The sequence below is a fragment of the Phragmites australis genome, chromosome 16 (genome assembly GCF_958298935.1).
Source record: "Phragmites australis chromosome 16, lpPhrAust1.1, whole genome shotgun sequence".
NCBI lineage: Eukaryota > Viridiplantae > Streptophyta > Magnoliopsida > Poales > Poaceae > Phragmites > Phragmites australis.
This window is the reverse complement of record NC_084936.1, coordinates 20,117,886-20,261,083: the sequence shown is the minus strand read 5'-3', so window position 1 is coordinate 20,261,083 and position 143,198 is coordinate 20,117,886. Positions and strand designations below refer to the sequence as shown.

Genomic DNA, 143,198 nt, shown 5'->3' with positions numbered 1-143,198 from the left:
TGGGGTGAGATGGCTTATCTCACCACTCATTTTGCACTGAGATTTGTGTATTGTACATATTCTTTGTCCTATGTGGAGTGCATAGATCTTAGTATAAATTAAGATAGTGTGGATGGAACACCTCACCCGCAAGCTATTGTGGCAGTACATTTTTTGGATGACGTATTACAACATCTAAAAACACACACTAAGCAGGCACCTGAGCTTAAATGTTTTGCCTTGAAATAGTTAATGAATTGCAAGCCTTACAAAAAAATTGTTTTTTAATTCAACATTCAGTCTATGTCCAAACTCCAAAGTGCTATCGCAAGTGAATGTAAGATATTGTAGTAACTGAATTACTATTATGCAATAGCTAGTTATATCATAACAATGCGGCGGCAGGGTTCTATTTCAACTTTCAGCTCCTATAGCAAGTAAATGCTCCAATTGACTATCCCAACCATATTCCCTTCGTTTCGTTCCCTTCCCGATTCCTTTCTCCGTTCTCATTCCCTTTATTTCCTCTCATCTCCAACAGCTTCCCTTCGAGGGAAATCGCGAAGGGAATGGAGAGAGAATCCCGTCCTGAAGGGAATAACCCTGGGAATCTCGTCGTGAAGGGAACCGTGAAGGAAAACCGTTGGGAGCACTGAAGGGAACGGGAATCCCTTCACGACAGAAATCTGCCCGTGAAGAGACTCTCTTGGGCTTGGTCTTACGAAACTGAGAGATATTTTTCAGTCCAGCTATTCACAGCCTCTAGTTTCAGCATGCATGGGACCAAGCAAGGGCCATGCAAGTAGGAATGTCAGGTTGCACCCCGCGATCACTTGCTTGTTGGCATGTTTCGAAAGCAAGCGGCTCTAATCTATGTTATCGTGATCTCCGTATGTATTTTACGACTTGTAAATCATTTGGCTACTGACCTGTTAATGGAGAGATTTCAAAAGAATTGAGTTTTCTGGAAAATTTCCTGCGTAGCCCTTTGCGACAAAAGGAAATGGCACGAAAATATTCCTACGAAATTATATGGAATAGTGTTCCATACGATTTCGGGAGGAATTTTAATATGAGTTCTAACCTCATGAAAAAATGCTCTATGTCTTATCTTCTAAAGTTTTTTTTTCTAAGCTGTATCTAAACAATCTTTCCTATAATTTTCAGTGTTTGCAATCCTCAGTTTTGGACATTCGCTCCTTCTAATTTTATGGTTTTCTTCGATTTCTGGGCTTTTTTTTCATTCTTGCATTCTAAAGAGGCTCACCCTCGTTGGACTCAACAGTTTTTGCCGTGTTCAAAACTTTTTATAGATTTTCCAAATATATATTGACCATCTGCGTATGTTGTTGGTGTAGTTTTATACTTATTAGCAAGTGTATATGTATTTCACACACGTGAAATCAATTTAGGATATAACAATGTATAAAAGGTAAATATTGGACATCTAGGTATGGAAGACAAATAATAACATCTAGGTATGAAAGGCAAATAATGAGATATTGAATATATTTTTAGAATGTATGGAAGATAAATATTGAACGTCTAGATATGAAAGACAATTAATATGAAATTAACTGTATTTTTAGAATGAGAAATGGGAAGAATTTTTGTACGATGACCGTTTAATCAACTTAGATGGATGAAAGAGATGGTTCGATTCTATCATAATTTGTGTATTTTATATAAGTATAGATGTCTTGCAATTTAGAAAGAAAAAAAAAGAGATACGATTGACCTAGGTATGCAGTGTTGTAATAATCACATTAAACAAGAATTTAAAGGTACATTATACAGAAGACAGAAGATATAGTCTGATACTGCTTCATTTTATTGATGCTTGTGCGTACAGTTTGAGAACTCATCTTCTATATAGGGGAATAAGAGACCCATTTTACATAATGAGTAATATGAGACTAAACTTCTCACCACTAATGAGCCTAAAGGATCATGCCTACATGGGCCTAATTTAGATTAAATGTTCACATGTATAGCACATTAGATATGTCTATATTATAACACTCCCCTTACACACTTATCTAATATCATACTCATATCTCATTAAAAACTCCTTTTGAAAATCTAGTGTGAAAAACGGTAAGGAGAAAAAATCTACACCTCGCGTATCTTGCCATTGTTCATATTGTCTTATTAAAAACCTCATGTTAAAAGAAAACGAATAGAACAAAAGCTCAACCAAAAAAAAAGAGAGTACAATATATATTCTTTTCGGATTTGATGGGACTCTCACAATCCTTCTGCCTCCACCGTGAGCCGTTACATTTAGTTCCATTTTTTATATATGAACATGAACTACGTACATGTGCATCTTTCGAGTGAAAACATAAACTATATCACTCAAAGTTTATGTCACACCATGTTTCTGTGTTTGTGCTCTCGGCCGGTGGACACGAACTTGATAGACATGCAAAATAAAAGATCAAGTTACGGAGAAATAGCACAACCAAAACGAAAAAGGAATGGAATGAAATCGTTCACGCTTTGAAAAAATGTGTTGGGACATTGTTCTTCTTTTTCAGCCTCAATTGTGGCCGGTAATCCTTCCGAAGAAAGCTAATTTTACATTTTGTTTTGCTTTCATAACTATCATTCCGCCTAATGCGGTACATAACAATGCCGTATATTACAAAGCTTAGCCTTGTAGTTGAAGTACAAGAGAAGGAGAAATATTGTGGAAACCACCTCTCTGAAGGAATAGGGAAAATCCCTCTCAATAACATAATCTCGAAGTTTTTTTTAAGAAAAAACCACACATGTAGGAGTAGGTGCTCTTATACAAGCATGCAAAACACCAGGAAACTCAAATATGTTTGGATGATATTTTCATGAAGAAATTGTAGAAAAGGACCGTGACTTCAGCGAGGGTTTGAAGACAGCTTAATAAGTTTCTAAAACAGCTCAACATGTGCAGGGTAGTGATCAATAAATAGACTATCAGAAAAGCAAATTCTATAGTACCTTGTTCAGAAAGATTCTCGTGAAACCTCATCCATACTATCTATCTTGTTATCTAATGACTGAGCTGAAGAGAAAAAAAATAAGTGGACACATATCATCATAAAAAAGAATCTATCGTAAAATCAGATCAATAAAATTTGCTTCCAACTATTAAGTGTGTGCGCCTAACTATGAGGTGAGGGGACTTTCACCAGACTGCACGCCACGTGTCCGAGGCCACACGTGATGCGGTGACCCCACTCGTAGATGGCAGCCAATGGCAGGGTTACACGGTCCAATGCGCCAAGCACTCCAGCTACTTCATAATATAGGTGAGAAAGATTCCGCTGAAAGGGAACCCGAAAACTCAGCGAGGGGCCCTGCCTTTCCACTCGCAGGGAAGGGCTGCCTTTTAGGGGTCTCATGGGCACTTGATGGATTTCCTGCAGGGCAGGGTCCCTTGATGTTATGTTAGGTCACTGCCTCACTGGTGCTACATGAAGCAACAACTCGGAGCCTTGGGACCGGCATGATCGCTCAGCTGGGATTCGGTTCTAGACGTTTCCATTCAGATCCGGCAGTTTTGCAAGCAAACGCTGGTACCACACTGGTCGACGTTAGGCCGTCCATTCCCTTGGCTCCGCCTCATGTTCCATGTCCATGATACAAGGTAGAGTCTCTATCACTACTACAGAACAGCTCATGATTTTTCCAAAACTGTCTACATTGTTATTCATGGTTTTTGACCCGTCTGTGGTCATAAAAAACATGTCACTCATGGTTTTTATCCGTCTGTGGTCATACAAAAACATGTCATTCATGTTTTGACCCGTCTGTGGTCATAAAAAAACGTTTCTGATGATAGCCGTCAACGTCATCACACGAAAAAAATTAACAGTATAAAAATATAACTATTGCCCTATTTATATTATAAATTATGTCTAGTAATATAAAACTATAAGTATTGTGCACTAATTTTATATAAAATCTAATTTTAATTAGATTCATCTTAAAAAAATATTTTTATGTTTCTTTAAAAATCCTAGAATGTGTTTCATATGTAACCTATTTTAATTAGATTCATCCTAAAAATATGTGTAAAATTTAAATTAAAATTCTTTAAAAAGACTACTCTTATATGATAGACTAATTTCTAAAATTAGTTTTAGACTTAGGTTATATATAAAAAAGTGAGTTTCTTTGTAAGTGTATAAATGGAGCATTATAAAGAAACTCGTTTTTTTCATCATATAACCTAGTGTTGAAAATGATTTTAAAAATTAGCCCATTTTTTCATATTTTTGAGATTTTATTTGAGGTCCTAACAATTGTTAGGAGTTATAAAAATAGCTTTTTTGAGAATTTCAATTTAAATTCTACACATGCTTTTTGGGCGAGTCTAATTAAATGAATTGTGTAAGGAACGGTGCAAACAATATTCTAATTAATCATTAAATCGATCATTTACTTAATCACGACTTCAATGATTAATCAGAATACCGCTCCGGTAGTCTCGACACGTGTTTTGTGCCTAAGATTGGAACACATGTCTTTCCAACATATCACATCACAACAAAGCTTATGTCACACCCGGTTTCAAAAGAACAAACCAGATACATTCCATATGTATGTCAAAATCAAGTTTCATACATGTGGTGACTTCATAAGTGATAATATAACAGTGTCATTACATAACGATAAGATTCATTACAAAATGACCCGTAGGTCTTAAAAAACACTAATATAACTTTCAGTGGTAGCGGATCTTCCATCCATTCACAGGCGTTGCCTGGGGGAGCGCCAGCCTAGAACATGGTCTTTCGGTCGAAAACTTTCTTCGTCTAGAACTCAGCTCCATTGGCTGGGATGTCCTCGAAGTCCTCATCTTCTGAGCAACATCAAGAGGTTGGGAGAAGGCAAGCGTGAGTACATGGAGTACTCAGCAAGTGTGGAAAAATATGACATGAAGGATTAAGGCAAGAAAGGCTTGACTCAGATTTACTGCATCTATGTCATCCTAATGTAGGACTAAAAATGACTTAGCAATCCTATTTACTATGTGTGAGGACACCAACATTAAAGAAACAGCTCATCGAATTCCATCCGACTACTAGACACACCAGTTATTCCATATCCGGCTACCAACACATCTGGGTACCACCACCCGACTATCCAAAACCTACCATCCAAGATCCCTCTAATCATGAAGAAGTCCAAGCCCGCTCTTGACCATAAGCACGGCTGGTCGATCAGTTTTATACTCTGCAGAGTCTACATACTTTACCCACAAGTCGTGATCAACTCTTTTGCCAGTACCCATCGGTACCTTACACACTTCTAAGGTGTGTGCCGAGAGATCACTACAAGGCCTTTACAATGTGTCTCCAAATCAGTAAACACCCACTAAGATTTCACCACTAACAGGATTCCATCCACTGCAGAGGCCCACTCTTGTGTCACTCAACCGTCCACTGGTGTGTACAGAATAAGAAGGATATCTAATGAATCGTCCAGGCCATACCATATAAGCCTCGTGGTTGCACTATTATGTCAAGTTACATATCCATGAACCGGTCCTTAGGATCTAAAGCAGGTACTTGCACATCACCCAATACGCACACAACAACCACCAACCAAATCAACATGCCTAGATCCCTATGTTCTATGTTGCTACAAAAGATTACCTAAATCGGTTCATGTTGCATAGACCATTAATCAAAGTAACATTTATCCCACTCGACTTGACATCACTACTAAGCATTTCTACCCTTGACACCCAACTACAACACCGGCGGCAAGGATAATCATGGAAAGTACTAATAAACCCTAAACACGGGATTCATATTGACAAAAGCATGCAATTAGAAAGTAAAAGACACACTTTCTGATGACTTGGCCTCATCCTCTCCTTCCTCCAGCTTAACACCGGCGGTCTGTTCAGGGGTATCCGTGTGTATAGTATACAGACAGAGATATATCGAAAGTGGACTTGTATCTGAGATGTTTCTCTACAATATCATCAATGTGAGCAGGGACACTTACCTTCAGCAGCGAGTTGCTCAAACTCTTCAAAGATCTGGTCCTGCAAGTTCAGGTATTGCTCGTCTCCTATTGCAATCACGCACATCGAAAACAAGCAAGCAAAAACATTTAAGAATAGTACACTAAACAGAAGCAAGGCGCTATGAAAAGCCTACTAACGGATAGTTCTCGCTACTACGATCGCGTGAGCGCAAGAACGGAGCTATAACGGAAAAGTTACGAGGGTTTTAAGCTACCGGAGCTTTTCTGAAAAAGAACAAGGGCTAATTTGTAAAAATAGAAAGCTATAGAACTTATTTGTAAAATTTAGGGACCTATATGCAATTAAATAAAACTACATGGGGCTAAAAGTAAAATTACAAGGGCTGAAAAAGGTCTTTTGTGAAAATAGAAAAGTTTATGAGCATAAATATAAAATTACCTAATTTCAGAGAATAAATTATTTATTTTTAATTAAAAATTCTAATTATTGCGTCAGAATGCTGACTGGGCTCAAAAGGGTGATGTGGCCGTGCCACATGGATGAAGGTGCACACGTGGCAAGGCTGACTAGGATTTGGTTATTTAAATCTAGGGCGCACAATCTAGATTGGATGACTGAGATTTAAAATGCGAAAGGGTATCCGGGCTTCTAATCTCAATCGTTCACCTACGATCGGACGACTGAGGGAATTTAGGGGAGGATTGGCGGTCGACAGTGATAGAGAGATGGTGGCGCGGCCATGGGCATGGTTAGAGCATCGCCGGTGATGCTCGATCTAACGCTACGGGCTACCAAACGCGATGAGAAATGGCGCAATTGAAAGATACGGCGATGGGGATTATCACCGAAGGCTTCACAGTGGCTGGAGATGGCTCGGAGATGGCCGGCAACGTTGAGAAGTGGGCGGCGGGGTCAGAGCTCGGCAGGGAGGTGCTTCCGGTGGCGGAGAATCGAAGCCAAGGGGTGGGACGCAATCCTCAAGGTCCCGCGATGCTGAGGGCAGCCTCAGACGCATCAGGAAAGGCTCGGACGCGGCGGTCGGCGACGGTGGTGCTCCTCGCCGGCAATGGTGCTCAGCAAAGGTGAGGGGCGGCGGTGTTGGGTGAGAACGGGAGAGAGGGGGTGGGGCAGCTAAATAGGAGCGAGAGGGCAGCGGTTGTGAGGTCATGGGCACGAGCGCGGGGTCGTGGGCGTGGGCGCGCGCAGCGGTTGAACTGTTTGCAGGAGGAGAGTGATGGGGCTGACAGGCGGGCCCAGGCTATGGCTAGAGGGAGGGAGGAGTGGGTTGGGCCAGGCTACGCTGCGCGAGGAGATGGCCCGAGCCGCAGCAAAAGAACGGGCGTCATAGCTTAACAAAGAGCGAGTAATTTAATTATATTACAAGTTCTTTAAGCATCCACAATTTCTTACAATTTACAGTAAAAGAGAGTTAGGATGAGACTGAAACTAATGAACTCCTAGATAAAAAAGAACTATGCAACGGAAGCTAAAGATATAAACAGTAAAAGGAGGATGGAGCTATATGCCCTTAGGCTCTATCATAAAAGCACGACCTCTGAATAGTTGCCCACTCATACCCGCCACCACCCTCGACGGGTATGAAGTAGCCAAATACCAGTTCCTTATCGCCGGTAGCACCTAAAAGAGCACTGTGAATACGAAAGTACTCGCAAGACTTAATCTATATTGGGTACTTATAGATAACTCAACTGTAAGGACTATGAATTGGGATATTAGCAAGAATATGATCATATGGTTAAGTAAATTTATATGTGAAAGTAAAATTTGACAAAGACATGTGTGAACATCTAGACTTAACTAACAGAACTATCTAACCTATAACCATCAACTGAACATATATGTAAAAGGAACTATAGTAATAACATCTGTAAAAAACCATATCAACCCAACAACCACCTCAAACCAAACTCATAACTCTACGACTGCTGCAAATGGACAAAAGCATGCTCATGACCGAGAGCGCGGCATTTTAAAATGTTTTTACACCCTACAGGGGGTACAACTTTATCCACAAGACTCGAGGACCACACGACTTAAGTGACCACACAGGTCCACCTAAGGGGGGTGCTCGTATCAACCTTTCCTAATAAGCCTTAACCATTTGAAGCAAGCATCGCTTGGTGCGGAGTCCACTTAGGTTAACTCCCAGAGCAACCTCAAGTGTCTCTTACAATCCCATCTGCTCACACCGTCGATGTGCAAGCTCAAATAATCACATCTATAGAGCTATTCGGTTTATCTTACTATTAAATTGGCATATGGTAAGTACAGTAAGTGCTAGAATCAACTACAAGAACGATCGATGCTTAAGCGACACAAACGGTCTATGGTATCCGGTTTCCTCTCCTAACCTACCCCGGGGAACTCCACATTGGAGTAGGAGAAATATCCCTAACACCATCCACATCTCACCTCATCCTCACTACTCAACCAACCAACACCATCAACCCAATATTATCATCAATGTGATGGTAATTAAAGCCTATAGCTTGCGAATGGGGGTTGAACCACCGCTCGACTTCTACAGAAGAATCTGTGCATGGCTAAACATTTTGGTTAACTTTTAAACTAGACCATCATCGAGTTAAACCCCGGTTACAAGAAGATGGATCACCAATAACTCAAGACGGGGTGTAATACATCGACATAGGTTCTACCCATACCAGACCTAACATCGACTCAACAACGTACATAACATACATAAAGCATATTTTATCACATTAGACACATATGATCTAAATTAATGGGAAAACATGCTTAGATGCTTATCTTGATGCTCAGACAGTTGCCTGATGCTACCCCACAGAATTCATAGATTCCGTGTGGCTCGGTGTCACCTTCAACCACGCTCGCTCATGCTCCGGTTCTTCATTTAATACAGAAGAATGCGTGCAATGATAAGTATGAATGAGTGCAATAATGTATGCTACTATATGCATAACAACAAGTTAAAAGTGAAATACATGCGAAATAATGGTAAACTTTGCGATCTAAAAGACTTCGAAAAGCTAACAAGAGGCCAGAGACTCCGGACTAAACTCGGAACCTCCAGACTGTACTCCGGATGGGGGTTCACGGTTAGCCATTTTTTAATTAACCCAAAAAGTCCGGGTTGAGTTTGGAACCTCTGGGTTAGGCCGGAGTGTCCGGGTGAGGCTCCGAGTGAGGGTTCTCTGCGAAATCTAAACTGAATCAACCCGGACCCTCCGGGTTTAACCCGGTCTATCTGGATTTGGCAGACTTGCACTTCTCGATGACCTTCCTTGATAGATTTGATTCGCATGTTAAATCCATTCCACCTAAATGTGGATATACACTACACAAAAGGTTCTAGACTCAAATTACACCCTAAATCATAATGATTTTTTTAGCACAATTCATCGTAATATTCCAGGTCTACGTGGAACATCCGGGCAATACCCAGACTACCCGGGTTGTCTAGAGAGGTTGCTTCGAGGGGGGAAACTCAGCCGATTTGATTTGCAAGCCTCTCCAAAACAAAGGGAAATATGTTTGAGATAGTTCATAGAGTCTAGATCTCACTCACCAACCTAACAACACGATTCCTAACACAAATTTCATCTGAATCCTCTCTTTTTGCTCCAAAGCTCAAGAACTCGAGGACTCTACAAACTTAGCTCCAAACTTGAAATCGACCCACCAATTCACACATTCTTGTCGAGAGAAGCCTAAGGGACTTATCCACAGTGCTTGTGGAGGTTGGTGACCACTAGACGATGAAGGAAACGAGGAAATCATCCGGGAAGAGGAGTCCAACCATGGTTCCTCGTGCTTCAAGCAAAAACACCAAGAACATCAAGAATGACTCGAATCTTCCGAGAAAACACAAATGAATTGGATAGATGAGGAGCTTAGGAGCTACTGATCGCATGAATGCTACATGCGTACCTCGATTCGGCATCTAGAGGGAGGAATCGATAGAGAAAGGGAGAGGGCCTGAGAGGGAGGGGGCTGCACGGTGGGAGAGAGAGAGGGAGTTGGTGCGGGCAGCTGCACCAAGAGGAGATGGGGTGGTTGGTCACCTACGTGGGCCCCACATGCTAGAGAAAGAATCTCGTTTCAACTGCGAATTCATTTCTTTCTCTCCCAAATTTCTTTCTCTCATCCAATTGATTTAATACCAAGTGCTCTAATGCTCCGAATGCTTATGAAGCATGATTAGGCTTAATTACATGATTACGGATTCAGGACGTGGCAAGTTGCACATGGATTATGGAACATGTACAGAAAGTTATAGGATTTTTGGAGAAACATAGGTAAATCTAATTAAAATCATGTTTTGTATGAAATTAGTGCACAATACTTGTAGTTTTGTGTTATATTCACAATACTTATAGTTTTATATTACAAATGGCACAAACTTGTAGTTTTGTGCAATTCACTCCAAAAAAAAAACATGCCTCTAGTAGAAATCCATCGAGTGTCACGGAATCAATAAAAACAGACGGAGTGTCACAAAAGATTTCTTACAATCTATCACTAACAAAATATCTTCAAACGATTATTAAGATAGATATGTCTATTACAAGACAGTTATTTAGGTGTGACTGAACTCACTGACGATTTTTATAAATCCATCTGTTACTATCCTAGAAATATATACGACGTTTAGAAAAACGCATCTATAATATTGCCACAGATAATATTTAGAAAAACCCATCTATAATATTGCCACAGGCAATTTCTTGTAAGATCTATCTATGTATGTATGATGGACACACGACGGATTTTCTAAAAATTCGCCCATACTTAAAAGCCTATGTATTGTTGTAAATTTGACTGCTTGTTTCTCCTAACTCTTTCGGCTTCCCACACATACAACCTGCTCATCCCCTATCCCTTTGGCTTCCCACATACAAAACTCATTCGTCTCCCCTTAATATAAAGCGACGATGAGTGCTCTGCTCACCTTCCTCACTCTACTCATTGTCATCTGAGTGTTCATCTTCCACACACACAGCTAGGGTTTTCTTTTCACGTCAGAGGAGCAAGATCTGGACTTTGAATCCCCTTCACTTCACTGAGGTGAGTATCATAGGGTTTACATCACGGTTTTGTTAGGGTTTTCTTCAATCTGTGTAACTGAGGGTAATGTGGTTTTTCTACCACAGGTCTGCAATGGCTCAGTTCACTACTATCAGACGCTGGAAGGATGGGGTTGTCCCTATGTCTGCTTCTATAGTGTAGATGCTTGACGTCGATGCTCATTGAAGATGATGCTTGGATTAATATTGTTCTCAAATGTAGGAGGCTGAAGATCATCTCGTCCTTCTGGATGATAGCGTCTCTAATGATGTCAAACATCTCATCCTTTTGGAAGACGACGTCAATGATGTTAAGCATCTAGTCTTTTAGAAGCAAAATGTGTATAGCTAGCTAGATTTATATGTTTTGAACAATATGTGATGTGCATCTGTGTGATGTTCTTAACCTTTGTGATATATAAATGTCTGTGTTAAAGTTCTGAATAAGGTGTGATCGATGTTCTGAACAATATATCAATTTGTGATATGTAAACAATACATGTGATATTGTTTAATTTGTACATCATGAAATGTGTATGCCATATCATGAGGATAGCCAGGAAGCAATATTGCTTATAGGGCAAAGGGTTGCATAGATGGTTTTAAAAAAAAACTTTGCCTATGACACTTTATACAGACGAGTTTTAACAAGAAAAACACATGTGACTCTTACTACTCACAAACGAATTTTTACAAAATTCATCAGCGACTCTTACTACTCACAGAAGGTTTTACAAAAAATCCGTCTATTTGTATCTCTATTACAGACGGAGTTGTTACCGTCTGTGACAAGATCAATATCACATACACTTTTGCATATACATAACCTATAATCGTCTGTGATATGGTTTAAAATCTGTCTGTAATAACCCATTCTGAGGTAGTGATCTGCCATATGTGTGTTGAATAAGAAAAAAAAAATACCCCGGCAACTGCCTCCAGCGAAGCATAGCCATCATTGTGGTTGGGGCCATTGCCAGTGCCGTCGAGGACGAGGAGGATAGGTCTATCGCCTTTGCCGTCAAGGACAAGGAGGATGGGGCCATCGCTGCCCTCCTCCTAAGGCATGTGGTGGGCATGGGAAAGAGTAGGGCAGAGGCTAAGGCCATCATAACCAGGCCTGGAGCTGTCATTGTCGCCATCGAGTATGATGAGGTAGGGGTCATGAGGAGGTAGGAGCTTTTGCCATCATCAACAAAAATATGAACAAAATATGCGGCTAGTGCCTAGTGAAGCCAAGCCTAGTATCATCGTCATAGTTGTCTAGCTATAGGTAGCTACGATCCAACATTGCCTAGCTAGCTAGCTACACTACAAGCTACTATGTTATTCTACTTGATCTATTTTGTGCTCCTCCACTTCGAAGCTAGGGCATCATCATCACCACTGCCATCGGTCAACAACAATTGTGACCCATATGGGTTGTCAAGTTCCTTGATATCGTCGCCATTGTCCTCGTTGTCATCCTCCACCTCGTTGTTGCTGCCTTTCTCCTCCTCATCATCATCAACATCACCCTCTTAATCGAAGCCCTCCTCCTCTTTGGCTCCTCGGGCTCCCCCTCTCACCCCTCCTTGGCCTTGCCTTGTTGGAGCTCCTCATTGTTGCCCTCGTAGCCCAAGTTCCTTAGGCTCCTCCACCTACTCATCTTCCTCGTCTGCCTTAACCTCTTCCTCGTCCTCTTCTTCCTCCTCATCTACATATATCTTGGAGTACTTCCCAAGCTCCCCCGCTGTTAGCCTCCTCATCGAGCTTGTTGCCCTCGGCCTCCTCCTCCTTCTTGGTGAAGATATTTGCTAGCCAATTGACTGTTCATCAGATAATAATGAATGTGACAACCATTCAAACCATGAGACCACTCGTATGACAACTGTGGCGACAGAGTAGGAGACAGAGGCTAAGAGTTCAGTCGGAACTAAGATAACAAGTAGGAGGATGCCATGGAGTGGATCGAGATGAGAGCGAACTGATGAGCAAGTGTGAGAAAACCCTACCAGCTCTCGCATGAATATAAAGCTCCATGTGGTTCAGCTTCCAAACTCTTCATCCTCTAGGAACAGACTGTGATAATGAACATATCACAAACGACTGCCATTACAATCCATCTAGAAAGATATCACAGCTAATTCTAGTTAAGAGCAGTCTGCGATATGGGTACTCATCACAGTCAATTTCTTACTGGATCTGTTTGTGATATACTTTGACACAGTTCCCTTATTTAACATAGTGTGATGTGCCATCATCCCAGAATGTTTTCCCCCTATGTTCCGAGAAGATGACTCTCTAAGAGTGCCATCTGTAGTAGTCGTGTTTTGGAAATCGTCTGTGATATCCAGTTAGGTAGTGTTTGGTTGGTTGTACGAAGTTGAATAGGATGGGATCGTCTTGGATGGACGGGATGATTCTGGATGAGATTGTACAAGTAACATGTTTGGTTTCATGTATGGAATGGCATATGAGAATATTTGGTTGGATATATGGGATACACATATGAATGTGTTTAGTTGCTAGAAAAATAAGTGTTATATCTATTTATAACCTAATTCCTTTATAATATCATAATTTATAATTATAATTATCAACAAATTATTCTAATTAGTACTAATATTTACTAACTACAATTAATTATAACTTAACATATCACTATTCATTGCTAATCACCAGCAATAATATTTAATTATAGCTAATAACATTTAATTATAGCTAATGCATAGCTAATTGTTCTTAATTCTCACTAATACTCACTAATTATCACTAAGTACATGTAATTACAGGAGTTGTTAAAGCTTGTACGAGGTCATTCAGCCAATTTTCTCGTATGAGATGGATCAAAATCTTGACAGAATGTTTTTATAATATGTAGATATCTAGCTGGTGGAGGAGGAGGGGAAGTAAGATCTGGTGCCGGTTGTAGATATCTAGCTTAGTATAGGGTAGTTTGCTAGGTTATATCGAGGTTTGGCCATAGTGTGTAGCGCGCCTAGGCCCTTTTGTTCTCCTTTGGCCATCTCTAAGCATATTGCTGGCGGTGGTGCTATTCTCGGCGAAGGCATGGAGAGGTTTTTGTCTCGTGCTGCTGGCTCTGGTTTTGGCAGCGGCAATGGTGTCGAATCCCGACCGCCCATGGTCTCTTTCCTCATCAACTCCTCCGGAGACGGCGTCCTTGGCGGTGCTAGATCTAGTGAAGGTCGGATGAGGTTAGTTTCTCTATTCCTTTTTATGGATGGGATGGAGATTTGTGATGCCCCTTGCTGGGTCCCTTTTTCTCACCAGTGAGTTCTTCAACGGTGGTGGATCTTGCTTATCGGGTCATCAATTATGCCGGCGGTCGCGGTTCCTGCTTCTAGCCATGTGCTATCGGCGGTGGCAGCGGATTTGTGTTGGAGCTCGATGTGCCAGATCCAATCCACTACAATGAAGTTACAGTCGTCGGGCGTGTCGCGATGCCGGGGCGTTCATCGTTTCAAGATTACGTCGATTTGTTCGACGTGATGCACTTGTTGGCAAAAAAAACTTTTATGCTTCTTCGTCGGGGCGGGATTTGCCTTCGGGCTCCAACCAATCTTTGGTGCTGCGGGACGTCAAGAGGCGGCGGTTCCTTTTCACAGGGTCTTTGATGTAATATGGGATGTATTGTGCTACTGTTTAAATATAATTCCATCCTTAAAAAAAGCTGACAAAACGCTGTGCTATCAGTATATGTATGTATGCGTTCTAAAAAATATACGGAGGCTATGTTATCGAGTCTTCTTCCAACCAACTTACAGGAGGGTTCAGCTTACAAGGACCGCAAGAGCTAAGGCTCGTCGAATGAAGCCTAACTAGTCTGGGAACCAAGACGAGCAAGGCCCATCAGTTAGGTACTTGTAGCTACTGATTTAAAGTTGCATGATTATATGAGGAAGCAAATTTTAATGGCTAAATCGAAGAGAAGATAAATAATAAACATATATCATCATAAAGAAAAAAGTCTTTTTAAACAAGATCTTATAAAAAAATTCAGAAACAGTTGTCCATTATGATAGGACCAGTTGGCAAGTAGACGTAATCTCTGACCAACCAACGCACCCCGTGTGTTACATTGGCCCACCCACCTACTGCCTGCTAGTCTCAACTCCGAAACCTTGTCGTGGCATGGGAACGGAACAGAGAGCCGACCAAGCGGGGACCAGACCACGACACCACCGCACCGGTCACCATCGCGGTCGTACGAAAAAACTTGGACACGAAACGGCGCGTGCACGCGTGTCTTGGAGGAGACACATCTCCTGGTGGTGACGCCGCCGCGTGGAAGCTAGCCGCGCCTCCGGGACCCGCGCGATCGAGCAGGTGCAATTTTGTGCGTCGGGGTGGGGTCCGTGCAATCCCCTCTCAGTTCGTACGAGATTTGCCGCGCGCGCTAGTGGTGCACTCGCTTCTGGTCCACGAGAGAGAGCGTAATGGGTGGAGACGTCACACGGACCACCGCGATCCGGCCATCCGGGACCTGAGTTGGCGAGTGGGGAGTCCAGGTCTCACGAAATCGAAGGGTTCCCTGGTTTTTTAAGATAAAGGAAATAGTTTTAAAAACATCACTTTTATCAGTGAGCTATGTATTAACCAACTTAGACACTAAATCATGCTTCAAGCTATCAATTTATCTCTTATAACTGATCTGTGAAAGGATATATGAAACGGTGTAGTTCTCATTACTTCTATTATTGTGGTATTTTTGTTTCTCGCAATCTAATAAAAAAAAGATATTATTCGCTAAGAGGTGTGGAGCCTAACTATTTATCTTCTTAGAACCCTATTTGGGATCCATCCCCTATTTGAAATATGCCCCACTATATAAACTCATGTTTACTTTCATTAGTCCACTCCAGAAGTAAGAATCTCCCGATTTACCATCCACCTATGTGAGAATTTTGCTCCCTATGTATTTGTTCCTAAGTAGATGCTGCCAAACTCTATCTTTACTTAGGAGTTTGAATGACCGTTTACTTAAAAGACATTTATTTTGAGTTGACAGATCAATTATTCTTAACCCTCCTTAGGTTGATATAAGATATTCCACTAGTGAGTCTATTTTTTTATTGTCATATTGCCAAAAGAATCTGGACCTTAAATAATTCAGTCTTTTGAGAACACCGTGTGAAATTTCAAAGAAAGATATCATAAATATTGACATACTAGAAAGGACAAAGTTAATCAATACTAATCTGCCCCTGCTGACAAGTATTTGCCTTTTTCAACTACTCATATGTTGTTCAAAACATTCTTCAACCTTCCTCCAATCGCAATTGCGTAATTTGCGATGATGCATGGAGATATCCAAATATTTGAAAGGGTAAGACCCAGTATTACACCCAAAAAGATGTCTACATTGATCTTCCATTTCCTTTGCCTCCCCATAACATAGGATTTCGCTCTTGTGAAAGTTAATCTTAAGCCTAGAGAGCTACTCAAAGGCATATAGTAGGAGTTTCATATTTTTAGCTTGCTCCAGGTTATGGTCCATGCATATGATGGTTTCATCTGCATATTGCAAGATTGGCAATTCCTCATCCACTAAATGTGGCATACCTCCTGTAATCTGACTATTATCTTTAGCTCCGGCAATCATTATTGCCAACATGTCAGCCATAATATTGAAGAGAATAGAGGACATGGGATCACCTTACCTTAGGCCTTTGTGGGTTTGAATTTAAGGTCCAATATCATCATTGATATTGATACATATACTCCCTACATATACAAAATTATATATCCATTGGCATCACTTATCTAAGAACCCCTTCATTCTTAGAGTCTGTTGTAGAAAGTGCTATTTTACTTTATCATAAGCCTTTCAAAGTCAATATTTAAAATGACACCATTCAGATGTTTCTTATGTAGTTCATGAATGGTCTCATGTAAGATTATAACTCCTTCCATAATATTTCGGCCCAACATGAATGCCGTCTGTGTAGGTCTAACGACTTTGTCAGCCACCTCCCTAATTCTATAGTGCCAACTTTAGTAAATATTTTGAAATTGACATTAAGCAAGCATATAGGTCTGTATTATTGTACTCTTGAAGCGTTCTCAACATTTGGTAGTAGTGTGATCACTCCAAAGTTGAGACTGAAGAGGGGTAGAGAACCCTGATGGAGCTCCGCAAACAAGGCCATTAAATCGATCTTGATGATGTCCCAAAACACCTGATAGAATTCCGCTGGGAACCCATCTAGACCAAGTGCTTTGTTATGTTCCATCTGAAAAATCGCACACCGGACCTCATCTTCTGTAAAAGGAGCAATCAGGAGATCATTTTCTTGGTCGCTCACTTGAGGGATATCATCTTGAATTGTCTCATCCATTGAGAAATAATTTTTGTCCGATGGACCAAAGAGACCTTTATAATATTTGGTGATGTACTTTTTTAGTTCTTGGTCTCCGATAATGGTACATTCGTCCTGCTCCATCTTATATATTTGTTGTTTTCTATGTTTCCCATTTACCACTAGTTGAAAATATTTGATATTATTATCTCCATCTAGTATATCTTTTACTTTGGCCCTTTGGTATTATTTAATTTCTTCTTCTCTCAATAGGTGAGCTAACCGCTCATTGAGATAATGCTTGAATCCTATTTCATAGGCTGATAAAGGAGTATGTTCAGCCTTCTTGTCAAGGATATCAATTTTCGAGATTAGCATCTTCTTTTCTGTTATGTTCATGCCACTAACGTGTTTGGCCTAGCCTTTAAATATTGTCAAAGGTCCCGAATTTTGTTATGCTATCTTTGAATGGCATTGCTTCCTCGCTGCTCTTGATGCCATATATTTGCAACCATGTCATATAACTCATCCCAAATAAATCAACCTAATTCGAATTTGAATAAAGGTGTCCTATCAAGATTGGATGATGTACCGGTACTTAAGAGAAGAGGGGTATGGTCTGATCTCGACCTGTCTAGAGCTTCAACAGATACTTTATTTTAATTCCCACTCTATGCTTATCAGTACCCGATCAAGCTTTTCAAGGGTGGGTGGATCCCTTTCATTTATCCATGTGTATTGGCGACCAAATAGCTCAATTTCTCGAAGATCCAATAATTCTATAACAGCATTGAACAAAGGAGGCCATCTATAATCAAAGGGTCCATTGCTCTTGTCCTCCAGTTTTCTCATGATATTGAAGTCTCCCCCTATCAATATTGGGTTCTCTTCACTATAGCAGACATTGGCCATTTCAATCAGGAATGCAGCTTTGTGTTCAATTTGAGCTGACCCATAGACCGCATATAATACCCAAACAAAGACATCATCCTTGTTTTTAAGAAGGAATTTTGTATAAAAATCACCTTCTATGATTGACCCAATATGAAATACAACCATGTTCACACCGAGGATTATCCCACTTGATCTCTCATGAGGAGGCATGATGTGCCACAGGAAATTTAAGCCACCACAAAGGTGGTTAGAAGCGAACCAAGGCATGTGCTTCTTTCTATTTCCATGAGAGCTACAAAATCTAACTATGTTTTTTTCACCAAGTCTGAAATATAATTATGTTTAGCCAAGTCCTACAGACCTCTGCTATTCCAAAAGATCCCTTTCATTAGAAATTAATTTTGGATGGTGTATTTGGTTTCTTATGTGGGCGATTATCCCTGCCTCTAGAACTGGACTTTTTCCTTCACGAGACAGCATTAAGATCACAACATATTTGATCAAAATCCTCTTCATGGAGGAACTCAGTTAAATCACGGCATATGTGACTAAGGTGCTTATAAACCTCATCAATATCTTCCTCATCTCCATGCATATTTGACTCAGAAGATATGTTACTAAGTTTCTTGCTAATCTTATTATTAAGATGCTTAGGGGTAACTATTAACCTATCAATCTCAATATTCTTAATAGAAATAATAGAATTGTTTATATCTCTATCATCTCTATCCATAACAATACCTAAGCTCTTAATATTATAAGAAACTTTCTTGTTAGAAAAAGTAATAAATAATACATTAATCGTACCTTGTTCCAAGCTGTTATTTGCTGACATATGCTTCGCCTTCGTCATTGTATCCTCATTAGTGCATGCAGAAGGCATGTTGCTTGTGCGCCGAACTCCCACCACACCCCCAAGGAGAGTGAAAATGTCATCTGCGAGTATCTTCTACAAAACTTCATCCAGGCCATCAATTGTTTCAAAGGATGAGAGCAATTCCAGCATGGTCGCATTTGATATATTTGCTTTAATGCCATTCCTTTTGCACAACATCTATAGCTCATGCTTGTGTAGTGTGTGTAGGCCATTGGGCCTGAGCATTGGCCACAACATATGGTATCTCCACTACTAGCACCACAATCGGAGTCACCATGGGTAGATCAGCGAAGGACGAGGCATCTGTTCATAGCCCATAGGCCATGCCATTGTCGAGCGGCAACACAACATCGGTCCTAGCCCCCTCCGCTAACATGCCCTCGGCTCTGGTCATCCCCTCGCGTACATCCCCTAATGTCGTATCAGTAGCGCCCCGCACGGCTGCGAACTTGGCCCCCACATCCGGCCCAGCATCCAGTCCAGCAAAAATGAACGGAATATCTCTACTATATAAAACACGAGTTGGTTTTCGTGTTACATTTTTTCTTTATTCTCCTCACATCTAACAAAAATTACTAAAATTTGAATAATTTATCAACTTGTGCTATCCATCCTCATTCTCCAGCCTCCCTATCTCATTACCAGTTACACATATGTGACATGTTTTACTAATAAAAATAAATAAAGAAAGTAGCGGATAATCTCCTCATTCTTTTTTGGAACCCATCTAAAATCAAACTACGGTATTGTTTCTGATATATTTGTTCGGCGTCGCTTCCATGACACATTTATATCTTCGTATCTTAAATTTGTGATTGATGTTACCGCTTCTAATATTTATATTTTTGTTACAATCGCCACGTCATACATAATTCTCGACCCCCGTCAAATTTGATAGGTGCCGAGACCTGAGAAGCATTGTGAGGATCAGTGACAATATAAGAGGAGGGGGTGAATTAAAACACTTAGAAACTATTCGGCTCTAAAGACTTTACAAGATAAATCTGTCTCAAATTCTATCTAAATATGCTCTAAATTTATCTAGTGTGTCTACTCTACTTATCAAAGTGCTTGCAACCTATCTAAGAAGGTAAATTGCAAGTAAGTAAATACAAAAACGTAAATAAGGTAGAGAGAGCAAACTCGACACAAGGATTTTTTTCGTGGTATCGATGGCATGAATGCCACTCCTAGTCCACATTAGAGCTCCACCAAGCATATGCTACCGGTCGGCATCCGGTCATGGCTATTGAGCCATTAAGTCACAAAGATAATGCCTCAATCCAGTTAAGCCGCCAAGCCACCAAGGCAAGACCTCACCATAAGCCTCTCTTCTGGTCTCTTATTTTCGTGATCACATCGGAGCTTGAGCCACCAAGGCAAGGGTCTCCGCGTCCCCGTTCACGTGTCTTGCCACCACTCCATACCAAGTCAAAGGGTCAACAAGTTGCCGGCGAGTCACAAATACAATAAGGCGCTGCCGTACCTCTCGGTACACGGTTGGATCACTCATTGATCCACTCTCTAGGTTGCAGCACCTAGCAACACTTCTCTTTAGGCCTAATAGTACTAATCACTCTCTAATAGTATGCTAAATTGCCTTGGATGAACACTTTAAGCACTTTGATGACTTAGATGTCTTCTCAAGTATATATGGGATTCTCTGGACTCCAGCAAGATGCCACCCTTCAAAATAACTGAGTGGAGGGGTATTTATAGTCTCAAACTCACGGTGTAGCCGTTGCTCAAACGGATCAACTTTACTACGAACACCGGATGATCTGGTCACAACAGTAGTATAAGCAGTAGACTATCTAGTGTGTACATCAGTGAATACTAGTCGTTAGAACTCCACTCAAACTTCTTCTGAACACCAGACACTTCGGTGTACCTTCAAATCTATCACTGGACCTTCTGGTGAGTTATCTTGAACCATCAATCCTTAGCATCTTCTCTATGTAAATTACTCTGATGAAGCCTCCGATGTGCATCTCTTTATCACTGGACCATCCGGTGAGTTATCCTGAGCCAAACCGCGTCTTTGTAGCCTCTCTGTGTAAAATACTCCAATGAGATCATCTGATGTGCACAAGCCAAACATCATACCATCTGGTCAACTAATCATTGTTCTTTAGCACTTGCAACCCTCTCTGCAAGAAATGTTCCGGTGTATATCTTTCGCTGATAACCAGATCACCCGGTGGGTTGTTATATTTTGCCTTCTGAGCGGAAACACTCCAGTGACTACACGGGTCTTAACACTGGACTATCCGGTGCCTTATTTCTCCTCTGCTAAGAATACTCCGGTGATTATAGTCTTTAATACACCGAACCATCCGGTGAGAACAAATCTCTTGACACTTCTCCAATTCAACCAAATTTTGTCCCAACTATGGTGGCTTTTTCATGTATTGCATCCATGAGACCTACTAACGTATATTCTTGATAAATATGTTAGTCTCATTGACTATGTTGTCATTAATCAGAAAAATCATAATCATGGCCTAATAGGGCTACTTTTGCTACCCCTTTTTGGTGATTGATGACAACACAACCAAAGCAAGTGGCAAACGATAAAAGATACCAATTTACAAGATCATAAAAGAGCACAAAGTCCTACCACATTGCTTGGATACATGTTCTTACAACATACTTCCTCTTTGTTGTGGCTCCCCCTTTCTCCAATGCCACTATCTTACTTGATCGACCTATATAAGAGCTTCTTTTTTGTCAATCTATGCACCTTATGTTGTTTCTAGTATCTTCTTCTTCTCCCTTTTTGTTAACTTCGGCATTCCTGGATATATTGCTTGTTGCTATAATCTCCTCCACATTGTTCATCTTGCTTTTTTCATCAAAATTCTCTCCATTTGCCAATAATCTTCCAAAAAGGCTATAAGCACATGTTTAACTAAAGGAAAAAATATTAGAACACATGAGAGAGAGATTCATAAATCATGATCCAATAAAAATGTTACCAATTAAAATTAAAAGAATATGGATCACAATCATGAAACTCACATAACATAGTCTAAACTCTCCCTATATATGTGCATACATATGATAAGAAAGAAACATATGCAGAATTAGAAAATATGTCAAGATAGGAAGTTTAAGCCATATTATACATGGAAGTAGCTTAAATAAACAAAGTGATTGACAATAATACCAATTGAAGAGTTTGAGCAATGCATACATCCGGGGACTTGTAGATTGCTCTATAAAACTACAAAAGATATAACTTGCAACACATGTTAGTCTTAAAATCACAACCTATAGGATATACTCCCCTTAAAAGTGTGCATACAAGTGTTAAATACTTGTGAGGCATATGCACTTGTTATCGATAACAATGGGGATTTGTTATATAGATTGGATCATGGCATATAAAAGATACCAAATGTAAAACTAGTGTCATGTAAGGGACCTACAACTAATAAACTATATAGATTGCTCATAGGTTAGAGATAAACACAGGCAACCTACCATATAAAAATCTATACTAGATATTACAATAAATTAAAATAAGCATATGCAATCCTATACAAGGCAAATGAGCTAGAATCAAAACAAAATGTATGAACAAGAATTTAGCTACACTTTTCTCTTTTACCTTTGGATGGGGATTTAGGTATGTGATGATTATGATCTTCATCAATGTGCCTATCTTGTATACTTAGCTTCTTTGCTTGAATCTTCGCTTCATTTTATAAGCTAAGCCTCCAAATCCCTATGGTTACTTCGGGCTTCAAGTCTTTTTTGAAACTCAAACCAATTGGGACCCTTTTATATTAGTAATGACTTCCTTGGACACTCAAATAGGTTAGTTCCACCTCCGATCCTTTCTCTCAACCATGTGTGCAACCACCTTGCTATTTTTTTCCTTATTGAGTTTGTAGTGGTTACTTTTGGTCTTGACCTTATAGTTGAGCTTGGTGTAGAGGTTGGAGGTCTTGTTGGAGATGTTCGTCGCCTTCTTCTTCTCCTTGGTCTCCTTTTTGACTTGCTTGTATTGGAAAGACTTGTGACCTTTTTGATAGCACTTGAAGCATGTTACGATAGACCTCTCCGCAAGCTTGTTCACCATGGTTGTACAATTATTTTGAGGAGGTTAGACATTATTCTTGCCATTTAGTCTTTCCAAGTCCTTCTTGAGCTTCTTGACTTCTTGCTTGAGCTCATTATTTTCTTGCGCAATGATGTTATTAGATGGTTCTACAAAAATATTCTCAATGCATTTCTCATTGCAAAGGGGTTAGCATGATATATCAATTAAATCTTTATAAGAAATAGAAGCATATACCTTAGGCTTGAAATTAAATAGTGAGGTAGATTGCTTCAAAGGAACCTTAGTTTGAGATTCAATGCACTCAAATTTAGCTTTAAGCTCATCATGCTTCTTGTTTAGCAAATTGAATTTACTCAATAATTATTTATAATTAGAAACAAATGTAGCATGAATGTCATTAAGTGCATTGAATTTCTTAAACTCTTTTGATTGTTTCTTAAAGGCTCTTTGTTACTCATTGATCAAATAAAAGAGTTCATCATAGGAGGGATAATCTTCATCAGATTCATCATCACTTACATAGCTATCCATATGTTTGGCCATAAGACGCTTGTGAGATGGCTTGCATGTCAACTTGCGGGATGATAACGTTGAGGAAGAGCTCTTCTTGGAGGGAAGGATGGTGAAGCTTTCATCACTTGAGCTTGACTCTTCATCATCGCTCACCCATCTTCCTAAGCTTGCGAATTTCTTGGTCTTCCCCTTGTCTGTCTCTTATTCTTGGCCTTCTTCTCTTTCTTGATATAATCAATTATGTTGACCAAATCTTCAGTGGAGATAGGATGATCAATCTTGACATTGATCCTCTTCATATTCTTCTCTATCTTTGAGAAGAGCTTGGCCATCTTAGGATCAATTTCATCGTCACTTGATCTGCTTTGATCATCCTCTTCATCACTCTCTTCATCTTGATCACTATCATCTTCGCTTAAGCTTGACTCTTGCTCTTGCCTCCTCATCTTCGCCTTCATATGTGAGCATTGAGTTTGCTTGCTTGTAAGAGCAAGATTCTTGGTGTTGAATAAGGTAGGAGCTTTCACCTACATGTTCATTGTCATCTCATTAGCAATGATCTTACCGAGCACTTGACTTGAAGTCATCTTCTTGATGTCATTGTTGTCATACATGATGGAGACTATCAACTTGTATTTTGGAATAAGAGCTTGAAGTATTCTTCTCACCACTTGATAATCTTCAATTTGCATCAAACCTAACGTATTGATCTTATTGACAAGAATATTCAAACGTGAGTACATATCATTAGCACTTTCATGGAGTAATTGCTTAATGCTAGTAAGCTTAGTCACAAGCACATGATATTTCTCATTGTGCATATTTTTTGTGCCTTCATATATTTCAATGAGACTAGTCTAAATATCATGTACATTGGTGAGAGAATAAACACGATTAAATGCATCCACATTTAAAGATCATAGGATACTCTTCACCAATGCATCTAATTGCCTCTTCTTGTTGGTGATGTGAGGTCTCATCCCTTCCTCAGTGATCCTCCAAACATCTAGACCCTTGACTTGCAAATAACAAGACATTAGAATTTTTCAACAGGAGAAATTTGTGTCATCGAAAAGTGAAGTATTATAGGTATCCATCCTAGCCCCGGATGTCACAACTCACTAGGCGGTGCAGCCTAACCGATCAAAATGAGACGTGGTCTCAAATGCTACTTGAATGGTGTTTCCTTATGAAAGGTGTGAGCCCTGACTCTGATACCAATTGTGAGGATTGGTGACATTCTAAGAGGGGGTGAATTATGACACTTAGAAAATATTCAGCTCCAAAAACTTCACAAGATAAACCTATCTCGAATTCTATCTAAATGTACTCTAGGTTTATCTAGTGTGTCTACTCTACCGATCAAAGCACTTGCAACCTATCTAAAAAGGTAAATTGCAAGTAAGTAAATGCGGAAACGTAAATAAGATAGAGAGAGCAAACTCGACACAAGAATTTTTTCTGTGGTATCGATGGCATAAATACCACCCCTAGTCCACGTTAGAGCTCCGCCAAAGATATGCTCTTGATCAGCACTCGGTAATGTCTATTGAGCCATCAAGTCACAAAGACAATACCTTAATCCGGTTGAGCCACAAAACCACCAAGGCAAGGCCTTACACAAGCCTCTCTTCCAGTCCCTTGCCACCGTGATCACTTCGAAGCTTGAGCTATCAAGGCAAGGGTCTTCACATCTCCATACACATATCTTGCTGTCGCTCCACACCAAGTTGAGGGTCAACAAGTTATCGGCGAATCACAAAGACTTTAAGGCTCTGGTGTACCTCTCGGTACATGGTTGGATCACTCATTGATCCACTCTTTAGGTTGCAACACCTAACAACACTTCTCTCTAGGCCTAATAGCACTAATCACTCTCTAATGGTGTGCTAAATTTTCTTGGATGAACACTTTAAATACTTTGGTGGCTTGGATGTCTTCTCAAGTATATATGGGATTCTCTAGACTCCAGTAGCATGTCACCCTTCAAATGATTGAGTGAAAGGGTATTTATAGCCTTAAATTCATGGACTAGCTATTGCTCCAACGACTCAACTTTACTGTGAACACCGGACGGTCCGGTGACAATAGTAGTATAAGCACCGGACCATCTGGTGTGTACATCAGTAGATACTGTCCGTTAGAACTCCGCTCAAACTTCTTCTAAACATCGGACACTTCGGTGTACCTTCAAATCCATCGTCGGACCTTCCGGTGAGTTATCTTGAGTCATCTGAGTCTTTTGCATCTTCTCTGTGTAAATTGCTCCAGTGAAGCATCCGGTGTGCATCTCTTCATCACCGAACCATCAGCTGAGTTATCCTGAGCCAAACCGCGTTTTTGTAGGCTCTGTGTAAAATGCTCCGATGAGATCATCCAGCGTGTACAAACCAAACATCGTACCATCCGATCAACTAATCATCACTCTTCAGCACTTGCAACCCTCTCTGCAAAAAATGCTCCGGTGTATATCTTCCACTGATCACTAGACCATCTGGTGGGTTATTCTATTTTACCTTCTGAGCAAAAACACTCCGGTGAGTACACAGGTCTTAACATCGGACTATCTGGTGCCTTATTTCTCCTCTGCTAAGAATACTCTGGTGATTATAGTCTTCAGTACACGGACCATCTAGTGAGAACAGATCTTCTGGGACTTCTTCAATTCAACCAAACTTTGTCCTTACTACGGTGACTTATTCATATATTATATCTATGAGACCTACTAACATATATTCTTGATAAACATGTTAGTCTCATTGGCTATATTATCATTAATTATCAAAATCACAATTATAGTCTAATAGGGTCATTTTCACTACAAGCATTGAAGTTGATGGGACAACTACGATGCTACTTAAGATTGGCAAACTTTTGTGAAAGACCGGCGTGGTACTTAAACCATCCGTAATCATATTCTCTTCATTTCGTTCCCTTCCTTATTCCTCTTATCATTCTTATTTTCTTTATTTTCTCTTATCTTCAACAGCTATCTTCGAAGGGATTCGTGATGAGAAAGAAGTGAGAATTCTATCTTAAAGGGAATAACCTTAGAAATCCCTTCGTGATGGGAATCATAAAGAAAAACCGTTAGACGAAAGGAATTCTTTGGGATGGTCTTGTGAAGTGACTGAATAGAAATATGTGGGTTCGAAATGTTTTCCCAAATTTAGAATGTGGGTTCTTTTTTTTTACGTTGAGAAAATGCAATCCCCAGCGTGAGGAAGGGTGAAAGGAAAACACACGATAAAAAAAAAAGGGCGACGCACACCGATCAGTGGGCTCCGTGACGAGGATCTAGGACCACCACAACGGGCTAGTTCTTGTCCTTCGACGATACTGCTGCTGGGCTAGTTTGTGGCTTATGTTCTGCATTAGGCGGTAAGATAGTTACGAAAGCAAAACAAAACGTGATTTTGTGCAGCATCGCGTGGAAATCACTCGCTCGCTATTCCTTCGCATCGTTCGTTGGGCGACCGCGAGAGAATGAATGAATGATAACGAGGCCGGCGCCATGGTCCAACACTAAACCAGAGAGGAATGGGCCAACCAGGCCTCCCGCACGCTTGGACTCGAGACGACGCTCGACACATCTGGGGCCGCCGAGTCGCCTCCTACATGTATATGTATCAAATTTGTTATTCCCACGCACAGCGGAACTATCAACTAACTGTACTAATTAAGGTACAAATTGAAATACATGAGAGCAGTATACAACGCATTCTCTCCAAATCATATGAAGAAGAAACTCAACTGCCGAATTTGACTTCTCTCACCGACAAATGCAGTTGAAAAAAAGCGATCGCCAGGGGTCCAAAAGTACATGCATATTGCACTAGCAACTACAAAGACATCCTCCCAATAAACACATAATTTTGCAGTTACTCAAATTAACATGAATATAGATCACCAAAATTATTTGGATTATTTCAGCTCACTGGTCAACTCTACACAGAAAGTACATCAGAAAATTAGTAGTGTCCGTGTTCAGAATTATGTTTGACCCCGATAATATTCTAAGCGAACCTGCACGATCGGAGCAACATGTCTGAAGTCCATGTCACATGCTTAACAAATACATTTCATGGATCTCTGTATCACTTAAACTCTAAATTACCTCGTCCAAACCGGCTGCTAATCTGTATCAAAATGGTTAACTAATCTTATGTCATGATACTTATCTACATGGGACAATGTTTTAATTTCTGTAACACCAACACTGTACTTCACACCATTCTATCTGCTGAGTTTGTGCATATGATAAGTTGGGAATATATGTGACGGAGAAATTTGAAATTTATATTTGTGCACATGCATTGCAATGGTTCATAAATTGTATACCCATTGTCGGGCTTTCGTTACCATACATTATACTGCTTGCAAATGATGCTCTACAAAAGATGTAGCATTTAAAAAAACTTGAGATACATGAATCCAAATAAATAATGATTATAGGGCAAGCTGATGATAGAAAAATAATTCACACGTAAAGAAGATATTGTATGTTGTTCATGTAAAGAAGAAAAAAAGTATGTGTTTGATTGATAGTATCCATAGTCCTTTGAGCAATACTAATAGCCTTGCAATTAGTTGTAGATGGAAATCACTTGTTAGTGTTAGATAGAAAATGCTAATTCAAAATGCCATTAGAAAAAATGCATGTCTAATAGACTTTCCTATTACGCATTATGTAGTAATGCGACACAAACCTTAATGATCGAGAGGTAAATAACCTTAATGCAAGCTTAAAGATAACCAATATAATTCAGGATTTCATGAAATATAATATCAACCAGATAAAAAGAGCGTGTGCTGATGTTCAAGTATTTACATTCCATTGCCTAGATCACTAAAAGGATATATATTTCCATACAAAGATCTGCAGAAAAAGATATATATCCCTATTGCTCTGCACCCTTGTTCCATGCCCAGGTCAGCTGCCTAGGCATGCTCGGCGCTGCTTGGCCTTGCTCCGCACCCCGCCTTGGATGGCCTAGGCTCCACGGTTGGCCATCGCCTAGTTCCTAGGCCGCTTTGGGCAATAGCCGATGTGGTGGTGTAGACTGCGGAGACATTGACATGGATGACGATGGCGGCTCGGCTTTGGACATTGAGGAGGATTCAGGGACGGGGGTGCTATAGGAGCAGGGGACATGAGCGAAGAAGATGGATCAGGACAGTTGCCAGCCGAGGAAGCAGGGAACTTTCAGTTTTTTTCCTTCGGGTTTTTCTTATTTTTTATTAGACGGGAGCAGCGGGAGGGTAGGATGAGGTAAGAAGAAACTCCCACTTTATAGCAGGTGAGATGTGCAACATATCAAGATGTGCTATAGTCAACCAACTATTGAGTAATTTACTGTACCATGCCATGGAATTAGACACTACAAAACTTTAATTTTATGAATTAATAACGCATTCATATAAATAAATTAGATACACATCTTAACATTTTCTAAGCCAAGGTAATGCCAATCCAACTAAAAACAATAACTATCAATGTATTCCACCAAAATCCTTGTTTCCTGCAAGAAAGGATTGCCTCAGGATCAATTTAAGCTGTAACCGATCCAACATCGAATGATTTGCCCAGGGACAATTGGCAAGTACTTAAACACATCCTCGTGAAATTTATATTTGTACAGATCTCTGAGAAATGATCCAGCGAAGATTCCATGTCGGAAATCACACTGATCAGTGAAGTATATATTATTGCACTTTGGTCAATGGTAATACATACATATATCTGCCATGTTTATGCTCCTCCACTTCCCTAGCTAGCTAGTCGTCGTATTTTCTGCTAGGCTGCAACATGCGCTGACCGGCTACCCGGCTACATACTGTGAAAGTAGATGGAAGACTGGGAGTAGCTGACCAAATCACTTTGGTCGTTTAACACATACGACCGAGACGTGGCAACTAACTAACCATTTTTGTCAACGGTAGATGTGGTATCCTCAGCTTGTATCTGGGGGGCAGTAGAGCATTTGAATCACTCTCCTGCCTTTGGATTCAAGGAAATTTCCATCTGGGGAGCACTACAGTTTAATTGGAATTGTCAAAACTCAAGGTAATTTGCACCCTGCTACCTTAGCAAAAGAAAAAGGAAAGAAGAAGTAGATGTCGAACTAGACATTTTCTTGCAACATATAGTTGATCCAGTGAAATGCAAAATATACATTGCTAGACAGAAGTTTGGAAACCAGTGATTATTGAGATGCATGCGACAACCAATTCATCTAGAAGTCTTGCGAACATTTGTCTTTGCCACTGCAAAATTGTTCGATCCCGTACTTAACCAGTCATTGCAAAAAGTTGTCTAAACTCCAATATTAATACTGATCCGGCAATGCAAAATGTCATCTAATGCCTTGTATGCCACATTATCCTACCCGTGGAAGTTGGCAGATCAGGGAGAGGCCATGTGTTGATCATTGGATGAACCTCACTATCCAGCTGTATCTCCCTGTACCTGGGTATACATAAACCTCTCTAGAGTTGACCAAAAAATTCCTATCTGGAGTTCTGGACTAAGAATGTGCAATGCATCCACATGATCTGCTGATGCAAGTCAACCCTACAAAGCAACTGGCAGTTTATTCCCAAGCTTCATTGGTCTTCCCCATGGCCCCATCTACACAATTACACATCTAGCTGATAGAAGCCATCACGGACAGTCAGACACCCACCGCTGACATGCTTTGCGCTAGATCCCGTTGTTGGATCCAAGGCAGGGGCGACGCCACCTTATAGCACCACCTCGCATTCAAAATCATTACTAAAAATAGCTATAAAAAATAGAAATTTATTGTATCTACAATGAATATAAACGCATCGGCACCTCTCCTTTTGATGTTGGCTTGGCCTTCCAAGATCAATCATCAGAATGCACCTGCCATTAAAACAGGCTTAGTTACCAAATACATTTTTAGACGCTTAACTACCTAATCACTATCTGTAAGATGAGGTCTGACCAAGATAGCAACGAGAAGAGAGCACATGCATGAGCTGATGATGCACATCATATATAAAAGGAGCAGGGGTGGAGGATCGAGATGCAGAGCAGGAGCAGCACACAGAAGCTATCAAGCTAGTTCAGGATCGAGATACACGTACGTCTGCGACCATGGCGAGAGGAATCAAGGTACTCGCTTCGCTCTGCGCCGTGCTCGCGCTTGTGCTTCTGCTGCTCGGGGGCACGACGGCTGCCACCGGCGATGGCGCGGGGTTTGACTATAGGAGAGCGCTCCACAGCAGCCTCCTCTACTTCGAGGCGCAGCGGTCGGGGCACCTCCCATACAACCAGCGCGTCAAGTGGCGCGGCCACTCGGGCCTCGCTGACGGGCTGCAGCAAGGGGTGGATCTGGTGGGTGGGTACTACGACGCCGGCGACAACGTCAAGTTCGGCCTGCCGATGGCGTTCACGGTCACCATGCTGTCGTGGAGCGCCATCGAGTTCGGGGCCGAGATCGCGGCCGCCGGCGAGTGGCGCCACGTGCTGGAGGCCATCAAGTGGGGCACCGACTACTTCGTCAAGGCGCACACCGCACCGGACGTGCTGTGGGCCGAGGTCGGCGACGGTGACACCGATCACTACTGCTGGCAGCGGCCCGAGGACATGACCACGTCGCGGCAGGCCTATAAGGTCGACCGCGACAACCCCGGCTCTGACCTCGTCGGCGAGACTGCCGCAGCCATGGCCGCCGCCTCTATCGTCTTCCGCCGGTCCAACCCGCACTACTCCCACCTCCTCCTCCACCACGCCGAGCAGGTTCGTCGCCTTACGACGCCATTGAATTGAACATCATCATGCATCACGGAATGAAAGAACACGTGATAACGTGCATGCACGTGTGTGTCCATGCAGCTGTTCGAGTTCGGGGACAAGTACAGGGGCAAGTACGACAGCAGCGTGGCCGAGGTGTCGAGGTACTACGCGTCAGTGAGCGGCTACGGCGACGAGATGCTGTGGGCGGCGCTGTGGCTGCACCGGGCGACGGGGAGGGCGGAGTACCTCGACTACGCGGTAGACATGGCCGACGAGTTCGGCGGCACCGGCTGGGCCATCACCGAGTTCAGCTGGGACGTCAAGTATGCCGGCCTCCAGATCCTCGCCACCAAGGTGATCACAGAGACATCATTACTTGCTACATCTCGGTCATCAGCTTAACGTGAAGACAATGATCGTATTTCAGTTAGTTAATGACGGACATGGCCGGCGCTCCCCGCAAAAAATAAAAATAAAAATGACGGACATGGCGCATTGGCTACTTCGAATGCGCGCATGCACGTAGGTAGCAGATACACTTGAACAAGATTCGTCAGTGCTCAAGAGAAATGGCAGACAAGCTAGGAATCTGCTAGTTATTTGCTAGCTAGACAATGCACGATATGTAGTAGTATTTCTCTTTATTTATCTATGCACGATCGACAAGAGTTTTTTTCATGAGAAAACAAAGATATGTTAAAATCTCACACGTTCTGCGTAATTGAACAAGTTTTAACGTGTCGTGTCATGCATGTATTTCAGCTGCTACGGGAAGGGAAGCACCGGCCGGAGCACCACCCGACGCTGGAGCAGTACAAGTCCAAGGCGGAGCACTATATCTGCGCGTGCCTCGGCAAGAACGGCGATGCCGGCAACGTGAACCGCACGGCTGGCGGCATGCTCTACGTCCGGGAGTGGAACAACATGCAGTACGTGACCAACGCCGCCTTCCTGCTCACTGTCTACTCCCGCTACCTCGCCCCCGGCTCCGGAGCAGCAGAGCCGCTGGTTCTGCAGTGCCCCGACGGGCCGGCGCGCGCCGACGAGCTCCTGGCACTGGCGCGGGCGCAGGCTGACTACATCCTCGGCGCGAACCCGGCCGGCGTGAGCTACCTGGTCGGGCACGGCCGGCGGTTCCCGCGGCGGGTGCACCACCGGGCCGCGTCCATCGTGTCGCACCGGGCCGACTGTCGTTTCGTCGGGTGCGTGCAGGGGTACGACCACTGGTTCCGCCGCGCCAAGGCGAACCCGAACGTGGTCGTCGGCGCCATCGTCGGCGGGCCGGACCACCGCGACCGATTCAGGGACCGGCGACACAACTACGTGCAGACGGAGGCGTGCACCTACAACACCGCGCCCATGGTTGGCGTCTTCGCGCATCTGCACAGCGAGGCGGTGACAGAGAGGAGATAGAAACTGGAAAAGGATTAGGGTTTTTAAGAGGTTTTTTGTTTGTTTGATTAATTGTTTGGAGTGTTAATTAATCTGTCTGTAGGCAGCTAGAGAAGTGTTTTAGAGATTAGATGTGCACGTTTTGGAACAGGGATAATGGCATGGCTGCATCGGTCGGCATCGTAATCTGCACGCAGAGCTTTTCTTTTTCATTTTTTTGCGAGGAACGGTAGAGTTTGTAATGTCTAATCTAGTATTGCAAATGCGTCGGAAAGAGAGATTTTTTTGTTTAAGAAGCATGATTTTCTATGCATTAGTCAAGTAGAGTTATGATTTATGCATGGGAGAATGGGTGCACGCTGGCATTCATTTAAGAAGGATGCAAACACCCGAGTTCCAACCCAACGATTACAATATCGTTTGGACCTTGAAAACAAGAAATTCATAGTTATCATAGAAACTACTCAAAATTTGGTGAAAATTCGTTCAAAATTCACTTAATCAAATTTAAAAATAGGAGAAAAAAATCGACCGATCGATATTCGGTAACTGGTCGAATTGCACCGGTAACCAAGCGAATTCATCGATTTATTGACCGATTTTTTCGCATTGACCGCATTTCTCTGTAACCCCGGTTTTCCCGATTTATTGAATGGTTTTCTCGAATTTCAGTAAATTTTAACAAAAAACCAAAAAATAGCTCAACCTTGTAAAATCAATAACTAATTTATCTAAGCTTCAAATCAAGTTAAACAAATTTTGTTGGTTTTCTTGTAACATGATATACATGATAAAAATATTTATACTCATAAAAAAGTTGAATATTTTTTGTGAGAAAATGTATTTGCTAAACCAGTTAAATGCATAGTTAACTCTTTGCTAATCCAAAAATCATGAACCCAATTTTGTTAGTCTTCTTATATGATCCTATGTCTTTTAAAAATACATGAACTCATTAAATAGTTATTGTAAAATGCATGATTGTGTAAATGAATTGTAACTAGATTAATTCATAACTAACATATCACACATTCAAAATTAGTGAAATCACTTTTATTACTTTACTTATACTATGCTTTATGTAGGAAAAATAATGGTAGATGTGATAAAATTAATTACAGTGATGTTTCTTAACATATTCACTTTATGCTGGTGAACGTTGTAAAAATTATGGAGAAAGTAATAAAACTCTAGATGAAGTGAAACCAATTTTAAAGATTCTCTACAGATACACCCTACACAAAAAAATTATGTGTTTGCATGTTAAATTTTTCTTTAACATGAGTTAATAAAAGAGCTGCACGCTTTAACTTTTTTTTCTTTTTTTCAAACTTCCTCCCTATAGAATATGATGCAAACGACATTATTTAAATTTTTTCAGAGAAGGTCTTAGAATTATCTCTAGTTTTTTAGGATTTTTTATTTTTTTATTTTTTTAATTCAAATTCGAAAACTATTTGTATTATGAAATCGGTGTAAACCAGTAAGCTCGGCAACCGCGATAATCGCTGGATAACCTAGATGGGTAGAACGCTCGAAGGCGTCCACTACGAACCAAATCAGCGTTTGGTTCTCTGGACTCTGCGTATAAAGTAAACCCAGGGGAAAAATACCCTAGAACCCGGGTGGGCTCTAGCCAACGTTGCCTCGTTCGGTGCTCGCATCAGATTGCTACTTACCATCCAACATTGGCAAATTTGATAGAGTTTGAATTCTGAATGCAAACTTTGGAACTTCTCGAAAAACAAGTGCCCCTTAGAAAACATCCTTAATACTGTAACGTTGAAGATCTGGGGACAAAATTAAACTAGGCAGTAACTCCCAGATCAAAGTAAGAGAGACTAAGGGAGGCAGCATACATATTTGTTGGCTGCTCTCACAAATCAAAGGTCAAGCCTAGCTATCTTCTTAAACAGACAACATATTACCATGAGTGCCCTTGATGGTGCAAATGATTGGGAGAGTAACATGGTGCATGTATGCATGTGAAGAGTTTTATTCACTTAATGTTGACCATCTACACATATTCTACCATCATATATATTCCACGCACATGCATGCCACTCGCTGATCCGCGCGCTCTGTACGTGATAGATCTGTACTACGAAGTGTCATGAGCATGTGCTCCATAAAATGTATACACCTTGTTGTATATACAAGCCTTCCACAAGCTATCATGGCAAGGCTCGGATATTATTTCTTATAGTTTTCGTCTTCGATGTGACTGACCTCCAAGATATAGTCCCTCATGAGCTTCGTATTGGCTTCATCAACCATCTGGAGGCCATGACAGCCAAAACATTATTAACAAGAGCAAACATCAGTTAAAAAAATCCAGCAACAGTAGAGAGTTAGGAGACTGAAGGGTAAGCCAACCTTGAAAGGTAACTTCTTCAGATTGTCCCACTCGAAATCGGTCTTGACATAAGCAGATCGGACCTGCAGTTGCATCAGTTGATCTTAGTCCAGTAAGTAGTGGTAGAGCCGGAAAATTTTGACAGCCAAGGCAAACTTTACCCGGAACAAATATCAAACGGCCCAAGTTCAATTTTGCCCGAGCCGGAGCTACCAAAGTCCAGTTGGACAACAGTCTATTCTCCTCTGCCTGTATGCATGCTAGTCGACTGAGAGAAGCTCCGTAAAAAAAATAGAGTATTGCTCATTCCAACACGACCCTTGCAAACGAGGGCAAGCAAAAGACCCCGTAAGACAGTGGAGAAAATACATATGCCTCGCTGCACTATGTTCGCTCGACTTGCTAAATGCTGCTGCATTCAGAACCCAAAACGGAAAAGATAAAGGGACCGCCATTTTACCAACATATGATTCAGTTACCATTTCCTTACTCCAACAAACCCAACTAAGCATTAATATAAAGCTCTTGCTTCATGCAGTCCAATTGAACAGATGGCATCAGCGGGGAAAAAAACAAAGAGAAGAAAAAATGCATAAAAGCAAGAAACAACTATTATAGAAAGCACTCCTGGTGACAACAGATTGACAAAAAAAAAGATCTGGTGGTGCAACGCCTGCCTGGATCGATCCTACAGCACTAATGTGAGTAGGAAATTTTTTTCAGAAATCTACATTTCTTTCTATGGTCGACGGTTTGTTACACCTATGGACGCCTTGTTCCAGTAATCCAGTCAAGCTTCATCAGTTATTACTGTGTTCTTCTGAAAACTCAGAATCAGCTTGCTCAAGGGCACCTGGAGCAAAGAAACGCGCTCCCTGGAAACAAAACAGAAGTTGTACCCTGATCAACCACCATTTGGTGGCGGCGGCGGTGGCCCTCGACTCGGCAAGCGGCGGTTGCCAGAGGTTGCTCCAGCAGATGAATTGGTGGATGCAACATCAAATGCAGATTTCCATTCATCACCAGAATGCCCACTGGCTCTCGGGCTACTCTCTGCAAGAGATGAATTGTCAACTATGTCTACTTACACATGGAATAACTTTAGCAAAATTCGCAGTAGTCACTGCGAAAGTGTGATGTTTGCTAGAATAGAACACACTCTGCGCACTAAATATATTCATGTTAAAATTTAGGAGGGGGCAACAAAATTCTTATCTCCCCTTCGCTTGGAAGTTGGAACTGGTCTGGATGCCGAACAGAAAACAAGGTCATTTAGACCGATTCTAAGCTTAGGGCCATCCAGATCGGTTCCAGGTCCAAGGGAAAATAAGACTTCTCATAATCCTTCGTTTTCCTAAATTTCAACTGACCACAGTTTTGTAGTGGTCCATCAGCAAATTGTCGATTTTAAGGTGTGCTCCAGCAAACACTTCTACGCTGTCATATGTCACACTTCTGGCTCTACAACAATTACTAAACTGAACTGTGTAGGTGACAAATAAAAAAATTCAAGAGGAGAATATGGTAATAGGCAACAGTTAAGTATTCATGGTCCGATTCATGGCCTAAGTTCAGTGCAAAACCATGATTAGTAAGGCAATAGTCGCGGAACATATATGGAATATGTAGCAGCAATATTTATTGATCAAGGACATTTCTCAGAGCAATTTTCATGCAGTTCGCAGGGAGCAGTACCCAAATGTACATTAATTCATAAAAGGAACCGGCTTACCTGATCCAACAGAATCATTTGACCAACTAGCGTTGGCTGAGCCACTATCTTGGATACTGAGCAAGCGAGTAACCTTGGAAAGGAGGGACGACTGTAACTTGAATTTCTCACGCCCGCCCTTCACGTTATGGTCCTCCTGGATTAACTCTTCAATCTTGGCTATGCTTTGCGTGCTAACCACAGATGAGAGTTGTGAGTTAGTTATTTTGCCAGGTAAGAATATATTCTCAAAAGTTAAGGCCACTAATTGACTAGAATCTCTGTAAACGTTGGCTAACAGGAATACAGGTCTCTGACAAACAGTTAATGTTGCAGTGAAACACTTGCGTTTATCATCCCAAAACTATCATAAATCAGATAAAAATTCATAATTAGGATTATATATTGCTTAGTCATGTTCTTGTGCTTTAGTAGCTCTAAGAAATCGACTGGTACTAGGCTATGAGCACATCTGCTAAGTGCTAACTGCACATTCTCATGGGAAATCTGGAACTGTGCAGCACAATAGTCTGGGTTTCAGGAGTTCAGGCAAAGCGAGTCTGCTGCACGACTCAACCCGTGGTGGACATGAATAATTGGCCCGGCTGCCACCACAAATTTCATGGAACGAATTCAAGTGGTTACGTATGTGTCTTGGAACATCTGGAAAGAAAGATGCAGAAGAGTGTTTGAGGGGGAAGCCCTATCCGTGCAACAGCTATCCCTTCTCATATAACAAGACGTCGACACGCTGAGGCAAGCGTGCAACGATCCGGAGGGCTAGTCATGTTGAATTATTCTTTCTTTTCTGTTATGTTGGATGAGCTACAATGCTCCAACCAGCAATGTAAATCGCCTGTAGGCCTGGCACCATAACCATGGGCATGGCCATGCATTGTAAATAACTTTGCTCTCTTCTATAATGAAATGGCAGAAAAGGCTGAAACAGTGAGGCCTGAATCAAGATCTTAACAAGTGAGGGCTAAAAGAACCTCATCAACTAGCACCTAAAAGGCTGAAACAGTGAGGCCTGAATCAAGATCTTAACAAACATAAGTTTTTATTTTTCTTGATAAATAGAACAATATATGTACTACTACATTGAGTTAAACTTTAATAAAATAAAAATAAACATCTTGCTTAAGGAAAGAGAATGCAGAAGTATATTTAACTATGTGATGCTTAAATGCCACAGAATCATCACACGAAGAGCTAGAAATATGTTTTTTTCCCTTAAAAGACTACTGAGCACCCAAGTACACAAAAATATTTGATAGAACCAACCTTATGGAAGTATACAGCTGATTAAGCATTTCTTCCTTTGCTTTCTCTACTTGACAAAGAACCACAGCCTGCTCAACTGGATTAGTAAGACAGTGCGGGATGTGAAAAAGGAGATCAGGAAAGCCTGAAAAAAGATTGAGGTCTTAACTTGGGGACATTTGCTGCAAGACTGCTGAGGACAGCTTCCACATATCCACGGACTTCTTGAGATATCCATCTAAGCTCTTCTTCAGGGTCCACAGGTTTCCTGAGCATTGTGCCCTGGAAGGATAGTATATGAAGCATGGAAAATCTGTTACAAGAATGAAGTACAAATGCCACATAATTAATCCCTCTATACTGTAGAGGAAGGGTTCTAAAATCCTGGTGAGAAGCTATTCTCAGGACGGAAAAAAACCTGGTAACAAGCTGAAGTAGTTAAAGAATAAGCAGCACCAATTCAATCATTATGATATTTTTGACAAAATAAACATGTAAGGTCTTGTGACTCACTAGAGAACCATCTGAATTGCCTTGCCTCATTGCTACACCACCTTCTGAAGTACCTGGTATCTTCGCAGAAGGCCCTTTTTTGTCAACAAAGCTCTTCATCTTGGTGACCCATTCAGTTTTGTCAGCCATACTTTCAGCCTTCAGTATAACAGCGTTGTGATCTGCCACGGTGATTAATGAATAATAAGTGAAGAGTACGAAAAGAAAAAACATGTTCTCGAATCGAGAACATATGTAAAAGTACCTTTTAAAACATTTTTATAAGCAATCTTGTGAGTAATCTTGAACATAAGACTAGGATCTTTTCCAATATCTGGTACATTTGCCCTTTTAGAATCTTTAGAACTTCTTGGAGGCTCTTCATCATCTAAAATCTCCTCAAGATTACAATCCTGCAGGTTGCAAATAAAAGAGTAATAAAAAGATAGACAACACAACCATAAGACCAAGAGATCAGAAGTTGATACGGTGGCATTAGGAGTAATAGGGTTCCAAAAACCAGTGAAACTAGCCCGTCAATCTTGCCAAGTCCACTGTTTGGTAACCCTGGTTTGTTTCAATGGGTTCACCCCCTCTTTTAAATTCAATTTATATACCAAGAGGCTTATAATTGCATCTATATATCCAAACTACAAATTTGCCAACAAAAAAAGGAAAAGAAATAAATTTCATTTCTAAGAATTTAAAAATAATTAAGCTGGTTGCTTTCTCGAGAACTGGAACTAGGCCTCTGCCAGTTTTCAGGCAGCTGCTCATTTGTTCACAATATCTTTCTTTCTGACTAATCTAACATCAACTAATCTGTTATGCGGTTCATGGTGAAGGAAATTGCTAGGTAAATGTTATAAGAGCTAAACAAATCGTAATATTCTTCTGCAGCCGGAAAGATATTGCATCACCATAAACCCGATTACCCAAATGACAATTTGAAGAATCACAACAAAAGAGCACTGAAAGATTTTACTACCTTCAAATTCATGACGCCCCGAAAATGTCTCTCCTCCTGTTTCTTGGTGTATCCAAGCTGGACATAAAACAATCGTACCACCATCAAAATTCAAAATGGTTGAAAGAATATCGGCATGAAAATTGAAGTTGTCTGAAGTGATGTAAGATAATAAGATGCTAAATGCATTACAGATACAACCAACCTTTCCACTTTTCTCATTCAGAACAAACCATCGCTTGCTCCAGTCATTTGCCTTTGCACTTTTTTTAAACAGAAAACCTTTGACAGAGAAAAAAAAACACAATCAACATGAAAATTGATCCACTGAAAACCATTAAAATAGAAAAAAGTTTTGCTTACAGGAAGCTTTTTTCATCTATTTATCTGTACAACTAAATAGATCCGTACCAGCAGTAATTTCTCCTGCAGGCCCTAAAACTTGTATATTTGATACTTGTTTCGACTGACCTTGTTGTGAATTTTTCTGTGGGCTTGTATCCTAACAATGAAATAAACATGATGTACTTCAATACAATACAGCAGAAACAATGAGGTAACAAATAACCATACAAAAAATAAAGATATCTATGTTAGGAATAGCAACATATATTCCCTAGAGGTCTTGGTATATATACATGTACAGGTTACAATATGCAAAGAACCCCTTATAATCTTGGGATATTACACAAAGCAATATATATGTCTAACAATCTATACACAAAAAAGTAAGAAAAAAACATAAAACCAGGCAGAATATAAAATGCAGAGTAGCATACTCTCTTTTGGCCTGCATCTTGACCCTTCCTTGTAGATCGATTCTTTAGCTCATCCTCATGACGTAGCCTTTCTATTCTGAAAGTAAAATTTGAAAAGCAAGTATGAAATAAAAACCAATACAGAACCACCCCATTTATTAAGAAGAAACAATGGGTGCAAACCAAGATGACAAGAAAGTTTGTTAGTGCAAAAGAAATTGGACAAGACCATGCGTCTATGGACAGTACATCAACACATGATTTCTCATAAAATATCAATATCAACAAAGACATACCTTCTATTATTATTACAACATTAAATTAGCATCCACAATTGATCTATGCATCCAAACTGGCAAAATAAATTTAGCGAATCCATTTCAGTGTTGACACATAGTTCAAAGGAATATAGGACAATGGGTTATGTTGGTTATATAGCAAGTTGAACAAAGTGCGAAATACGCAGACCACCTCCTCTTTTAATAGACCACATTGCACAGTACTAGTATAGGATACAGTTCTTGTGGTTAAGGTTGTGGATTGAAAGCCACATTATTCCGCTTGTAAACAAGGATACGCAGCTCCTCCTATTTGTCAATGTATCTGCTCGCCCACTTTGGACCATTGGCCCATATTGACAGTTGTACATGTATTATATAAAGTGGCCTCTTTGGTCTAGCTAAATATAGTGGTGAATTTTCCTAAAATGACCACTGTGTATTCTCGTTTCTTTAATAACCTATGCTGTTGACATATCTGACAGGTAGCTCACAAAGCAACTGTTTTTAAATTGATCGCCATTTGGTGTGATATAGAAATTTTGGTAATGTTCCACTTTCTTTGATTCTACTTCATTTTTGGAGCAGATGTTGGCCAAGACTTGAGCAACCAATTTGACTGCCCAAAGTTTGGTAATCCCGATGTTGGGTTTGGTTTTGATGTACTTACATATAGGCACAAACGAAATAGACCCAAATTTTATGTAAGTGTCTATGCATTGACCATCTAACTAATATTCATGGTATGGTATGAGGACAAATTAAGGGCACCAACGATGTTCAAGTGAATGTTATTCTTCATGAATTTACAATGGTATAAGTTGGTAAGTTGATGCAACATAAAACCAACTTTTGAGACTCATTCTGCGATACTACTCCAAATTCCAGAATTATGTCAATAGACATCTGAAACAGAGTAGAAAATAAACATTAAAACATGAATAGAGATGTTTAAGCTTGAAAGGGAATAGCTAATGCAAGCAACACCTGTAGATCACAAAGAAAACAAGAAGGAAAAACCAACAAGGTTGCTAAGAAGCAAGACCAACTAACCTCCTCTGCACTAAACGGATGAAATGCTGGGGAGGCACAAATGCACGCTCCATATCAACTAGTGCAATGACAAGCTTTCTTGCCTCATTCTTAAAACCATCTAAAGCAGCAGATGCAATTGCAATTACCTTGTGGAAACAAAAGAGATAAAAAAGGTTATTGACTAAAAGAAGAAATATTTGCGTTTTTAGAGCACTTAAAAAAGTAATTGCAATTACCTCACGCTTAAATGGAGGATATCTACCAAGTCCTGGAGTTGCATTTGCTGCAGCTGATACTATTTCTATCAATACACGGTGAACCTGATAACAATAATTCCAGCAAAAGTACTTAAGCAGAAACAATGTAGCAATAGTACAATTTTGTGACAGAAGTGGCTACAACTGCATTTGAACAGGGCCAGAAGGCAAGGAGTGTCATCAGATAATGAATAAATATTTAAATGAATCACATACATGGAAATATTGGCAATTTGAGTGGTAATGGCACGATTAAACTTATGAGTATGCTTGTGCAAACAGGAACAACAGGAGTTGGCATGAGCAGATTCATAGAAATAGAACGAATACCAACAGTACCGTTTCTGGCTTCAGGCCTTGGTATGGATTAATATGCATTACACAAGTATCTTTTGATATCAATAGAATTTATGTACACAAAACATACAACTCAAACTTTTCGAAACTCTGGTGCCAGATTACACATGTCGTACAATAGATTACTAAAATTGACACTTGATGGCCAAGGGACTTTTGTGAGGTACATGTACAAGAGATCCTGAAGAGCAATAAAAAGTGATTGAGCTAGGGAATTTATGAGGGCATACCGATAACTAGTACATAGTAGACTGCACAAGAGTTTTCTAATTCAGAATAAGGCTATAGCTATAGGAACTCAAATATATTACCTCATCCACAAGGAGTGTTGATGGCTCCTTTGCAAACTCTAGAAGCCCTTTTATAAGAGATCTTAAGCCTTTCTCCGGTGATATCAAGTATGGCTGATAACCATCAGCCTCTAGAACAATCTAACACAAGGAAAAAGAATGTTTTAACCAAAAATTGGGCGAGTTAAAGTAAGGTAGCTGTAATTTTCGTTCTAAATTACCCTTTTGACATTTTTCATATCAAAATGTCTGTCCAGAGGTAGTTGTTTGATTCTAGTTGGAAACTTTCCCTCAAAACTTGCGATAACTTTCCAACCCTCACCCTGCATATTAACAGTAGAATTTCATGTACGTATGATTAAATTCCAGCAGGTCCTGAAAGGTACAAATTTCAGAAGAGGACAAATATACACTTTCAAGGGTATACTGGTATGAATGGTATTGCAAATAAGATGGGTTTCAACTTTTTAGATAGACTAAACTTTAAATCAAACAACAATCACTGTAACATGGTCTGCAAAATTGAGTTCGGATATTGCACTCATTCAATGATCATTTAGACCCTTCTCATTCCTCATTCGTTCAAAAAAAGAAATGATGCAATATACAGCCTGTTACAAATTAAAAAGATCAGGCAGTACAGAACAAACTTCTGCAAAGTGTTTACTGTCTAGAACATTACTAAAAGGTGGCTAGCCAACACAAAGATGGTCCAAACAAGCTGGCTTATGGAGACAGCAATTGTGCACGACAGGTACGCTGGTGTTCAAAATTTTCAATATCCTTCAACTGTGACAAAAAATAAACATGAATAAACCTAACAGAAGAGAGGCAAAGAGGGTGTGTGTGAATTAGCATCACTAACCTCACCACCAGAAATATGTTGGAGAAACGTATCTTCAAATTCTCGGCAAAGAGCTAAAGCAATGGCCCGGGTTCCTTCGTAACCTTGGACCATCTGTTCTCCAAGCTTTGCTAATTCCTCTTTTACTATTTGAGACTTACCTTGAAGACTGCAGTTATATGAATGGGGAGATGATTGTAGATTCTAGCATGCAACTATAAAAGTTGACTGCATGGAGCAGGACGAGTTTATACCGATTCAGAAGATTTGGGAGCCTAACTTTTATCTGTGTCCTTATCTGCTTAGCGAGTGAATCAACCAAAGCTACTCGACCAAGCTTACTTTGGGGAGCTCCGCTGAGTATAGATATAAGGCTGTCACCTTCTGCTTGCCAAGAAGTTTCGGGTGAGGTTTCGGAACCTACTTCAGACTGAGCAGAGGCAATAGCTACAGAATGCCCGATCGTAGCTACCCACTGAATATCTGCAGAAGTTCTTGGACCTTGATTTGCAAGCAAGGCCTGCACAGCACCCAGGGCTTTCTGCTCTCGAGCAGCCTGATCAACTTTGCTTAAGACACCTATGGTTCTAGTACCTAGTAAACCAACACATAAAATTAATATATGCTTTCATCCAACATTACAGGTAAAGTTTGAATGAAATGTCAGAGAAAGTGTAATAATACAAGTCTGATTTTTGTGCAGCCTATCATACGCACCTTCTGAATCTAATTCTCTGGCAATCCTTAGAGCTCGAGAAGATGCCACATCAGGTGCTTGTAGAGCTGGAATGATAACTAGCAAAATTGCATCATTGCGTGCAGCAAAGTTGCCAATCTGGAGATGTGATTTCGAATTGCAAACCACATATGTAGAAAGAGAGCAGACATTTTGTTAGTTTAGCAATAGCATATCAATTAACTAAATCCACAAAGATGTATAATACAACAATATGTTTTGGAGTAAGAGTTGTATGGCAAATACAATTGTAGTCATAAGCACTATATATAGTTGCATAGCAGATCCAACTATATTTTCAAAGCTAGCTGCATAATTGCACAGGAAATTCTGCTAGTTGCGTAAACAGCTAAAAAAACAATCATAGAGAAGACATTTGTAATACTGACCGTTGATTCATCCATGCCCCATTGATCAATCCCCGGTAAATCAACTAATTTTAGTGGAGGGGCTGAAACAAAATTAAAAGTATTTACAAGAAGTGAATACACAATAAGATGGTTAGTGTAACCCTAAATATGAAGGGTTTTGATTTTTTTAAGACATGCACTCAGGTATATATTTCATCAAAACTTGGGCGATATTGTTGACAAAGCACCTGTTTTTTTAATTTAAAACCATCATGCTTTTGATATGTATTAGAAAAGCGAGGGCATGGCAAGGGTTGTGGTGGAGAAGGATGTAGGTACACACCTACAAAAGACTATGTTACCCTCATTCAAAGCCTGCACATTATTTGTTTTACAGGTTAACATGCAATTGCAGAGTTCTGTTCCTAAACAGATCTAAAAGGACATGTTATATGTGATTAATCCTTTAATTTTAACCAGTTCAAGAGCAGTCTACAATCAAAGTAGAGTGAGTAAAGAAAGCTTAAATTTTGCAATCAAGCCTATTCGGGACGTACAATTCACATAGGTCCAGTTGCATCTCTAACTATAAGTAGCAGAGAGCCAAAGTAATTTTCAACAGGTTTTCTCCGGTGTGTTTCCTTTTTGTCACCCTTGTACATAACATTCTTTCCTATCCATTGAATTAATCGTCCAAGCCACAGATTCAAAAAAAAAGAAAAAGAAAAGAAACTATTCTCAACAGCTACAGATTTCACTCAGCTGATCAACACTGGCCAAATATGCAAAAAAAAAAAAAAAAAGGAAAGAAAACCAACCTGTGCTCGTGCACAATTTCATATTGATCTCATCCGATCGCCCCTTACCAGAACTACCAGCCTTACTCAACCTGTCCTGCAACGAGTGTCTGAGTGAACCTGTATCATAATCATTAAGACGTGAATACTAAACATATGCATGCACCCAATTCTATATCCAGTTTCAAAGGCACAGAATTCTCTTGCCATGCAGAAAATATAGCTAAGAAAACTCACTCGCAGAAACCTGCTGCGACTTGCTGTCAATGTGCAGGACAATGGACTTGGTGCTGAGCGATGCATCCCGCTGCAGTTCTACGCAGATTGGGGCTCTTGTCGCACCATTCTCCCCAGTAGGCTGCACCCATAGACACCATTTGCACAAATCGTCAAGGCCGGTGACAAAAGCACCTAGACAACAAACACATTTATAAACCTAAAGTGCCAAATGGAACCCAAAATGCAGCTTGTTTTAAACAAAACAAAAAACCATGATGACCCTGTTACTCTGGTTCGCACAATTTGTTCGTTGGATTGATTTCTGAGCTACACTGTTGAAAGAAGGAAAGAGAAAGGCGCTAAGTGAAAGGGTAAAGCAACTACAAGTGGTGACCTGCAAAATTAAAGAAACAATAGCTGGATGGAACAATAACAGGAAGGCGCTACAAACCTGACAATGAAGTTGTTTGAAGTACCCTGAAGTTATTTGCAGATTTTGAAATAATTGGCTGTTATTTGAAGCTCTAGATTCTGATGGTCTCACCGTTCATGACCTGAAGCTAAGTTGATCCATGAAGAGCAACTAGTTTTTTTTTTTTTTTTTTTTTTTGCTTCATGTGATCTCTTTTACTTGTAAACACTGGTGAAATCGTTTCGTCGATCGAAAAGAAAAGGTTCTAAATGCAATGGTAAATCCTGAATCTCCACTATATTAGACGTAACAAGAAAAAAACCAATAGTCATTTGGGCATGAAACAAGAAAAAAAATTGAAAAAGCGCACGTTTACCAGAATCGGCCGATGCGTCGAACGAGATGTGAAATGCCACAGATAAAAATAAGTCCAAAAAAGGTGGTAAAATATGTACTCACGAGCACGGGATGGCCGATCAAGCCGTTGAGCACCGCCGATTTCCCCGCGCCCTGCACAAACACGCACGGAAACGCCATCACACCGCAATCGCCGGGCCGACCAGCGGCGAACAAAGCATGTATCAGGCACAGCGCTAGCCGCTAGGACTCGCGAGGGAGGGAGGGCGCGAGGGTTTGGGTATGGGGTACGCACCACGTTGCCGAGCGCGACGACGGTGAGGAACGAGGAGCCGCGGCGGTTCGGGCGGTCGGCGGAGGGGTCGTCATCGGCCAGCAGCGCGGCACCCTGCATCGTCGCGTCGGCGAGCTCCGAGAGCTCCTCGATCGCCTCCATCGGCGGGCGGCGGCGGCCGAGAGGGAGGTGGCGGATCAAGGGTCCCCGGCTGGCGACGGCGAGGCGGCCCGCGCGCGGAGGCGATTGGATCGAGGTGGTCTCGATCTCCCGTCGCGCCGTTAATCGAGGAGGCGGTTATCGTGGGGGCGTTTCAAATCGAGGAGACTGGGACCGACGGAGTTCTGTGCGTGCGCGCTCGGCTGCTTCGCTCTCCGCGGGGTGGTGATGAGCACCTCGCCCGATCGCCAGGGAAGTGGACACGTGTCGCGATGCTGGCTTTGCATGCCCGCACCCACGTCTCGGCCGTCCAATAGAACCCAACTGCCGAAACAGCGAAAGTCTTTCCGTTTCTAGTTCCGGAAATACGAAGGATTTAATTGTCGCTTCATAGACGTGGCTTGGACAATTTGAGATTCAAAACATTGCCACTTCGATGTCTATTACTTTGGGATACTTTTTTCTCCGATCCCACATGTCAAGAGTCAAGACCTTCTTCTTGCTAGTCCTATGTGATAATGATTTAATAATTAATGATTTAATAGAAACGTGGTAGGTATATCATGAAGAGAATTCATCATCGTATATGTGTCATTCATCTATATGATAGGTTTTATAACCTACATGAGGCAAATAAGGTATATGCTGATATATTAGATAATTTATCGTGTTCTACATGAAAACTAACTCCAGATTAGAAAGGAGACCTCCAGATATTCAAAAGTAATACAATCCGTGGATGTTACACTCATAGACTCCGAATACAATCTTGAGATCTATAGAAGATTCAAGCTACGATTAGATTCAGTCGATAATAAATTCAGGATTTAGAACATGAGAGAAACTCATCAATATCATTAGTATTAGATCTAGGCACATACTATTATATTTGTCTTCTTCTAAGATTAATCAATACAGAACAAGGTTTGTGACTATTATCTTAAGGGAAACTTGAACGTGTATAAAATAGCATGCCCTCCTCTTTGATACGCACAGTTGATAAACATTTATCTATATTTTAAATAAGTATTTGCATAATCAACTTTACCAATCGTTGACACCATATTTCGCCCTCCATCCTATGTATGGTCGATGCCTCGTCGGTGCCACTAGTTGTCCCTCCCTCGCACCCCCTTTGCCATTGCTATTGCCTACGTGATGTGCAGGGGCTTGGCACCAACGTTGGTGATGCCGCGATGCTCCACTCATTGGCCCACTTCCCGCGCCACCTCTTGTCGTCCCTCCCCTCGCCCGGCCTCCTAGACCCCTTCCTCCACCTTCACGCATCAGTCAGCATCACCCTTGCGGTGATGAAGCTGTCATAGGAGCTAGCAACGAATCTACATATGGAGGCCGCCACTTCTTTTGAAAGGAAGCTGACAAAATGTAGGGATCGATGACGTCATAAGGAGTGAATTATGACATATAAAACTAATCAGCTCTAAAAACTTCACAAGATAAACATATATTAATTTCTATCTAAATGTGTTATAGATTTATCTAGTGTGTATACTCTACATTAAAAAAGATTTACAACCTATAGTCAATCAGCAAACTACTCTAGAAAGATAAACAAGCTAAGATATATTATAAGTATGTAAATGTGAAAACGTAAAAACGGTAAAGAAAGCAAACTTAGCATAAGGGATTTTTATCCCGTAGTATCAATATTATAAATGACACCTCTAGTCCACGTTGAAGCAGCCACCTAGGCTATAGCTCCCGGACAGCATCTGGTCACAACCCTTGAGCTACCTAAGCCTCAAGTAGGTTGAGTCACTAAGCCACAAAGACAAGACCTCATCATAAGCCTCTCTTCCGATCACTTACCGTCGTATTCACTTCGGAATTTGAGCCACCAAGGCAAGGGTCTCCACGTCTCCATACAAGCGTCTTGCCGCCGCTTTACACCAAGTTGGAGGATCAACAAGTATGAACCATCAAGGCTCACGCTGCCGACGAGTCACCAAGACTCCAAGGTGCCGACGCACTACTTGGTACAATGTAGGATCACTCTTTGATCCTCTCTCTAGACAGTAACACCTAGCAACAACTCTCTTTATTCCTAATAGCATTAATCACTCCCTTAATCTTATACTTAATTGCCTTGAATGATCACTTTTTGCAATTTGATGGCTTGGATGTCTTATCAAGTGTCTATGAGCTTCCCTGAATTCCAGCACACTCAATTAGCTGAGTGAGGGGGTATTTATAGCCTCAAACCCAAGAACTAGCCATTGCCCAAACGATTAAAAAATATTGTGAACACCGAATGATCTGGCGTCAACAGCAGTACAAGCACCGGACCATCCGGCATGTACAACAGTAAAAACTAGCTATTAGAACTTCACTCAAACTCATTATGAACATCGGATATTCCGACGTTATCATGAACTCCATCGCCGGACTATCCAGCATGTAGACTTGAGCCAACCGAGCAATTTCTTACTGAACATTATCCGACGTGTAGATCTTTTGATCGCCGGACCATCCGGCATGTACAACCACACAAAAACTTATCATTGCAACATCTTCTGAAAAATACTCTGGTGTGGACAACTATTCATTCGCCAGACCATCTGGTGTGTATAACTTTTAAACCATCTTCTGAAAATACTCCGGTATGTATTAGCCTCTGAGCATCAGATCATCCAGCGTATACAAAACTTTCTTCTAGAGATATGCACAAGTTCTATAAAATGATTCGGTGTGCATATTACTCCAACACCAGGCCATCTGGGAAGGCTTTCGATTTTCTCTTCTGAGTCAAAATACTCCGATGTGAATTCTTACTAATCACCAGACCATCCGGTATTAACAATTTTTCCTGAACTTGTCCGATTAAAACTTTCTTGAGTTCTGCTTCGGTGGCTTCTACATGTATTGCATCTATGAGGTCTACTAAAGCATACACTTGATAATTATGTTAATCCCATTGACTATGTTATCATTAATCACTAAAATCATTTACATGTCTTAATAAGGCCATATTTGCTACACATGAGCTCTGCCTTTCATTCGGATAGGATAGAGTTTTAGGAGGTTACATCCCTATTTAGCTCCTCCCTTCGCTAGATAAGTATTGAACATTGTTACAAAGCTTTATACTGATAAAAAGGAAAAGAACAACTAATTGAGGACTGACTCTGTGCCTTTCTAGTCTTCCAACCAACAAGAAGCCTTCCCAAAACTGTATTGTTGTTGGTACCTAGATCCATGCTTCTTTTTCATCTTTCCTGATAGCCGGGAGCTCGCTTGCAAGGCCCTCGACCCACTCCATCAGGGGCGGACCCACCTAGAAGTTAGGGGGTGCAATGAACACTGAGTAGTTTTCGTTTCTAAAGATACATTATGTACATCAGACCTATATGACACCCCTTATCTGAACAAATAGAACACCCAGACGAGTAGTCACATGTATAGGACACTCAATCATTTTGGTTCTAGATCCACCACTGCACTCCATGCTATTAGGATGGCAGCTACTCGAGGTGGCAGGCGCTATCCTAGGTTAGAACTGTGGAACTATTACATAAATACAAGTTTGTATGACTAATTAATAAAAACTCAATGTTAGAAGTTGTACAAAAATTCGATAAAAATATAATAGTATAGAGCATACTATCATCTACCATCTTATAAATTTTGAGAGGTCAAACAACTTGTATAAGAAGAAATAAAAAAGAGAAATTTTATCTATAAATAGTATCTCTGTATGAATCACTGAATTCTCTTTTTTTTTTCTCAATTTCATGAGATGATTGTTGATAGCATTCTCTACATTATTATATTTTTGTCAAAATAATTTACAACTCATATAATTTGTATAACCGTTATACAGTAGAAATTTTCGAGTGAGGAAGGAAAAAAAAAAGAGAAGAGGGCACTGATAGGTGGGACAAGGTCATATCGGTCCAAAGTGACAATGATCAATGTGGCAACAATTTGGACGGCAATTTGTAGTGTACCAGATTTTTTTTAATTGTCGAAGCCACTCCTTTGAGAGTTTGAGTGCCAAATCGTCAAATTTCCCTCTAGTTCCCCTTGTTGTACGGATCGGGATCAGGTCACCCTAGCCGTTGCGGATCCATCGAATGGCTTGGGAGAGTGCAAACTGCTGCATGTTACCAACGCTATCGGTGTCTATGATCCGGATGCAGCTTCTTCTACGTACGGGAGCTTTGAGCAAAGCCTTCCGATGATGTTTCGTGGGGGCATTGTAAAACCACTTGTACGTGCAGCATATGTGCCGCTGTCTTAGCCATTCAAATTGCATCGAGACTGGTCCAATGAAATGGGGACTGTACCGTGTTTGCCGCCGTGCATCGATACCTGGGATGCATGCATGCATGCACCACTGAAACTCAGGATGGAATTTTGGTTTCAGCTCTTTGGGTTACGTCGTGTCCCCACTGAACGGCACACGGAATGAAAGCAACAGAGGTAAATATATAGTTGATTACTTGTTCCGATCCTTCAATATTATCCAGTTCCAATGATTCACATGCATGAACTGTGCAAATAATCACTTTATTACAGGAACAATGTTAGATGTTTATGGCTAGATGCTTAAGGAAAGAGAGTAGTAAATATCTATATAAAAATTGAAATTTCTAAATACAAACAAAGACTATAAATACTTAAACATTGTTAACTATTTTGTTAGCACTGGTATAAACAACTATGTTTAAATAAGCACTTGCCCTTACATGATATAGTTAAGAAAAAAACCTGATTTTTTCATAAGCACGTTCTCTAAACCAAGTACAATTACTGCATGAACAAACCACCACCTACATGCTCCGTTCACAGCCTGTTGTCAACGCTTCAATTACCAGCGAAACCACTGCTGCACACGGCGTGGTCTATTTACACTTGCGCAGTTACGCCCTGACCAACGCCTGCCTACTCCGATTGATCACTGTCTTCCCTGAACGCCATGGCGATCAGCAGCGCGACGGCCGCGTGTACGCGGGCGGCGAGGACGGGCAGTTCTCGTTCATGCTCGCGTACGGCTCGATCGTGTTGTACTCCGGCAGATCCATCTTGTACCCCCCGAGGATCTGGCAGAAGGGGAGCCTGTCCGCCGCGGCGTTGCACCAGCTTGGCAGCCTCGTCTGGTTGTCCTCGAAGATCTTCAGCATGTAGGCGTCCCGAATCTATGGAAGATACAAGGGATTTTGTCAGTCACGGCAGGTAACTCGGATGGATCCCAAAAGGTGCAGCAGAACGCGTCGAAATGGCTTACAGTGAATTCTGTGACCTGAATTGACTCCGTGAAGGGAGCGAATACTCCAGCCGCCTTGTACATCGAAAGGATGAAGGCGACGCACGTCGTCGATTTGCCATCGCTGTATTCCCAGTCATCTTGCTCAGGTATGGTGAGCAACTGGTTGAAAGACATGCCGCGTTTCTCAGTCTCGGTTATGATCCCATGAAGGTCTAATTTCTACATAGAAGCAAAGATTTTCTCAGTTAACTGAACATTAGTCAATATCAATACTTGCATTACAGTAGGCATAACAGATAATAAAAGAAAAATCAAACTAAACTACTAGCTCCCAAATTTAAACAAAAGACCATCTTGCTTCAGGCAATACAGTCAACTGGTCAGGACAGGCCCCTGTTTCATGCCAGAGTAACCATGGTCAGCTCTGATCCAAACGACAATAAGCAACTACCAATCCCATTTATAGGTTAGCTTCAAAAGAAGAATGTATTAGAGTATATGGTAGAGGATCCGACTGTTATGGTAGGGTAGAATTAATTTTTATCTTATCTCTAGAATTGCTTGGCACCTAAACCACAATGTATTATATATAAACAACCTACGAGACTCAATACAAATAATTCATAATTATCGTAGTATATTTATATTTCTACATGGTATCAGAGCCGGTGCCGCTCATGAGCCACCACCTCCACAGCTTCCACCGTGCCGCCCCTGGGAGCTAATGTGATCTCCATGATCTCTCCTGAGGATAGTGCCACCCGTAGTTTAGTGTTCGTGTCGCCGATCTAAATATTTGCTACTGCCAATTAAAGTTTTTCCTGATTATCTTCAGATTAGATTTTCTCTATTTTTTCGATCATAGATCAGTTTGTGTCGCCCTATCGATCCATTGATGTTCCTCGCCTCCGAACTTCACCGCATCGGCTTCGATCTCTCCGGCACCTCCTCTCCTCCAATGGCATTGCGGTTGGACGCGACGCGCTCGTCGTCCTCGTCACCACACCAACTATCGCTTCGAGTTAGCGCCTTCCTCCAACACCTCCAGGCTGCATCCGCCACCCCATCGAGGCCACCGCCACCACCAGTCGAGGTCCTCGAATGGATCAACCTAACTTTACGCACGTGTGTGCTCGTGTTGGTGCTTTAGGCCTGCATCATCCTCTATGGTTAAGACCGCAATCACCTCGCTCTCGGTTACCTCAGCAACAAAAGAGCTATCATCATCTTAAGCAAATCGTCGGCTTCCACTCCAGTCTGAGCGTCCGCGTTGCTGATGCTACGACTGCGGGGGGATGTTAGAGTATATAGTAAAGAATCGGACTATTATGATATGATAGAATTAGTTTCCATCTTATTTTTAGGATTGCTTGGGATACAAGCCACCATATACTCTATATAAACAGCTCACGAGGCTCAATAAAAATCATCCGTAATTATCGCAGTATATTTATATTTTCATAGAATGTATACCAAGATCTACTACCAAAACAGAACATAGAACTTGATTCAGCATAATTAACTACATATTAGAAACAAACGGCAGAATCTTCAGTCCCCATCAGCTCGAATCAGTAGTAAGTGTGGCACGTTACAATTATATACCTCAGTCCCAAGTCGTTTATTCAGAGCTTCGTTCCACATGTTAGAAGCATAATGTGGTTGCAATCTGGTCCACATTGACATAATAGCCATTACCTGGGAATAGAATTGACGAACTGAACAGTGCAGCATGACAATAATATAAATAAGGAAATATAATATCCCGAGCAAAGATATGCATAAGACCAAAAAGGTAAATATATTAAAAACAATATTGATACATTTTACTAAGGGTTACAATGGGAAATTTCAGACTATCTTAGTATCTTGTACCTTACGGCCTCACCAGGTTTTATCACCCCAAACTTATTCAGAAACTCATGTACTAAACTTATCTCCATTCATTCTCATATTATGCATAATTAAGTGATGCCAAGAGAAAATTCACCTGGCTTTGTCTAGGAAGTTTTTCACTGTCATTAAATGTCTTGTGAGTTTCATGTAAATTTAGAATGCTTAACACCAGCTTCAATAATAAAGCATGTTGGGCATGTCACTATGATATGTATGCATGTCACTCAGAAACATGACAATGCAAAAGACCGACATGGATGACGATACGGATACCACAGCAGAAAGCTCCAAGCTGCAAGAGGCAATTTGCAAAGAAACTGAAACAGTTACTGAGTTTTACCAAAGACAAAGAGCAATACCAGGTTAGCATCAAGAGGAGGTGGATAATTGTCTGACATCGTATCAATCCAACTAAATATCATATTATGATAGCCATAGGGTTTTCCGTACATGCTTCGGGCAAAATCCCATGCAGCGCTTTCGTTGAATCTGGCCCGTACATCAGGGTGCAACGGCAAAAATGCTATCTGAGGATTTGAATCTTCTTTAAGTGCCATTCCCCACCATTCATCCCACGGAACCATACTAATGATTTCATCACCCTGTCATTATTGCCATATGTTGTTGAAAACGCAATTATTTGTATGATAAAGTGCGTGCAAATTGTAAGCGCAAGAAAATCATGTACTACTAAGTTCTGCCAACTCACGAGTATAATTTCAATTTCACGTCATACATAAAAGTTATCTGGAACTCCATTCTCTACTATAACTATTTACAGTGAGCCCAAGATTAATTCAAGCTTAATTCATATCCAAATTCTACATCAAAAGTTATATCTACCATCAATCTTGTTTTGGTTAAGCAAGATCTAATCTACTTCAAAGATTGTGCATAATGCGCACTTTATCCAGTCAAATCAGTGCTAGAGAAATCGAATTCAAGGGACTGGATTGATCTGTATCCATTAGCAGTTTATGAGAAAATTAAATATCCTAAAACAAAAAAGGAAGGTTGAAAATGTTGTTGGTTATAAATATCATGTCACCAGATGGAGAAAGCAGGAAACATCACCAAAGATTTGCTTCCTGAAATAGGAAAAGGTCAACTATTTTTTTACATTTATTTTTTAGATTATATTTTAAGGATGTAGGTCAAAGTCCTATGTTACCACTGAACTAAGAACTTCACAGAAATACCTTTTTATTTTCATAGCCTGATTCTGCAACCCAAAGGGTGCCATTCTCATCTTTCAAGCAGACAGCAGTGTGCCCAGCAAATGCGCCGGTCACCCATTTCTCTAATGTCTGAAATCCACCCCATCGTCCCCGGATCTTTGAAAGGGCTAAAAAGTCACCAGAATGTACGTCTTCTTTTCTTATATTTGCAGACCATGGTTGAGAACGTTTCTCAAATGAAGTTCCCATATGCTTCTGTAGAAATGCCAAGTTGGCATCCTGACCCCAACCAGTGTTTGAAAACAGAGGTATGACATCAACCAAGGATAACAACGTTCCCAACATTCCAGACGGCATGAGGAAAATGGCAACGCCATGCTGCTTTACCTGGTGCAGATAATAGAAATATCAAGTGACAATGCTAAAAGAAAAACAGGTGTCAACCTTCAGAAGAGACGTACATATTCAATTTCTGCCGCTTCTTCCCACGCCTTAATCTCAAAGGTGTGATTTCCGTTTGCTCTCATATAGTAATCCCATCCTATCCTGTATGGAGTTGCAAATACATACACATCCATGCATGTCCAGCTCTGAGGCGAAGCCGTCTATATTGCCCCACAGAAACATTTGGTAACATAAAAACTCATCATAAAGCACGATGATTAAGTACAAAGAATGCCTTTTTTTTACTTGTAATACTACTGACAAATGGCCTTCGAAAATATGTCAAAAGTGCCGATGTCCAAAGAAAAACGAAAATCAAACTTAGGACCATGCCTCCACATTTGTGCACCACAGGACAGAATGATAGGGATATGCACACTGACAATTTGGCATTGTTATTGTTTGCCACCAGCCGGGTACCAATAATGAGCAATAATCGGTGGGCATTCTATTCGTGTTCCAAACATGAGTGTTGTTTTGTCTTGTTGTATTTAATTTAGTTTTCCAAACTTTCTTTTGTCTCGCTTCAGTCCCAGTCAAGAGGCACTTGGATCACAGAATTAGATAGGCAATGTAGTGGAATCTAAGGAAGCAAATCACTACAGTCTCGAGCTCTAGTGTCAGTAGTTACTAGTAAGAAGCTCACGGGTTCAGGGCAATGTGAGGGGCACCTTGAGGCGGAGGACGGCGCCGCCGAGGCTAGAGCTGGTGTTGTTGAGGCCGCCGCCAGTTCCGTTGCGGCCGGCGGCGCCGCCGGGGGTGAGCCTGAGGACGGCCTCGTTCTCGTCGAAGCACGCGCCGCGCCAGGATGCCGCGGGCCCGCCGGGCGCGACGGCGGCGACGAAGGACGGGAGCAGGTCGACGGCGCTGTGGGCGGTGGCGCCCATGAGCTGCCACGCGAGCTGCCGCGGCAGCAGCGGGAGCAGGTCTCTCGCCCGGAACGGCGCCGGCGCGGCCTCGCCCTGTGGCGGGAACAGGGCCAGGGCGTGGAGCAGCGCGAGGAAGAGGAGGATTGGCGCGGCGAGGCCGCGCCGCGGCGCCATCGGCAGAGGGCCGAGCTGCCCGCGTGAGTTTGCTGCGCGCCCGTGACCGTGAGCTTCAGTTTTGTGTGGCCTGTTTGCTTGCTTGCTCGCCCGCCTCGTTGGCTTTGTTTTTTGGCTCGTGAGATCGGGCGCCGCGCGAGTTCGCGTTTTTCTAAGAGCCGCCCCACCGCCGCCGCCCGCCAGCGACCCAGCGTGCGTGCTGCTGCGTTGGATTGGATTGCGCAGGCGCGCGGGGCGAGCAGGTCCGGCCAAACTGACGCCGGGTACGGGCGTCTGGACGAGCCGACGGACAGGGAAATTATAAGAGATTTTTATTGAAAGATCTCTACAAGACAATAGAATTTCTTTATAAACCGAATCTAATTTCTTTCCGACCAACAGTAGCCTGAGCTCTATTTCAAGCAGCGGCCGTGGCCGAGCTGGAAAGAATCCGGAGACCCGTGCTCTGCTGCGCCTGCACAGTGGACCTCGCGACCACGAGACTGCGACACCTTTGCGTTTGTAACGTAACGGTTGGCGGGAAACTATCACGGTAAAGCAAGCCTAGAGCACAAGAATTGTCTTTGATCGCATTGAGAAACTATCACGGTATTCAGAAACTATCACGGTTTCGTATGAAAACCGAACGAGACCGTGTAAATTTCGTGTTTTTTTTCAAATAAGCATTTAGATCTTGGTTGAGTAGAACAATTAATCTCAGCACCTATTCGGTACGTGTATTTGTCATGTGCCTTTTGTCTTTGGTTTACGCTCTCATAGTTGGCGCTTCTAATATAGTATGGATTTTGCCGTGAAGAAACGCCTTGTTGCATTGTTTGTTGCACGCATCCACTCGATCTGAAAGGGAAGCCTGGATGATTTGGTGGCGCTCTTCGGTTCGAGCGTAATGGGTGTGTTCCAAATGAACTACTGTATTAATCATGCCTCAAACTCTTCACCATTCTTACGGGCCTAGGACGTGCCACGACACTTTCGCGGAGTGGTGGCGCGGTGAGCGGAGTTCACAAGCCACTAAGGAAAGATCTCAACTCAGTGATTATTCTCGTCGCTTGGACGAGCATGCTAGGTGTGTTCCAATGTGTGTTGTAGTATTATACTTTATCAAAACTTTATTTGTACTTAATGTAATGACATGTGGTTTTCAAGAGGATAAAATGCCTCAAATTCTACTAATACCCCAGCTGCAAATTATTGTGCTTAATCAAATCATATCCTTTGTTATTCTTTGAATGACTGTAATGCTGGTTTTTGAGAAAGAAGAGAAAAAAAAACGAAAAAAAAAGAGGGAGGAGTTGACCAAAACTTTGACCTTTTAATCCGTCGCTCGGATGACCGATCGGAGACCGTGGTTGCGTTCATCTCGTCGAGACGAACCCATTTTTGCTATTCATATGTCCATTCCGGGCACTCTAGAATCCGTAGCGAGCCCAATACGTTTAGACCGTCCGTTGTTTTGGAAAAAAAAATAATAAAAAAAAAGGGGATAAGTGCTGGATGGATCGGTCCTCAACCCGATCCATCCAGACTCTTCACCCATCTCTCTCTCTCGAACTCTCTCTCTCCCTCTCGTTTCTCTCTCCGCCCGACCGCGCGCTGCCGTGCGCCGCCGTCAACCGCTGCTGCACCACCCTCCGGCCGCTGCAGCCCGCCGGTGCCGCGCCCTGCCGCCGCCGCTCCGCCGCGTCCCTGCTCGCCGTCGAGCCAGGCGCCGCCGCTGTGCTGCCGCCTGCCGCGCCTCCTGACCGGCCGCGCCGCACGCAGCTGCTGCGAGCGCCTCGCGTCTGCGCCGCGCTCGCCGTCGGGCGCCGCTCCGTCGCGCCGCTGCCGCCGGCCGCCGCCGGCGCCTCCCTCTCTCTCCCTCGGTGGGTCGCCGAAGCTCCCAGCCGGCCGAAGCAGACAGCGACGCAGAGCAGAGGAAGAAGCCAGGAAAGAAAAGGAAGAAGAAGGAAGAAAAGAAAAGGGAAGAAAGAGAAAAGAAAAAGAAAGAAAAAAAAGAAGGAGAAAAGAAAAGGAAAAAGAAAAAAAGAGGGAAAAAGTTGGAAAGTTTGGAATTTCGTCGGATTTGTCGTCAAATTTTCGAAGGCGAATTTTCGGTAATTTTCTGGATTTTTTGTGGTTGGATTAAATCAAATCAGTTAATTCGTGTCGTATCATTTCATGTGATCAATAGATCGATTCATTTTGACAATCGTGGTTGACTCGAAGATACGACATCCGAATTGCAGTATTCAGTTTGTCGAAGTGAAATCCAAGTAATGAGGATTTTAGTTCAGCCCTAAATCGGAAATAGTGTATCATTTCATGTGATACAACTCTCTGTTCAGTTGTTCGAAATGTCGGCGTAGACGCGACGTTTTCCGACGTAGGGTTGACGCTTCATTATTTTATGTGCTTCAAATGTGTTTTAGTGCTAATCACATACCTGTACAGGTGGTACCTCTTCTGGGCGGCCGTGATTTTTCTTCGGATCCGTCGCTTTGGGTAAAAGGCAAGTAACTTGGGGGTGTGGTTCTATGCTATGTTTATATGCATGTCTTCTTTTGCAAACAGAAATTGAAAATATATGGTTTTATTTTCAAATCCATTTAAACTATGGATGTCGTTGCTTTTGATTATTTAAATCAAGGTTTTTCTTATTAATCGGGATTGTACCTTTATCTTCATGAAATCAGTTTGTTTTCATGAATCAGTGGTGATTTTCATCTTGAGCTATTCAAAAAGAAATAAAGAATTGACGTCAATTCACATGCATACATATGCATTTATGCACTTCATATGGTGATAAAGGCCGATCACTGCCATCGCGCGTGATTCGTACCGGTACATGGAGTTGCATGAGCTGTTGGCATCGTCCAACTCTCAAAATGGAGTTGCATCATGTCATTCATACATTTCTTTTTATGATATTTGGAGAATTCAGAATGCTGGGAGTTGAATGCCATGTTTTGTGGGAGACTGGGATTGAAGTTTGTCGTTTCTGTTTCAACGAAGATTCCGAAACAATAATCTCTTAAAAACCATGTGGTTTGTTCTGATTGCTGAAAGAAGAACGTTTTCCTTCTAAATGCTTTTGTTTTAAGTGAGATGTGTTTATATACATAGCTGTTACTTGCTGAGCTCGACTCACCCCCTGTTAAATCTTTTACAGGTATGTTTAGTTGCTGACATGCATGTCGGGGATGGTTTTTGGTAGTTGCACGCACGCCCTCATCACAAAGCCGATAGTTTCCCGGTGGTTGAGTTGAGTTTTGTTGATGGGTTGACGATTGTTTTGGTATATGTTATGGTACGACGCTGGTAGCGTCGTGAAGGTTATTTATATGATGGTTATATCTATTTTGACTGCCTGAGCTTTGTTTCTTATGGTCAGTTATACCTCTATACAGATGGAACTCTGCCAAAATTTCCTATTTTCAGATAATTAGGCTCAGTTGGAAGTAGGGTGTTACAATGACTAATGATGATAATGATATTGATTTTTTTTTTTTGTTTTTCACATACTTTTTACCGTGTGGATCCTTAAGAAAAAGTCCTAGCTAATCGAACTGTTAGGGAAAACCTTGAATAATTTAATAAAAACAGCGGAAAAAACCGATGCTATTTTTATGTAAAGATTGCATATCTCATAACCCTAGGTTGGCTTGACCGAATATCATGTTACGCTAAATTCACCATTATGTAGCATTTCTTCACTAGTCATTAAAAAACCGTAGCACGAACAATGTAACACCATCTCACACGTACCAAGTACAAGCGTAAATTAACAACTTAACTCTGGCCTTTATCCGCAGATCCAGCACTCCACAGTTCACAATGTCATTTCCGTTTGGTACACAGGTTCGTTCCGTGCGGGATCCATTTATTCTAATGGAACAGGTGCAATTCTGGTGGCAGCTTACAGGCTTACAGCTTGGAAGGGGACTTGTACCATCCCCATGGCTCATCAGAGGTGTACTCCGTGACTTGCTTGACGCTTATGTAGTTGTCAATACCCCTGTGGCAAAACAAAGGCGCAGTGTCAGTCAGATCCATAACACTAACTGTTATACGTCTCCCTCAGAAATGTTATGTTCCGTGTTACCCACCCTTCTCCGAGCTCACGTCCAAATCCACTGCGCTTGATCCCACCCCAAGGAGCTTGGCAGAAGCAGGGTTGAGAGCAGTTTACCCAGATAATTCCAGCGTTGATCTCCTGTTGTACAAGTTTTCATTAGAGATGTGTTGTACAAATACTGCAGAACAGTTCTGACAGCAATTCACAGGGATTCTATGTTGCAAAGGCAAAACTAAATTGGAGCGCCATGGTATCAAGCATATCGATTTTAACTCTTTGTGAGGGATAATATGGGCAGAGCTGGAGCAGATGTCAAATGAGAACATGGAATATCAGTCTGATGCAGTCATCGAGTCGCCAACCAAATATTGTAAACCCCATCACTTGTATTGTACATACCTCAGTTAATCTTTGGCATCGCTCACGATCACCGGAAAGCACAGCACCGGCCAAACCATAACTATCGAAACGAGAAGAGTAGTGGTATTAGTTCATAAGCCATAGACCACGCATGTGCAGACACTGAAACTGTGCTGAATAACAAGTAGCTCACTGAGTATCATTCGCCAGTTCAATGGCTTCATCTTCTGTGCTAAATTCTTTAACACACAGGACTGGACCAAAGACTTCCTCCCTCCAAATTTGCATTGATGTGCTGACATCAGTAATGATTGTGGGTTCAATATAGAACCCTTTCTCAAGATGCTGTAAAACACACAAAACATTAGTTCTATCCCACAATAGCATGTGGATCTCTGTACATCCAAATGCACTGGGGCCTTACCTTTGGTCTAACACCCCCAGTCAGAATAGTAGCACCTTGGATTTTAGCAGTTGATATGAACTTCTTAATCTTCTCATACTGAGACAAGGCAATAACATGAATAAGATTCCTAACAACAAGATCAAGCAACATGTATTTTGCAAACATATACAAGATTGCAAAGAGGGTGGTGATTAGGATGTCCATTTCTCCTGGTCTAGTGCAATGGGAACATAAGTCCTTACTGAAATTTTTACTGGAAAAATATAACAAAGTGAACCTAAATTAGGTGATTTCAGTCAGTGCATTTGAACACAGATTGAAGCAAATTTACTACAGAAAGTAACAGAAGATAACAACACTCCAGAAAGAAGCCATAGACCTAGCATTGTTGATGACATCATTTAAGTTTAGACAAAGTCACCACGCAGAGAGAGAGAGAGATAGAGAAGTACAGACAAAGTTAACATGTAGTACCTGTCCTTCGCTAACAACTGGCCCAAGCCTGCAACCCTCTTCAAGTGGATTTGACACCTTGATATTTTTGGCCCATGCAACCATCCTCTCACAAAACTTTTTAGCAATTTTTGTCTGCAAATATTTCATTGTCGGAACACAGAACTTGATCAATATATAGGTGACAACAATAGTAACTGATACTATGTAATTTCAAAGAGTAATATAGAGTGGTAAGTTGCTTCCATTATTGACCATAAAATACAATCAAATCATTCAGAATTTACTTCATTACTGTGCACAAATCAAAACCCGAACATCAAATTGAAGAGCTTAAACCTAGATGTTAAACAGCGAGCCATGCATATTGTTTAAAAAAGGCAATAGAAGAGTGCTACTTATTTAGTAGACTGATGTCATCATATAATATTCTAGAATCAAAAGCAGATGGCATGGTGAGAAAAAAAACTAAAGCCACACCGCCAAGAAAATATATTATGATTGACAGCCATTAAGTGTGTGAAGTACTCTAATCGGCAATACCAGTTGACACTCGATACTTACATGGATAAGAAGACGAGATGTTGCGCTGCATATCTGACCATTGGTCCAAAAGCATCCAAACAGAGTCCACTCAACAGCTGTTTACATTTAAAAAGAAGGATCAATGATGGAAATGCTGAGGAATTTGCATTCAGCTAAATGTAGGCATCCATTAACTGAAGTTTGTCACAGTGAAGAAATTTAGAAAAAAAAAGATTACTTTTCCAGAACTAAAGCTATGTTCTCTACTAAAGTTCAGCCCCTACTACGATGACGGATGAAATCATACTTTTTGTTTCATATATTTTATTCAATTGGCATGCCCCAGCTGTAAATTTAATGCCAGCTGCTCAACCAGTACAAATCCTGGTCCAGGCTGCACAGCTGAGTATTTCTGTGGAAAGCCCAGATACCAATTAAGGGCTTTAGTTGGGGGGGGGGGGCATTCTGATCAGCAAAATGCTTTTGCAAATTGCAACAACCCACACATACTGAAGAACTTTTGGAATTTGGTCAGTCTTAGGAATTGCCATGTACCTTTGTCAATGTCGACATCATCAAATACCACTATAGGACCTTTTCCTCCAAGTTCCAGTGAAACAGGCTGTCATGAAAAGATGCAATACAAAGGTAAGGAATGTGATAGCATTTCTTATCAGAACAATGCTTGAATGCTGTTTATATCAAACTTTTCTAATAATCTACAAAAAAGCAAGGAGAGAAAAGCACAATACTCTCTCCATCTCTTTTTTAAGGCGTATTTTGGACAATAACAGAATTAAGGAGGACATGAAACCAAGAGAATAGTACAAGGAAACAACCATGGTAAATATGTAGTGTGTGAAATATTGGAGAGAGAGAGAGAGAGAGAGAGAGAGAGAGAGAGAGAGAGAGAGAGAGAGAGAGAGAGAGATGGTAAATAAATGGTGGCAAAACAGAGAAAAGGTCATTAAATCTACATGCATGCATTACATTTTGAAACAAGATTGCAAAAATTATAAGCCTTATAATATGAAATGGAGGTTGTACTCGTTAGGTACTAGAAAGAGAACATATATTCACAGAAATTTTGATCAAACCTTGACCATAGGAGCTGCAGCAGCCATGATCCTTTTACCAGTTTCTGAACTCCCAGTAAAAGCAACCTAAATAAACAAATAAATCATCTTGTGAAGAATGTCCTTTCCATTAATGTGTCAGACATGATGACACCGAGAATAGCTGTACCTTATCGACATCTGGGTGTGCTGCCAAAGGAGCACCAGCATCAGGACCAAATCCAGTCACAATGTTTAAGACGCCAGAAGGAAGACCAACTTCTTTACAGATATCAGCTAGCTCTAAGCATGTCCTGGTAATTTTGAAAGTAGAAGCTTCAAATGCCATTGCTTATAGCACGAACATGCCATAACATGTTAATACTTACACAGAAGCCAATTCAGATGGCTTTAACACAGCTGTACAACCAGCAGCCAGAGCAGGAGCTACCTTCCATGTAGCCATCAGGAGAGGATAGTTCCTGCAGCACAAATACAAAGTACAGAGCATAATACTTCAGAGTCCAAATAATTGATACAAGAAAATGAAGTAACCACAAATAGAAGTATATCAATAACCAAATCAACTATTTGCAATTCTCCATTAAGATTATAGACATAAATAACATATTCGACAAAGGAAAAACAAATTGAGCTAGGCCCGCTCTACAAAAAACATGAACTAGGCCCGCTCTACAAAAATGTGAACTAGGCTGACAGAAGGCTAGTGGGCTTATTAAGCAGAAGCAACACTTGAACCAGGAAAAAAAAGCACAATGTTGTATGGATCATCATAGCAAGAATGCTTATTGACGTTAAACATTCACACATGCGAAACCTAAATTTGACATGGACTTGGCTAGGTGAGATTCAACAATAGACAGGAAGTTTAAATATGGAGACTAGAAGTATTTCAGGCCAATCATGGGGAAAATATCTAGCATTAGCTGAAGAGAACATGTAATTGTGTGATTAGACATAAATATACAGTTGTATTCGCTATACAACTATGATGCTTATCACACTAGAAATGAAGGTGTATTACGGAATACAGGCCACTTGCCTGCAAAGTTTGATCATAAATATAGATAACAGTAAAACAGGGAGAAATGAAAAATACCAAGGTGTGATTAGCCCAACTACACCAATAGGCTCTTTCCGAAGATAGCATTTAAAATTTTCCATTGGAAGAGAAACTGGGGCATTTTGCTTTTTGTCCAAGGCATCTGCCTGATCTGCGAAGTACTCAAAACACCCAGCAACATCATCCTGATAAAAGGAATATGAAACAGATCAGAATGTCATGCCGAAAAGAATAATGCACACTTTTATAAGGTGTTTCACGTACCATGTCCCATGCTGCTTCGTCAAGAGGCTTGCCACAATCAAGTGACTCTAGGTTAGCCAGCTCAGATTTCCTCTCAGTTATCTGAATAACAAGATATATATTCATATGAAAACGAGATATATGTGTCAACAAAATTTTAATGACATGAATATTAGCAGACTTTCCTGATTGAACTTCAAAGAAACAAATTGTTTGAGGTGTTCGGACTAAAGGCTAACACTCCCTGTTTTATTAGAAAGCAAAGGATCTTTTAAGTCAAAAACGGACAGCAAGGATTTCCCCTAAATAGAAAGGTTACAGTTGAAAATTAATTTGTACTTTATGTGCCTCTGTGGTACATATAACAGTAATCTAGTGTATGGAAACTATAGGAAAGCAGGATTGTGTGGAATGAATTGGTTGATTAGGATTGTAGAGGAGAGCAGTACATATAGGCAGCCCTTGAGGTAGTTTAGGAAGGCCTACAATCAAGGGATGCCTGCAATCAAGGGATGCTGATCCTAATCCTAATCAAGCCTATAATCAAGGCACACATATCTGTCTAACACCCCCCCGCAGTCTGATCGTCGGCTGGCTGGACGTTCAGGCTGGACCGGAACTCCGTGAAGACTGAAGAGGGCAGGCCTTTGGTGAAGATGTCGGCGTACTGTGAGGTCGTCGGGACATGCAGAACTCGGACTGCACCGGTGGCCACGCGCTCCCGAACGAAGTGTAGATCGATCTCCACATGTTTGGTGCGCTGGTGTTGAACGGGGTTGGAAGACATGTACATAGTGCTGATGTTGTCGCAGTAAACCAGAGCAGTGCGACGCAAAGGTGCGCGAAGCTCAGTGAGGAGTTGGCACAGCCAGGTGATCTCAGCGACGGCATTGGCAACCGCACGGTACTCGGCCTCGGCACTGGAGCGGGAGACTGCATTCTGACGCTTGGAAGACCAGGAGACCAAGTTATCGCCCAGGAAGACTGCATAACCTGAGGTGGATTTGCGGGTGTCCGGACAGCCCGCCCAATCTGCATCAGAGTAGACCACTAGCTCGGTTTGCACAGAGGGACGCAAGAGGAGGCCCATATCGAGTGTACCACGCACATAGCGCAGGATGCGCTTCAGGGCCGCGAGATGGGAGTCGCGAGGGGTGTGCATGTGAAGGCAGATCTGCTGGACAGCATAAGAGATGTCTGGGCGGGTGAAGGTCAGGTACTGAAGGGCGCCAGCCAAACTCCTGTAGTCAGAAGCATCTGCAGCAGAGAGGAGATCACCTTCACTAGCGGACAGCTTGGGGTTGGTGTCAACCGGTGTCTGACAGGGCTTGCAGTCAGCCATTCCTGCACGGTCCAGGATCTCTATCATGAACTGGCGCTGAGAGAGCAACATACCATCACCAGAGCGCTGAACCCGCATCCCAAGGAAATAGTGTAACTTGCCGAGGTCCTTCATCGAAAATTCCCGCTGTAGTGCCGCGATGGTGCGGCGGAGGAGGGTCGACGAGGAAGCCGTCAGGACAATATCATCCACATATAGGAGGAGGTACACTGTGTCTGAGCCACGGTGAAACACGAAGAGAGATGTGTCTGTCTGGGCCTCAACAAAACCGAGCTGCTGCAGGTATGTGGAGAAGCGACTGTACCAGGCACGTGGGGCTTGCTTAAGGCCATAAAGGGAGCGATTCAGCTTGCACACGTATCCAGGATGAGCGGAGTCCTCGAAACCAGCTGGCTGTGCACAATAGACAGTGTCGGACAAAGTGCCATGAAGGAAGGCATTCTTCACGTCAAGCTGATGGATAGGCCACTGACGAGAGAGGGCCAACGAAAGCACTGTGCGGATGGTAGCGGGCTTCACAACTGGGCTGAAAGTCTCGGAGAAGTCAACCCCAGGGCGCTGTGTAAATCCTCGAAGGACCCAACGCGCTTTGTAGCGCTCCAGAGACCCGTCTGCATGAAACTTGTGCTTAAAGATCCACTTCCCAGTGACAATGTTGCAGCTGGAAGGCCGAGGAACGAGATCCCAAGTGTGATTGGATAGCAGAGCATCATATTCTTCCTGCATAGCCTGGCGCCAGTTTGGGTCAGCAAGAGCCCCACGATAAGTCCGAGGAACCGGCGAGAGAGGCGATGAGTGGAACAAGGCAGGCTGCCGAAAGCCCAACTTGCCACGAGTCGTCATAGAGTGCTGGTTGTTGACGGGGCGGACTGGAATGGCGCCGGGAGGCAGTGGAGCCGGCGCCTCCGGCTGTGGCGACGTCGGTGGTGGGGGCCGCGGGCGACGTGAGTAGACCAACAGCGGGCGAGGGGCCGCGGTCTCCTCCTGGTGCGCGGATCTGGAAGGTGTTATCTCGGCTGGTGGCGCAATGGGCCCTGGCCAGGCGCTGTCCAGCCGGCTGCCAAGGGACGGCGCAGGAGCAGCACCGCTTAGCCGGCCGCCGGATGGTGATGCATGAACGGCCGGCCAGGTGCTTGGAGGCGGTGTAGGTGCTCCCAGGGAGGCCGCCGAAGAAGCGCTGGGCAGCGCTGGAGCACCGGCCGCACGTGGCTGTGCGGAGCCATCAACGCGAAGGGAGGGACCTGCAGGCAGGAGGGGAGGCACCAAGCTATGGGGCGCCACATCAGGGAGCTCCAGAAAATCAAACTCATTAGTATTGACCGGCGAGGACTGCTGGGAAAAGGGAAATTGTGCTTCGTCAAACACCACGTGGCGAGAGACTATCACGCGGTTGGTGGAACGATCAAGGCAGCGGTATCCCTTATGATGAGCAGAGTAGCCAAGGAAAACACAGAGAGCGGAGCGAGGGGCTAGTTTGTGTGGTGCCGTGGCGGAGAGGTTCGGGTAGCAGGCGCAACCGAAGACCCGCAGGTGACTGTAGGTGGGTGCGGTGCCAAAGAGTGCCTGGTGCGGTGTAGATCCCTGAAGAGTTTTGGTCGGCAGGATATTTAGAAGATGTGTGGCAGTGTGCAGACCTTCCACCCAGTAGGCAGGTGGCATGCTGGCTTGGAAGAGGAGGGAGCGAACAACGTTGTTGATGCTCCGGATCATACGCTCGGCATGACCGTTCTGTGGCGAGGTGTGTGGGCAGGACATCCGCAGGTGCATTCCCTTGGAGAGGAAAAATGTGCGGGAGCTGGAGTTATCGAACTCGCGGCCGTTGTCGCATTGCACGGCCTTCACTGTGGCGCTAAACTGAGTACGCACAAGTGAGAAGAAATTAGTGAGAGTCGCAAATGTGTCAGACTTGAGACGCAAAGGAAATGTCCATAAATAATGTGAGCAATCATCAAGGACAACCAAATAGTATTTATAACCTGAAACACTAGGAATGGGAGAAGTCCATAAGTCACAGTGAAGCAAATCGAAATTATTGGATGCTTGAGATGATGAGGACTGAAATGGGAGGCGCACATGGCGGCCTAGCTGACAGGCATGACAAGTGGTGTTTGCAGGTTTATTACAAAAAGGAACTGCAGATGCGACTCTAGATAAAACATCAAGACCAGGGTGCCCAAGACGACGATGCCACACGTCGGAAGAGGAAGCAGCAGCAAAAGCGTGAGCGGCGGGGAACCGAAGAGGGTAGAGAGGACCGGAGCTATTGCACCTGACGATCACCCTCCGGGACACCAGATCCTTCACAGAACAGCCAGCGGGATCAAACTCGATGGAACAGTTATTGTCAGAGGTAAACTGGCGAACAGATATCAAATTCTTAATAAGTTTAGGAGAAACTAAGACATTATTAAGAGACAGGGAACCTGGGAAGCTAGCTGTACCAGTGGCAGTGACAGGAATCAAGGAACCATCACCGACAATAATGGATGAAGGAGAGGGATACCGCGAGGATGAAAAGTGTGAAAGAGTACCGGTGTCGGATGTCATGTGGGAGGAGGCACCTGAGTCAAGGTACCAGTCATTCGCCTGCGGCTGGTTGAGCGTCATGGTGCTGAACGTGGAGGCGAGGGACTGCTGGTCCCACGAGGAAGGCAGGGTCGTGGGTGCGCCGTAGAACCCGGGAGGCGCCTGTTGCTGTGCCGGGGGCACCTGGGCGGCCCAGGCATGCTGCTGGGCAAGCCAGGCCTGCCGCTGCTGGGCGAGCGCGGCCTGCTGCTGCTGGGCGATGTGTGCCTGGGGCAGGGGAGGGCCGCCTGGAGGAGGCGGCGTGGGACGAAGAGGTCCAGACCGGGCGGGCCCGGGACCAGGATACATCTGAATCGTCCCGGTCCAGGGGTTCCAGAACGACGGCCAAGCGCCCGGCGGGGTGTCGCCTGCGCCAGGGGGGCCAGAGAGTTTGGCGCCCTGGCTGGAGCCGGCGCCTTTGCCCTGGCCGCCTTTGCCGGAGCGCCCTTGGCCGCCGCGTTGACGACGCTCGCGGCCACCTCCTTTGCCCCCCCCCCCCCCCGTTGTTGGTGCGGTTGCTGTGGGAGGGCGCAGGAGGCCGGGATGGAGGATGGCCGGCGGTGGCCCCAAGAAGAGCCTGGGGTGGCTCGGACGGCGCGGATGGCATGGTCATCTCTTCCAGGAGAAGGTCGTCGCGGGCCTCCAGGAAGGAGCGCAGGGGCCGGCTGCGACGAATGTCGCGACCGACGGCGTGGAACTGCTCGTTGAGGCCGCCGATGAGGGTGAGGACGAGTAGCTTGTCGGAGACGGGCGACCCGAGATCGCCGAGGTCGTCGGCCATGCCCTTCAGGCGCTTGCAGTAGTCCGTGATGCTGAGGTCCCCTTGCCTGACGTTGCGGAACTTGGCGTCGAGGAGGATGATGCGCGTCTCCTTATTGCCAAGGAACTGTGTCTCGATGGCGAGCCACGTGGTGCGAGCTGTGGCGCCGTGGTCGCCTCGGGCCATGACGATGTCGAGGAGGTCCGTGGCGATGGTGCCGTAGAGCCACGAACGAACGACACAGTCCATACGGATCCAATCCGCATAGGGAACAGCCGGAGGGTCGCGGAGGACATGGTCCTGCAGGGAGTACTTGCCGACGGCGAGAAGAAATTGTTCACGCCAGCGGGAGTAGTTACCGGCGGAGTCGAGGACGACAAGAACGAGACTGCGGACGTTCTGGACGGCGGCGGCTTGGGCATGGAGTTGGAGAAGGGCGGCGGCCTCATGCATCTGCAGGGCGCGGCGAGCTTCCAGGGCTGCGTCGGCGTCGTCATCGTCGTCGGGCGCCTCGTCGTTGTCGGAGACCGGATCGGCCTCCTTGCGGGCCGCGGCAGCGAGGGCCAGGGACTCGCGGATGCGAGCCACGGCGGCGTCGCGGTCCCGGGCGGCGGCGGCGGCCTCCTCTTCGGCGGCTGCAGCGCGCGCCAGGGCGGCGTCACGCGCGGCCCTGCGCTGGGCGCGCGCGTCGTCCGGGCGCTGAGCAGCGTCGGCGGTCGCGGCGGCGGCGCCGTTGGCCGCGGCGGAGGCGGAGGGATCGGCGGGCAGGGAGCCGGCCATGGTTTGCGCACGGGCGCGGAGCGCGGACGTCGCGCAGGGAGGCGCGTCGCGCGGGGGCGCGGTCTCGCGCAGGCAGCGCCGGACGGCGCGCTAAGGGGCGGAAGAAAAGGAACCGGGTGGAACCCGGACTCGTGATACCATATAGGAAAGCAGGATTGTGTGGAATGAATTGGTTGATTAGGATTGTAGAGGAGAGCAGTACATATAGGCAGCCCTTGAGGTAGTTTAGGAAGGCCTACAATCAAGGGATGCCTGCAATCAAGGGATGCTGATCCTAATCCTAATCAAGCCTATAATCAAGGCACACATATCTGTCTAACAGAAACAAACATTCAGCCACCTAAGGTCGGTCAGTAAATGCACCAGGAAGAAGCTGCAGAGGAAGGACCACTGACTAATATAGCATGATTTGATAATGACTAGTAAGAACTGAGAAGTTCGCTCCTTCATGCTTCACAGACCCACACAGGCACACGAGGGTGCTTTCGACTGGTACCGATCCAGTCACTGATTGAAACCATCAAAACATAAAACTAGCTACTGCAAGTGAGCACAAAGATTTACACTAATGAAGCACACAAACAAATATTACAACACCGTGAACCATATGCATCTGAGGTCAGTGGTCGCACACCCAATCCACTTTGGATTACGACAAATTATTCCACAAATCCCTTGTCGAAACGGCACCCAGCATAGCTGAGCTACCAATGCTTGCAAGCAGAGGCAGACCACTCCATCGATTTTTGGCCCAAAACTACAGGCGAACTCATGACACCGAGGCGCGGAATACAGCGTACCTTGGCGGCGATGGCGCGGAGGTACTTGGCCCGGACGGCGCCCGGCGCGCGGGCCCAGTCGCGGCCGCGGTTCCTCCTCAACGCCGCGCGCGCCGCCGCCACCGCGGCCTCCACGTCCTCCGCCGTGCCCGCTGGGATCTCGCCTGCGCGCGAAACCAAGCACATCAGCCCATCAGGAAGCAACCAGCATAAAAAAAATTAAAAAAAGCGAGGACGATCGGGGGCGGCTGGTCACCGATGTGGGCCTCGGTGGCGGGGTTGACGACGGGGATGCGACGGCCCAGCGCGGGCGCGCGCCACTCGCCGTCGACGAAGAGCTGGCGCCGCGGGATCGTCGCCGGCGAGGCCATCGAGGAGTGCGTGCGGGAGTGCGAGCCGCGGCGCGGAGTGGTTGGGCTGAGTTGGGTTGGTGTGGCGTGGATCCGCACGCTGCTCCTGCGTAGTGGGGTGGAAAGCAATACCCTTTTCGTCGGAGGCAGCGCAGGAGCTGCACGCCTTCCCGCGCGGTTGCCGACCAGCCACAATCATGTAAATTTTTTTTATATTTTCTAACTTAAAAAATTAAATAAATAGATCATATATGAAAAACAAATACAGGAATACTCAAAGTGTGGTTAGCCCTTGCAGCCATACAAGGGAGCGAGCTGCTCAATTTTTTTTTTCTCATCTCTGTTTTTAAACAATAGTCTTTTGTTGCTTCAAACAATTTAAATCTTTTTTACGTGTTTTATACTCTATGTTCAACTCATTTTAATTATAATCACTAAAACTCCTATGTATAATTTAAACTAAAATTTATTTAAAAAACTACTTTTATAACTTCTAGTAATTATTATAGTCTTACATAAATTCATAAAAATCTAAAAAAATTCACTAATATTGTTCTTATGTGATTAATAATTTCTAAAATTATTTTTAGTCTTAGGTTATATGGTGAAAAAGTAAGTTCCTTTATAATGCTCCATTTATATGTTTTTTTATAATTTCATATGATATTCTTCTTTTAACTCAATTTGAACTCAAACTTATACAAACCTAGCTCTAAAAATAATTTTAAAAATTATTCCATCGTATAAGAAGAATATTAGTGATTTTTTTTCAGATTTTTAGAAATTTATTTGACGCCCTAACAATTTCTAGAAGTTATAAAAGTACATTTTTAGATAATTTTAATTTAAATTTACACATGTTTTTAGCTGAATCCAATTAAAATAGATTTCATATAGATTATAGAATATATAAAAAAATTAAAAAATTTATAGCAACAGAAGACTATTATTTTGAACAGAAAAATAGAAAAAAAAAATTGAGTGGCTAAGTAATATTCACCATACTAACAGCCTCTCTGGTAGCTGCAAGGGTTAACCGCTCTCTTATAGGACGACGGTAAGGTGTGAAAGAGCTATAGACTTTTGAGAAAACGATAGACGTCTATTTTTATAAAAAATTTAATCCATGATATTTATTTAATTTTTTAAGTTAGAAAAATGAAAAAAGAACTCAAAATCACGTGGTCGGTTCCAACAAAACCGCCGTACGTGGCCTTAGCCCATCTTGACAAATGCCAGTTTTAATAGGCCGGCAAAGCAAAATATTAAGTTATGATCACTCACATTGCTTCAGGTTCCAATTCATTCTATATCTTGCAGCAGTAATTCTTTTTTCTTTCTTTTTCACCACAAGTTTTGGAATTAGTACAAAAGATCAGAATTTCGAATCTTGTGGTGGCCGAATCTGGTGTGTACAGGAAAATTCACAAATTTTGGAAGGGTATACCAAAATTAAATATGTTGTACAAATTAATCTTAGTTAATTACATATTTTGAAGATGTTATGCTGTGTTATACAGCTAATTGCCTCCCAAACCACCATCACCCGCTGGTATGTTAGCTAATATTTTAAAACACAACTAACAATATATTGCAAAAAAATATATGTGGATGGGAGTATCTGTATCTGGGTGCAACTTAGATGAAAATGGGCTAGTTTTCGGGAATGCTTGTGCAAATTCCTTATAAACCCTCCTTAGAAGATCTAAAAAGTCCTCAAAAGTCATGAGTTGTAGGTAAGGTTAAGTTCTACATCCACACAATTCAAATTCAATCCCATTTGCACCACAACTAAAAAGACAAATTTCAGGTGCAATGCACTCAAAGATAAAATTAGTGTATTGCACCTGAATTTGTCAATTTTTTCACACAACATGATTAAATTTGCACTTGAAATTTTGCATGGATGTATAACATAACTTTACCTACAACCCCAGAATTTTTTAGAATTATAAATAGGGTTTCTAACAATTTGCAAAATGTCCAACTTTTAGCCCATTTTCTTGAGATATACCCAAGTATCCCACCTCACAATTCAAAATACAAAAAAAAATGATGTACATGTGATGTCCACTGCAGTGGTAAGAAAGGAAAGTAGCTAAAATATGTTTCATCTTGTCCCAGAGGCAAAACTGACTTTTCTAGCAACACTTAACAGCCAATTAAGTGACGGAAGTGGCGAGTAGGGAGCGCAAAATTATTATGACAGAAAAGTGAAGTGAGGTTTTTGAATGTCAAACAAAAATATCGCCGGCATATAGGGAACTTTCTCATATTGTAATGACATCGCTGATTACACGCACACTTTTTTTTTTAAGCTGCGATTGCACGCACACTTGACAGCACTGATTGTGTCAAAAGCAACAAGTGATTTCTGATGATGTGAACATCACACACGTGGTTGGTGGAATTGTCCACGTATATAAAAATATGAAGATTCTCTCCGATTTTTGGACAGAGTATACATCATATCTTTTATCTTTCTTTGATTTGTTCTCTCAAAAGCAGAGCGGTGCCCGATGACATGATCACGTGAACCCAACTTTCAAAGCTTTTTTTTAAAGGAAATTTCAAAACTTTTAAGTTCATCATTATATGAAATGATCGTCGTGTTTCGGACCAGGGTAGATCAAATGCTCGAATTTGGCATATACAGGCCCAGAAGAAAAATTAAATAGACAAGAATACTGCAGAGATGCACTCACGAAGCATCCATTTTACTAGAAATACGAGAGATGTGTGTTTCTACAGTATAATATAGCAGTATAGCACCTTCGTCTTTAGGCTAAGCTATATGGGACTCACATGAGTTCCGTCCGCTTTGCTTCATGTCTGGCCGTTTAGGAGAGGATGTATAACAACTTTTCCATGGGATATTTATTTAAGGGTCCGTCTCCATGTCAGGTGAATCAGATATTATTTATGTCTCAATCACATTTATAACTATAAAAATGTCCCTGCACTCGTCAAATTCTATTGTTTTTATGGTCACAAACCTATGACCGTAAAAATCATCCTACAACGGTAAATCCCGATGCAGTTTTTACGGTAACGAGTCGGTGGGTAGGTCTCATATCATAAAAGGCAATAAGATTTTATGGTTATGGCGATGAGTTTTTATTATCACAAATGTGACTAATACATAAATAAAATCTCAGATGATTTAGAACTAGCAATTCTCTTTATTAAAACTTCATTTTATATAAAAAAAAGGAGTCTGTTTTTGCACCCGCGGGTGCCACCCGAAACCCAAAATCCCGAGGCCCAACCACCCAATCCCTTATGGCCCATCCGTCGTCTGTCAGCCCTTTATCCCATTAGGCTATTACTCCACGTGCGCGCCTCCACCGCCAAAAGACAACCCATCCACCTGACCACCTGCCCACCTTGTGCTAACCCTAGTCAGTGCATCGCGCCATCACCTCTGTCGTAGATCTGGGCTTCTAGAGCACAGGAGCAGCGACTACGACATTGGCTGACTGCATCCAGTGGCACGTGTGCGGTGCGGGCAAGTGGTCATATGGTGGTTCCTTCCCTCCCCTGTTCAGCTGCTCCAGGCCTCCGATGCTCCCCCTTGCCCCTTCGGCCCACCTGGCCACCCCTAACTGGGCAACTCTCTGTCCCCCTCACTGCTGCTACAGTGCTACTCCTACACTGGGTTGGAGGTGTTGACGAGGTCCGTGAGCGAGGAGAGGCTGCCCAAACCCAAAGCCAGTGGTTGGAGGGAAGAGGCACCGGTGGCGGATGCGAAGGAGGTCGGCTACGGTGAGGTGGCTTGAGGCGAGAAAGAGGTCCTTCGTTAGGTCAACACGCTGTCGGGGAAGACAGACTGCCGTTGGCCACTGCACGAGGTCGCCGCGCCATCGAGAACGGCGGACTGCGAGCAGTGACGGATTCGTAGGGGAAAGGGAGGGGGTGGCCGCGGAGAGAGCATGTGGCGACAGCCAGTGGTGAGATGTGCTAGCTCCGGATGGGGAAAGGAAAGTGTGTGTCCATGTGTTGCTGTAGCTAGGGGCACGAGTTTTGAGTCCCCGATGGGTCTAGGGTCCTTGCTAAGGTCGAGGGTCATTTTGCGCCCGGTAACAATTTTAGGGCTAGATCAGATTTGATGTCTCAGGTTTCGAGTCAGGTGCATTCTTGCTCCACCTGGTCCCGACTGACCCGTTACCATCCTTATTGTCGTGGGTCACCAAGCATGATAGAGAACTTGAACTTCGTCAATATTGGGAGAGCAAAATGATGAGCTACAAGAAATGATAATGTTTCCATTTCTCAACCAAATATAGCACATGTGATATGGATTAGTAGATTGGATCGGTACCGTGCCACCATCAAAGTCGTCCCAGTGGCCTCGCCACAGACAGGGTCGCATCGAGCAAGCCCTCACCAGACATTCCAAGGACATGCATGGAAGACGCTGGTGTGGATGGCACTGTTGCCGCTGGTGATGCCCGAAGCTTGTATACGTGCATTATTGAGCTAGCAATGTGGACGTCGTTGCCGTCGAGAGGCTTACGGTCATCGTCGTCCTAGCTAGAGCCTCCGGCATCGCCCATCCCAGAGCTGCTAGCCTCACGCGAGCTGCTTGACAGCCATGATGAGGGAGGAGAATTGGGTCCGGATGTGGGAGATCACATTATTGTGGCGGTCGATGGTAAGCAAGATCCGATCAAGCTTGGACGTGATGTCAGCTATGGTCGCAGGATCGCCCATGACTGATACCAAAGATGATACGGATTAGTAGATTTGATCGATAGCATAAATGATGGTAGCGCACTCACCCTCTCGCGGAGGCTCTCTGAGCAGACGATTATATGAAGGAACTTTCTTATTTATTCATTGATTAAATGAAACAGAAGCACGGCTGCCCCTTAAATAGACAAGCCCTCCTAACAAACTTTATCTCTAAGCAACTAAAGGATACCAATGCAACTAACGCAACCTCCATTCATACTAACGAAGATAACAATCCAAATCGCCTCACGTATGCATGTAGCTAACTAATGCATCCCTGTAACTAACTAAGCTAATTGACATGATCAGCTTCTATTGGACGTGCTGCTACCTAGCCGCACGCGAATCACCTCGCCGCACGGGCGCTGCGCTGATAGACTGGCCCGATGCCCAGCCCATAACACATGTATGTAGCGAAGAAAAGCAGGGAACATGTGAACTTTGGTCGCATGATAGAAAATAATTCTATTGCTAAACTTCATGTTAGGGTGCAATTATGATGCAAATCAACTTCAAACAGCTGCAAAACTGTGCATTAGTAATCAATCGTTTTAATCTCAACATATCCATAGCGCAAAGAAAAACAAAGGCAGTACTTTAGCCAAGCGTAGAGGAAGGCTTGAAAAATACAAAGTTTCGGGGTTGCTTCTACTCTTAGAAAAGAAGAATAAGATCTGTAAATCACTTTCAGAGAACTTTAGTCAATGAGCTGTTGTACAATACAGATTTCATTCTTTGGATGAAGCTATCTAAGACAATTGTGTTTTCTCTGGTCTGTGCATTTATTCAAGATAGCTGGAGAGGATCGAAGTAGTCAGGGAATGTACAAACAGCATTTGAATGTTGAAATAGCTCCTTCAGACTTCATCATCAGTTCACTGCAATATTTAAAATTTTGTTTGGAAAATGGAATCCCTAATTGCTAATTGTTGGCTTTTGGTTGCATCTTAAAGCAAACATGTAAGCGAGCTATTGGTCATGTAAAGGACATACCTGTTATTGTAGGACTGCAATATTGATTTCCTTGAAAAATACCCGTAAGGACGAAAAAATGTTAACTAAAGTAATTACTATAGCCTGCAAGAGAATTCAAGAAAGGGCATTGTCAAAACTTTGAATCTAATAAAACATCAACCAAGGAAAGAGATGAATCAAAGTGGAAGTATGTAACTCCCGCAAGAGAAAAATGGGCTGCAACATAGCGGTGCAGCTGATACAAAATGGCGTAGTGCTTGGTGATGACGACTGGGGAAGGCGAGAAGATCGAAGCTAATGCCTGGGCGCGAGGTATTCGATCGATGAAGCAATCGGAATCAGTGGAGGCGACCCAGACGGTCACGGCTGGCGGTTGGTGCGGCGAGGGAGAGGACACGGTCGCCGGCTCTCTGCTGGTAGTCGGCGGCGACCGCTGAGCTAGGTAGGCAGTCGGCTCTGAACAAAGCAATACACGAAGAACTTGCTGTTTCGCTTAAGGCAAATCAGTTACAGCCTGCTTGGATGCTGTTGTTTCGTTGCTCGCCAGTTACGGGAGGTGAGGAGGCAACCGTCCTTGGAGGCGAGCAGCCGGCCGGTCGGGAGGGGCGCTTCGGTTGCACCTGCGACAGGGGCGCAATCGGGGAAGGGGTGTGTGCCGGGAGGGGAAAGGATTCAGATCCAACAGTAATTTCTGGGATGGTAAACAGTATTTTTCAGTAAGGTACTGTAACAATATAATTGTGTACGTGTTACTGTAGCAATTTATTTTCCGTGAAGTCAGATGATCTGGATCCGTGGGAAGGGCCACGAGAGAATGAAGCCCAGGGGAGGAGGTGGCTAGAAGACAAAACATAATATGGACGGCCAGATCTAATGAAAGGATGATGATCGGACAATTGTAATATTACGATGATGTGGATGAGCTATACACACATGCCCGTTGTATTTTTAGTGTTTTTTTATTTTTATATATTTTTAGTTAAAATTTAAATAAATAGATCTCGGCGAAGATATTTGTAAAACTAGGCGCCTACAGCCCTCTGAGAGAGCGGTTACGGGTCCTAACCGCTCCCTGAGAGGGCGGTAGGCCTAACCGCCCCCCTCAGAGGGCGGGTAGGCCCTTCCCGTCCGGCCCGGAGCCTTACCGCTCCCTGAGGGGGCGGGTAGAGGTCCTTACCGCCTTCTCAGGGGCCGGTAAAGGGTCCTCCCCGTCCGGCACCCTCTGCTATAAAAAGGCCGAAAATTGACCAAAAAATCATAAAAATCTGAAAAAAAAGGGAAAAGTTGAGAAGAGAGAGGAGAAGAGAGGAGAGGAGAGGGGAGGAAGAGAGGTCGGTGAAGCCCTGCTGCATTTGGGCCGCGGATTTGAAGAAAATTTTTGGGTAAATTTTTTTTTCCTTTTTATTGTTGTTAATTAGTGCAGTAGTAGTATATGACATAGATTTTAGACATTTATGACCTAGGGTTTAGAAAATTGTCAAATTTAATTAGAATATGGTACGATAGTAGTTCAATATAGAATATTATTTTTAGTATATTATTTTCAGTATGTTATTTGTAGTATATTATTTTTAGTATATTATTTGTACCTGCGGACGTAGGAGGCAACAGTAGATGATAATTTGCGAACCTAGGGTAGCATTTAAAAATTATTTTATCCGATAATCAGAAATATAGTTTGTTGTCTTAACATGGGTTATGTTTGCGGGTGTTTCCAGGGATGGGAGATAAATTAATTTTTCAGATATATTATGGTGAGGGTGAAATTAGGTACGATCCTAACGGTGTAGATTTGTCTGGATTTTGTCATGTCATGAAGGGGCTTAGTAAAGCTAATGAGAGGACTATTGTGGGTGTGTGCAAATGGCTCATGCGGTTTTTCCAACTGGATCCGCAGCAATATGAGCTGAAGTTGAAAGTTGCCCTGAGCTGTGTTAGTCATGGATACTTTGGTGAGCTTGTTCCCATCGAAGCCACATCAACTTGGAGGCAGTATGTAGATATATGCTGTGAACGTGGCCTGCCGCTTGTTTTGTTAGCTGAGACGTACCTGAAAGATCAAAATGAGGTGAACTCTGCAAAAGCAGTAGTAAGACCAAGTGAGGCAGTGGAAGATGAGTCAAAGGCGGCTAATGTAGGATCCAGGGAGGAAGTTGGTGATGTTCCAGAGCTGCAACCGATGGGTGTAGCTGATGAAGCGGAGCACATCCCTAGCATCATTGAAGATATGGATTTGGAGGATGAAAAGTTGGAGGAAGGCCTTGCCGATGGGGATTCTTCTGATGAGGAGGGTAATGCTCTAGTTCCTGTAGAGTGGCGAGATCATGAATTTTTGAAGTTGATGGTTAGCGAGGCTGACCAGACACTATGGAAGTACCATGAGAATGAGGTGTCACAGGGTGCTATGTACCCTATAAAAGAGGCAGTTATTAATGCAGTGAAATTCTGGTCGTTGTCTCTTCGTAGGCAATTCAAGGTTGTTAAATCAAGTAAAAGAGAGTATGATGTGAAGTGCTTGGTGCCTCAGTGCCCTTGGCGGGTGCACGCATTCAGAGGAAAATGGGCAGACTACTAGCAATGCTCAATAGTTAAGGAACATAATTGTCACATTGAGGAAATAGAGTTCATCCACCGGAACCTGTCTTCTGCTTTCATTGCAAATGTTATGTATGGAGAGATTGTGGACAACCTAAGGTATGAGCCACAATCAATAATCCGTACTATTGAGTAAAGGTTCCAATACATAATAAACTATACGAAGGCATGGAGGGCTAAACAAAAGGCTATTGAGATGAGGTTCGGTACATATGAAGATTCGTATCACAATCTACCTCGTCAATTAGCCACAATTTGTGCAAGAAATCCAGGCAGCTACTATGATATCAAGCATTACCCCTCTACTGATGTGGAGTACAGCGGAAAAAGAGTGTTGCAGCGTGCTTTCTTTGCATTCGTTGCAACTATCAAAGCATTTATATATTGCCGACCCATCATATGCCTAGATGGAACATTCCTGACTGGGAAGTACAAAGGGCAGATTTTATCTGCAATAGGGGTCGACGGTAACAACCAAGTCCTGCCACTAGGGTTTGCGTTCGTGGAAAGTGAGAACGGGGACAGCTGGTATTGGTTCCTAGAGCGGGTTAAACATGCAATTGTTCTTGACCGACCAGATGTGTGTCTCATTCATGATAGTCATGCAGGATTGTTGCAGGCTTTGCTGGATATGCAACATGGTAGCATGCGACGGAGTGTACCAGTACAGTGGCCCGATCTCAAAAGCAGGTGGTGCATGCGCCATATGGGTGCGAACTTCTACAGACAGTTTAAAAACAAAGAGTTAATGAAGCTCTTCAAGAAGTTGTGCAGTCAGAACCAGCAATGTAAGTTCAATGTATTATGGGCAAGACTTGATGAACTGACTCTAAAACAAACTGCGGAGGCTGCACCTAACGGTGATGAACCAATAGCTCTTGGTCCTCTCCCAACCGATACTCCGCAGATTGTAAGGAGATCGGGCTCATCTATTAGGAGCTTCTCACAGTGGATACGCAATGAGCCGAATGAAAAATGGGCTCTGCTGTACGATAGTGGTGGTGCAAGGTATGGAGTAATGACTACAAACCTTGCAGAGGTTTATAACTGGGTCATGCGAGGAATGAGGTCCCTACCACTAGTTGGAATTGTAGAAGGCATTTTGCATGGGACCTGCAAGTATTTTATTGATCGGTATGCAGCTGCTAAGGTTGTAATGGAGGACAATCGTATGCTTTACGGGCGGATGCTATGTGAGTATATGGAGAAGGCAAATAAGAAGGCCCACATGCATCGCGCAAATCAAGAGGGCACTGCAGAGCACAAGTTCAGTGTCCTGTGTCGGAATAAGGGTCGAAGGGGGGGTAGACGTGAGCGGCATGTTCAACAGTGTTTGCTAAGGAGTGGGACATGCATATGTAGTTGTCAGAAGCCACAATTACTCCACAAACCTTGTACGCACGTCATAGCTGCGTGCGCGGAGCACCATATGCTTCCCAAGCAATATGTGTCACAGTATTTTATGAAAGATCAAATAATCAACACCTGGAACCAGGAGCTGTATGGTTACGACATTGTTGACATTTTTACAAGTAACTCAGGGCCTACAAGAATATATGTGCCTGATTTGGGAAAGATGAAGAACGCATCGGGCCGAAGACAAACTCGTCGGATTCGCAACGATATGGATGAATCCGAGGCTGGCCCTAGGATTAAGCGATGCAGTCAGTGCAATGAAGTAGGTCACACTTATAAATATTGTCCCAAAAATGCAGGCGGTGATGCACCTGTTGTCTAGGTGAGCTTTATGTGTGTTGTGCTAGTTTTGTACCATTTTAATATTCGTTAATTTCGCATATAGTTAATTTGCATTCAAAGTATATTGTTGTTGTATTTATTTATCAATGTATTAATGTACATGTCTTTCAAATGCAGAGATGGCTCACCCTCTGACCCCCGAGCTTTTGGACCTTGCCGTGGACAAGAAGCATCGCAGCTTCTTATCCGCCGAGTACCAAACGGAGCTAGGAGTGTTTCGCCCACGAGGCCCTGGAGAGCTACTGACGATAGACGAGCGATGGAAGCACATGTACTTAGAAAATTTGATACGAAATTGTCATATCACTGCTGTTGTTCCATATTATTGATATACTGCAACACTTATAGGTTAGCAGCGGCCGGACTCCTACCGCTTTGCCGGTTGGTCGAGGCCCGATCGACGGAGAACCCCGAGGTTGCGGCCCATCGTTTCTACTTCGATCGGTCGCTGATAGCAGCACTGGTCGACCGTTGGAGGCCGAAGACACATACGTTCCACCTCCCGTGCGGAGAGATGACCCCGACCCTGCAGGACGTCTCCTACCTCTTAAGCCTTCCTTGCGCGGGAGCTGTGGTTGGGGTCATCGATATGCAGGCTGACTGGATGAACGACATGCATCAACGATTTGGCCCAATGGAGCAAAAGGCGGACGCACCCCCCTACGTGCCTGAGTTCTTATCCGATGCACGAGGGCCAACGAAGAAGTGGATCCTACAGTTTCAGGTACGGTAACATACAACCTATCGAATACTAACAAAGTATGTCGTAATGATCCTTTATGACACTAGTCATATGTGCAGCCGGCGTACATACACCCACACGCCAACGCATACGCGGTCTCGAGACATTTGGAGGCCTTCCTGCTTTGGTTGTTTGGGTGGATGATGTTCACTAGTGGCCAAGGCCACCTGGTTACCAGGACGCTTGTGCTGTACGCCCGGTCGATAGCGGACGCTGATGCGGAGGACGTACCGCAGTTCAGCTGGGCATCCGCTGTTCTTGCTGCGACGTATCAGGCGCTCTGCGACGCATACACGAAGAAGGAGGCACTAGCCACTTTCGCCGGGTGTCCACTTCTTCTTCAGCTATGGTCGTACGAGCATTTCGCCATAGGCAGGCCGGTGGTGGACCGCTCCCCGTACCCAGAGGAATGGTACGGCGAGACGGACGAGGACGCGCCTACAATGGCCTCGATGTGGTGTCATCGTCGGGTACGTATTTTATATTAACAGTTTCCTTCGTATTGTGTTTGTCTCTAAATATTTGTATTGATGTTTGTCACTCAGCCACACTGGGCGCACGAGCAGCCTCGCAGCGCGTACGAGCATTTTCGTACCCAGTTTGACAGGCTACATCCTAACGATGTGGTATGGGAGCCATACAGCGTTCCGTCCGTGCAGGCGTGTGCAGAGTTGGGTTTGTCACCCTTGTGCACCCGCGACGAGGAGTACTGGCTCACGAAGGTGCCCCTTGTCTTCAACATCTACGTCGAAGAGTACTCACCGCACCGTGTCATGCGGCAGTTTAGCTATCACCAAGCATTCCCGCTCATCCCCATCCATAGCGTCCCCGTGCAAGTCCACAGGTACATTTGCAAAATTATAGTTTTAGCAACCTTTGTTAAACTATGACTAACATTTACCGTGGTTTCAATGCAGGTACACGCGGAAAGGCCAGCCAGCTGGCAACCTCTGGGCGGAGCGCTTGGCCCCTTACGTGGCAACATGGGCCCAAGCGCTACAGGACGTCGTTGAGGAGGCTCGTCCCCACAACGAGCGGAACTTCAGGGAGTACCTACGGTGGTATGTACCACGTACGCGGACCTGTGTCACCTACACCCCTGAGGATGTCCGGCCCCATATCGCGTCGACAACGGAGACATACCCGGTGCATTGGGATGAGGACGCCGCTTTAGCAGTAAGTAACTTTTTGAAGTCCGTACTCCATATTGAATGAACATAACCGTATACTTTAATTGTTCACTTCTGTTCGTATTCGCAGACAGATATCATTTATGACGTAAATAGGGATGCAGCTGCTGCCATGGACCGCGTCCGGCAAGGGCACCACCTAAGTGCGTCGGATGTTGGGAGCTTCATTAGACGGGTTTTCGACAAGGCGACGCGCGCCTTGAAGCTCACCACCTGTAGATCTACCACAGATGTAGCAGGACCGTCTCCCAGGTCGAGTGGTGTACACGCCGAGTCGTCTCGACCGTCAGACATGCACCGACGTTCTTCAGTGTCGGCACCCACAAGACCCCTTCTACCACGTCATGGAGGGTCGGAGCAACATGGTACGAATTATCCTTTTGAATAATGTTGAACAATATCCTTTACTTATTATTATTAAACATTCATTAGGTCCGCCTGCACAAGTCTCGACGCAGCCTCGTAGATCGAGCCCTATGCGTCCACCCTCAGGTACTCCGGGAACCCTTCTTCCTATTTCTAATACTTTCAGCAAAATAAGTTAGTATTGTGCTCAGGTTACTTCAGTGACGAGGCCGGTCCGTCTTCGGCGGCCCCACGCCCTACCCCGCCCGTAACGTACTACAGCACGTCAGCGTGGCCTTCTTCTGCTGCACCGTCGTACCACGCAGGTACAATTATATATTTTTTACTACTACTTTCAATACCATATTGTTCGTATCTAACGTGATTATTTGTTAATAGGCCCCTCCAGCCAGTACACATGGACGCCTGCTGAGCCTTCACAGTCCTCCTACCTTAGTTAGGAGGATGAGGCTGGCCCCGACACCGCATACGACATCGTCCGTGACTTCTTTGGGGGCACACATGACTACGACGTCCTTCAGCGGTCCCAGGTTTCCAGTGCTCCCCTTCGGACACAGCCCACGCAGGACGAGCTCTCAACACCGGTGGTCCCTACTAGGCCTACCAGACACGTCGGTCCACCCGACCCCCTCACCTACTCCAGGGGTCACGTGAGGGTTAACCAGCGGCATCGGGACCACGATGGGGCGCACGGGCAACGGCAACGAGGGAGGCATGAGTAGCATTTTACATTTTATGTAACTAACATATGCATATTCGCTTCGTGATGTACTCCTATGTATTAAGACACGTTTACTTTGTATGGTCGACTTAGCATTTCGTAAATGCATTTCATATTCAGACACGTTCAATAAAGAAGTGACCACAGCACTAAACTTTAACCATAACTTGACAACACATGCCTCCTGCCGCAGGCTTTAAACAAGATGTGATAACACTACCCAGCTTTTTCCAATCAGTAAATGACAACACGGGTACCAATAAACGTAGAATCTCTGACCATGGGCAATGACACAACTTTCCCATTCTTCAAGATGGAATCCGATGCTCCTCCCACCAGCTACGCCCATACCCTCACTCCTTTCTTCAAGAGCGAATCCAATGCTCCTGCCTCCCCCAACTATAAATAGCTGAACCTCCTTATGGTGAAGCATCGCTTATTTCTCATATCGCTCAAGTGCAATGTCTTCCTCAGCTCCATCGAGCCCACCAAAGAAATATTGAGGGACTACCATACCTGAAGGTCTCGAACCACCAATGTGCTTCTGTGATGACCTTTGTAAGCTCCGCGAGTCGCAGGACATCTTATACACCTATGGGCTGCGCTTTTTCATGTGTGCCTCGCCATGCAACAACTGGTTATCGACCGGTACGGTAATAGATATCTGTCTCATCTCTTCCGATTTCGCACCCTCTTTTACTAACCACTCATCTTGTTCCATTTGTTCAGTCTCCTCCACCGCTCTGTGATTTTATTCAGTGGCTCGACAATGAGCAAAATGACTCACAGAAGCTATGAGTCGACATGAACATGAGGTGGAGAAGGGAAGCGTACACACGTCGGGAGTACGAGCAACAGCAAGAGGAACTTCGCCTCAAGCGGGAGGAAGAAGAGCGCATGAGGAAGACGGCGCACGACCGTACCGTGGCTCAGGCTCGAGAGGCTGAGAGGAAAAGGAAGCGGGAGAGAGCCCACCGTGCTAAGGCGGCAGGTCCCGATGCCCTCCGAAAGGGAAAGTATCCTAGATGCACGCAGTAGAGAGTACCTAATGTAACCCGGCATACTTTCCCTCCCTAAGGCATATTATGATTAGGATCGGCGCACTAATAAGTAGGTCTTAGTACGAACCGTACATGCCACCTTTGTTTCCTCATCGTGTCGTCGCGGTTACAGTGTATTGTAATATTTTCACCCTATGTTTAATGCTATGTTTGTCCTCGTTCGCACCCCATACCCACGTAAAATGCTGCGACTACTAATTACTGATTTTTTTTCTCCCGCTATTACATAACCTACTCCAAATTTAAATTCTTAATTTCCTTACACCCCTTCCTTTTTATTTCTTTAATTAAAAAAATATTTTAGAGGACAAAATGGAAAAAAAAAATATTTTTACAGGAAAAAATGTCCCTAACCGCCCTCTCAGGGCCACGCCCTGAGAGGGCGGTTAGGCCTACCGCTCTCTCAAGGGGCGGTTAGGAACCGTAACCGCCCTCTAAGAGGGCTGTAGAGGGCTGCAGGCGCCTAGTTTTGCAAATACCTTTGCCGAAAATCTATTTATTTAAATTTTAACAAAAAATATAAAAATAAAAAAACTCGTATTTTTACTGGCAAAAGTGGAGGAAACATCAATGGTCCAGCAGAAAACACAGAAAACACAGCGGTCCAGCAGAATACACAGCGGCCCAGCCACGCTCGTGGGCCAAATCTTGCTCTGCCCATATTCGGAAGTCATGATCGGAAAGCTATTGCTAACCTTCTTTTTCCAAATTCACTCAAAGAAAAATAAAGCTTCCTTTTTGAAAATGGTTCGGAATTCAAGACTAAAGATATCTAAATAGGTCGTGCAACATGAGTCAGTCTGAGGCACGACACTGTTGGTACGGTTCAGACATGACACGGTACGATAACTTGGGCTATGCCTGATCCGGAGCTGTGGCACGGCATGTGCCCGTTTAACTGTTCATATATTTTTTTAATATTTTATATAATTTATTTAGGTCTAATACAATATAGGATATGTGGTGTAATAGTAGTGTGTTTGACTCCTAAGTAGAAGGTCGGGTGTTCGATTCTGGGTGAAAGCAAATTTTTGTGATTTTTTTTCAATTTTTGCGTGACGGGAAAAAAAGTCATCGAGCCTAACATGCCGCGGGCCGACACGGCACGACTTGATTTTAAATAGGCTGTGTTTGAGCTGGAGTCGAGACACGTGGACTGACACGATACGACCCATTTAACTAACGGAACTAAACGGATCGTGCTTAAACGGATTGTGCCTCGATAAATCCATGCTGTGTCGGATCAGACCACTCATTTAACTATCTCTGTTGAAGACTTAGAGTTGGACAAGAGACCGCAAGTGAACCTTTTTTTATCACTGAGTAACTTTGCCACAACTAGCGTAGTCGAAGTGTGACTTGCTAAAAAAGTATAGACAACAATTAAAAAAAGTTGAGCGTATTAAATTCTCCTATATGCTAATAAAACGTGACTTTCTACACTACTGGTAGTCGACCAAACAAGTGACTAAGTGTATTACTTTTCACTCAGTCAGCACATCTCGTTATTGTAAGATCATATTCAACGGATTTTTTTGTGTGATTAGAGTCTTTTCGTGAAAGGATTTTTTTCCTTCAACGTTTTAAAGATTTTTCTACACAGTTTTCTTCACGAAGGGATTATCAAGATCATTCCATCTAGGATGAAATTCTCTTTCATTTTCCCTTACAAATTCATTCGAAATGAAGTTATTGAAGATAAGAAAAAAATAAAAATAAAAAAAGATTAAAAAGGAAATGAAATGAAGGTAAAATAGTTAGAAATGGTCTAAGATGTTAGTTTTGTCTCTTCAAATTTGCTAAGAATTATCCTATGGCCAGGAAGCATATGAAATTCCACCCTGAATAGTTGGGCTAGTTTCAAGTCTCACATGTTATTTTCATAATAAATAATATATTAAAGATTATCTAATTATTTAGTGACATATTGTGAATTTATCCGATATGTAATGGACAGCCAGATCGATCACGCCCTCGGCAACTGCAGCACCGGGCTCCCAGCGCAGCATCTAGTCAGGATCATTATCCGCTCCGAATTGCGTGCAGGAGCAGCGCAGCGAAAACACTCCGCTGCCCCAGCGGTAGTAGCGCGAGCGGAACCGAACACTGGGACGGGGACCGCGGCGCGCAGGCACGTCGCTCCTCCGGCGAGCGAACCCGCAGTAACCCACGAGCCCGGACAGACATGCTCTCCCGACTCGCCGCACGGCGGGGGCTGCTACCCCCGGCCTCGGCGGCCGCCTACCACTCGTCGGCCGCGGCGGTCCACGGGGTCGCGCCTTCCGGCTCCGTCCTCCCCGACACCCTCGACCGGGGCTCCGACGCCTGCGCCCGCAACGCCGCCGCCGTCGGCGGCCTCCTCGCCGACCTGCGCTCCCGCGTCTCACAGGTGCCCTTTTCTGTTTCTCTCGTCCTTTAGGCTTTGCTTTGCGCCCTGTGCCTCCTAAGCTGGAGAGAGTGTCCCCCCTGCAGGTGCTGCGCGGGGGAGGCGCGGAGGCGGTGAGGCGGAACGCGGCGCGGGGGAAGCTGCTCCCGCGGGATCGCATCGACCGCCTGCTCGACCCCGGCGCATCCTTCCTCGAGCTCTCTCAGGTCGGTCACTGCTCGGGCTTATTTCCTTGCATTGATCAGGCGACAGTGTGAACTGAACTCTGCATTTCTATGTTCGTCTCAGTAAGTCAGTAGTGACGCCATGGGTTTGTGGATCGGGAGAGTATAGAAGCTTTAATGTTGCACAGCCTAGTACTTGCGATATTCATTTATTCTGAGCAAACAAATACAGTTGAGGGTACCAATCCTCCATTGCATGTCCCCATTTGTTGCTCCAAAAAGTAGTGTTGTGCCACCACCAACCTGCCCTGCCAAACCCCTTGAAGATTGACATTAGCTCTTGAAATCTTGGCTTGGATAATCCAACAGGTAGTGGTACATGCATATATATGTTACTGGTACCTAACTTATTTCACCGAACGAAGTTAGTTAGAACTTTAGTCTCATAGTGACCTTATTTATTTTTCTGAACGAAACATAGCTAACTTGTTGCTGATAAATATTCAGAGAGTTTGTCCTGCAAAATCATTAGCAGATCTAGTGCAAATTAGGACACTGAGCATATGCATCCGTGCACATTATGCACTTCAGATGCTTCTAGCATCATAGCAGCAGCACCAAGCCACTAACACCTCTTGGCTGCGGTTTAAGCACACATTACTAATTGGCATTGCTGCAGCCAATCCCTTAGGGCCTGTTTGGAATGAAGTAATTTCGCAGGGTATAATTCCCATGGGATTTAGGAAAAATTCCCTTGTTCCAAACGGGCCCCTGATTGAGTAATGCCTAATAAGCCTTGTTGCTCAATCGAACTAAGAAAATGCGTCCACTCTTGGGATCTATGAAACACGGATACTCGTAGGGAGGAGCGTATCCGAGTCCGACACCATATCCGACTCGGATACGGCTCGGATACGTATCCTAGGAGTATCTGGCCAAAACTAATTTGTAGAAAATCGGATACCTCAGGGATACTTCATGGATACTTCACTGATACGGCCCGGCCAGCAAGAGTCCTCTCGGCCCACTCAAATACCTAATCATATGCTCGTCTACCTCTTGCATCACGCCACTCGCCAGCCGCCTCTCGCATCTTGCCACTCGCCCGCCGCCACCAACACATGGGCCCTCTGGCCGCTGCTGGTCTCGACCTCATCAGCGGCCACCCGCACCTCCAGCCGCCCCACCCTCAAGCTGCTCCGTGCTTCTAGCTAGAAGCCGCCCCGCCCTCAAGCTGGCCCCACGCCTCCTGCCGCCCTCCAGCTGGTCTATTCTCAAGTGAGCACGACAAATACCAGATGTTTTGTTTGCAGTTGTACTACTCTGGCTAATACTTATGATTCTATTGTTTGATACATTATGACTACATATATCTGTTAGAGCATTGCTGAGCACGGTAAATACCAGATGTTTTGCATGCAGTTGTACTATTCTGGCTAATATCTTCTCAGTTCTCACATAGTCACATGGTCTGTTGCCTGTTAAAACCGAATCAAGCATGGTCTTTACTAGTTCTGTTAAAACCGAGTCAGCGAGTTCTTTACTAGTTCTCACTTTCTCACATTCTCAGTTCTCACATAGAGGCCAGAGCCGCAACCTGAAGCAAATGTCCAGGGCTCCAGGCACATCAGAAACATAATAAAGGGCATGCAGCTAGAAATGACAAGTTTTTACTAGTTCAGTAGTTCTTGACTTCTTGTAGAGTTGTAGTTCCTTCTTTACTAGTTCATCCATGGTCTATTCTCACATGGTCTGTTAAAACATTTGTAAATCATCAAAGCATTGTGTGTGTTACTGTGTCATCATTCAGTAGTTCTTTACTAGTTCAGTAGTTCAATATGTTATGTAATAGAACTTAAGTAGAACATGCTACCTGGTTGTATATCCTTTAATATATTCTAAACTGAGACTTTAAAGTATATTATGTGATAGAACTTCAGTAGAACATGTGAATAACTTATTTATGTTTTTTTTTAAAAGTAAATGTATTTGCATATCGGGTTTTCTAGAAAAATGGCGTATCCTTGTATTTGTATCTGGCCGATGCCGATACTCGTATCTGTATCGGTGCTGCATAGCTTGGGATAATGCCCCTTGCTCGTGCCTTCTGACTTCTGAGTTTCTAGGGTGATATTAAACAATTATATATGCTTATGGAAAATATATCAGTTCCACTTTACAAAAATGGGACTGCAATTGTCACCTTGTGGCTCCTCAAAAGTGCCTCTATTTTTATGGCCTTCGTATTTATGTTGTACATGTACATTAGATAATGCATGTATTAAGTATCCTGACATACAAATCCAAAAGCGTCTTGAGTGAAATTAGGATACTCTGCATGAAGATATCCTAGGATTTAATTGTTATTTGTCTGCATTGTGTTCCCTATTTTTTATTTATGAAAATTGCCTAATGCCTATATAGGTTCAAAATACAGTATTTCTACGTATTTCATACATCAAGAAGCATAAAATGAGTTTGAAATGGAAAATTAGCTAGCTAGCAGTTGGCCCTAATCAAAAGGTGGGTCGTTCTTTGGCCGGAAAACATGCATGTTTCTGAACCTCAAAAACATGCATGCTTCTAAAAAGACTAGACCTAAGGTAGACTGTCGAGGCTGGGACATAAATTTAACTGAAATACCAGTTTCTTTCAAGTTTTTTTGATGTCCCTGCATATTTGGAAGACTCAATATCTGATAGGATGGCCCAGAATAGAAATTATTGTTTTCAATATTTGTACATCTTGTCCTAGACTACAGCTGTTGACAGTAATTTTTACAATACAGCTTGCGGGCTCAGATGTTTATGAAGAAGCATTACCATCAGCGGGTATAATAACTGGCATAGGACCTGTCCATGGACGATTATGTATGTTTGTGGCCAATGACCCAACCACAAAGGGGGGCACATACTATCCTCTTACTGTCAAAAAGCATCTGCGAGCACAGGAAATAGCTTCTGAATGTAAATTGCCTTGCATATATCTCGTTGACAGTGGGGGTGCTAATCTCCCCAGGCAGGCTGAAGTTTTCCCTGACCGTGATAATTTTGGTCGAATATTCTACAATCAAGCTAAGATGTCTTCAGATGGTATCCCTCAGATTGCATTAGTTTTAGGTTCTTGCACTGCTGGCGGGGCTTATATTCCTGCCATGGCTGATGAGAGTGTAATAGTTAAGGGAAATGGAACTATTTTTCTTGCCGGTCCACCTCTTGTAAAGGTCAGTATTATTTGGCAATCATTTTGTTTATTCAGTTTATTTTTGCACAGTGAGATCTTGACCAATGTCTAAATTTTGTAGGCTGCTACAGGAGAGGAGATATCTGCTGAGGACCTTGGTGGAGCATCAGTGCATTGTAAGGTATCAGGAGTCTCTGATCATTTTGCACAAGGTAAACTTTAGCTGCACTTGCTGCATCATATGACTTGATTACTACCCTTTTATAATGCAATTAATTGGTGAGGGATAGTTGGCTGGCATTATTTATAAGCTCCATCTTTGTTATGCTTTTAGTATAATAGTTCTCAAATGCAATGTTTTGTCCCTTTCTTTTGTCTATTGTATCACAATCCTGCGAATGCTTCTCCCTATTGTTGTTATTCTTCTTCTATTAACAAGTACATCATTAAATCATGCCCACAACAGTTGTGTGGACAGTTCCAATTGTTTTCAGGAAAATTGCCTATAATATGGTCCAAGTTCATGTCTACATACTACATAGTGTTAGGGTAAACATCCACCACGAGGATAGCCAGGTGGCGTCGACTGCTAGGAAAGGGATTATATTGGGGAGACTAGAGAAGGGGACTGAGAACTAGATCTATTCTTCTTGCTTGATTACAATAATGCGCGGCTGCCCCTTTATATAGATAGGGGAGATTATAATCCAAATCCTAACTTACCTAATTTATCTCTAGCTAAATTGGAAACTAATCAAACTCTATCTCCTAATTTAAATCAAATTCAACTACTACCAAACTTATCTAAATTGAATATCTCCTACCAAACTTATCTTCTAATTAAAGGCAAGCCTGGATCTCCTGCCATAACATCTACTGAACTCCCGCTACAGCACCGCCGGAACAGTAACATCTACACATAACACATAGTCATTTCCCTTTTTTCATTTCTACTTGTTCCATGATTTGTTTGATCATGCAAACTAATGTCCAGACTCGTATACTGGACAACTGGACTTTTGGCTATTACTCTTTTCCTTTTAACTTTCTTGTTTTTCCTTTTTATATCGTCATGCATTTTCAGTCTATTTGTTTTACCATAGGTGCTCCTCTCATGAATTGTTTGTTTTAAGCACATGCAAATCGAATTCTACTTTGATGTTTGAGACAACTCCGCAATATTCATTGATGTAGATGAACTTCATGGGCTTGCGATGGGGCGAAACATTGTGAAGAACCTGCACTTAGCTGCTAAGGGAACAAATATGCAAAGTTCTGCTTGTGATTACCAAGAACCATTGTACGATGTACAGGAACTTCATTCAATTGCACCAGCTGATATGAAACAGTCTTTTGACATTCGTTCAGTAATAGCCCGTATAGTTGATGGAAGCGAATTTGATGAATTCAAAAAATTGTATGGAACAGTAAGGATTTCTCTTTCAGTTATACTTAGTTATCATTCTGTATCTTTTGCATTATGCAACTCAATTTGTTTCCCTTTACATTTATGCAGACACTGGTGACTGGTTTTGCAAGGATATGCGGGCAGCCAGTTGGAATTATTGGAAACAATGGCATTCTGTTTACTGAGTCAGCGCTGAAGGGTTCCCACTTCATTGAATTGTGTGCTCAGCGCAATATTCCTTTGATTTTCCTTCAAAATATTACTGGGTTCATGGTATGGTATCTCATTTACTCTTCAAATTACTTTGTTCATTTCATAACCCACTGCACACATACTAGATAAACTTATTACTGTATTGACGTTCTCTTAATATGAATCAAATCATTATCTGCATAGACTTATTAATTATGCAAAATGATTCAAATGTATAGTGGGCCATGGAGCCTGGCAATACTTTAACGAGTGCAAAATATAGAAGGTATATATGGTACAGCGATATACTGTGAGATTTTGTACAGTATGATTGGTGATGCTGAAACTTAAATACAAGTTGGTTTTATTTTGAAGTACGAGTTGTTCAACCATTTTGAATGACTACTTGCGTGTTAATTGTTAGTTTGTCTGCTGTAGGTTGGGTCGAAGTCTGAAGCAAGTGGAATTGCAAAAGCTGGAGCAAAGATGGTCATGGCAGTTTCCTGCGCCAAGGTCAAGCCTTTCTAGACCCTTGGATGACTTAGAACAACAAACCTTGCACCAATGAAACTTGGCAATAATATATATAGGGTATTTCTACACAGGTTCCTAAAATTACAATAATTGTCGGTGGAAGTTTTGGTGCTGGGAATTATGGAATGTGCGGACGTGCATACAGCCCAAACTTCTTGTTTCTTTGGCCAACTGCTAGGATATCTGTTATGGGTGGCATCCAGGTAAGAGCCCTCAGACTTGTTATCACCTCTACTAGATTATATTTACTGATTTACTAGTACCCATATTATCATTGCCTGGTAAAGAATGTCAATAAAGTAAATATTGGTATTCACTGCCAATATTTTGACGCTTTGGAGATGGTGGCATTTTTCCAACCCGTCAAAAAATGGGATAAGCTTTGACACCTAGCATCTCATCTCTGCTCAGAGTTGCAAACACTAGCACTGCTGGAATTCTGCTTTTTTTTGGGAACCTGAGGGGGAATTCCCTGCAGCATTTAATTAATGAAACAAAGGAGTGCATGTACAAGCAGTGGGAAAAAGAATATACAAACACACTTATCCTAAAGAGTTAAGCCATGATAAAATGCTAGAAGGCAGTTCTTCTTTTAATCTGAATAAATGCGGAGTAACCTCCTCTAAAGGAGTGCTTCCAAACTGATAAACTTGGAGGTTTGGAATCAAAGTTTTTCCTATTTCACCGCTTCCAGATGCGCCAAGCTTCTATTATGGTCCTATGGAGATCTCAATGAAGAAATATGCAAAGCCCGGTCCTACCACTTTTTTTTGTGCTTGTGAAAGAAAAAGAAGAAAATATGGAATGTCATGCTTCTTGCCAAGCTTCTGTTGATGCACAAAAAGTATGATATTTTAGCGAGTTATTTAGTTTCTTCCGTGAATGCTGAAATTTATGGATTTTATCCTGGATTTTCGTATCAAATATCATGTTCTTCTATCCTAGAATCTTCATATGTTTGAAACCGTTACAATCTTGTATTCTTGTTGAATATTTTTCTGGTATCATGATATATATAGCTGGTACTCGCGACTAAAGTTTGCATGAGGTTACATGTTAGTAATTATATCATGATACCAGAAAAATATTCAACAAGAATACAAGATTGTAGCTGGTGATGTGTGTTCTACTTAAGTTGCTATTCGCACTGCGCACATCACCAGTTACAATCCGAAATACTGTGAGTTACAACTTGTTAGGTAGACCAGTTACAACTTCACGTCCAGAAATGCATAATTGCAATACGAGTAGCTAACACTGTGAGTTACAACTTGTTATTCGCACTGCGCACATCCCCAGTTACAATTCGAAACACTGTGAGTTACAACTTGTTAGGTAGACCAGTTACAACTTCACGTTCAGAAATGTATAATTGCAACATGAGAAGCTAACACTGTAAATTATAATTTGTTATTCGCATTGCACATATTCCCTAGTTACAACTCGAAATACTATGAGTTACAATTTGTTAGGTAGACCAATTACAACTTTACATCTATAAATGCATAATTGCAACACGAGAAGTTGACACTGTGAGTTACAACTTGTTATCCGCACTGCACGCATCCTCCAGTTACAACCCGAAACACTGTGAGTTACAACCCGAAACACTATGAATTATAACTTGTGGAGTGTGCGCAGACATGATCTATAGTGAGCATTCCTGCAGAATATACATACAGTATATATATATTCGTTTTGTGCGATGCTCAAAACAGTGCCAAGCGTTATCAGTCCCACAGTTATTATTGTTTCTTCCCTTAACCTTTTCAGGCAGCCGGTGTCCTTGCTCAAATAGAAAAGACCAACAAGAAAAGACAAGGAGTGGAGGTACATTGCATTAGTTCCTTTTTTATATAACGAAAATTGCATTAGTTCTTTCTTTTGGAAAACATAAAACAATGCAACTCTTTGAAGGCCTGCTTAAATGTCAAAATGATCCTTTTAGATGACTGATGCTTATTTGTTCGTATATACAGTGGACCAAGGATGAGGAAGAAGCCTTCAAAGCTAAAGTTGTGGAGGCTTATGACAGAGAAGGATCCCCATACTACTCCACTGCTAGACTGTGGGACGACGGGATCATCGACCCTGCTGATACCAGACGGGTTTTGAGCCTGTGTCTTTCTGCTTCTGCCAAGCCGGTTCCAGAAGATACAAAGTATGGTGTCTTCCGGATGTAAATAATGTATTACGTGTAAACATCCCTGTATAATAAAAACTGCTGCCTTGCGTCCAATGTGCATTGAACTTTGCTTTTTAAACGCTCTTTCTGCAAATAAAACTTCGTCCTGGAGTCAATATCTTTTGTCCTCCTCTAATAGAAAAAAACATTCGACAGATACCTATCGGTTCCGTTATTATTATTACTGGTACAGACCAATGTTCTTCATCCTCACCATGACCACAGCATGCGATTAACATTTTCGTTTGAGGGAAACATGCGGTTAGCGTTTGGCCGAAAATTTCCTGTCGAACTAATCTTTTTTCTTCCTTAAAATTTCTTTGAGAGGATCGAACTTTCTTTTAGGAAAAAAGTTAAATGCCTGTGCATTGCAGTAGGAGCCAAAAAATTTCACTGAGTATTGATTGAATGTCGTAGATACAATAAATCAGCAATATGTTTAACTCCATCACGAATGACATATGATTAAAATATATATATATATATTCGTATTTTTATAGATCAATATAATCTTATTATAAAAATTCAAATTCTAGCCAAAGCTACAACTAAAAGCCACCAAATCTCTGTTCTTCCTTTGCAGGGAAACGGTGTCTCTCTTCATCGTGGTAGCAGCTGCTACAGATGCTGCCTTATTTCTTTGATCCTCTCCTTCCTAACCAGCAAGGAAACTAATTTGATTGAGACAAACTAATTAAAATCAGATAAGACACAAAATCTATATGAAAAGAAAAGGAGAATAGAGCATACAGGAGAAAAATTGCTTACCGGACCTTCATCTAAGATATGCCATTCAAGGACTCCCCTTCCAATTCACTGTCGTTGCCGGATGCAATGGAGAGGACAAAGGACAGCGATTGGAAGAAACATGCTAATTCTTACACACAGAAAAAGAGGACAAAGGACAGCGATTGGAAGAAACATGCTAATTCTTACACACAGAAAAATACCACACAAATGTCTCCAATCTTTGCAACACCTATTAGAGAATATTTTGTAGTTAGGATTTATAATCCGGTATGTATAAAGAAGGCTTCTTGTCTCTCAAATCTCTGTACTCTATTTATACTCTCTGAGAGCCTCAATACAATATATCGATAACATTCAACAAATCCTCGTATTCTCACAACACCACACAAAAATCCAAAAAAATTCAAGTATTAGTATGGTACTTTGCAATGGAAAAAACATGCAAACAAAAGAACATGTATGAAAGCACAGGAATCTGAACGCTTTAACATACCAAGATAGAAGAGAGCGCAAGGATTTGAAACAACTCATAATTTTTTTGCAGCGTCAGCAGCCCATGTAGTGTTAAATGGTAAATTCTTTTAGCTGAGGCGAATTAAGCTCTAAACAGAATGGCTAATTACCTAAACAAATTAAGATTATTCTTTGGTGCACCATTTCATTGATCTATATAGCACAGGTGAAATCATATAAGATAGGAATAATCTGGAGATCAAAATTAGACAACACTAATGCGAAAGAAACTGCAAAATCATGTTCGAGGCAAAAAGGCCACACATATCTAAAACTATTGGTATGGTGTAAATCCTTCTCTGATCCTACAGGAGCACATGAAATAAAGAATGAGCTTCATGTGCTATGATTTTGTACAACCTAAGCTCGAAATATGGCTGCATCCAAATTCTGATAACCAGACTGTCCCATAGTCTGGTTATCAGAATCATCTTGCTCTTAAGTATAGTTTTGATAATTAATAACAATATCTATGGATTAACAGTGTTGTTAAGAATTATTAGTAGGTTGTTTCATAGGTGATACATAGAGAAGTGATATGCATCAAGATGAATGAGCTTTATGTGATGCTCAGGTAAGTTAATGATAATACTTATGGACTAACAATATTGTTGAGAATTACTGGTAGGTTATTCCATAGGCATAAGTGATAAGACATGGATTCATTGAAGAATGCTATGAAGATCAAAGATATGCATCAAGATAAATGAGCTCTAGGTGATGCTCATGAGAAGAAGAAGAAGAAGATCAATAAGGTTGACAATAAGCATGAAGGCTAAGTCATTTATGGAGATTAAGTGACTTAAGATAAAGTTGTCAATAAAGTTTTATAGACTAACTCATATGCTTTTGTGTTTGAGAGTGAGTTGGGGTTATGATCCATAAAAATGCATGAGTTGCATTGAGATATCCAATATGTCAAGAGTGAAGAGTACAGATTGGACTTCATATATGATAAAGTAAATTCATTGAAGATATCAGATATAAAATAGTTTTCTATGATAAGACAGTGAAGAGCAAGCAATGCTCGGTTACGATGGACCATCCGGTGGTGAAGGGCAAGTAAATGGCTTAATGCCGAAGGACCAGTACGGTGGTGAAGGGTGAGTGAAGGTTTTGTGCCAATAGACTGTGCGAGGTCATGGGAAGCTATGGATGATTCACATTAATTACATGAAGAATCAAGAAGAGATTGTAGTGAAGTTTATATCAAAGTTGGCAACTCTCAAGGTTTGAAAGAAAGAAACGGTACTTGAAGGTATTCAAAGACTCAAAGTGGTTCAAACTAGTTTTATATTTGAATTTGAGTATAACTATGCCGCACTATCACGAGGGATGCAACGAAGAACATCTTGACATTTCTTGGTACTCAAACATGACATATCCGAATGTTAACTTGAATTTGTATTGAGAGTTCGCTTTAGGAGTCTGATTTTGCTAAAGTGTCGAAGTGTCCGAATCAGGTTTCAGAGTATTTCTAGTTTAGATCCAATGTGTTTAAGATCATGTTTTTTGGTGGGATAGGTAGCCATCTGAATAAATTTTTCGTTGAGTCCAAAATTGTCAAAATCGGATATCAAGATTAAAAGTTATCGTCGTTTTTCAGAGAGTCAGTTGTGCTGATTTCAGAAGTTCTGGATTGCCTGGAAGCTCCAGATGACTTCCGGTTTGGGGTTCTCTGTCATTGTTTGAAGTTTTAATCCAGAAGTTTTGGATTCTATGGTCAGTTCGGAGGTTCCAAACTTGATCCGGACAGGGTTCCTCGGTTGGGTCTAACCTGTGTAACCCGGAAGTTTCGGATAATCCGGAAGTTCCAGATTGTAATGATTGTTGGCTTTAATGGTTAGTATTTTAGGGTTGGATATAAATACCCTCTCACCCCCTCTTTGCTGGTGCTCACGCGAAAATACTCAAAGCCAAAGCCATTAAAGCTCTCCTCACTCTATTTTAGTGTAAGATTCGAGAAGAGAAGTGAGTTAGGTTAAGAGATTGAAAGTATGAGAACAAGTGCACATAACTCCCATCTTGAGCACTCGAATTTATCGGCAAGAAGTTCACCGTTGCGTTTGTTACTCTTATAGCTTGGAGCTCTTAGGCGGCTAGGCGTCGCCGGTAAGCACTCAAGGTTGTGATGTGACGTGAAAAGTTTGTGAAGGCTTGAATTTCGCCTCCGAAAGGGAAGAAATCAAAAGTGAAACAAACTCAAGTGTGACCGAGCTTGGTGAGGAAAAAGGCTGAGAGAGACCCAGTTCAAATGTGACTGAGCCCCTCAACAGAGACGTGAGAACCTCAAATGAAGGTGTCCTAACTTTGGAAAACAAATCACGCGTCTCTACTCTTGGTTTGATTGCTTTTGAGTTCTTGCTTTCTATCTGTGCTTATTGCTCGATCTACTCGTTTATGTGAGATTGACTACAGGTACTCCGTGGATCTGCTTGGAATTATCATTTAGAACACACAGCTTTATTTGGTTTGAACTAGAACTTATTAAGCGTAGTTTAATTTTAGTTTCAAGTTTTGAACCTGTAAGTTCTAGATTGATTCTTGTATAATCCGTTACAAAGCTCTGACCGTAGAAGTTCCGTATTCTATAATTTGTTGTATAGTTTTATTTTTTTCATAAACCCTATTCACCCGTTTAAGCAATATCAGTGTTCTTTCAGGAACGCACGCAAGCGGACGAACGTGGGCGGGTAGACCAAGAGACCGGCCATACATAGATTAGGAATTTTTTAAGTATGAGAGATTAAGAGGATCGAACTAAATAGCCGAAATGGATCTCCGTGTTTCATCCTGGCCTAATGGACTGTGGACCTAATTTCGGCCCCATACACGGCCCATCGTTTCCCAACCAACTAACCGAACCAATCAGAGGCCAACACGTGGCCTGGGCCACTAGATTGTGGGCTGACTTTGGGCCAAAGCTTGGCCCATCTGTTCTCCCGAGCACACGGCCCATCGTTTCTAAACCAACCAGCAACCAATCACCGGCCACGAGGCAGTGACGAGTCAGTCAGTCCTCAGTCCACGCCTCGCATCCGCGAGCCTACCGTCCCCATCCCCCACCTCCCCCTCGTACCTCCGGCCCCGATCCGCCGCCGATGGCCGGCCGCCACGCGCCACACCTCCGTCTGGCCGTGCCGCCGCGCCTCTCCGCGCACCCCTCCTTCCGTTTCCCCTCCACGCCCCTCCCCACCCCATCAAAAGCTCGTGGCCACCCATCGTCCTCCGCTTCGTCCTCCCCGTACGCCGCCGCGCTCCTCCGCCTCCTCGCGCTGCACGCGCTCTTCCTCCTCGCGCCCGCTGCGCGCGCGCTCCCCTCCCTCCCCCACGCGCTCGCGCTGCCCCCGCTCCTTGCGCTCCTCTCCGCCGCCGTGCTCCTCCTCCTCCACTTCGCCGCCGCCGCCGCCTCCTCCTCCTCCAAGAACCACCAGCCCCACCACCCGTTCCCGGCGCTCCCCACCCTCCTCCGCCCGACTCTCCTCCTCGCGCTATCCCTCCTCCTCCGGCTCGTCTCCCTCCGCATCCTCCCCTCCCCGGGCCTCCTCGTCCTCGCGGAGTGCACGGGCGCCCTGCTCGCTCGCGCGCTCCGCCGGCCCTCCCGCCGCCGCGTCATCTCCGTCGCCGTAGCCGCCTTATCGCTGGTTTGCATATCCCCACCCCCCTCCGTGGTCCTCTCGATCCCCTTCGCCTCCGGTTTCCTCTCCTCCGCGGAGCACTCGGCCACCGCGCGGCATGCCACCCGCAGTCGTCGCGCCCGCGCGGCGGCATTTGCACTGGCCGCTGCCTTCCTCTCCGTGCCGGCACTTGTGGGCCTCTTCTTTCTCGGTGGCAGCGATGTCGGCAATGGCTATAGCGATGGAGCAGTGCCGATCGGCCGGCTCTGGTGGCTGCTCCTTAACGCTGCCGTCTTTGGCATGGCCTTGGGGCGACGGCAGGAGCACGACGGTGGCAGTGGCAGGCCAAGCATGGATTTTGTGACGACGTTCTTATGCACTCTTGTCCTCGAGCTAGTGTATTACCCCAAGATGTCTTTGCCGGGTTTCTTGGTATGTGGGTTCCTCTTGTGGATTGCTAGCAGGGAGCTGGCCCCTGCAGGGTTTGTGGAGCTTGGGAGCGCAGATGTCTCAGAGTCAGTGTACGAGGCAATCATGGGGCCAGTCAGGCATATCATGAGTGAGCGGAAGTCGAGGAAGATTGCTGCATTTCTGCTGATCAATACAGCTTACATGTTTGTGGAATTCAGCAGTGGGTTCATGAGTGATAGTCTTGGCCTGATCTCCGATGCTTGCCATATGTTGTTTGATTGTGCTGCGTTGGCCATTGGTCTCTATGCGTCCTACATCGCGAGGTTGCCTGCGAATGGATTGTACAACTACGGAAGGGGCAGGTTTGAGGTGCTGTCAGGGTATGTTAATGCAGTGTTCTTGGTTCTTGTTGGGGTACTGATCGTGTTGGAGTCATTTGAGAGGATCCTTGAGCCTCGGGAAATATCAACAAGCAGCCTTTTGACAGTTTCAATCGGTGGACTTGTTGTAAACATCATCGGATTGGTTTTCTTTCATGAGGAGCACCATCATGCTCATGGTGGTAGCTGTTCTCACTCCCATTCGCATTCGCATTCTCATTCCCACTCGCATTCTCATTCACATCATCATGGCCATGAAGATCACCAACATCATGATCATGATCATGGGCATCAGGGTGCTAATCATATGAAGGAATGTTGTGAGCATTATGGAGCTGTGAATAAGAGCCATCAGAATGATCACCACAGCAATAGTAACAATGGGGAGAGTATTCATAACAACCTCATGGATAACACCTGCAAAGAGAAATGTAGCCATTGCCACGGCCATGAGCATCATCACCATGACCATTTGGAGCATTGCCATCAGAGTGGAGATCATGCTCATCAAAATTGCAGCAGTATTAGTATTGAGCAACAGCTTCTTGAGATTCCTCTCCAAAATATGCATTCTCACCGCTCAGAAGGTCACTCTTCAAAAGCAGAATTGAGTTCATCAGAAACTGGAGACCATAAGAAATCAGGAAACCGGCATCACATTGACCACAATATGGAAGGAATCTTCTTGCATGTCCTAGCTGACACAATGGGAAGCGTCGGTGTTGTAATATCGACCTTACTGATAAAGTACAAGGGATGGCTTATAGCGGACCCCATATGCTCAGTATTCATTTCAGTAATGATCGTCTCTTCTGTTCTTCCATTGTTAAGGAATTCTGCTGAAATTTTGTTGCAAAGAGTCCCGAGGAGTCATGAGAAGGACTTGGCAGTAGCTTTGGATGGTGTTATGAAGATCGAGGGTGTCCTTGCAGTCGATAATGTTCATGTATGGAACTTAACAAATACTGATATCGTAGGCACTTTTCACTTACATGTATCCGCAGAAGCTGACAAGTCTTCCATAAGAAATAGAGCTTCACAAATATTTCATGAAGCTGGGGTTCAGGATCTGACTATCCAGATCGAGTGTATTAAAAGATAGCAACAATTGTTGATAGTGTGATAGGATTTGATAGAGAGAACATTTTTATGGCACTCCACCCAGGAGCCATCTGCTTCAAATGTGTCACGGAAAGAAATTTGATCTTTTTATTTTAAAATACAAATATGCATCTTGTCATTTAGGAATTGCATAGGCTTGAAGTTGACCAATTTTGAGTTCAAATGATGTTTGGTGAAATGAGAAATCATAACCTCGTCCTAATCTGTAATTGTGCTGAGTTTTGGTGAATCTTTCAACTGATACTGGTCCTTCTGTACACCTGGTAATGTATATTGTCAGAAACACAGAATTACACTTGTCTCAACTTGGTTTTTTTTGGTTTATTTTGGTCGCAACTTGTTTTATTGTTGCATTATTAGTTACTGGTTAGCTCTTCATTTCACGGCTCTTGGGTTGCCTGTTTTTGTTGCATTGGCATCTATTAGATTCGAGAAATGACTCTTTATTTGTCATTCTGCTTGCAAGCCCAAAGAGGGCAGAGATTTATTTTGCATTTGCATGATCGATGTCTCAATCATCAAACACCAAAATCAGCTCGATTTAGCATTGTTCGAAAATGATGTGGACAATACATATTTACTTCAGCGGTTCAGCCAAGTGGTAAAACACAAGTGAAACAAAGAATACATATTCCAAATCTTGGGTATCCATACTTTTGAACTGTAAAAAAACTAAATCGACCAAAGATTCTTGAATCAAATTGATCAATGATTTTATCTAAGATCTTCTACGCTATACAATATTTTACCGTAACAGAAAGCTATACCAACGTATCTATACATGATTCTTCTACATGATGCCGTTTATTCACCTGACGATAATCTAAACCAGCTCCATATCTCCATGCTTCAAGATACCGTTTCCATTCATATTTGTCCCTTGGCGTCAAGGATTCCACCGAAGATCTTGCAAAAGTTAAGAAAATAGCAAGGATGCCAGACAAGAAGAGTGGTTAGATGGTACAGTAAGTGTTTATTTAATATTAGAGATAGATGACAATTGTACCTCATGACAGGATTGATAAAGGTCAAAAGGAATGTGTAGTAACCAAGCATAAGAAAATGGCCTGACTAGTCAAGGATGGCTCAAGTCCAACCTGGATGAAAGCAGAATAATACTAATGAACTTCAGTTGCCAGGCAGCCTGATGATAGCTTTGCAAAGGTAACGTAGCTTGTATGAACTAAAAATTAGAGTGTGAAAAGAAAATTACATCTTGCATACGCACAGTTTCATAACAATGCTAAATTTCTGGTTCTTAGTACAATGCCTTAAGTAGCAACCTGAAAAAATGGCTGAAGTACTGAATCCCCAAGTTTCTGATGTTAAACAAAATTACAATTCATAAGATAAATAAAAAGTGACATAATGGTATATCCTAGAAATAATTCAAGTTACCTGCATTGACTAAAAATTAGCAAAGAGAAGCTCAATAGCAAAAGTTGGTGAAACACTGATCTGCAGCCTTACTGACATTGCTCGTTGGAACAACCATGATGCACTTAAATTTGGCTGCAATACTAAAAACTGACTTAATATCTGCTTCAAGTTATATGCACAGGTGTCACGCCAGTTTCTCCCTCCCTCTGATCTCTCTCTCTCTCTCTCATGTGGGTCCCACCTGTTAGGGCAACTCCAACAGACTCTTAAAAAATCACTCCCAAAAATCCACTACAGTGAGCCTTTCTAAAAAGATTCCTTCCCAATATCACTACACTCTCCAACAGACTCTCAATATCTAACTCTTTATATCTCAACGGCTATATTTTTAAACGGCTACAATTCAAACCGCAATATTTTCAACAAATATTTTTAAACATATAAATTATGAACGGTTATTTTTAAATGGAAATTTTTCGAACGATTGTTCCCAACGGCTATATTTGGAACGGTCGTGTTCCAACGGCTATGTTTCCAACCGTCATATATCCAACGGCTATATTTCTCTGAGCCTATATATGTACTCGCCCTGGTGTTTTTTCTATTGCACACCACTGCCCCCTTCAGCCTCCCATATCACAATGAGTCATCGTAGCCTTCTCATGAAACAGGTCATGGATTCGTCGTCGTCCGACGACGATGGCGAATTCATTGTTGCTGCAGCCAACCTAGCACGCAAGCAATATCAAGTTGTCAATGCGCCACAACCTGGTGGTTCGGTCCCTGGTCATCAAATCATCAATCGCGACAGACAAGAAGGGCATTGGAGGCTATTCCGAGACTATTTCTCGGACGATTCTACCTACGGTCCGACATTCTTTAGGCGCAGGTTTGTAAATGAAGCAATATCTTTAGAGTTTTCTATTGATGTTGATCGTACCTACGGCTTATTCTTCATCTCCAAACAGGTTTAGAATGAGGCGATCTCTCTTTTTGCGTATAATGCATACTGTAGAGCATCATGATGACTATTTTGTCCAAAGGAGAAATGCAGCTGGACAACTTGGGTTAAGTGCTTTACAGAAGATTACTGCAGCATTCATAATGCTATCTTATGGAGTTCCGGCGGATGCTATTGATGCCTAGGTTCGTATTGCAGAAAGCACCATTATAGAGAGTCTGAGAAGGTTTGTCAAAGCTGTTATTGATGTATTTGGGGATGAGTATTTGAGAGCACCAAATGAGAATGATACTGCTAGACTACTTGCAATAGGGGAGGAAAGAGGTTTTCCAGGTATGCTGGGGTGCATAGATTGCATGCATTGGAAGTGGAAGAATTGCCCCACAGCATGGCAAGGTATGTATACCGGCCATGTGCGTGAGCCCACAATCATTCTAGAAGCCGTTGCTTCACAAGATCTATGGATTTGGCATGCTTTTTTTTGGTTTACCTGGATCTCACAATGATATCAATGTGCTTCAACGTTCCCCACTCTTTGCGAAATTAGCAGAAGGGCAAGCTCCAAAGGTGAACTACACCATTAATGGTCACAATTATACAATGGGATATTATCTTGCTGACGATATCTATCCTCCATGGGCCACCTTTGTGAAGACCATTCAGAAGCCACAAGGCAATAAGAGAAAATATTTTGCCAAAGCACAAGAAGCAGTTAGGAAGGATGTGGAAAGAGCTTTTGGAGTTCTGCAATCTCGTTTCGCCATTGTACGTGGTCCTGCTCGTTTTTGGGACCAGGATATACTTGGCCAAATAATGACTGCTTGTGTTATCATGCAAAACATGATCATTGAAGATGAGCGAGGTGAAACGCAAGACTTACAATTTGATGGCTTAGGAGAAACTGTGACACCATCCCATAAGCGCACACCAGAACTACGTGAGTTCATTCAAACTTATCATGACATCACAGACAAGGAAACTCACTCTCAGCTTCAAGCAGATCTAATCGAGCACCTCTGGCAACATCATGGAGATCAGTACTAATAATGTTTGAGTCCTAGTCTTCGTTATGTATACATGTACTCTTGTATTCAGTATGCATGTAGTCTTGTGTTCGGTATGCATGTAGTCTTGTATTCGGTATGCATGTAGTCTTGTGTTCGGTATGCATGTAATCTTGTATTCGGTGTGCAATTATGAGTTCAAACATCACAATGTTTCTAAACTTCCCAATGGTTCAAAGTTCCCAACATAGGTTCACACACAACATAGTAGTTCAAACATCCCAAATATTACACACAACGAAATAGTTGAACCAATAGGAACATAAAACACAACATAGGGGTCCATACAATATTAACCTGAGCCACTACATCGGCGAGTCATGATCTCATTCTGCAAACTCCTGTAGTACCGTTGTTGTGTCTCGGACATACCAGTAATGTTAATAGCCATAATTCTCTCTTCTTCTACCATCCTCTTCAATTCTACCTCTTGCTTCTTTACCTCAAGTTGTTCTTTCTCGGTTGCAACCCTCACTTGCTCTAGTGCTAATCTCTCTTGTTCAAGTGTAAATGCTTGTTTGTATCTTTCCTCTTTCTTGAGCTCTTTCTCCGCATCCATCTCTTTCTTCTTTGCCCATAGATTATCCATTGCATCCATGAACACAACATCTCCACCTCGGCGTAATTTTTCTTTCTCTTTTTTCCTCCCCAATGGTCGTGTTGACACCTCATATTTTGGAGTTGCCGCTCCACTATCATCTGGGGTACTTGGACTAGATGTACCCGGACTTGAATTGAGGGTGGTCTTCTGTTTCTTTTGAGAAGATTTCTGAGATGAGACTTGAGCCGACCTAGCAACCCATTTTGGTTGGGTTCTTAGGAGGTTTCAGCAATGCATGTACATGAATGACTTATTGTTCTTATCTTCGGATTTGAAGAGAGTACATGCCTGCAACATCTGTCCAAGAAAACATGTCACATTAAACTAACATAAAGTAATTGAGGCATGTATCAAATTAATGACATGTATTCTAACCTTATCTTCAATTGTAACCCCGCTTTGCCTTCGCCCCTCAATCCGGGAAAGACAGCCAACAAACTTGTTTACATTTTCTTGAATATGAGACCAACGATGCATTAGAGAACTTTGAGTGCGATCCGAATTGAAGTCTTTGTTGGAGTGGAAGTAGTCATGAATTCGCTTCCAATATGTAGACCGTGATTGGTCGTTGCCTTGAACAGCATCCATACTAATATTCAGCCATGCCGACACCAATAATTCATCTTCTTTTTCGCTAAAATTCTTCGACCTTTTCTGGTTTGGTCTCGCAGTCGGAGTCAATTCTTCAACTGCTGGTAGCTGCTCCTCAGGGGGGCTAACCAATTCATTGTCTTCATCCCAATCTAGTACATGGTTGTCACTGGACAACAAGTTAACATAAAACCCATCCATATTAGAGGCCACCACACCCTGGCTGCTGCACCATAGAAAAGTAGTTGGCTGAGAATGTTTTTCATGACAATAAAAGTACATACAAAACTGTAGGGTAATATGTGACCCAGGTAATCTGTTCTTGTTATATTGATATGACTTAAGGACTTGATCACTTGCATATACAGTCCTAGTAAGGCTATCCAAAGCCTTCAATATAAGGTTGATAACCTTTGGAGCATCCGGGTGGTCCAGGTCAATCACTTTCAGCAAACCAAAAAAAGATTACACTATTCTGCCATCTATCATAGGTTTGGCAATATCAAGTGAGCAACTAAGAACAAGCAAGTTGCTCTGACTATTTCTAGACAATATTGAATTTACCAGCTCAGAGAAAGCTAAAACTTTTTTATCTGGTATCAATGATCCTTTGGAGGTACTGCTTGCTGAATCAATGAAATAGCAAAAATGCCTTTACAATTTCAGAAATAACCCTTCTACGACCTTCAGCAAATCTGCAACATAACGCTACCAAGAACCAAGAGGCTCTCTCAGACAACTTCCCCAACCAATCATCTGATCTATCGGCAGTTCTGCTAGAAGGAACGGATGCTAAAATGTTCAAAACAATAACTGAATGGAAAATTACCTGACTGTGAAATCACATGAACCCTTCAACTTCAAGAGGCCACAAATTCACCTGCAAGTGGAGATAAATGCGTTGAAATCATTTGAGAACTCAAGAGCAGCTAAATGATCTTTCTTTTTTCTTTCTTACAGAATTACTTGGCGTCGCTGTGCATTGGAGAGCTCCGTTTCTTGGCCCTCCCCAATTATGGAGCACAAATTTGACCGCAAGGTGAGTGGGTGGTGAAAGATTTTAAGGACCAGAGGAGGAAGCAAAAAATCAAAAAGGGAGCCTGCTACGTCCGCCCGCCGAGGTATCCTGGCCGGAACGGAAAAATGCTCAGCTAGTTTTTAGGAAGCAGTTTGGGTGTCTGTTGGAGCCGTATTTTAGAGGAGGTTCCCAACATATAGCTATTGGGATTGTTTTTGGGCACCTGTTGGAGTTGCCCTTAGCTCCTTCCCTCTCCTCCTGAATCCCTCCTTGCATCATCAGAGCCCTGCCCGTTTGAATACCGTCATCGCCGCACCCCGAGTAATGAAAGGAGGCCACGATTTCTTTGGTAACTGACTCCACAGTGAAGAAGGACATCAAGCTGGGCGCAATCACGAAGGAAATCACGCGAGGAATAAGGAAACTAAGCCCCATTTTTTCCGCCGCTGCCATTAATCCCCGCCGGCCAGCTTGATTCGCCCTCCTCTTTCTATAAAACCCAAATTAAACCCTTGGCTGAGCTTCTTTGCACCCTACCGCGCTCAAAGCCCCAATTCTCGTCGATTTGCCCTCACCCGAGAGCTCCCGCACCGCCGCTGTCCTTTCCCCGAGCCCCACTGTCGTCGCCAGACCTCTGCAGCCCTCCCCGACGCCGTCTGAGTGCGCGCCGGTGGTCTCCGTCCACATCTCGTCATCCATGACCAACCGCCATTGAGTTCCGCCGCTGTCATTGAGCTCCAGAGGTCGCCGAACTCCCGTTGCTGAAGCTCGCCGTCGCTGAGCCTCCTCGGACTTCCCCGATGCCTGTAATCGCATCAAATGGAGTCGCCATCAACCCTGCTTCCTCTTTTGCCGCTTGCTGTCGTCAACCGAGTCGCATAGCCCGTCTTCGCTCTTCTTCGGCGATCAACCACCGCAGAAGCTATCGTCATCGAACAACCGGAGCTGAGGTAGGTCACGCTCTCCCCCGTCCGATCTTAGATGTACGGCGTGGATTAGATCCGAGATACCCCTTCGTGTTAGATCATCTCAGCCGTCCGATCTGTAGTGTGCGGTATAGATTTAATGAGGTGCCCAGTCAGCTCTTTTGGCCACGTCAACGTACCGCGTGTGCGCTTTTGTTCGACGTGACGGTCCAGTCAGCAGATTAGAGCCGAGTCAGCATGCCTAGTCAGCCGTTGACGTCAGCGTTGCGCAGTAAATCCGAGTTTCCTTTAGAAAAATAATTCACGAGCTACTGAAAATAATATCACATGTCGTATTTCTCTCAAATCCACGAGCTAAAGCACCAACCACAAGGCATACTCCATCTGGTTTTCTACCCGACCGGATCTTGCAAAAGAATAGAATAGTTGTAACAAATTCGAAGAGTGGAATTATGAAATAGTTACAACAATTAGATGGATGTGGACTAAAAAAAGAACAAACACAAGCATGCTGTTCAATGATCCCATAATTTAGATGTAATGCATATGATGACATTTTCAGATTTTCTTATGTAAGTTTGTAACAATCTGACAAACAACAACAACAAAGTTTTTAGTCCCAATCAAGTTGGGATAGGCTATAATATAAAAATAGCAATATAGTATTAGTTTTTCAGACTATACAAATAGTAAGAATATCAATATAGCCACACGAACACCATGACAAACAATATCACTAAATTCCACTTGTGCTGTTGTGCATCCAAGTTTATCCTTTAGTCTAGTTACAAAAACAAAGTTTCATTTCCATGCGTGGCATTCTCGTCTTTGATGTATATAATTGTAATATGTGTGAACTGTTAGGAATAGCAACTTGTATTTTTTGGAGACCTTGATCCAATATATACACATGTACATATGACAATATGCAAAGAACCCTTTATAGTCTGAAGATATTACACACACACAGACATATATATATATATATATATATATATATATATATATAGGAAAACTAGTATGTACTCCTGGGTGTATGTACTCCTACCTCTCATATACCATTTTTATGCATGTGTTATACTTCTTTATCACTTTAAATATACTTCATTAGTAATTATAAGATACTACAATACAAATCCCACGAAAATTTTTATGAAATTCCATGATTTTTATCTTAATTTGCGTATATACTTCTTTTATGTATAAAAAAGAGTATATTGCAAAAATGAAAGGCTAACATTGAATTTTTTTTCATACAACTCATATTGGAGTATCTTAGAATTAGTATTAGAGTATACTAAAAATGATAAAAGAGTATAAAGTGTTTGTTTAGGTGGTATATTGCATGTGGGAGTACATACTCCTAGGAGTATAGAATAGGTGTCCTATATATATATATATATATATATATATATATATATATATATATATATATATATATATATATTCTGCAGATATGCTCACTGTAGTTCATATCTACACACACCCCGCAAGTTGTAACTCACAGTATTTCAGGTTGTAACTGGGGATGTGCGCAGTGTGAATAACAAGTTGTAACTCACAGTGTTAGCTCTCGTGTTGCAATTATGCATTTCTGGACGTAAAGTTGTAACTGGTCTACCTAACAAGTTGTAACTCACAGTGTTAGACTCTCGTGTTGCAATTATGCATTTCTGGACGTGAAGTTGTAACTGGTCTACCAAACAAGTTGTAACTCATAGTGTTTCGGGTTGTAACTAAGGATGTGCGCAGTGCAAATAACAAGTTGTAACTCATAGTGTTAGCTTCTCGTGTTGCAATTATGCATTTCTGGACGTGAAGTTGTAACTGGTCTACCTAACAAGTTATAACTCATAGTGTTTCGGGTTATAACTGGGGGATGTGTGCAGTGCGAATAGCAACTGCGCATAGGCGCAGAATAGCCTCGCCGTATATACATACATACATACATACATACATATATATATATATATATATATTAACACCCCCCTCAAACTCATGGGGGATCAACCACACTGAGTTTGGAGAGATAGAACTTGTGCTACGGTATACTCTGTCACTTCGTGAAGAAATCAGCCAACTATAGCTCAGAAGAAACATACTGAAGAGCAATCACCTCATCATATACATGTGTCCGTGTGTAAGAAGCATCAACACCAATATGCTTAGTGAGCTCATGCTTCACCGAATCCCGAGCAATACTGATAGCACATATACTGTCTGAGTAAAGAGGAGTAGAGGTACGAGGATAGAATGGATGGGACTCATTAAAAGTAACCAAGAAAGACATGAGCTCACCTGAGCAATACTAATGGCACCTTTACCAGCTAGCAACAGGGTCCCAACATCTATAACCCTTATGCTCAGTACTGTAACCAAGAAAGATACACTCAACAGAATGAGCGGTCAATTTGGTACGTTCACGGGAGACGAGAAGAACGTAACAAACACAACCAAAAAGACGAAGAGAAGAGTAGTCAGGAAGGCGTTCAAACAGACACTCAAAAGGAATGCCACTCTTGAAAGCAGATGAGGGTTGGATATTGACCAAGTATGTGGCAGTTAAGACCGTCTCAGCCCAAAAATGAGGTGAAACAGAATAGGCAAACATAAGTGTGCCAACTGTCTCAAGAAGATGACGATGCTTGCGCTCAGCAATACCATTCTGAGCATGAGCTCCAGGACAGGAGAACTGAGACAACGTACACCGTTCAGCAAGAAAGGAACAAAGATGCCCAGAAAGAAATTCATCAGCAGAATTAGCACGAAAAACACGAACGAGAGTGTCAAACTAAGTGTGAATCATAGTGGCAAAGCACTTATATATAGATAACACATTGCTACGAGAAGACATGAAATAAATCCAAGTGTGGCGAGAGAAATCATATATAAAAGAAATATAGTAACTATGACCCCCTTTCGAAATGAAAGGACCCAGATCCCAAACATCTGTGAACAATATCAAAAGGACATTCAGAGGCACAGATTCACTATGAGGATAGGGAATCTGAATCTGTTTACCAAGCTTACAACCCTAACAATCTAAAGACGTATCTTCTGAAACAGACCCTAAAAGACCACGACAAACTAATAAAGATAGACGTGACCCAAAAACATGACCAAGCCGATGATATCACTGTTAAGACCCAGATATCATCTAGGCCCATATTGGCCCATCTCATGGCTACATATACACATCCACCATAATGACGCGATTTAGCTCTCTTATCCCCAAGGTTAGTAACATGGAATCAAAGCCTAGGGTTAGCAATTAGCTAACCCCAATCCATTTTTTTCGACACTGTTGCGTCGAGTTCGTTTGTCGTCCACTCGTCATCACCCGTTGCCCTGCCGTCGCGGCCATCCACCATCCACAGCCCTTGTCCGCCCACTGCCACTGTCTTTGCCGCTGTCGCGACCCTCTCCCTCCTCATCACCCATCGCGGCTCGCCTCTGCGCCACCCGTTACGGCCCTATCCATGCCGCCGTCGTGGCCCCGTCCACACTGCCGTCGCGGCCCGCCTCCGTGCAGCCCGTTGTAGCCTCGTCCACGCCATCGTTGCGGCTCGTGCCTCCACGCCGCCATCACGACTAGCCCCATCCTCTTCGCGTCGGTAGTGGAAGAAGAGTGGAGCACCACCTGCTACCAGTCGGCTCTCTACTGCCGCATGCCTGCTTCGCGCTAGCAGTGGAAGAAGTGTGGAGCGTCTTGTACCTCCACGCCTCTATCGCCTGTCATCTCCAGCCCCTGTCATTTGCTCGCTGCTATTTCTATGGAGAATAGGGGAGGGAGGTATTCACCTGCTACTGCTGGGTTGTGCTGCCGTGGTCCTACTAGTGTTGGTGGTAACTCTTGTTTTGTCCTTTCTGTACTTCAATCATGTCACAGCTTCATGCCATTGCTATCAATATCACTCTTCATGTTACACCTCTTCAGGATCCCTCTCGATATAGGCATATTGTGGGCAGCCTTATTTATCTCACTATTACCAAACCTGATATTGCTCATACTGTTCATATTTTAAGTCAGTTTGTAAGTGCTCCTACTTCGGTTTATTTTGGACATTTACTTCATGTGTTGGGGTACTTAAGGGGGATATCATCTCAGTGTTTGTTTTATGCCCGTGATAGTCTGCTTCAGCTTAATGCTTACTCGGACTCCACTTGGGCGAGTGATCTGATAGATCGTCGTTCTATCACTAGTTATTGCATTCTTCTTGGTTCTTCTCCTCTTGCATGGAAGTCCAAGAAACAGGCAGCGGTATCTCGGTCCAGTACAGAGGCAGAACTTCGAGCACTTGCCACTACAACTTTTGAGATTGTATAGCTTCGATGGCTGTTGGATGATTTTGGTATTTCTTGTGATGATCCCACACCTCTTCTTTGTGATAATATTGGAGCCATACAGATTGCCAGTAATCCTGTGAAGCATGAACTTACAAAGTATATTGGTGTTGATGCCTCCTTTACCCGGTCTCATTGTCATCAGAAAACACTTGCTCTTTAGTATGTACCATCCGAAGTACAAGTTACAGATTTCTTTACTAAAGCACAGACTCGAGAGCAACATCAGTTTCATTTTCTCAAACTCAACGCTTCATATCCGCCTTGAGTTTGGGGGAGAGTGTTAAGGCCCATATTGGCCCATCTCATGGCTATATATACACATCCATCCTAATGACGTGATTTAGCTCTCTTATCCCCAAGGTTGGTAACAGTCTGCTGGAAGGATCCAGTAGTCAAGAAAACAGAGATACCGGCGGCAATGGCGGAAGGTAGACGAAGTCAGTCAAGCTCTCATAGGCCAGTCAACTTCATTACAGTTGACATATAAAACATAAGGGACAAAACTATAGGTTGGTATCACAATCAGTCTCATCACCATACCATGTACGGAAGATCTCTTTGCTAATGATTCACGAAATAGTTTTAGATGATCTTCCTAATTCCTCCAAGAAGATTACGTATGTATTAATTGACTTAAAATATAATCCAAAAGGCTTCAGACTTACAAAAAAATAGGTGAAGGCTTATATTACTAGATACAGATTAGTCCTCCTTTGTTGTTCACTGCCAATTTAGATACTAAGTACCTTATCTTTTGTAAGTTAGAAGAAAAGTAAATGTCTATTCCATCATATTGATGCTATATTATCCCATGAATGAAAAATCATACACGGCCACGTGCGCTTTTCAGAGCTATCAAAATACCAAGTTACCAACTAACAAAAGTTGCTCTTCATGTGGCATCAGTAGATAACTTACGAAATTCCAAGATTAAGAATGTTCTCCACCCAAATTTCTCCTTTATTCTCAAAACCACATCTGTTCTCCGAAGTAAAAAATAATGTGAATTGGTTAGAAATAAAGATATGTTAAATAACAATAAAATGTAGTGTGATTGATGCCAATTTCTTATCTGAAAGATCTCACAGGATTGAAGTCACTTGAAATTATCTGTTCAACTTCTGCTTCGGAAAGGATGCCAATTTCCACAATTTCCATAAGCTCTTTTCTTGAAATATTCCACTCTTGTTCCCTCTGTTTAGTAGATATAGGTAGACATTTCATGATTCAGTAAAACGTTCTTTGAACAACTCAGGAATAGCCATATAGGGTTGAATTACCCCTTCGATTATGTTTCTTTCGATAATTCCGACCAAAGGTCTTTAGGACTTGTTTGTTTGAGCTTCTGTTTTTGAGCTTTTCTGACAGGCTGTGTTTTTGGTTTATCTGAAAAACTGCTTTTGGAAATAGGTTGTTGATTTCTACAATAAATTTTTGGCTTCTTAGCACATAGCTTCTCAGAAAAAACGTCTCTCAGTGAGCTTCTCAGTTTTAATTTTTTTTCTCAGAAGCAGACTTCTGGCTTCTCAAGAACCCCGTTTGTTCTAACTTCTGCCAACAGCAGAAACAGAGCCAGAAGCAGAAAATAAACAGAACCTTAGAACTATATGACTAACGAGTCACCACACACTAACGCATCAAAGGTCCCTGAGCCAGCACCACAATCATAATCAACCAATGTCCCTTGAACCCGAGTAACAACCTCAGGGACTTCGGAATCTGCAGGTACACGTTTCCATCACAATGAAGAAACAATAAACTGTCATATATAATGTTTGACAATCTGAAGCGTACCTGCTTGTGCTTCACAAATACTAGACCGTATTTGATCCGATCTTTTCAATGCACTATATGAGTAAGCCCCTCTAGCACTCCCAACTTCTTAACCACCAGAGATCTTTTCCATTATCATCTACATGATTTAGCGATGTTAATCCATTGCAAGACAACATCACAGGAGGAACGGAAGAAAACCAAGAGCAGGATCAAAGCAATAACTATGCACAAGTTACTATAGTCAAGCAAAATACAGGACAATGTCACATTACACTGAACAAAATCATATGGAGCTACACATGCCAAAAACCATGCCATTACGTCAACCACGAAGTGGCATCCACCAGTGTACCATTAATTAGTGCGTTACGCTAGCCACAAAATTAGCTTCTATTGGAGCGAGGGATTTTACAATAATGTTTTAACATTTGCCTCCCCTGAACATGTCTTAGGCGATTTGCGAAACAATTTTGTACATATCAACTCGTATAATACTTGTGCCCCACAAATAGTGGATGCATAGTTCTTTCTCTGCTCATTAGTTTTTCAACTGTATTTGATTCAAAAAAGTAGGAGCTCTGTCCCACGCGACCTGTACAATCAAAATGCATCCAGAAGTCCTCGTAGCACGGCCCCCGCATCAAACACATTTCCTCGGGACAATCATGCTACACTGTTTCGTTTCAAAATGAAAAAAAAAAGATAAAATATGCTGCACCGTATTTCAATTTTCAGCAACGACGCCGCGCAAAAAGAGTAAGTATGATAGCCGTCACACCACGAGAACCCTAACTAACCCGAATCCTGAAGGGCGTCGACACGGCGTCCTTTGACGTCGCCTTTGTGTGTGCACACCTGAAAGACGGCCGCACCTAGGACGGCCAACGCGGGCGCGGCGGAGCCGAAGAAAGCGGCGTGGCATAGGAAGGGGATGGGGGCGTGGGTGCAGCGCAGGTGCAGGTTGATGTTTTTTGGCAACAGTACAGCAGCAATAAACAGTAACGATTTTACTGCTCACAAAACCCATGTAGCATCAAATTCCATCCATCATGTGAGATCCAACGACTTATGGTGGAATGAGAGGATCCCCATTGCGAGCGAAACCGGGGGTGGTGTCCGTCGCGGCAAGATGGGCTGCTCTCTTGCTTGCGCGCCAGCCACTCGCGCTTGGTCCGGTGTGGCAAACAAGCGGTTGGGAACCGGGTTCTTCGGATGGATGGCTTCCCCTCCCCGCGACGTGGTCCTCCTCGGCGCCGCGCCAACAAACCGGAAGGCTGTAGGCGTAGCAATCACATCACGACCAGTAGCAATCACATCACGCTGGCACGGGGAACACGAAAGCCAGTGATTTTCATCTGCATGGAAATGGCAAGACGCCAAGTAACCAACCAAACCACTGCAATCTGCAAAGCCAACTGCTGGACGGCCACAAGGCTCACAAACCTCACAGGAGAAAATTCAGGGGCGGGCCGGCGGCTGTTGCCGTCTCCCTGAACTGACAATTGACAAATGGAGGCAAGAGCCTCATCAAACAGCATAATAATACAGCACGACCGAAGAGCTCCGGATGCCGCCTGTCATTTGCTCAAACAAATGGCAGTTTGGTTTAAGCACTGCAGGGTAAGAAATGCAAGCAAAAGTGAAGAATCCCAAAACAACAACTGAAAACCCTAGAACAACAAAAAACTGAGAACCTTGGAACAACAACAGTAAACGCAGCCCCGGCAGCAATAGCGGGCAACATTTGTTCATGTTTGCCTCTGGCAATAACAGATCTATAAGAAGCTACATGATTTGAATTATCAGCCAACGGAAGAATTGTTGACAGGAATTAAGTTAACACAATGCACTCACAGCTACTAGGTTGGCAAGTCATCACCGTGACTGTTCTTTCCCCTACCCAACGATGGCACACCGTCGAACAACAGCATGCCACACTGACTAAAACGAACAAAACTGTCCCCCAACAGTACAACAATGATGTTTGACGAGTCATGAGGCAACGAAGCCCAGGTTCAGCAAACACTCGTTCTACTGCACTGTACACATCCACTTTCACAACAGCAATGGAGGGCTGATTCAAGTTTGTACTCAGTGTTGTTGCCTCCTCTGCCTTTTTGATTCAGCCTACAATTGATGAGCCAAAAGAGAACAAACATACATTAGCGGGAAGGTAGTACAAGACCAAGTATTTGTGTGGTTGAATTGCTACTAAAATGCAAAGATGAAGGGTAAAACAGTATGTCCAGTGCCTACCAAAAACGTAGTATATAATATAGGTTCATATTGTTGTATTAATCTGGGGACATTGGCTGGTTGGTAGCAGCCACAGAAAATTATAGATTTACTGCCTTTATTTTTTATGCGCGTACTGTAGCTTCAAGGAAACATTAAGAGACATGTAAAGATCCAGACTTCTGTCAGAGCTATGCATGATTTTTTTTGGGGAAATTATGGAGTTAGGTTGAATAGTTTTTAACCCATTGATAATTATCAGGCACAAACAAAAGCAGCCTAGATACCTAATACAGCTTCTACCAATGGCATAAAGCTCCGGTCCATGAAGACTTAGAAATAAGCACGAGATAATAATTATATCTGAACTATCTGAAGAGGGGCAGAAAGCAAAAGCCCCACCAAAGAAATATGAGCATTAGAACAAAAGTGCAAAACTAGAAAAATTTAAGATACCACTCAAGGCACTAAAGCCATGGCTTCACTCCAGACATGGTGCAAATTCAAAGAATATGTTTCAGGGGATTTCATTCAAAAGAAATAAAGAAACCAGAAATGCCTTCTGAACGTTTGCCAAGTCATTACTATATGATGAACATGAAACTGTTGGCAAAAAAATGCCAAGAGATAAAAAATAATTCCCAAAAAAAACCATAAAAAACGGACCATATAACCTAAAGAGTCCAAAAATTGAGATTAACTATCTAAAAAATTAAAATAAATAATCATCCCAAAAATATATAAAGAACAAACAATTAGCTTACCTTGGGCTCAGAATTTGGTGAAGTAGCATATGCATTTGAAAGTCTCTTTGAGCCATTTTCTTTCACACAGTCTGAGCAAACAAAGTGACCTAGCTTTTTGGCCTGCTCAATGGTCATACCCATGCAAGATGGATGGAACCTGTGTATTATAGGATATGAATAAGGCAGGAGCCCAACAACATATGCTTATAGAAGAACAATGGCAGCATAAAAAGGGCAGTCAAAATTTAAACTGCTTTACAAAATGGTATCTCTATATTTATTTGCAAGGACATGAGTCCTGAGAACACAAAGATTCAATGGAAGGAAATCTGGATATATTTCAAGCAACATGAGCGCATATCATCTCAAAAGAATGCATCCACATTTTACATTTCTTTGGCAATAAGCATATATGATTCTCATAAGATTTCAATAAGTTTTTTATAAGTTAAAAGCAACTCTTGAAGCAATAGAGAAATTGAACATTGTCCTTGGTGAAACAAAGATTCGAAACAAAATGGGGCATGAATATCCTGAACATGGAAACAGACTATGGCCTGCACAAATGAAGAAGCTGTCAGGACCAAAACAACCTTAGCTATAGGCTATACTGCTACAAAATCAAAATATTCCAGCATACAATCCTGAATCCTTTAGCATCACTTTGTATACAGTGTTGCATATAATATGCATTTAAGATGAAATGGAGTGATCCTTGTGACAAAAGGGAAATTTCAATTCCTAGATTGTGTCCAATTTGAGACCATGTAGAGCTAGAGACACCTCTCCTAACATCCTTGGCGATTCAAATCATAATGCATCCTAATATGTGCTTTCTAAAGATGCATGGATGACAAAATAACAAACATATTGTGATCATTATCCATTTTAACTTTAGGACCAAGCAGTGACAGCAAGGATTCCTCAAAACCATAGCCATGTGCTTATGCCAAACACTTTTTGCAAAGTGGTTGCCTGCAAAACTAATGTGAAATTACTGCATTTTCTACAAGCACTAAATAGGCACAACACAAGAAATCATCAGTAAAATGTGAATTGCAAATGTATGAGACAAATTTACCAGTCTTTGCAGGCATCACACTGTACCATGAGATCGTCTGGGTTGTACGGCATTTCACATTTGCAATACCTTGAAACAGAAAAACACACCCAAATTATCAGGCAAGCAAGCTCACAATGCACTCACAGAAAGGAACCATCAATGAGAAACCGCTTGAGGAACTCCGTACACGGCGACGCGGTCAGGGGTGAACGAGCCGGTGGCCGCTTTGTACTCAAATCGGCAGAAGAAGTCCCCGGGTCCGACATTGTCGAGCTTGGTGTAGTTCTTGAAGGAGTGGACGATGCACTTGCCCTCGATGGTGTGGGCGCTCTGCAAGTCGAAGTGGTCGGAGAGGAAGAGCTCCTTAGCGCCGTGGAACTGCCGGCGGCCGCCCTTAGACTCCTCGGGACGGTAGTACCAGCGCACCCGCACCCGCACGCTGCCGCGCCCGTCGGCCTCCATCTTCTCCACCCGCGCCACGTACGGCTGCTTGTCGGAGTCTGACGGCCGCATCAGCACGCAGTCGCCCACTTCCCAGCAAGGACATTGCATCGACATCAGCTTCAGCATCAGATTCCTCGCCGCAAACACACGCACACGCACACGGCAGCGACGGGAGCGGGGGATGGCGGCACGTACCTCGGACGACCTTGTTGGTTCCGCGGATGGTGTATGAATCGACGTCCTTCTTGCCCTGCTTGGTCTTCGCCATGGACGGGGAGCGAGGGATTGGAAGGATGGAAAGAGAAACCCTAGTCAGGCGAGGAGAAACGGGAAGGGGAAGCGAGCGTTGGTCGCGGAGTGTGTTCGTTGTAGAAGGAAACGGGGAAAAGGGGAACCGGTTCCTCTCACTATGCGGGAGAGTAGCAAACAAGTGGCTCTATATGTCAGTAACAACGATTATCTATTATATTAAATGATTTTTTATAAGAAATAAGCAGTTTAGCGAAAGTAAAGTTTTAAGTGACTCGCCGATTTCACTCGATTTCTAGATTAAATCTGAGTCGAGTTTTGGACTTAATATTAGGGATAGTCAATTAAATCGATTCAAGATCCAAATATGATATCATAGGTTGGTACGTTATAGCCTAAAATAATGAGTCTACATAATTAACCCATTCAGATATAATCTGACCCAACGGGGTACGATGGTTTATTGACCAACGGGTGACACGATCTATTCAGCTAGAATCATACCTACCAGGGGACACCATTAGCTTGTCTAACATGTTTATTTTGGAAAAGTAGACATTTTAACGGTGTGAGCTATAAATAATATAAAAAAAATTTAAAACTACCAAACTTCACCTATAAATAGGGCACCAGCCCCTCCCTATTCCACACCAGAAATATTGCTAGCTCTCCTATATGCTCCTCTTATTCTTCTCTCAAGTTCTTACGAATTAACGATAATTTGACAAATTCTATATAGCTATTGCTAAAAATCCAAAAATTCAAGATCCGGTTTCCAGCTTGGTTGAAGAAATCAAGGTACATATTTTACATTTAAGTTTATTATTTTAAATATTTTTATTTCTCTAGTCTTAATATTTTTTATTGCTCTAGTCTTAATATTTCTAAAAAAAATTGTAGTTCATGGATCATGATAAGTCCATTGATTATGGTTTTTTTTTTGTTCAATGAATGGAAGGGTACTATGCACCCGTTGATAACAGTGGAAGGGGCAGCGATGAAAGTGAAACTCCAACAGTAGTTATTGCTCCATCGTCAGGCTCTACAGGTACACATGTGTCATCAAGCACCAGCGCAAAAAGATCAAAACTCAGTACATCCTCACTGTGGCAAGACTTTGAAAAGGTCTACATAGAATAAGAAAGTGTCAAAGTAAGATATGCTAAGTGTAATATATACAAAATATGAATTATCTACAAAGTTTACAGGTGGAAAAGAGCACGTAAAGAGGCACGCTGCAACTTGCAAACAAAAGGATGGAGTGAGCATAACGCAGACGATGCTACAGTACAACCCTGACAGTTTTATTTATCATTGGGATGATGACCTTAACAATGCTTGAAAAAAGCTTTGCCGCTTCATCGCTAGAGTGTATCTTCCTTTAAACATCGGTGAGTCTCATGTATTTGAAAATTACATTAAGTAAGCTTATAATCCTAGAGTTTTATAGTGTTTCTAAACGAACAACAACTAGAGATCTTATTAAGTACTATAATGAGTGTCGTGGTAAGCTTAAAGATCTTTTGCAAACATGTACCTTTTTCATCGCTATGACCTCAGATATATAGGCGAGTAGGGATAGAGAGGATTATCTTAATAAAATTGCACATTTTGTAAATAATGATTGGCAACTAGAAAAGAGAATAATAGGATTTCGATTGATTGAACACACACATACCAGTGAAAATATTGCATAATGCATAGCACAAGTAGAAGGTTTTGGTATCACAAATAAAATATTTGCAATTACTTTAGATAATGCTGGTGAAAACTCTAGAGCAATTGATATTCTCACTCCACTGTTTTAATTTATATACTGAATCTTTCTTGTTATATCAGGAAGACTACAGTTAGGAAGTGATTCAATCCAACGAAGACAACGTATTGTAGCTGTTTACAACATTCTGTGACCAGATGTTGCATGAAGTTGCTAATAACCTCTTTTTAGGTGCACAGAAAGAGCCACCCATTGGGTTCAATGCGAGCTCAGTCACATCTAAGGCATACACAGACAACCAAGCTGTTCTCTAGGAGCCTGAAGAAGAACGAGACCATGCATAAGAGGATGGAGCCTCCGAGCATCCGGAGTGGGAGGCCACCCCCGACACCATGTACTGCATGTTGGTGGATGCTCCTATTGGTGCGCACGAGTCCATTGATGCCAGGGACCGCAAAGAAGGACCAGCCTCATCACCGACGGTGCTGCATCCTCACCACCCGATTCAGAGGATCTCCTATTGGGCCTGGGTCGGATGATCCTTGTGGGCTGCATGTGTATCTTTCTATGGTTTGATAGATCCTTGTGGTCCTGTTAATTTTATTTCTCCGTCCAACATTTTCTTACCACCTGTGCTTTTCCCACTCTTGATTGCTAGGTCCCCGCCTCATGTTTCAGATGCAGTTACTTCTGAAAACAAATGTCCGTGGTACACTGTGCCTAATGTTTGCATTGCCAGTTCTGGGGACGTCACTCCAATAGTTACAAAACCTCTGCATGTGTACTTTAGGAAAAGGCATCGTGTGAGATGCGATTCTACTACTATGCCCATGACGGCATCCATGCCCAAAGCACCTTCATCGTGCATTCCTTGTGTGTCTCGATCTCAAGAATTCATTTTGCAAATCTCCAAACCTGTGGACGTCGTGCTGCCTCCACCCGTTCTTCAAAAGAGAAGAAACAAAGGACCAGCACCTACCTCCTTGCCTAGTCACAACAGAAGGATTGCTGGTGTCGGACCCTAGTCACTAGGACCGAAAGCCTCAGATTCAGAAAGGAGAGTGATGAAAAGCTTGGGGTTCATCTCTAATCTAGAACAGGTCACAACGGAAGCTCAGGCTATGTATAGTAGGCTCTTTGAGAACTCCTTGTCCCGAGCACATCTCACAGCTTTGGTGGCCATCTTTGGTTGGTCATCTGACGAAGCCTATGAAGTCAGTTCTGAGGAAGACCTGTTGGTCTCATGATTGAGTGTGAGTTTAAGTTTTATTGGTCGCTTCTTTTTTGGTTTCAATGAATCCATCTACCATTCTTGTGTGGAATGCTCTGGGTCTCAACAAGGTTGCTCGACGCAATGCAGTGCGTGATGTTTTTCTCTCTTCCAATGCGGACATTGTTTGCTTGCAATAAATGAAAGTGGCTTCCTTTTCTTCTCATCTCCTCACGGTTTTGGTTCTGAGTACAATCAACATATTTTGCTTACTGCTGATTGTACAAGGGGAGGCATCATTGTCGCTTGGAAAGGAGTAGTGTGCCAATCGATTTGCTCTCAGGTGGATGCTTATTCGATGACAGTTCAGTTTGCTGAACAAGAGGGAAAAACTGGTGGCTTACAGGGGTATATGGTCCCCAAGAAGACACGGAGAAACTACATTTTCTACAAGAATTACGCAACATTCGAGCCTTGTGTGATGGCCCATGGTTGGTGGCTGGGGACTTCAATCTAATTTATCAGGCCTTAGATAAAAACAACGACAATCTCAATAGGGCAATGATGGGCTGTTTCCGCCATTTTCTAGATGATAATGAGATCAAGGAGATTCCTTTGCTTGGTCACAAGTTCACTTGGTTGAACGAGCGGGAGTCCCCAACGCCTGTCAGGTTGGACCGCGTGTTTTGTTCGGTGAACTGAGAGAGGATCTTCCCAGATTCGTTATTGTTGAGCTCGGCATCTTCTGTTTCAGATCATTGCCCTTTGGTTCTCGGACTCAATGTCAACACTCGAGGCAAGAGGCGCTTTCACTTCGAAAGTTTTTGGCCAAATCTGCAGGGATTTCAGGATGCAGTATAGTAGAACTAGGAAGCCCCTTTAACAATGACAAATCCTTTTGAGCGGCTATATATCAATCTACAACGTTTGAGCAGGGGCCTTTAGAGTTGGAGCCAAAGGAAGGTCGATAACATTAAAACCCAACTTGCAATGGTATAAGAGGTCCTCCACCATATCGAGATTGCTCGGGATTCCAGGCAGCTTTCTTTTGAAGAGGAATGGCTGCAAAAAGTTGAAGAAACACTATCTCGGGTTGGCCTCCCTTGAGCAGACTATCACACGATTGCGCTCTCATATCCTTTATCTAAGGGAAGGCGACGCTAACACCATTTTCTTCCATCACCACTCTAGATACAAGAAAAGAAAGAACTTTGTGGCCAAGATCTTGGTGGATAATCAAGTTGTAACTAGTCAGGAAGACAAACAGTCGGCGGTGTTTGATTTTTACTCTAACCTGCTAGGTACGATCGAGCAAAGAAACATCACTCTAGACCTTAGCAGTTTTCATACACATCATTTTGAGCTAGAAGCACTGGATGACTTTTTCATGGAAGAAGAGGTATGGGCAACAATTAAGGAGCTGCCACAAGACAAGGCACCAGGTCTCGATGGTTTACCCGATAGGTTTTATAAATGTTGCTGGCCTATTAGTAAGCAAGACTTGATGAGTGCTCTTTTGGCTATTCAGCAGGGACAAGGCTCTAAGCTTAGATTGTTGAATACCGCTTTCACTACTCTTTTGCCCAAGAAAATAGATGCTATCCAAGTGTAGGACTTTCGTCCCATAAGTTTGATCCACAGCTTCTCAAAGCTAGTTGCCAAGATATTAGCCAATAGACTTGCAACAAGGTTATCCTCCATGGTCTCAACAAACCAAAGTGCTTTTGTTTGAGGTCGGTGTATCCAAGACAACTTCATCCTTATGCAGCAAATTGCAAGATGCTTGCATAGGAAGAAGAAGCCACATGTAATACTCAAGTTGGATATATCCAAAGCTTTCGACTCAGTCTCTTGGACGTTCTTATTGGAAGTGCTGCAAAGTTTGGGTTTTGGTCCTCGATGGTGTAACCTCCTGTGCATTTTGCTGTCTTGGACTTCATCTAGGGTGCTTTTAAATGGAGTGTCAAGAGAGGAGATCATGCATCGCTGCAGTCTCAGGCAGGGAGACCCCCTTTCCCACATGTTTTTTATTTTAGTGATGGATGTTTTAAGCTCCCTAATCAGCCAAGCACGTCAGGATAGTTTTTTGCAACCTCTCTCTGCTCGGAGTCTACAACATCGGGTTTCTTTATATGCTGATGGCATGGTCCTATTCCTAAGGCCACTTGTTGCAGACCTGGACTTGATTAAGCAAGTATTAAAGGTGTTTGGCGCTGCTTCGGGACTCAATATCAATATTCTTAAGAGCTCTGTGATGCCAATTCAATGCAACGAGGATGGCATGGCTATCATTCAAGATCAGATGCCTTGTCAAGTAAATAATTTCCCATGTACATATTTGGGGCTCCCTTTGTCCCCTAAAAAACCTACTGAAGGTGAGCTACAGCCCCTCGTGGACAAGGTGGATGATCACTTACCAGCTTGGAAAGCTTCTTTGGTGAATAAGACTGGAAGATTAACCTTGGTTCGGGTTGTCCTTACTGCTTCTACCATATATCACATGATGGTTATGGACCTCCCTAAATGGGTGCTCAAAGCTATTGACAAGAGGAGAAGGGGATTTCTTTGGAAAGGGCGGGAACATGCCAATGGTGGTAATTGTCTTGTCTCTTGGCGGGATGTGCACCGGCCGATCCAATTTGGTGGCTTAGGTATTCATGATTTGGCTACCCTTGGCTGGGCTCTTTGCATGAGATGGCTATGGCTTCGGAAGATGGAGCCTTCTCGGCCTTGGGCAGGTCTGCAACTACATGTTCATCCAAATATGAGAGCTTTGTTTGCTATGGCCACCGTGACCTTGGTTGGTGATGGCTCGAACACCAATTTCTGGACCGACCAGTGGCTACATGGGAAGGCACTGACAGAGCTTGCCCTAAACCTCATTGTGCTTGTTCCTCGATGCATTATCAACCAAAGGACGGTGCAATAGGCGCTAGAGAACAGAAGGTGGGTGGTTGACATTACAGGGGCTCTCTCTGTTAGGGCGTTAGAGGAATATCTCCAGGTTTGGGACCTGGTTGAAGGGTTCGTGCGTGCTCCAGCAAGACGTCCAAGACTAGCATGCATGAAAGCTTTCTGGCTCAAGAGTTTACACTTGTAAGTGATCTTATGGGGCTTTCTTTGAGGGGTCCATTAGATTTGCACCTTGGAGACGTATATGAAGAGTTGGGCGCCCCTTAGATGCAAGTTTTTTTAATTTGGCTAGCAATCCTGAGAAGATGTTGGACTGCGGATAGACTGGCCAAACGAAGGCTACCGCACCCAGCGTCTTGCCCTCTCTGTGATCAGGCAGATGAGAATATTCAATATCTAATGGCCGATTGTGTGTTCTCGAGGCAAGTGCGGTTTACTATTCTCCAAAAGCTCGGGCTGCTGGCTCTAAGGGGCTGTTTGGTTAGGGGTCAAAGGGAGCCAAACCAAATTTTGGCCGTGCCCTGAAAATTTGTCTACCGTTTGGTTTGAGGCAAAAATTTGGTCATGCCCCGAAAAAATTTGGTTGGCCAAAACTATTCTATAGCGTTTTTGGGCAAATTCGGGTAGCCAAATCGTTCGCTAAAATTTTTGGCCAACTAAATTTTGACTTGGACTCAATCCAAACGCCATTTTAGTGGCCAAAATTTGGTACTATCCTGATTTGGCCTCTGGCCAAATTTTGGCTTGGCTTGTTGGGGCCCAGAACCAAACAGCCCTAAGTCCACAGCCTAATACAACCTGTTTCTCTAGCTGGTGGAACCGCATGATTAAAAAGGTCGACAAGGAGTGAAAGAAGGGTCTCAACTCCCTCATAATTTTAGTTGCTTGGGAGATCTGGAAGCATCGCAATGTATGGGTCTTTACCGGTGCTGCGCCTAGCATGGACGTCGTGGTGAGGAAGTTGGAGGAGGAAGGAACCTTGTGGTGTGCGGTTGGGCCTAAAGAGCTCCAGAGGCTATGGTCAGGGTAGTCCCTCTATAGGATCCTTCTCCTGGTCGTCTTGTTTTAATTCGTGTAACGCGTGTGTGCTCTTGGTTACCGGTGTCTATAACTGGTGTTGTATTTTATCTCTCTTCCTCTTTAATGAAATGAAACGCAGCTCTCTTGCGTTTTCAACAGAAAAAAAGTTTCTTCGCCATCTCGTGAAGACGCATGATGTTAGCAGGTGCTGCACGCTCTCCACCTCCTGATCGCACAACGGACAGTGGGCGAGATGAGACATCTTGTCACCACATTGAAGTGGGTCGGATGAGACAGTGGATAGGTGCCATACTGTGTCTTGGCTGACCATTCCTAATCCTAGAGTAGTGCTAGCATGTGAGAGGTAAGTTTGATATAGGTTATTGATGGTTTCCCTTTCTCACCTTATCGTGAATTGCTCAATTCCTGTAAAGCTTGAAGTTCTTTTTGTCTAGATTTAGGTGTTTTTGTGGATTCTGGTCACTGCTGGTGCCAACATATGCAATCTCAATGGATCGAGAACAATATGTAAATTCTTGGCTTTACTTTGTTTTTCCCCCTTAATCTTTCTCTGTTTGTAATTTCTTCTCCTTCTTAATATATAAATATACTTAATCTTTCTCTGTTTGTAATATCTTCTCCTTCTTAATATATAAATATAAGTCATTCCCTGTTGTTCGGTGACTTAGATTCCAACAGTTGGCGCCATCCGTGGGGATCGAACCCACGAACACGACCACGACCCCGACTTGTCCTTAGAGGAGGAACTCGAAGACGAAGAGGTAGACGCCGATTCAGCTCTAGCTTCAACATTCTCTGCTCCTTCGGCCTCAGCTTCCCCCACCGCTGGCTCAGCGGTCACGCGTGGATCCGAAGGCTCGTCGTCGTCATCACTGAGAATTAGCGTGGGAAGATCCATACGCGCACAAAAGAACGACTTCGACGAAGAGGAATGAAGATCCTATGTGCCTTTTGGAGGCTCCTATCGAAGGGGCGCAGCTTGAATGGCCATTGAGCCCTCAGGAGTCAATTCCTTGCGCGGGTCGTTGAAGGCCACTTCGCGATGTCTCTTCCTTAGGGCAAGTGCTTTCTTCCTTTTACCCCCTTGCGGCGAAGGGTTTGCGATTCTTCGCTTCCTCTGGCTGCCCACGGCAGGTTCTCCGCCGGCATCGACAGTCGGGGAGCCCTCTCCGCCCTTACCCGGTAAGGGCGTGGTCACCTTCGGCATGTCCTTATAGGAAAGACCTCGTAACTCGAAAATTCGGTTAAGTCGCCGCCCAAGCCCCTGGTCAGCGCAGAGCTGGGCTTCGCTCTGGGTAAATTTCTCGAGCAGCAGCATGGCCTTAGCCTCCACTTCGGCTACCGTTAGGTCTGCCACAAAGCAAGCAATGTAAGCAAATGATAAAGTCGAAGTGTAGTTAGGAACATGATAAAAGATAATACCTGTGAAACCTCAGAAAATAGGATGGGGGCGGCAGAGTCCCTCCAGCCCTTTGTCACCAAATTCCGGGATGGTCCAGTCCCGGCTAAGGGGCCATACCACGGATGCCACGAACTCTTCTACAAGATCACGCGTAGTCAGATGCTTCGCGCACCTGGCGAAGGCCTCAAGTGCCGCCCTTTGAGACGATGGATTCGTCATCTTCGAGCTTCGAAGTCTCTTGGCCCCTCGGGAGTATAACCTTCGAAACATCACTAATCAAACCCCCTCTCACTAGTCCAATCAGGACTTCATCGTCAACCTTAGATTTTTCCAATCCAATAGGTCTTCGGACGCTTTGCCTTGCCTTTCGGAGCCATTCGCACTGGGCTTCGGAAAGAGAGGTGGTTGTGAGAGACTTCGTACGAGAGCTGCAGCTTCAGCGAGTTCAAGCGGTAAAAATCGAGCCACCGCGTGGAGCATATTTATAGCGTGGAGAATATGCCGGAAATGTGGCAGTTAGGGGGGTGAAGCTGTAAATCATAGCGTGGAATGGTTGAGTACGGGCTATAAATAGACTAGCACTATAACTGAGGTGACGGATGAATTAAGATTATTTCACCCCTCGGATACGTGTCGCACTTCAAAGCCTTCGGCTTTCCCTCTTAACCGAAGGCATTCCCTGTTGTTCGTTGACTTAGATTCCAACAATGAGTACCAACAAATGGGACACCAAAAAACAAAAATGGAAATTATGGTGCAGATAACTGAGTTTGTTTTAATTGAGAGTAAAACAAACTAAAAACATGCAGTCTTACAAATACATACATACTAAGACCCAGACTATTCACTTTCTCTGTATATGGACTTTTGTGCATCAGGAAATAGATCATGTGTGAACTTGATTCCATCCATTATTCAATACTAAGGAAGTCAAATATCTATTCTAAAGCGAGAAATTTGAAATGAATACATTGGGCCATCATGATTGATTTAAAGAGCCAAGACTTTTCTACTGTACCTAAATCAAAATGAATTGAATCAACTTACATGATGAATATATTGTCATGTATATCAAGGAAATCATCATCAAATTGATCAAACAGAAGTGATCTTTTTGATACATTTGAGATCTTTTGAGAAACTACCAGGATTATCCAGTGACCAATGGATTCTGCATTTCCTAACATACGGAACAAATGTTGCACAGAGAATTGAGCATTTGAGCAGTCAACTGATCCTATAAAATATTGAACAATATGGAAGGAACACAAATGAATATGCTATCAGTGTTATTAGGAGCAAACACAAATGTCTGTTAAATTCAGTGTTCAGCACTTCTAGCAACAATGTCAATTCATGAAACATCATCAACTCATGAATACTCATCCCAGTCATTTCATTAAACTACCAAAAAACGAGGCACCTTAGCTTGGTGCATTCATGAACTGCTACAGTCTTTGCATTATTTTCTAAAGTTTAATAAGACCAAACATCGCATCTGATGTACAATCTAGAATGAGCCAATAGCAAACATTAAGATAGTTCAGAAAAAACAGTATAAAGTATAAATTTTTTGTCAACTTGAGTGTTGGTGGACAGTTATTCTGATGATGGGCCATGTATTTGTGTAGACAGGGGGCACTTAACAAAGAGGTCCAAGGGTTTTGATGAAATAGAAGAAGATGGTGTAAGTTGTATGAACTATGCTAGTAGTGTTTAGAGGAGAAAATCTAATTAACACTGGTTTTAACTGCGAAGACAGAATCCATGTCGAACTGCTTTTTGCCCTACAAAAACCAAATCAATTTCCATGAACCGAATCAATCAAATCTATTGTTGCATACTCAAGAAAATAACACTTTGCAGTGTCTTTCCTATCCTTATCCAGGCATTATGTATCCCAAACAAACAGATGATTGGCTACTCTTAACTCTTAAAATGTAGAACCCCTACTGTAATCTTTTAAGAACACACATATTAGCAAAGTAAAATATGAAACATTGATGTACCATTATAATGAAAACATACAGAGGAAATTGTCACATGTATCAGGACAGCAGAGGCAACCAACAACAGCAACCGAAGGATCTGAACTGAGGGAGGGAGAGCTGGTACAGGAGTCCATAATCCCAGAATATGGACAAATTTATTGTTATGTTTTCGCCCACTGGATTTCAATAAACCAACCAAACATCCTTCCAAAATCTCATGCATATTTATTGAATTTGGCCAGCACCCTGTAGCAAACAGCCCAAAATTGATGAAATCCAATCGGTATCCACAAAGATATGTACACCCCTAAAAAATATGTGATGTTTACCATCGCTTTTCATTGCTATATAATGGTAAATTTGCAAGCTTGCTTGCTGGAACTTGGACAAATGGATAAAACACGATAATTAGATGCTTCATTTGTCAATTTTGAGTTATTTCAGCATTAAGGAAAGAACAATGCTAGCCAATTACAACTCCAACTAAATATAAAAGGAACAGCCCCTCCTCTCCAAGCTAACGTATACTGAAGAGAAGGGTTAGCTGACTGACAGGAACAACCCCTCCCCTCCAAGCTAACGTATGCCTGATCATGGATCATGACCTTACTCGTGTTCAAGCTACGCAATAAGAACAGCAACGCAACAACCCGTTGGCTAAAGTCGACAGGTACCATAATTTTACTGAAATGCCTATAAACATTGCTCCATATCTCTCACTAGGCAAGCAATCAAGTGTACAGGTACATCACAGTCCAATTCAAACAGCTACTGATGCTACGCGTTAAGAACTACACCCTGCAAATCTACCTAATCTCTCCTATTTAAAAAAGCAGTAATCCATGTATCGTCAGTTTTGTTCTGCCCACGACCTTCGTCCACTTGCTCGTTGTGTCGCCCGCCCGATCCTTCCGCCCTCCCCCATCGTCCGTCAGATCCTTCCCGCTCGCGTGCTGCGACCTCCACGCCTGCCCTGCCCGCGACCTCCACGCTCCCACTGACCCCGCCCGCAACCTCCGCTCCCCTGCGACCTCCCTCTCTCCAGCCCCCAACAAATCCATCGCTCCAGTCTCCACCCCCCCCCCTCTCTCTCTCTGGCCGATCGACGCCGCCAAAAGCCCCAATGCCCGCGTGCTCTGCCCTGCGCGCCTAGCTGTCGACGCCGCGCCCACCTCAACTCCTCCCCACGCGTCGCCCCTCACCGCGCCGCCCCCACCGCCAAAGAAACACCTGATCGAGTAGCGCGGCGACAGATCTCGGCATCGCGAGGTGGAACATGCCGCTGGATTAGTCGCCACCGTTGCCTTTGCTTCACCGTGCAACTGGTTGCTAACGCTAGATCTGCTCTTCTTGCAGGTTGGCGGTGGGAGGAGCGACGTCGCGAGCGCGACGCGGACGAAGCGGCTGCCGGTGCCAGGTTCGATTTGCTTGATATTTGCTCGACCTCTGTTCGTTTGATGTTGTGATTTCGAGCGCCTTTTTCAGTGAAAAAAATAACTTTTTTTCATGCTGGACTTAGGTACCGCGAGGACGACGCCACTGCCGGGCTGGAAGAGGTTGGATATGATTCTCGACAAGCTGCAGAAGTGTGTGTTTGACATCTTTGACGCCAGTGCGAAATGGATTTTGTTGCTTTAAGATTTGATGAGCTCTTTCTTTTGGCTACTGTTTGATTCTGCAGGAAGGATACATACGGAGTGTTTGCGGAGCCAATGGATCCGAAGGAGGTGAGAGCCTTTATTTGTTTGCCATGCTTGTTGGAGTCGCCTCCTAAATTTTCTTGCTTGCAATTTGTGCAGGTACATTCTGATGGTTTTGCTGAAATCATGCCTCGCACTGACATTGAGTGGTCTCGTTGGAATTTATATTGTTCAGAAGATTTCAGGAACTATCATTTTGTTTTAAGCATTTTGCTTACTCTGGTGCATAATTGTTCTAACTATTCTTGAAATCAACTATGTCTCTTGGGAGCATAATCTGTTGACAAGTTGCAGATTGATATGGCTACGTCGACTCACACATGTTGGGCGGAGGAGAAGAAATAAGCTGTATGCCTGTATCTCAATCAAATTACTCAAGATGCCGTTAAGGAAACCTTGCACATCTGCACCACAATAGTTCCAAAGGTAAGCCATTAAGTTGATCACCAGAAGGTTGCGTTGAGTTTGACGCTTCATGTTGGTTCCATGTTAGTTGGTGACATCTTTTTTACATTCGTCATGCAATTGATTCTCTAATGGAGAGTTGAGCCAACTGGTAAAACAATTAATTAACTTTTGTATTCATTTTAATAAAATACGACATGGTGAAGCCCTTGAATTTGAAGCTGAGGCTTATCCACTCTTACTTGAGTTGAAAACCGAAGTCAATACTATCAAACTTTTGCTTGACACAAGTGATACTCCAGTGCTACTCTCAATTGCATGCGGTAGTAATTGTCCTTTCTTTTTTGAAACAAAGGCAGTAGTTAATCGCAAAAAAAAAAAGGCAATAGTTATCTTCTGGTTCCATCGTTTTTTTTATGCAGCTCTGCTGCCCTAATGCAGAAATAATATTTTACATGTCTAATCGTTGTGCAGCCCTTGGTGATAAAGACCGTTTGTAAATTGTGATCTTATTCTAGCATGAATGATAGGGGCATGGTATGCAGTTGAAGATAAGAGTAAAAAAGACCGTATTATGCTCCTCTCAATTGGTGATAAAGAATTAAAGACCGTTTGCATGTCTCAATTGCTACTCTCAATTGCCAGCAGCACTTGGTTATAAAGACCGTTTCATATTTACTTATTCTTTAGCTTTCTTTTGCTTTTTCTTAAGCTATTGATTCTTCACCTTTCTTTTGCTTTTTCTTAAGCCATTAAGCTATATCTTTGATTTTTGGTGTAGTTCTTTTACATTTTGCTCTTTGTTTGTCCGGGACTACTTTCTTGGACCTGTACCTGAAACAAAATGTTATCCTTTGAAATTGGACGACTATAGATTGACCCATCCATTTATTGGATGTTGAAGTCAGCATATGTCTTGCAAATAATAGAGCTGCTTGGTCACATTATTATTGGAGATTTGGAGTGAAGAAACCAAAGGGGTATACTAAAAGTGGCTTTCTTATTTTTGAAATGGAATCGTGGCTATACTTGATGGATGGTCGTGGCAGTGGCTGCCTGGTTGGCTGATCAAATGATACTAGGTTTGAAAAATGTCTAATTAAGACTTTGGAGGGAGTTGTGGAGATGGGTTTTGATATTTTGTTGAAGAAATAATGTTTTCATTAAAAAAAAGATAATTACAATCCTTCTCTACGGTGCGGGTTGTGCAGTGACGGCGGTAGGGAAGGTTCTGTAGAAGGATTAAGGACAAGGATGGGGCTGAGCAGTCAGGATTGTAGTTTGCGTATGTTCAACTTTGCAGATGATAAGTATGTTGTTTATTTATGTGCTCGTGTGTTTTTATAAGGGTTGTTTGTTCATTGTAGGTATGAATTTTAAATGCATTATGGTTCAATTGGATGGCCAGTGGATTTCTCAGCTACGATTAGGGGATAAAAGACAAGCGTGTGATTGCCTTCATTAATGTAAATATCTTATGTAATTTTTAGTCCCGTTGCAACGCACGGACACTCACCTAGTGAATTATCACATTTTGAAAGGGCCTCTCACCTAGCCGGTGCGCGAGCGGCCGATCAAATCGCTGCCGTCGAGGATGAGATCGAAGGTGGTGGCCTTCATGCCCTTGGACCTGAGCCTCTGCCTCAGCGGTTCCCATATCCGGAAATTCGTCAACGTGTTTGGGTCCGCAGGATCCTCATCGCTGCTGGCTGTGACTTCGCCGTCGTCGTCCTCAGAGCTTGAGCTTCTCCTGTCCTCAGCAATCTTATTATCCTTCTTACTTGCGGCGGGGGCCGACCCATTGGAGCTCGTGCTGCTCGATCCTCTCCTAGAAGGAGGAAGTCGCCGCTGCCAGTCGGCACTGGCTGGTACTGCTGAGGATCCTCGTCCGGCGTGCACGTGGTTGCCGGGCCCACGCAGCACAGGTGGCGCAGCAGCGAGTGGGAAGCCGCAGGAGACATGCTGGACGTCACGCTCCAGACCAGTATGGTGCGAGCGGCCTCGACCCACCGTCGCCGCACTAACCCTCCGGCCCGTTGCGCCATCTGACGTGGTGTGCCTCTGGGCGGAGCTTGCCTGTGCCTACCGCACCCTAGCAACGGGCCATAGGCCGTCGTCGTCGCGTATAGGAGGGGGCGGCGTCGACGCACAGGGAGGTAGGGAACAGTGGCGCTTTGGCGGCCTTAGGCGTCGTGCTTAGGAAAGGAGGGAGGGCGGGGTGGAGGCAGCTGCGGTAAAAATACTACAAAAAATTACATAAAGTAAAAAAGCATACATTTAAAGAGTACAAGTACAATGTCGCGGTGATATTATATGTTGTCGATGATATTATAGCTAGTGAATAAAGCATACTTTAAAAAAATACATAGTAGATTATATTAAAAATTACACAAAGTAGACGACGAATCATTTATGCACTTCCGCCTTTCTATTGTGCAAGTAATATTGAAAAGGCATAATTATAAACTAATATGGTATCAATTTGATTAATAATTAGATAGTAAATTGTAACAAATCAGCAGGTTAATGGTCAGAAAGATATAACAGCAGAGAAAGCCAAAGGTTTAGTAAAAGTTGTGAGATGTATGCAACCGTTTTTACTAGGAACAGTTCATAGAGTAGAAAATTTTAACAAAGAATTAGGAGACAAAAAGAAAATTATGGTAAGAAATACACTGGGATCGTTGCTTGAGACACTTTACAATAATAATGAATTGAGGTAACATATACACAATAGAACACAGAGGAAAAGACAAATGGCTCATGTGGCCAAGTTTTCCATCTTGCTCTTATTAACTTTTATGTACATGTAGTTTAATTGCAGAATACCAGTGAAGGGAAAAAAATGGAGTCCATAATAACAAATTAATTCCATCACACAAAAATAAATCAGTTTAGAATGATCTTGAATTTTTTATGTGCACCGGAGGTCTTATTGCTTAGGACATTTAAACCAGTTTTAGCAGCCTGCTAAGCAAAGGAAGAATATGACTTGACTTCAGAAATAGAGGTCTTATTGCTTTGGACATTTCAAATTCTTTCAATTTTAGAGAGGTCATATTATGCATGAATGATAGGAAGTGAACATCAAATTATTGTTTGTTTCATGAATGATCAATTGTTTTACAAAAGAAGGCATGCATTTGTTATGAGCCCTTTTCCTATTGGCTTCATATTATGCAGTTGTTTAATAGATTTGTAATTGTCCCTTTTATCAATGGTCATGTTTAATCTCATTTGCTTGAATGAGAAGCAAATGGAAGCTTGTCCTTCTTCTGAACAAAGTAATTGGCATCAATCAGTAGTAACATAAAAATTAGGTCTTATCAGAATTTCTCCAACAAAAGATGTATTTCAGAATATTGATCAGTTTATTTGATCTATCGCTGTTCAATGCAAGCATTAACTCAACTGCATCATTTGAACCACTTCGTATCTAAAAAATGCCTTATAATTTATCACAAGATTATCATGTAGATAAATAAACTTCGATCAAAATAACCCTCTAAAGTTTAACATAGTTGGCACCCATCCGTAGTAACATAAAAATGAAGTCTGTCAGAATTTCTATATAAAAAAGAAGTCTACCAAGACATCATTTAGTTTATTTGATTCATAGTTGTACAATGCAAGCATGTAGAAATGTCATATTAACTCGACATGCAGTATTTAAACTACTTTGTATCTAAAAAATGTCTTATAACTGTATCAAAGGATCATCAAGTAGATAAATAAACTTCGGTCAAAGTAACGCCCTAAAGTTTTTCACAACTTACATGTTCATATTTAAATTTGACTTGTATTGCCACTGAATATGAAACTTTGTCGAGCACCGAGGTACCTGTGTGACGAGGGGAGTAATCAAGGAAGAGACATAGGTATGAAGCTACAGACATTTAATTTAGAGTTGGTGGAATAAATTTTGCATTGTACCATAGAAAACATTCATGAATTTTGTAATGATAACACAACTCAATTATTCACTCACCTTTAAAAGCATGACATTCTCTTACTGCATTTCTGTCCCCCCCCCCCACACACCCAATTATCCTTCCCTAATTCCTCTATCAATGCATCAAAATTCTTTGCATCTCTGTATGTTAAATGAAATATGAACATCTAAAATAACACATATGTATGTGCAATCTTGTTACTGGTTGAGCCATCGGGGTGTCTAAATTGAGTTTGAATATCATGATGAAAAGTATTATAGGAGTACACAGAGCTTTCTCTTTTTTTCGTAGAATACAAAAATCAGGAGAAAATTATAATGCAATAGGTTGAGATAGTTGCGAAATACCTTGTATAGAAGATTTTTGACGGTGATAGATCTGAGGATTTTGTGGAAGAAACGGTAGTTGGAACTGCACAAACCTTGAGGTAGCATTCATTTTTTTTATCCAAAGAAATGGTAGAAATTTTTGGGACTTCTCTCTTTGAAGCAGTAGGTTCTGTAGCATCTTTATCCTCACAAGATTTACAAGCCACATTTCTTTAACTTGCATTCAAAGAGGATACAGAGGGTGTTCTACTGTCTTTGAGTTTGAGTTTTAGATAAAAGAAAATTTTAATGACATGTTTTTGTCAAAAAAATGGCAGGTAAAACTATCAAATTTATAGAATAAGCATATTTGTGTTAGCTTAAAATTAGATATAAGAATTTGGAGAGGTAAATAACAATGGCTGAAGTAAAGATTTCAAATTGTGATATATTCTTTGGAAAGGGCATGCTAAAAGGTCTTCTCATTCTTTCTATGCGCAGTTTATGGCAATGATGCAACTCGAGAATATCAATTGTGAAAAATAAGTGAGCATATATCAGCAACACGGTTCATTCTATTCAAATCTATGGTCAATTTTTTTGCCTTTATATCAGCAACAATATCTTTTCTGTCATTACAAATATTGTTGAACTGAAGTATATATAGAAAATATTAATACTTGCATTTCAGTTTAGATTTAGTACAATCAAATTATTTCATTGCATTGTCAAGATATGGACCTAAAATTTACTAGATCCTAACTGTTAACACAACAAAAGTCATTTCTATAATCTATACAACAAAAGATTACAGGAAGAGGGATATTAATGTGCTTGCAAAAAATCACATGAGGCAAGTGGAAAGGATAGTACCTACTGTAGTGGATGAGGATCATCATGCATTCAGCTTGCGACACGTGTTCCAATGTTTCGGATTGCAAGCTGCGCAGGCTCCAATGGCTTTGGGAGAGGAGAGCGCCATTCGTGTCGCTCTTCTCATGTCAGCCATGGCAGCGCATCTTTCTAGTTGTGTGGAAGCTCGACCTGCTTCGGGTGCTGTAACATCCTAGTTTTCAGAAAAATCTGAAATCAAAAACCAATTTGAAATCATTTCAAACCAAGTTTTCAAATCAAAAGTTCAAATCTTTTTCTCTTCCCTCCCTCTCCCTAGGCTCAATCCGGTCGGTCCGTTTCTCTCTCTCTCTCTCTCTCTCTCTCTCTCTCTCTCTCTCTCTCTCTTCTCTCTCTCTCTCTCTCTCATCTCCTTCTCCCATGGCCCTTCCCTCCTAACCCGCTCTCTCCCTCTCTCCCGCATCTGCGCAAGCAGACCCAGCCCAGCCCAGCCCTCAGTCACCGTCGTCTTCCTACTCCCGTCACTCGGGCACACACCGAGCTCGCTAACCGCGGACCCCGCCAAGCTCGCTAACCGCGGACCCCGCCAAGCTCGACCGCCACTGTCACCACGGTAAGTTGTCGTGGCGCCCTGACCCCTCTCCTCTCTCTACGAAGTCGCCACACACAGCACTGGTGATGAGCACACAGAGCTTCCGTGGACCATCACGTACGAGCCTCTGCAAGTCATTCTCGACCACAGCCACACCGCTCCTCTCTGCCCCCCCCCCCCTCCCTGTGCTTGCATGCGTGCACGATGGCACTGGCGAGAGTTAACACCGGCCCCACCTTTAGCCAAAAGCCGCACATCACGGCCGGCCTTCACCACGTTTGTGGCTGATTGCCATGGCAATCCTTTCCCCTCCACATATAAAAGGGCATGCTTGAGCCTTGCAGCCACTCCGCCACAACCCAATCGAGCCAATGGTCTCTCTCTCCCTCTTTCTCTCTTTCTCCCTGTAGTCTCTTTCCCCTTTGCTGACGGTGTTCACCATCGATCCACCTCCAAACGCCGCCATTGGCCAATTGGACCCCATGGCGAGCTCCACCTGACAACTCTCCACCTCCCTCGCCACTCTGCTTATCCCTACCCTCTCCATCCCGAGCTATCACCGAGCCACCATGACCGCCGAGCTCCATCTCCGTCATCGGCAGTCGTCAATGCCCCACCGGCCAAGGTGAGCACGGATAGCGCTCCCTCACACCACATACATACTCCTGATGCCCAAAATTCTGAGCCAAATTGCCTCTCTGCTAGTTTTCCATGTTGGTTGTAGCCGCTCCCAACTCCAGTGAGCCGCTGGCCTTGTTCCAACCATCGCCCATCGACATGATGCCCACCACCGACTCTGTCGTGCCGCGTTGGTCCTCTTGGACCATCTCTTGGTCCAACTCGAGGCCGAGAGCTGCCAGCCCGATAGCCCAGTCACCTGTACCACCATGTGGCCCCACCATGTCGACTGCCACCTCAGCCGACCCCACCCTCTTTAGTACAGTTAGCTACCACGTCAGCCATCCCATGCCCCTGGTCCACCGTAGACCACAGAAGAGAATCCCGCCGGTCCACAAGTCCATGAACCCAGTCTACAGCACATTAGACTTTTTCTTTTATCCAAAAATCCTTTTTCCAGAGAATATTCCACGGAAAATTCTCCTCTTTTCTTTTTCTCAAAAATTTTTCCGGCCAGCTTCCAAAGCCCATATCTCCTCTGTTTTAACTCTGATTTCAACGATTCTTCCACCGATATTCATCTAAATTCAAATCCTATACTTTCCCATTGGTTTGACATTTATTTCAAAATTATTTGTATTTTATTTGTATTTATTGGTGTGTTTGTGTGCCGCATTTTAGAGACCAGAGAGTTTGAGGAGGAGGAGGAGTCGGGAACGTAAGATTTAGAGCAAGATCCCCTCGAGGACTTCAACGAAGGCTAGTTCCAATCCGTTTTCCTCGTTGATTATATTGAGCCCAAATGTTATCACCATAATCCGTAGCAGTCATTTTCCACTAAATATTCACATGAAGTATTAATTATTTGCATAATTTAAATGGTTGATCTAGTTATGTTCTACAATAGAATAGCTAGCTGAATTGCTTTGACTTGAATAACCTTGGTAACCCTAGGACAGTCGTCTCGACAACTTTTATTATGCTAAGACGAAGAACTTGTTACTAGTATGCTTATGATTGTGTATCTTAGTATTTCATACTTAGTCATAATTAATTTTATGAAATGTGTGAAACCCGGTGACTTGGTGTTGTGTGAGTTGTTGGGATGGGAAGGCTTATCGGATAATGTTAATAAGAGATAACTTGTTAGAGCTGGAGCAAATCAGGGTTCCCATCGGAAATGTCTTGAACGAACTATAGTTCGGTCACAACAACTATCATAGGTTGCGTGTGTTTCCTTGGAGTGTGAGTGGGCAAGGTGTGCCCATTTTTGGGAAATAGGTTTGGCAGTGTGCTGTGAGTTGTTGCAAACAGAGTATTTGGCAACATTAAAACTTAGGCCCTAGTGACTTTCCACCACGGCTGAAACCCCGTTTATGATGAAAAAATGTTTTCACAAAACCCGCCTTATGAAAATGAACCCTTGCATATGTAAACTCTGCTTTTCTGAAAAGTTAATCTTACAACTTTACCCTTGTTATACCATATGCATATATTTATAGCCCTTGATGTAGGGTAATGGTTGGAACTTGCTGAGTATATTTGTACTCACCCTTACTTGTGTTTTTAGAGGAAGATCCGGACTTCATCGACGCCGACGGTGAGGCTAACGAGTAGGTCTCAGTCGTGTCTGCACCTGAGTTGCATATGGAGTGGCGTGTTCACCATGCTGGCCCTGTTATGCACTCTGATATCATGGATCGTGTTTCTCGTAGATCTTAGCATAATCATTTATATATTATTAGCTTGGTAGAGTTATTTCACTATACCCTTTGTTGTATGACAATGGTTCCACCTGTTGTAAGACTTATATTTAACAGCGACTGATGCAGTGACTGGTATAATAAAGTTTTAAGCATTGGGGATGACCCAGGACGCTTCAGGTGCGTCACCTTTGATTCGCTTGCCATCGGTGCCGATTGGCTTGCGGATGTCACTGTTGTCGTTGCCTTCTATTTGCTCGTGGGGAGGGTTGTCTATTTTCCTTGCTGAATCCGGTCAACTATGGAATTGGGAGCTGGCACAGCAGTGACAGCGAGAATGGAGGTGGCGTTTGGAGGATGAGACGGAGGGGTGACAACGACGAGTCGAAATAACCAGTGCGATGATTGTAGGCGGTGGCGCCTGAGAGCACGGTGGTGCATGGAGGTTCCCTGCCTGCGACCTTTGCCGCTAATGGATGCTGTCGGGCCACCTCTGACCGTCGTGTGTGTCGACGCCAGCAGCTGCCCGGATAGCGCCAAGGCCTCCGTTCTTGGCCTGCTAGTTGTTGCCAGGGGGTGGGCTGGGTTGCGGTCTTGGGCAGTCGGGTGTGCGACGTTCCTTTTTTTGGGGGTATGGAGCGGGTGTCAAGGGGATCGGTCGAGGAAGATGAAGGGAGAAGGTTGACAACTCAGTGGCGCTGTGCGGGCTGAGGTGCATGTCAGCGGAAACCTTGCAGGTGTATGCGCCAGGGACCATGGCACGAGCAGCCGTCGCGACGGCCATGCGGTTGTTGGTGAACTGGCACGAGCATCGGCAATGGAGGGAGAAGGAGAGTAGGAAAGAGCGAGGCGGCACGAGGAGGGAAGGATCCGATGGTATATATGCACTCGCAGTTGGATTGGACGGCGACAAACCAAATGATGATGTGGGCTCATGAGGGTTGAGTTTTCTTACGCATTCTAGGTTATAGAGAGATATGCCTTGGTAAGGTTTTGTGGGGTAGTACTGTTACTTGTACATTCTACTGTAGAAAACTTAGGATATACTATTTGCCAAGTTGAGGTTTATCCTGAAATTTCAGTGATGGGAAAGCTACATTGTATGTAAAATTCTTTGGATACAACTTGAAGCAGCATCGACAGGCTAGTTGCTTTCAACCTTATTTTCTGGATGTAGAGTCTGCACCGTCCTACTATTTGTTGGTCTTTTACCTGTTATATTTCAGCTATTTGAGAACTGGAGGCCACTTTGTGCTTGGTTGAGGGGACCTAACTGTCGTGCGACACTCGTGCGATTTCTGTTCTTCTGATGGATCAAGATTTGCTTAATCTGAATGACATTTTTGGTGCGAGTATTTGCAGATTGTCTGAAGACTACTGTTTTGCTGGTACATGCTCAAACTTCCTGTATATCTTTACTATATACATCATGCTGCTGTGCACAACTGGAGGAACTTTTCTTCGTCCAATCACATTGTTCAGCATGGATGGATCCTGCCTGGAGTAGCTGGCAATACAGCTTGCTGCTTTGGTTTGTTCGCTTTTTCAGCCGCCTTTTCGTTCTGGGATGGGATCCCAAACTTGAAATGATCACTCTCACTCGGGATGTTAGAATTAAAGGGCACCTACCGAGTGAAATGACCATCAGTAAGTTTTGGGGTGTAATCTTGAATGCACTGATCATCTGTGGGTCGATCTAGATGCTAGAGATCGTGATGGCAGACTCTGAACTCTGAGCTGTGATGATCTGAAGAGATACCGGATCTAGTTGCGCTTATGCGGATTAGAAACTATCAGCACCCAGTAGCCGCTAGCATTGTTCAGAGTTGAGGTATTCTGATGGGCTACCTTTTTCCTTGCCATATTGTTTACTTGCAGGATCGAACAAAATCTTGCAGCAGCAACATGTGCTTTTCACAGGTGGAAGGAGAAACATGTGCCATCCTACTACCGAGAAAAAAGAAACATCTGAATCGCAGGCTTGAGTTCATGTGCATCGGACTCTGACAGTCGGCATTTGTCGGCGTATATCTGCGAAGCATACCAAGGAACAGATTTGCCAGGTAGAGAAGCGGCGCACCATGCCTGATCCAGAAAAGATTGGACCAAGCATATCTCACTGTCCGTATCCACCGAGCTCGAAACAAAGCAGCGGGCCATGTAATAATCATAGTTTTTTTTTTGTATTGGTGACAATGAAAAGATACACCAGATACCTTAGTTTTACACTAACGGATCTGGTAGCTTCTTTCACCGAATTTGGTCCTGTTAGTTCCAAGACTTGGGTTATTTTGTTCCGGCTCGTGCTCTCTGATCGTAAATACATATCGTTTTTTATAAAATATAATCTTCAAAGCATAACTTTGATCACTATTTTTATTAAAATATATTTAAAAATTTATTGAATTTGTGATATTATGAAAGCAGTTTTTAAGACAAATATACAAATATAATTTTAAAATTTCTAAACTAAATATTCGAAAGCTATTACTAGTCAAAGTTTAAAAAGTTTGATTGATTTTTCTTTCAAAATAATATATATTTATGACTGGATGGAATAGTTTATTTTGGACTTTCATATAGCAAATTTTAGCTATGGCTTTCATATAACAAATTTTAGCTAAGTCCTTAAGGCAATTGATGTTTAGCCGGACCCGCCCCGACAAAAAGACGCCCGGTAAACTACCGGCGGCAGCTTTCCCTCCCGCGCGACGGCGACCCGACTGCCATGGTTCCTTCCAGTACCCCACCGCAGCCTGCCAGCCTCGACCCCTTCACGGCTAAGTCACCCAACAAAAAAGAGTCTCCACTCCCCAGCCAGCTAGCCAAACCCCAAGCCGAAAGCAGCCGCCATTGTTGGCATTGCACCACCAAAAGCAGCTGCTGCCGCTGCTGCTGCCGGCGACGCGGATGGGTGCCGCGCGAGCACGGTGTTGGAAGCTTCTGCCCTTCCGCTCACAGCCGCCGGCAAGGGAGGGAGTCCCTGTGCCAGAGGAGGTGCCGGTGGAGTTCCTGTGCCCGGTCTTGGGCACACCGATGGCGGACCCGGTGATCCTGCCGTCGGGGCGGACGTATGAGCGCGCGTGCGTCCAGGCCTGCGTGAAGC

General features: G+C 43.0%; 8 protein-coding genes, 1 long non-coding RNA gene and 2 pseudogenes across 13 annotated transcripts in view; 5 read left to right on the top strand and 6 right to left on the bottom strand.

Annotated features, from left to right (window-relative positions):
* Positions 1–30,806: 30,806 nt before the first annotated feature.
* On the top strand, positions 30,807–32,861 carry LOC133895123 (endoglucanase 21-like). The gene is made up of 3 exons (XM_062335311.1): positions 30,807–31,451; positions 31,548–31,802; positions 32,211–32,861. Exons 1-3 carry the CDS (start codon positions 30,807–30,809, stop codon positions 32,859–32,861), a joined length of 1,551 nt encoding a protein of 516 aa, XP_062191295.1.
* Positions 32,862–35,848: 2,987 nt separating this feature from the next.
* LOC133895695 (dynamin-2A-like) lies at positions 35,849–46,851 on the bottom strand. The gene is made up of 22 exons (XM_062336174.1): positions 46,615–46,851; positions 46,422–46,472; positions 45,569–45,689; positions 45,353–45,451; positions 44,574–44,635; positions 44,166–44,283; positions 43,703–44,042; positions 43,470–43,617; positions 42,826–42,927; positions 42,626–42,745; positions 41,937–42,020; positions 41,719–41,846; positions 40,409–40,484; positions 40,041–40,131; positions 39,835–39,911; positions 39,651–39,707; positions 38,928–39,075; positions 38,684–38,844; positions 38,341–38,452; positions 38,192–38,261; positions 36,929–37,101; positions 35,849–36,249 (listed from the first exon to the last, which is right to left on the bottom strand). Exons 1-22 carry the CDS (start codon positions 46,753–46,755, stop codon positions 36,101–36,103), a joined length of 2,628 nt encoding a protein of 875 aa, XP_062192158.1. The 5' UTR covers positions 46,756–46,851; the 3' UTR covers positions 35,849–36,100.
* A 4,577-nt stretch (positions 46,852–51,428) lies between these two features.
* Positions 51,429–56,757, bottom strand: LOC133895696 (uncharacterized). The gene is made up of 7 exons (XM_062336175.1): positions 56,172–56,757; positions 55,518–55,661; positions 55,078–55,443; positions 54,238–54,480; positions 53,588–53,680; positions 52,001–52,201; positions 51,429–51,911 (listed from the first exon to the last, which is right to left on the bottom strand). The coding sequence occupies exons 1-7, from the start codon at positions 56,541–56,543 to the stop codon at positions 51,699–51,701; spliced, it is 1,632 nt and encodes a 543-aa protein (XP_062192159.1). The 5' UTR covers positions 56,544–56,757; the 3' UTR covers positions 51,429–51,698.
* A 3,422-nt stretch (positions 56,758–60,179) lies between these two features.
* LOC133895253 (betaine aldehyde dehydrogenase 2-like) lies at positions 60,180–71,473 on the bottom strand. The gene is made up of 15 exons (XM_062335410.1): positions 71,206–71,473; positions 70,971–71,113; positions 64,745–64,825; positions 64,517–64,665; positions 63,786–63,878; positions 63,587–63,710; positions 63,439–63,504; positions 62,897–62,963; positions 62,381–62,457; positions 61,838–61,951; positions 61,382–61,459; positions 61,151–61,302; positions 60,997–61,057; positions 60,629–60,735; positions 60,180–60,537 (listed from the first exon to the last, which is right to left on the bottom strand). The coding sequence occupies exons 1-15, from the start codon at positions 71,318–71,320 to the stop codon at positions 60,447–60,449; spliced, it is 1,518 nt and encodes a 505-aa protein (XP_062191394.1). The 5' UTR covers positions 71,321–71,473; the 3' UTR covers positions 60,180–60,446.
* Positions 71,474–87,460: 15,987 nt separating this feature from the next.
* LOC133895427 (methylcrotonoyl-CoA carboxylase beta chain, mitochondrial-like) lies at positions 87,461–95,553 on the top strand. Of its 2 annotated transcripts, XR_009905603.1 has the most exons (11): positions 87,461–87,830; positions 87,914–88,033; positions 90,780–91,214; positions 91,296–91,386; positions 92,369–92,601; positions 92,691–92,855; positions 93,213–93,287; positions 93,380–93,511; positions 94,003–94,152; positions 95,082–95,138; positions 95,288–95,375. XR_009905603.1 is itself a non-coding variant. In XM_062335732.1 (10 exons), the coding sequence occupies exons 1-10, from the start codon at positions 87,627–87,629 to the stop codon at positions 95,489–95,491; spliced, it is 1,716 nt and encodes a 571-aa protein (XP_062191716.1). In that variant the 5' UTR covers positions 87,465–87,626; the 3' UTR covers positions 95,492–95,553. The 2 variants fall into 2 exon arrangements, 1 of the variants encoding a protein (XP_062191716.1); XM_062335732.1 differs by lacking the exon at positions 94,003–94,152 and having other exon boundaries at positions 87,465–87,830; positions 95,288–95,553.
* Positions 95,554–99,767: 4,214 nt separating this feature from the next.
* On the top strand, positions 99,768–102,543 carry LOC133896267 (uncharacterized). The gene has a single exon (XM_062336843.1). The coding sequence runs from the start codon at positions 99,858–99,860 to the stop codon at positions 102,264–102,266; it is 2,409 nt and encodes an 802-aa protein (XP_062192827.1). The 5' UTR covers positions 99,768–99,857; the 3' UTR covers positions 102,267–102,543.
* Positions 102,544–105,983: 3,440 nt separating this feature from the next.
* Positions 105,984–107,099, bottom strand: LOC133894761 (glutathione S-transferase T3-like; annotated as a pseudogene).
* A 6,989-nt stretch (positions 107,100–114,088) lies between these two features.
* LOC133895122 (uncharacterized) lies at positions 114,089–116,488 on the bottom strand (annotated as a pseudogene).
* Positions 116,489–116,655: 167 nt separating this feature from the next.
* Positions 116,656–119,850, bottom strand: LOC133896296 (chromatin remodeling protein EBS-like). Of its 2 annotated transcripts, XM_062336871.1 has the most exons (5): positions 119,634–119,850; positions 119,182–119,524; positions 119,013–119,081; positions 117,950–118,088; positions 116,656–117,077 (listed from the first exon to the last, which is right to left on the bottom strand). In XM_062336871.1, the coding sequence occupies exons 1-5, from the start codon at positions 119,704–119,706 to the stop codon at positions 117,042–117,044; spliced, it is 660 nt and encodes a 219-aa protein (XP_062192855.1). In that variant the 5' UTR covers positions 119,707–119,850; the 3' UTR covers positions 116,656–117,041. The 2 variants fall into 2 exon arrangements, with proteins under 2 accessions (XP_062192855.1, XP_062192856.1); XM_062336872.1 differs by lacking the exons at positions 116,656–117,077; positions 117,950–118,088 and adding an exon at positions 118,101–118,488.
* A 10,926-nt stretch (positions 119,851–130,776) lies between these two features.
* LOC133894741 (uncharacterized) lies at positions 130,777–133,598 on the top strand. Of its 3 annotated transcripts, XR_009905510.1 has the most exons (7): positions 130,777–131,230; positions 131,318–131,378; positions 131,481–131,547; positions 131,643–131,688; positions 131,761–132,087; positions 133,278–133,351; positions 133,434–133,598. It is a non-coding gene; the product is annotated as an uncharacterized LOC133894741 (long non-coding RNA). The 3 variants fall into 3 exon arrangements; XR_009905508.1 differs by lacking the exon at positions 133,278–133,351 and having other exon boundaries at positions 133,434–133,596; XR_009905509.1 differs by lacking the exons at positions 133,278–133,351; positions 133,434–133,598 and adding an exon at positions 132,541–133,228.
* Positions 133,599–142,885: 9,287 nt separating this feature from the next.
* The window catches only part of LOC133895732 (U-box domain-containing protein 39-like), a 1,976-nt gene continuing 1,663 nt past the window's right edge, over positions 142,886–143,198 (top strand). Inside the window, exon 1 of the mRNA XM_062336228.1 lies at positions 142,886–143,198. This exon is cut by the window's right edge and continues 1,663 nt beyond it. Coding sequence (XP_062192212.1) covers positions 143,003–143,198 — 196 coding nt within the window. The 5' untranslated portion in view covers positions 142,886–143,002.

What these genes read in the sequence shown, in the direction of transcription:
- LOC133896296 (XM_062336871.1), bottom strand. Translation starts at nt 119,706, where the DNA reads ATGGCGAAGACCAAGCAGGGCAAGAAGGACGTCGATTCATACACCATC. An exon ending in AACCAACAAGGTCGTCCGAG is followed by an intron (nt 119,525 to 119,633) that starts GTACGTGCCGCC and finishes CTTGCTGGGAAG; the next exon opens with TGGGCGACTGCGTGCTGATG. An exon ending in ACCCCTGACCGCGTCGCCGT is followed by an intron (nt 119,082 to 119,181) that starts GTACGGAGTTCC and finishes TTCTGTTTCAAG; the next exon opens with GTATTGCAAATGTGAAATGC.
- LOC133895695 (XM_062336174.1), bottom strand. Translation starts at nt 46,755, where the DNA reads ATGGAGGCGATCGAGGAGCTCTCGGAGCTCGCCGACGCGACGATGCAG. An exon ending in TGAATGAGAAAAGTGGAAAG is followed by an intron (nt 39,708 to 39,834) that starts GTTGGTTGTATC and finishes TTTTATGTCCAG; the next exon opens with CTTGGATACACCAAGAAACA. An exon ending in AAATGATTCTGTTGGATCAG is followed by an intron (nt 36,250 to 36,928) that starts GTAAGCCGGTTC and finishes CATCTCTTGCAG; the next exon opens with AGAGTAGCCCGAGAGCCAGT.
- LOC133895253 (XM_062335410.1), bottom strand. Translation starts at nt 71,320, where the DNA reads ATGGCCTCGCCGGCGACGATCCCGCGGCGCCAGCTCTTCGTCGACGGC. An exon ending in CGCCACCGAGGCCCACATCG is followed by an intron (nt 71,114 to 71,205) that starts GTGACCAGCCGC and finishes TTTCGCGCGCAG; the next exon opens with GCGAGATCCCAGCGGGCACG. An exon ending in CACACCCAGATGTCGATAAG is followed by an intron (nt 63,505 to 63,586) that starts GTACAGCTATTC and finishes TTGTTTATTTAG; the next exon opens with GTTGCTTTTACTGGGAGTTC.
- LOC133895123 (XM_062335311.1), top strand. Translation starts at nt 30,807, where the DNA reads ATGGCGAGAGGAATCAAGGTACTCGCTTCGCTCTGCGCCGTGCTCGCG. An exon ending in TCCTCCACCACGCCGAGCAG is followed by an intron (nt 31,452 to 31,547) that starts GTTCGTCGCCTT and finishes GTGTCCATGCAG; the next exon opens with CTGTTCGAGTTCGGGGACAA. An exon ending in TCCAGATCCTCGCCACCAAG is followed by an intron (nt 31,803 to 32,210) that starts GTGATCACAGAG and finishes CATGTATTTCAG; the next exon opens with CTGCTACGGGAAGGGAAGCA.
- LOC133895427 (XM_062335732.1), top strand. Translation starts at nt 87,627, where the DNA reads ATGCTCTCCCGACTCGCCGCACGGCGGGGGCTGCTACCCCCGGCCTCG. An exon ending in CCGGTCCACCTCTTGTAAAG is followed by an intron (nt 91,215 to 91,295) that starts GTCAGTATTATT and finishes TAAATTTTGTAG; the next exon opens with GCTGCTACAGGAGAGGAGAT. An exon ending in TGGCAGTTTCCTGCGCCAAG is followed by an intron (nt 93,288 to 93,379) that starts GTCAAGCCTTTC and finishes ATTTCTACACAG; the next exon opens with GTTCCTAAAATTACAATAAT.
- LOC133896267 (XM_062336843.1), top strand. Translation starts at nt 99,858, where the DNA reads ATGGCCGGCCGCCACGCGCCACACCTCCGTCTGGCCGTGCCGCCGCGC.
- LOC133895696 (XM_062336175.1), bottom strand. Translation starts at nt 56,543, where the DNA reads ATGGCGCCGCGGCGCGGCCTCGCCGCGCCAATCCTCCTCTTCCTCGCG. An exon ending in AAGCGGCAGAAATTGAATAT is followed by an intron (nt 55,444 to 55,517) that starts GTACGTCTCTTC and finishes TATCTGCACCAG; the next exon opens with GTAAAGCAGCATGGCGTTGC. An exon ending in CTCCTCTTGATGCTAACCTG is followed by an intron (nt 53,681 to 54,237) that starts GTATTGCTCTTT and finishes TTCTATTCCCAG; the next exon opens with GTAATGGCTATTATGTCAAT.